The sequence below is a fragment of the Manis javanica genome, chromosome 11, assembly GCF_040802235.1.
Source record: "Manis javanica isolate MJ-LG chromosome 11, MJ_LKY, whole genome shotgun sequence".
NCBI lineage: Eukaryota > Metazoa > Chordata > Mammalia > Pholidota > Manidae > Manis > Manis javanica.
This window is the reverse complement of record NC_133166.1, coordinates 38,846,083-38,988,355: the sequence shown is the minus strand read 5'-3', so window position 1 is coordinate 38,988,355 and position 142,273 is coordinate 38,846,083. Positions and strand designations below refer to the sequence as shown.

General features: G+C 48.0%; 4 protein-coding genes and 1 long non-coding RNA gene across 12 annotated transcripts; 4 read left to right on the top strand and 1 right to left on the bottom strand.

Moving 5' to 3' along the window:
* Positions 1–16,953: 16,953 nt before the first annotated feature.
* Positions 16,954–18,472, top strand: LOC118973980 (uncharacterized). Its single transcript, XR_005063547.2, has 2 exons — positions 16,954–17,235; positions 17,326–18,472. It is a non-coding gene; the product is annotated as an uncharacterized lncRNA (long non-coding RNA).
* Positions 18,473–30,621: 12,149 nt separating this feature from the next.
* On the top strand, positions 30,622–49,177 carry LOC108404048 (mas-related G-protein coupled receptor member X2). Of its 7 annotated transcripts, none has more exons than XR_012122633.1 (6): positions 30,641–30,699; positions 41,552–41,643; positions 42,365–42,559; positions 44,943–45,134; positions 47,317–47,696; positions 48,229–49,177. XR_012122633.1 is itself a non-coding variant. In XM_017671476.3 (2 exons), the coding sequence occupies exon 2, from the start codon at positions 32,535–32,537 to the stop codon at positions 33,519–33,521; it is 987 nt and encodes a 328-aa protein (XP_017526965.2). In that variant the 5' UTR covers positions 30,622–30,699; positions 32,510–32,534; the 3' UTR covers positions 33,522–35,635. The 7 variants fall into 7 exon arrangements, 1 of the variants encoding a protein (XP_017526965.2); XR_012122634.1 differs by having other exon boundaries at positions 44,940–45,134; positions 47,386–47,696; XR_012122635.1 differs by having other exon boundaries at positions 44,940–45,134; positions 47,317–47,558.
* Positions 49,178–61,137: 11,960 nt separating this feature from the next.
* On the top strand, positions 61,138–112,304 carry PTPN5 (protein tyrosine phosphatase non-receptor type 5). 2 transcript variants are annotated; one of them, XM_017671477.3, is made up of 14 exons: positions 61,138–61,531; positions 82,889–82,961; positions 98,924–99,117; positions 99,670–99,777; positions 100,008–100,085; positions 100,572–100,813; positions 101,973–102,162; positions 104,363–104,447; positions 107,198–107,277; positions 107,461–107,598; positions 108,102–108,212; positions 110,336–110,496; positions 110,589–110,702; positions 111,136–112,304. In XM_017671477.3, exons 2-14 carry the CDS (start codon positions 82,937–82,939, stop codon positions 111,227–111,229), a joined length of 1,620 nt encoding a protein of 539 aa, XP_017526966.2. In that variant the 5' UTR covers positions 61,138–61,531; positions 82,889–82,936; the 3' UTR covers positions 111,230–112,304. The 2 variants fall into 2 exon arrangements, with proteins under 2 accessions (XP_017526966.2, XP_073072411.1); XM_073216310.1 differs by having other exon boundaries at positions 82,832–82,961.
* A 933-nt stretch (positions 112,305–113,237) lies between these two features.
* On the top strand, positions 113,238–132,288 carry IGSF22 (immunoglobulin superfamily member 22). The gene is given in 37 exon segments (XM_037026675.2): positions 113,238–114,991; positions 114,993–115,010; positions 116,980–117,113; positions 117,346–117,439; positions 117,441–117,486; positions 118,659–118,675; positions 118,677–118,741; positions 118,822–118,861; positions 119,063–119,237; positions 119,881–120,000; positions 120,515–120,540; positions 120,542–120,675; positions 121,323–121,595; positions 122,547–122,614; positions 122,616–122,646; positions 122,649–122,686; positions 122,689–122,830; positions 123,544–123,675; positions 123,764–123,848; positions 123,850–123,893; positions 124,042–124,341; positions 125,411–125,713; positions 126,461–126,598; positions 126,601–126,641; positions 126,852–126,972; positions 127,581–127,709; positions 127,712–127,788; positions 127,790–127,868; positions 128,298–128,319; positions 128,321–128,374; positions 128,575–128,759; positions 129,474–129,628; positions 129,631–129,697; positions 129,700–129,729; positions 129,732–129,785; positions 130,568–130,882; positions 132,179–132,288. Coding segments are annotated over 37 exon segments (3,939 nt in total). The 5' UTR covers positions 113,238–114,914.
* A 1,305-nt stretch (positions 132,289–133,593) lies between these two features.
* On the bottom strand, positions 133,594–138,065 carry TMEM86A (transmembrane protein 86A). Its single transcript, XM_037027056.2, has 3 exons — positions 137,785–138,065; positions 135,457–135,721; positions 133,594–135,085 (listed from the first exon to the last, which is right to left on the bottom strand). Exons 1-3 carry the CDS (start codon positions 137,803–137,805, stop codon positions 134,649–134,651), a joined length of 723 nt encoding a protein of 240 aa, XP_036882951.1. The 5' UTR covers positions 137,806–138,065; the 3' UTR covers positions 133,594–134,648.
* Positions 138,066–142,273: the final 4,208 nt, after the last annotated feature.

The window sequence follows — 142,273 nt, the reverse complement described above, 5'->3', positions numbered from 1 at the left end:
GCCAAATAAGATAATAGCACCAGGTTCTGCAGGAGTCACAGAAGAAAGATAATACCTGGGGAGGTAGGATGTCTGAATACAGTCCCTTGCAGGAAATTAATCACCGTCCCATGTGTATCTAGAAAGAGCTTAATGCTGTGGAATCAAACACTTCACCAGTGAGTCCTTGTTCAGTGCAATCAGGAGGCTCCTGCTACCCCTTGCATCACAGCCTAGAGTACATTTCTGTTTGAAGCAGGAAGCAAACATAGGAAATTTCTGTTGTACATGATAACATTTTGTGTGTAAGTATAGGAAAAGATATATCTTATGGAAACATGGTCCCAGAGGTAGAAAGGGCCCAAAGCAGGAATCCCTTCTATAGCCTCTTGCAAAGAAGGATATCTTTCATTCAACAAATATGTATTGAACAACTACTTTGTATTAGGAACTAAGCCATAAAGATGCAGAAAGAACAAAAGAGACATGGTCCCTGCCCTCTGGTGGGAAGAGGGTGATTGAGTATCGGTAGTATCTGGGTATTATCTTTCTTCTATGACTCCTGTAGAACCTGGTGCTATTACCTATAGGTATAAGCCAGCTTACACACACACACACACACACACACACACACACACACAATATTGTATGCCAAAAGCTAGTGATAGGATGCAGGGGGAATATATGGCAGGGACATCTAACCCAGACTTTGGGAGCCCAGCAAGGCTTTCTGGAAGAAGTCACACTGAACCTGAGACCTACTAGATAAATAGCAGAAAGCCAGATGGAGTGGAATGGGTGGGATGTGGGAAGAGTCTTCCAGCTAAGTGGGAAGAGTAGGTGCAAAGGCCCAGAGGTGGGAGTGAGTATGATGGGTTATGTATCTAATACATCCACTATACTGGTGTATAAGATCTAAGTGGAAAGGGGAAGGCATGAAGCTGCTCAGGTCAGACTGTGATGGGCCTTGGAAATCACAGTAAAGAAATCAGCCATTTCATGAGGACACCAAGAATCCACTGGGGGGCTCTGAGCAGCACTGTAACATTTTTATTTTAAAACTCTCATTCTGACAACATGGAGGCAAACTGGTGTGACTTCAGACGGCTGTCTAGGATGTTGGTTAGAACACTGCTGGTAGAGATGATAGGATGAGAATGAGGACAGTGAATAACTGGCTGATGCATTTCCATGGATGTAGGATCTAAGGCTTAAGGTGTGAAGATGAGGTTTTCAAGATCACTTTGAGCAATGGGGGACAGAGATGTGCAGAGAAGCAGAAGTGAGTGGCTGAGTAGAGCGAGCAGTAGAGGTTGGGACCCTTGTGCAGACACTTCTAATGAGAAAGAGCCAGCTTATTATTCCCTCCCCCTTGTGAGCCTTCATGTTCGACAGTCCCACTAGAGCAAAACTCTGCTTGGTCCAGAACTTCCCTGCCTTGGCCACCGGTGACCCTGAGGGACCACACAGAGTGAGTCACCTCTGATGGTCCACTGACCCTATTAAAGACATGGGTCACGTTCTCTCAAGCTTTCTTTTTTCCAACTTAGTCATGCCTAGCTCCTACAACCATCTCCCATTTGGCATGGATTCTAACCTGTCCTCTTCATAGATTCCACTGCCTGCCTTTAATTTAATCATGTGATGCCTAAACTCTGGATAGGGTGTGATCTGCCAGGAACAATAAGTATTACCTTCTGTAGCCTGGGCTTCCTATCTCTAGCTCATCCCCACAGCACTTTTGTCCTTGATGTGTAAGTTGTCAATTTCCCCTGTGAGATTTGTGTTCACCCTGGGCTCTGGGGACAGGCCTGGGCCTAGAGCTTCAGCTGGGGAAACAGGTTTGATGAGGCTCTCACTGACTCACCCTCAAGCAAGCAGGCAAGCTGGGTCTGGGAGCACATGAATCAGCCTCACCTGGAAACGGACTTCCTGCCTCTTCTCCTCTAGTGAGAATCAAGGCACCAGCAACCATTCACTGACCACTGCTGGGTGTGTGGTTTGGTGTAGAAAACGGAGGTGAGACACTGGCTCTGTCTTCAGGCATCATGCAGCCTTATTGGGAGAGGGGATATAGAATGGGTGGTCAGAGAAGGCCTTTTACAGAGGAGAGGGGGCCACAGGTAGGCCTCAAAGGACAATGGGAATATCAGCTCATGAGAAAAATAAGATGGTGCAGTAGGAGGGAAAGGAAAGGTGCAGAGGTCAGAGTATCTAAGGTGGACTTTGGGAAGAAAAAGAGGATATTGTGGCCAGAGCAGGGATCTATATACATGAATACTGAGAGAAAATGCTGCAAAGGTAGGCTGGAACCATGTTGGATGCCAGCCATAGAGGCTGGACTCTCCACTAGATAGGGAGCTGTCAAGCACTCTTGAACCAGAGAAGGAGATGATTAAGGTGGTTGATAGTTTCGTTTCTGGGTCTGGCAAAGCTGGCTAGATGAATCCTGTACTCTGCTATGACCTAGGCGAACACAGCTTCATGATGTCTAAGGAATGCAGCCCTTCCAGGAAGGAGTCTACGGTATCCAGAGAAGCACCTGGCTGGCCTAGTTTTAGCTCATCTTCAGGTAATCTTGTAATCTTTCCCATGCTCTTCCTAAGGAGAGAATGATGAACTACTCAGATGAGTGATCTGGGAAGTGCTTTGAGTAGCAGCAACAAAAGCTGTAATCTGGGAGCAGAACTAACTACATCATTTATGCAGCCCCTTGCTTACAAATTATTAAGAATTTCGAGATAGCAACATTAAACCAAGCATGGGCCCTTCTAAGCACAGAATCCTGTGCAACTTGACAGGTTGCATGCCCGTGATGCCATCTCTGTCTAGTGGTAAGGATGAGAGCAGATTCTTATCCAAAAGCACACAGTGGGTTTTCAAGGGACTCCCACCCTCAGAAGGCTGAAGGCCAGTCATTCCCCCTCTTCTCTGGGCAGGTGATAAGCTAGCATTCCAGTTCAGTCAGCTTACGGCTTTTGGCCTCATGAAAGGAACAGTAAACTAGGGACAGGATATCTGAGTTCCAATCCTTGTTTGCTTCACAATTGATGCGAGTCACTTAACTTCTGGGCCTTAGTTTTATGGCTCACATTAAGCACTCAGTAAGTATAGTTTCTCTTCCCTTCCACAAAGAAGCCTGGATTCTACCACCTCTACCATCGAAGATACAGTTTCCAAGGATGGGCTTTGGCTGCAGAAAAATCTCAGTGAAACACATGTGTATCTCAAAGTAAACTCCAAACACCTTCCTACTTCACTAGAAAGTCACCTTTGGCTGTTCTCTGACAAGGACATATTTGAAGAGACTTCACTCCTACTCTTAGCTATTCTGACAACTCTCTGTAGAACCAGAGGCAACTGACTTCCTCTCCATGGGCCTCAGTTTCCGCTTCTATAAAATATAAGTATTGGACAAGGTGATCTCCAACATCCTTTTCTGCATATCCTCGAACTATAGAGTACCTGGTCCAACATTTGTCATCACATGGTGTTGAGATGAGTTTATCTAGCTCCTTCAGAAGAAAATAAGCTCACTGAGATCAAGAATGATTGTGATCCATCTCTGAATTCCAGTTCTTGGCATAGCACCTCACAGTCAATTAAGTGTGGAATGGACAGAGCTATGAATGGATGCATAAGGTCTCTGGGGGACAGACTTAAAACAAATGAGCCAAGGAAGTGAAAACAGATACAGTCAGAAGTGATGTGCAGAAGAAATAAAGAGAATCAGGACAACATCATATCAAGGAAGAATGACTACTGGGTGATCAACATCTCAAATAATACAAAGGAAATAAGAAAATTTAGACACTAGATTTCATAATTAGGATGTCATTACTGACTTTTGAGAGAAGTCATGCTGCCAAAAGTTAAGGAATGGGTGGATCATGAAGAAGTATGGGAAGCAGACATAAATGAGTCGAGAAATTTGGTGGAAAATATGAGAAAGATAAGAAGATTGCTAGGCATGTGGCAAAATTAAAAGAATAAATCTGTTCATTGGTTTGTTTGATTAAGAAGAGACCCAAAGTATTTGTTAACCAAAAGGAAGGAGTGAAAGAGGAAGGTTTTCAAGAGAAAGGAGGCAGTTGATGGATTTATGTCCCAGAGAAGTCAGGAGAGAGAGAGGACCAAGAACACAGCCTCTTCCCCATCCTCTATGCCATCTATAGGTGTATCACCAGGTACCGTAGAGGGAATACACTCTGTAGAACTCTGACAACTCTCTGTAGAACCAGAGGCAACTGACTTCCTCTCCATGGGCCTCAGTTTCCCCTTCTATAAAATATAAGTATTGGACAAGGTGATCTCCAACATCCTTTTCTGCATATCCTCGAACTATAGAGTACCTGGTCCAACATTTGTCATCACAACAAAAGGGGTTTGGGCAATGTGACTAAGATTGCTTCACACCAATTCTGTGACCACTGTGTCCATCCACCCTTATTGCACCATGTGACCTATAAGCTGATGATGTCAGATAATGTGAGAAACATCTTTGAAATACAGTCTAGTGCCTGCAGCATTCCCTGACCTACCAGAAACTGATAAAAGAGGAAATGAGTCCTTTGAGACAAACTCCACCTGTCCTGGAATGTGGCCCAGTGAGAAAGAGCAGCACAGTAGAAAAAGCACCAGATTGGGAGTCAGGAGTCTGGATCTAGTCTCTCCTTGTAATTCTGTGTATGCCCTTCAGCACATCCCTTCTCTGTGAGTGTCAGTTTTCCTCAAGATAATAGGAGTTCAAGATAGGTGACAGTTTTACTTCCATATGCTCTGACCCTTGAGTGTTAGAAAAGAGCTGGCACTTGTCTCCTCGGTTCTGGGCAGTTTCACACTTAACGTGGTCACTGTAGTACAAGAGGCAAAAATGCGGGTCGAGCAGCTAAGTCCGGAATCCGTGGCTGTGTCACTGCAGAGCTCACCCTAGTGCCATCAGCTCCAACAGGAAAACCCACATGCTTGTCAGTGACGTTCCGGACTCTCCCGTTTGGGCTGTGGCACCAGCATGACTAAATCATGTTTGGCAAAGGAAGGGCAGTGTCTGGCTGTGGGCTGGTGACACTGATGAAATTCAGAATTGCCTCGGGAGGCTGAGTTTCTGATGGAGCTCCAAGTTCTGACTTCAGAACTTGGTTTGCCCTTTGGTGACCAACCTCCACTAGGATTAAAGAAAGGTAGATGTATCTTTGCGATCAAGTACATCTTGATAAATTAGCCATTCATTAATTCATTCAGAAACTTACATGAGCAATTTGTTCATTAAATGTGTGTGTACTGAATGTATGTATGTATGGATGGATGGATGGATGGTTGGATGGATGATGGATGGGTGGATGGATGGATGGATGGATGGATTATGGATGGGTGGATGGATGATGCATGCATGGATGAAGACACTTTCATAATATTACTCAACTGCTGGGCATATAAGCCAGAATTTTCTTCAGTTATAAGTGATAGAAATCTTAATCTAATTGGTTTAAGAGGGAATAAAAAGAAGAAATGTATTGACATATATCTGAAAAGTTATCAAGAGGTTATAAAAATCCCTCTTAATCTTATGGCTTTGGTTTCTTCTGTGTAGCTTCATCTTTAGATAGTCTTCACCCTACCCAGCAGCCAGGTTTACAGCCCACCACTCCAGGCTTACATTCTTCTAGCTTTGCAACCCCAAAGAAAAGAGTACCTTTTTTCTAGGAGTTCTAGAAAATTCCTCAAGAGGGTTCCCACTGGCCCAGCTTTCATCACGTACTTATCCCTGGACAAATCCTGTGGCCTCGAGGGTGGAGCGCTCTGATTGGCTGGGTCTGAGTCCTGGGCCCACCCACAAAGTCCAGAGGTGACGTTAGCTCCAGTGAAACCCATGGGCTGAGAGTGAGGACAGGGTGGCAGTCCCAGAAGAGGTGGGAATGAATGCAGGGCAGGCAAAAACATAAGCTGCCCTTTTGCTAGATAACTGTAAGGCAGTCCTGCCTGTGGGAACCTCTTGGCTTCCTCCCCTGAGGGTCCTCACCTCAGGGCTTCCTGTGATGTGAAAGCCCTTCCACATGGTGGGGTTCATTCTTCTCACTCATCCTTTACTAGCAACCACAGTGGCTCCTGCTTCTTGAAGCCTGCTCCAGCTTCCTCCCTTTTCTGATATAACTTTTCCTGACATCCAATTCATGCCCAACAAGAAATACTGCAATGACTAGGATTCTCTCCCTCTCCACAGGCAACTCCCAATCCAGTCAAGGACAAATCTGCTTGCACTGTTCTCTAACGGTTCTGTGTGTAAATCTAATCTCCAGAACAAAAATACCAGCTCCTTGTGGGCGAGACCATGCCTATTCCTTCCCTTACATCCTTCGCATCCCTCCAGGCTGTATCATCCTGAGAGTTCCAGTCATGGGCCCTTGGTACCCCACATCAGTGACATATTTGGAAGCCTTGCCCTATGGGTCCCAATCATCTTTCTAAAGGACCCCAATGCTCCCAGCAGCCAAGATAGTCCTCTTTTTGCTACCTGACATGCCTTGCTTCCTGTACCCTCTCACCCTGGGAACCTCTTTCACCACATCCTTGGAACCTTCACCCCCATCTTTACAGTGACTGCTGTCTTTGGCTTCTCAAGTCATTGGAGCTGTGTGGCCTCAGCTGTCCTTTGGATCTAGCCGTCTCCACACTCAGAAGGGAGAGGAAGCTCCTTTGCCTTGTATCAGACCATCCTGCCAGGCCAGAAATAGGGTGGCAGCTTCATGATCTGCTGCATTAGTCAACAATTTGTTCTGAACATCTACTGCTCTGTGCCTCATAAGGTTGCTGTGAAGAGCCCAGAATAGTGCTGAAGAAAGTGATGAATAGGCAGTCAGGCTTCTCTCTTCCAGAAACTCACAGCCCAAATAGGGGTAATTACTAGCTGAACTAGTCCCTGTGGATTAATTAGAGAGCTTTCCTCTGGCAGAGTGTTGGCACCTTACCCAACTCTGGGAGTGAAGCTGCTTATGCTCCGAAGTGACACCTCCTATCCATTCATTGGAATGGTATGAAAGGAACTTGGTGTAAATACTGCAGGTGGCTTGGTTATGGTGCAGGCGAGTGGGGAGGGAAGGAGAGGAGTGGTCCTCATGCTGAACACCTCAGAATGGTCCTTCTAATCATTTGTCCATCAATCCCCTGGACTACACACATGGGCCCACACTCACTTTCCCTCCATCCACTCCCAGGGAGTTGTTGGGGAGGCCTCAGGCCACTTGCTGGGACATCTCAGCTTTGGCTTTAGCCATTCATTCAAGGCAGCCTATCAGGGATCTCCTGGGAGTTTCCTGCAGCCTTGCTGCTTGCACCAATGTGCCCAACTATGCAATGGGTGCATTCTGAAACCCTTGCTTCACTTATATCCTTCTCAACACCCAGTACAGGCCTGGATACTGGAGACTAGCTAAGGGACAAGTGATAAATAAGCCTAAAATGAAATGAAGCAAGTCAAATTGAACTGAGCCATACTCCTAGGCACTTACAGACAGAGTTGATTTTTTTAAACAAGGAATATTTCCTAATCCATCTGCTTTTCACTGAATATCCCTGAATGCCTTCTGAAAGTGAGCAGTTTCCTGGCATAGCATGTATCTGGGAACTTTGAAGTCGAAGGTGAAACTGCTCCCAGGATCTCAGTCCCCTTGTCTTCCCCCCATCATTTCTTTCTGACATTAAAATCGGTCTCCACCTTTCACATCCACACAGGAGGGAATGGGGCTCTGCTAATGAATGTTTGAGGAGTCCTTGAGATCTTGGATGAAAGGCACCTTATAAAATACAATAAAAAATAATAGGGGTAATTACTAGCTGAACTAGTCCCTGTGGATTAATTAGAGAGCTTTCCTCTGGCAGATTGTGAATTTGTACAGAAACGCATGGGTTCAAAAGGCAAAACTGATTTGAGATCTCAAAGAAAGTAGTATGCTTCCTCCAGACCAGGACCATGGTCTTTTCTAAAATCTGAGGAACATCTCAATAGGCCAGAGCTGGAAAGATCTTTAAGATGATCTGTCCAAATACCTTGGTCCAAACTTCCCTGATGAAGTCAGGGAAGCCCAGAGAGGTGATGCAATTAGCTCAAAGTTGCACAGCAAGTGTGACAGAGCCATACCTCTGGAAGTCTAGTCCCTGGACCCCCTGGTATGGGGACTTGTGTCACCACTCTTGATCAACCATGTACCCTATCCAGTCTCTGCATACTGGTGACCTTTTGCACACTAGAGCATTGGAGTAAGAGTCAGAGATGGGTTCAAATCCTAGCTCTAATGTGTATGAAAGACAGTAGCTGGCAAATAAGCCTCATTTTCCTTATGTGTTAAATGGAAATAATAATAGCTGCCTCATAGGGTTGCTGTGAAGAGCCAATGGGCAATGCACACAGAAGGACCTGGTAGGAAGCATGTGTGCAGTCAATACTGCTTGAATGAAGGCTGTAAGAATGAGTCTTGGTAGTGCTAGGGCTTGACCCACAGTCCTTGTTTCATACCTATGTTAGTCCAGATTTAATGAGCACCTATTATGTGCCCAACATCTTGCTAGGCTTTCCAGATTTTATCGCATTTGTTCATCACCACATCTCCATGGGAAATTGAGGTGCAGGGAGGTTACCTATCTTGTCCAAGGCCACACAGCTGAAAAGGAGGCAGGACTTGAACCTGTGCTCTCAGCCACTATGCAATGCTGCCTTCCCTTATAAAAGGAGGGGTGAACATTACTGTAGAACGCCAAATGGTGCCCCCAAAGGATTTCTGCTGTGACACTAGAAAGGAGTGATGAAGGGCATTGGGGAACGTTGAAGCCTAAGAAGAGCCATTGAAGCATTTTTGCCTTCAAGGTTATGAAAATTAAACTCTTCTCCACATAAAAGATTATCCTGAGGAGCTGCACTGATGGAAGAAGTCATATGATCTCCCCCAGGGACATTAAATCGCTATAATTGAATCTGGAATCAAGACATATAGTTTCCAGTCCAGCTCCCTGGAAACCGTGTGCCTTTGATCAATTCCCTTTACCTCTCTATCTTCATGGTCTCATGTCCTTGTCTGTATAATGGGATAACACTTCCTGCTTTATACCTCACATGGCATCTTTGGAGGCTCAAATGGGGATGAAGACTTTGTCATTTGCAATCTTCTGCACAAATGTAAAATGTTACTGTCACCGTTCATAGTTTTGAAGATTTTTAGTGTGATAAAGGAAGCCCTGGAAGTCCCAGGCCTGTGGACTTCAGGAAAGCTGACTCAGCACCCTTGGCAGGCAGGGGACAATACACATTACTTGCCTTTGAAGGAGATTCATAGCTGAGTTCAGATTACTGGGCTGGAAGAGTGCATTTACGTGACCAGCCCTTTGAAATTCAATTGTAAGTCTTAATGGATTCCATTTATTTGAGGTTTCAATTTTTTTCCAGTTGAGTCCCAAGATCAGAACTTGCTATGTCACATTCTCTCCTTCTGTGTGTGAAGCAGAAACCAGGCCCCTGTGAGAGGTCCCTGGGTGAGGCTGGCAAGGGAGGAAGGAAGCTGATGTGAGAGTCGTTAATCACTCCCTGATGGTTTCCCCATCAGTCAAGACTTTTCCAATTATCTCCTAGAAACTAGAATAACCAGAGCTAAACTCTCCTGAACTACCCTGCTCAGAATGGATGGCTCTGAGTCATCCTCTCCAGAGATCTCCAGGGCTGACCAAGAGAATGACAGTACCTCAGGCTATCAAAGCCGAAAGGAATTCAGAAGTTGACATCTCCCAGCCTTTGAGCCTTCTGAGGAGTCAGCCATCAAACACCCCCTGATGGGGTGCTTACTCCCTCACTTTGTCAGACACTTGCTAAAAGTTTCTCCATATCTCCAGCCACCATCTGCTTCCATGTAATTCTCACTCACTGTTCAAGGTTTTTGCCTGTGGACCCACAGAGACAGGTATGCACCTCTCCACCACCACTGATAACAGTCAGCCCTGAGATACCCCTTTCCAAGACTAAATCCCCCATGTTACAGGGATGGAGTCGTACTGACAAAAGTGCATGGCTTTTGACATCAGAAGAAAAGGTTTGAATTCAAATCCCAGCTCAACAACTCATTAGCTGTGTGACTTTGGGAAATTTACTTAACCCTTCTGAACCTTAGTGTGCTTATCTTTAAAACAGATAATGATCATCAGTACCTTTCTGGATTGTTGTAAGGATTTGAACTAACATACAGAAAGTGTCTGCATATATTAGTCATTTAATAAAATGACTTTTTATAGTTTTTATATGGCAAGATTCAGTTTTAAAACATTTATAGAGGGCTTACTTTGTGCCAGGCACTTTGCTGGGTGCTGTGCACAGGATAGCAGAAAGAGAAACAGCTTTGGTGTCAGTCAAAGACCTGAGTTCTTACGCTAATGGACAGTAACTGCAATGGGGTTTGTGTGGGGGGAGAGACTTGATAATATGGGTGAATGTAGTAACCACAATGTTGCTCATGTGAAACCTTCGTAAGATTGTATATCAGTGATACCTTAAAAAAGAAAACAAAAAACCTGAGTTCTCATCCAAACTGTGACACTGACCAACCCCATGACCTCAGACAGCAGGCTGAGTGAGCCTCTTCATCTCATCTCCACACCGGGCCGATGCAGGGATTAACTGAGACGATGCACATCAAGCCCTGAGCCCAGTGCCTGACTCAATATGACCACACAGTAAGTGGCCACCATACTGAAAGAGTCAGGGATACTGAGTACACAGTGCAGTTCATGCAAGGCCAAGCTGAAGCAAGACAATGGGTATATCATTACATGGAATTTAAAGTGATCTTACTTAATTTTATAGCTCCTAACACTGGACTGTGGACTGCTTCCTTTGTCCACTTATGTTCCCAGGGTAATAGACCCTTAAATATAGAGGGATAAAGTCCTTTAGCTTTGCTGTGCTGTGGACACCCATGGGAACCTTCTACATAAGGATGAAAAAGCATACTAAGCAAACAGGTGCGCTCCTGGCCGAAGAAGAGTCTAGTCACATTTCTAACTCTTAGGGAGTTCCTCCAATTATATTAAGTTATGACTGGCTGGTAGCTGAGGGTTTCCAGAGAGAGGCTCCCAGCCTGCAGAGAGAACCATGGTGGCGAGTTCTAGCCCTTGGGTCAGGCTGCAGTTCAGAGCCAGCTATACCCTCTGTTCAGAAGGCAGAAAGAAGTCCTGTAGACAGGGACAGCAGAAGGGAAGGGAGTGGGTGGGAGAAGGCCACTCAGCAGGCAGGTGGGCTCCCTGGGCCTGCATGCACTGGGCAAGGACAGCACTGGAGCCTCTGAGCCCACTCTCTGGGGTCATACCTCGCTTAGGAGTGCCCAGGGTTGAGGCTGCCCGTTCAAGGTCTCTGTGGGGTTGAGAATGGCTGCAGCTGACAGAGATGTCACTACTCATCTGTCTCTCCATTTCAGCCACTGCACCCTGGGGGAAGCAGATAGGGGGAAAGGAACAGTTTCATTTTGTGGCTGTGCTGGAATATTAATGCAAATAATAATCCTAGTAATGTGTAGCATGGTGACTATAGTCAATAATATTGTATTGGATATTTAAAAGTTGCTAAGACAGTAGGTCTTAAAAGTCCTCATCACAAGAAATAAATTTTTGTAACTGTATATAGTGACAGATGTCAACTAGACTTATGGTGGTGACCGTTTTGCAGTATAGACAAATACCCAATTATTATGCTGTACACCTGAAACTAATACAATGCTGTATATCAATTACACCTTAATAAAAAAAAAAGAGTAAAACAAAACAGGACAAAGCAAAGCACCTATTCTACTTCTGTTTCAGATAATGTGGTTAAAGGAAAGCCATGTTTCTCAACCTGTATGCTTCTTGGGGTCTTATAAAAATGTTGATTTTGATTCTGTGGATCTGAGTGGAGCCCCAAATTCTGCATTTCTAACAAGTTCCCAGGTGATGCTGAGGCTCCCCTGAAACTCTATGCCTACAAAACATATCAAAATGTTAGATATTTTTCTAAAAACATGATTTTCAATCAATGGCAGAGATTTTAAGGATGGGGAACCTAAGGCCAGGAGTAAAGCCAGACCAGTCTAAGTGGATACATGTAAAGAGAAATGGTCACATATTCTGGATTCTGCACAGTCCCATGGCCTAGAACTGTTACGCATAAAACTGGTAGGAATGGGACAGGTGACACGCTGCACTAATTCATTTAGGGTGGGGAGTCAGACTGGAGATTCCTCCCAGAAAACCAGGACTCAGAAGGGCTGGACTCTGAGAAAAGGGTGATCAATAAAAAAAAAAAAATGAATGAATGAATGAATGAATGAATGAATAACAAGAAAAAGTGCCTCCATTGGCCTTGATTTGAAGTAATTGGGGGAAAAAAGTTCCTTGAGATTTTAGAGGTACTGACTGACATTTGCATGATGAGGGGGTCTGAAAAGACACCCATAGCAAGGTCTTAAATCCCCCGCCCCTACCCCCTGCAAATGACCTAATGAATCTAATGTAGACCCTGGTACGTTACCAGCTGATCCCAATGCCTAGCAAAAGTGATCACAAATCCTCCCTGCAGGAATGCACCTCAAGCCAGGCCATACAGAATTATCATAGGGTTCAAAAACACAGGGGTTCACAATAAAAATCTCAGTGCATACAGGAAACAGACCCATGAATGAAAGGCAGCAGAAAAAACAAACCATAAAATCAGGCCCACAAAGACTTCAGAGATTGGGATATAAACTGTAAAACAACTGTGTTTAATATGTTTAAAGAAATAAAAGAGAAAATTAAAAGTGAGTAAAGAACAAGAGCCTACAACGGCTGCCCCTTATCTGCACTTTCGTTTTCTGCAGTTTCACAGTACGGTTAACAGTGGTTTGGAAGTAGAGCACCTTCCTTTGTTCAAATCGTCGGAAGGCCAATAGTAGACTAACACTACGTCCCAGTGCTTACGTCACTCCCCTCACTTCATCTCATCATAAGGTATTTTACCATCTCATGTCATCACAAGAAGGATGGTAAATACAATATAGTAAGATATTTTGAGAGATACCACATTCATATAACCCTTATTACAGTTTACTGCTATAGTCTATTTTATATTAGTTATTGTTGTTAATCTCTTACTGTGCCTAATTCATAAATTAAATTTTATCATTGGCATGCATGTATAGGAAAAACATAATACATACAGGATTTGATATTATTTGTGGTTTCAGGCACCCACTTGGGGGCCTTGGAACAAACATATCCTCCACAGATAAGAGGGGACTACTGTACAAAAATGACCAGATTTGAAAAAATAATTAAAGTGCCTACCAATGATGAATAAGTATACCTAGCTTCCTGTATGAAAGCCAACACACTTTCTATTTGAAAAAAAGTTGTGGAATTTGTCCACCTCATCTCTGGCTATTAAATGTAACCTGCCTATCCTGCCCTGCATCAGCAGCAGGGAATCTTGTCCCAAATACTTTTCCAGAATCATCCCTCTACATAGCCCAGGCCTCTTGTGCTATTTCTCCTAGCTCTGGGATTGCTGGCTTCCTTCCCCAGTTCCCAGTTCCTCCTCCTTCTTTACATGGCACCTGCAGACACTTCTTGGGTTCCCTCTGAACTCTGTACCGCTCCCTTTCTCATGGTGGCACCCTCAGTCCAAGTGTGAGGGGATCTCATACATGGCTATGCTAGCAGCGGTTTTACTCATGCCCCATTCTCCCAGCACCACCTGTATGCCTGTTTCCAAAGCACCTTTCATGTCCATAAAGCACTGTCATCCTCTCACACAGGAGACTGGCACAGAGTTAATGTCATTCAGCTAGACAGTGACAGAACCAGGACTCAAAATTGGGTTCATACCCATGTCTCTGCATGACCCAGGGCTTGTTCTGATTCTCCACAGCCACTTACTATTAGAGCAATGATCAATAATCAACCAGTGCTGTCTGTTCCTTTATTATGTTAAACCCTTACCAGCCTTCATCAAACTGGGTTAACATCTTTTTTAGTCTTATCTAGGTGGTTAGGACACTTCTGGGACATTGCCAAATGCAGACTTATGATCAAGGAAATGTTAATTTACATCCTATATGTCTGAAGATAATCTATCTCTGGCTACAGTCAATAGAAACATAGTACACGTTCTCTCAAGCAAAGTCAGCCTGAGATAGCAGAGGGGGAAGAAGCAGGGGAGGGAGACAGGGTCTCTGTGCATCTCTCCTCCTCCATCTCAAAGTAGTGTCTTGAAGTCCCATGGAGAAGCATTTTTAAATAGATAAAACAAGTAAATGAACTAGGGTAATGGGATAGAGAGTGCCTGGGTGGAGGGGGTCTGGGTAGGAGTCCAAGTGTGTGTTCAAGGAAAGCTGGCTAGGGGAGGGGATGGCTGAGCGAAGCTCCGAATGACAGCCATGTGGAGGTCAGGGGCCAGCATCCCAGGCAGTACAAAGGTCCCAAGGCAGGAATGAGCCTGGGGTGTCTGAGCACAAAGAAACCAGTGTGGCAAGTGGCACACAGCAAAGTATTTTAGGCATTAGAGAAGTAGGCATCTCTGGGAACACCTACCTCATCCAAGTGGGAAAATGATGTTTGTTTTACACTTTCAGGGCCTTTGATTCTTACCCAATACCCATCTCCCACACCAGCCCTTCAGCAAATTCAGCCAGCTCTGACACAGACTGTCCAGTCCCCATTACAGCCATCCCCAGCCCAAGTTATCATCCTCTCCTACAACAACTTCCTAGTGGAGTGCCTTGCCTCCTGCAAGGCATTCTCCTTTCAGCAGAAAAGCCATCTTTTCAGTGTAAAAGGATGGTGTCTCATCCTTGCCTAGATCTTTTCAATGACTTTGTACTTGGTTCTGTCTCTCTATCACCAGGAGCTCTGGCTGAACTGAGGAAGCCGTGGGCCCTTGAGAAATCCTCCCCAGTGGATGAGTTGCCATCAACTGCCCCTTAGCCTGGTGTGTCTCTGGCTCCCCCTGCTCTGATCCTTAGAACAGAGGCAGAATGGAAGATGGCATTTTGAATGGTCATAAACAATTTAGTAGGGGGTTAGAATGCAATGTATTAGAGAAAATCGTATTTGGGAACCTGATGATTCGCTCCCGGGTGTGTATGAGCTCTGTGGTTTATGCAGCGAGGGACGGTGCTATGTGGGCTCAGACACATCTTCAGCACATGCCTGGAAGCCCTGAGCTCCCCAAGGCCTCCATCATGATCCCTGCTGCCTTTTGCATTCTCTAGAACATTATGTATGTACCTCCAATGCCAGGCAGCACAGCCTGGTGGGCCCAGTAGGAGGATGAGTCAGCAGAGGCCTGGCTCACAAGGCATCTAGGTGCCCTGGGAAGGTTCCTGGGTGTAGTAGACATCTTTTATGCCCCACTTCACATATCCTAGGCTCACCTGTTTAATTTGGGCATTGCTGTGGCAACCAGCAACCAGATGAACAAGAGCTGCACAGAATATCACCTGTTTTCTGACAGCTACTTATTAGCTGTGTGATCTTAGGCAAGTTGCTTAACCTCTCTGTGTCTCATTACATCATGGGGGAAAGGGGTATGATAATAGTAGCCACATGATATGGTTGTAGTGAAAATTACATGAGCTAGTAAATGTAAAGTGCTTATAACACTGCCTGGCATAGAGTAAGTACTGTCAAAAAGATAGACATTGTTATTATTACTATGACTGTTATTATTTGTATTATTATTACTCTACCTAGGCCTGGGTGCTAAGGGAGGGAGACCAGACTTCTAGCTCCAAGTCTGCTCCAAGTTGGAGCCTGAATTGCTGAGGATGGGAGTTGACTTCAGCCCTCCTGTTGCCACTGTGTGAGGCTGCAGAGATGGGAAAGGGAAGGGAGTATCACTACTACCTGATTGATAATGTCCAGGAGGAAGAGAGAGGGGCCAAAGAGGTGCCTCCCAGCCCCATATAGCTGCCCACAAAGGCCGCAGGTGATTACCTGCCGGGCCTCTAACAGGAAGGAGGTCCCTGAGCACTGCTTCCCTGACCTACAAGCAGGGGGCTGGGCCTCTGGGTGAGGTGAGCAGGGAGTAGGGGGTCTGTTGGAAAGAGCACTGAGCCAGCAGATGGATTTCAGGCCTGGCTCCCTGAGCAAATTCCAGCACCTAAAACAGGGCTTGCCAAGCAATGGGTGCTCAATAATTATTTGTTGAACAAATGGATGAGTGAACCAATGAATGAATAACATGGTCCTGGCTCTTGGGAAGTTTCCAACCTGCCCACCTCACCCAGAGTCCAGCCCCCTGGTTCTACATCAGGGAATATAAGGATTTGGACAGTGTCAACTTATCTTTTCAGGAGCCTTTCAAATGCTAAACTGTCCCTGTCTCTAGGCCTTTGTGCATGTAGGCCTCACCTCTGTGCTCTTTCCTCTTTTCTGCCTCCTGGAATCCCCTTTACCCTTTAGGCCTAACTGAGTTCCACTTTTAGAATATATCTCCGCTCACAGGAGCACTTTCCTCAGCTGAATCCGTGGCCCCTGTGTTCTGCCCCATAGATCTGACACAGCCACGCACTCTATACTGATGTGTGCTGGATCTCGGCAGATTCTCCGAGCGCCTCAGGGAGAAAACACTTCTGCTGTCTCCTCAGATGAGGAAACCAGGGACCCGCCTAAGATCTCACGACTGAGAATGCTTTTGCTCTCCTTGCTTCAGCATGCCTGTATGGATCCTTACCTGCCAGAACATGTTCTGCTCCAGGAAGCCCTTTCCCTCCCTTCTCCCAAAGCCTAACTCCAAACTGTACAGCTATCTGTAAACTGGGCATGCGCCAGACTCCCTAGCACTGGTTTTCTGAAGTCCAGCCCCACACAAGGAGTTGGTTCAGTACAAAGAGTTGTCAGCTCCCAGGCCCCACCGGTCTCCTCCAACCAGCAACTGCCATGAGTCTGGGACCAATCCAGCCCTTAGGGAGCTGCAGGCCTAAGGTAAACCCAGGTCTGGGCCGGACCTCTGCCCTCCTCCTCAGCTGCCCAACCCACCAGCACAGTGTTCACACGAACACCCACCCCTATCAGCCAAGCCCAACTACCTCTCCCCACCCCACCCTGGCCAAACACTGGCAGAGGGAGCTGGCGAACCAGACTGGCAGGCCTTCCTGGGGGCAGGCAGGCCTTAAGGAACCTCAGGATAAGGAGGTGAAATGGAGGTCACCGGGGCTCCCAGAAGCCAGACAGACGTGGAGAGGAGCTGCTCTCGGCTGGGACCTAAGGGCAGTGAGTCTCGCTCTTTTGATCCCCACAACAAATGCCCCGTGAGAGCTGAGAGAGTTTTACCAGCTACAGTGATCCTTTCTGTCTTCACAGGGCTCTGCCGCTGACAGCACCCGTTTACAGGAGGTAACTACTCTGATAGACTCGGCAACAGCAGAACCAGCAGGCTCACGCTCAGACACACAGCAGCAGCTGGAAGAGCCGGGTCCAGTCCACTGCTCTGCCCCAAAGACTCACAGTGGCTGACATGGGCCGAGCAGCTCCGGGCCCTGCCGGCCTTGGGGGCTTGGACTTCAGGGCCAAGCTTCAGGGGCTTTGCAGAAGTCTGGCAGATGATGGCATTGCTGAACCTGTTCTTGACAGGCACTGTATCTCTGTGAACTTCATGACAACTCTGTTGGCAGACATCACCATTTCACAAATGAGGAAACTGAGTGTCAGTGAGGTGAAGCAACTCAACCGCCAGTAGGGTTAATTTAGCAATCCTGTTAGAACCAGGGTTTGAGACCAGGAACGACAGTTCCAGAGGCTGATTTCATAGACACTGCTCTACTGTGGCAGGAATAGCTGTCCCTGCTTCTATCCGACAGATGAAAAACCATCCAGAAATAACACGGTCCCTTTCACTATCCCACTTTTAAGTTGGACCTCTTCCCAAACTTCATTGACGGGGCTCCCTGCTGGCCTGTCAAGGGTTACAGGCTCTCCACGGTAATCATTGACTGCCACCTAATGGCACCACAATGAATGTCACATTCTATCCCTTCATCTAATGCCAAAATGCTAAAATTGCTCTTCCCATCTTCTTGCTTCAGGATCCGTAAGAATTACAGGTAAATGTTATTCCTAATTTATGAATGAGGAAATGGAGACCCAGGAGAGTGAGTTAAACAGATTATTGAAGGTATACAGTAAGTATTGTATAGAAGTTAAGGATCAGAATCCTCGATATCATTTTGTGAAAGTGTGACTTGAGTAAGACATTTTGTTATTTATTTTTGATGGACAGCTAACCACCATTGCCACAATAACAATTTTTTTCTGGCTTTATTTACTAAACAGTTCTACCTTTACCCATTAATCTCCCAATGTAGCTCTATCATATGTCAAAGTTTGGTATTTGAATAAGGCTGTTCCTGGACTCTCTTTTCTAATCCACTGGTCAATTTGTCTAGCCCTATGTCTGTACCATATACTACAGCTTCATAATAAAGTGAAGATCCTTTTTCCTTGTGCTTCATTTTCAGAAGCATATTGTCTATTCTTGATGTTTCTTTTTAAATTTAAAAGTCAGTTTATCAGACTTTCACATAATCCTATTGAGACTTGTATCAGAGTTGCATTGAATATGCAATGGAGAACTCGCAGAGAATTCATATTATTACAATGTTAAACTTTCCTACTCCTGAATATATGCTATCTCTTCATTTATGTAGGTTTCTTTAATCTCATTCAAAATAATTTTTGTAAGTTTCTACATGTAGGGTTGTATATATTTTCTTTTAAATTTATTCCTAATTACATTTTTTTATATTATACATGGTTGTCTTTTAAAATCATGTTTGGGGACCTCAGAAAGATAACAACATAGGAGATCTTGAGCTCACCTCCTCCCATGGACACCACAAATCTACAGCTACATATGGATTATTTCCCTCTGAAAAAGATCTGAAAACTAGATGAACTTGCTTCTGCACAAAAAAAGGATAAAAGGACCACACTGAGATGGGCAGGAGGCAGAGACATGGCCTCACCAAAAACCCCCACCCCCAGTGCAGTGACGTACAGTGAGGGATCTCACCAGTCCACACATCCTCAGGAGGAACCGCCACATCAGGAACACCAACCCCTGGGATCTGCTCCAAGAGACAAGCCCCCAAAATGTCTGCCTTCCAAACCAATGGGGCTGATGTCTAAGGGACTCAAGGTGCTATAGGAAGCTGAGATTTCCCTTTTAAAGGGCTCACTTGTGGTCTCCCTTGTCCGAGACACAGTGAAAAAACAGCAGTTTGAAAAGCACCCAGACTATATGTGGAGGAGATTCATGTGCTGACCTGGGGGCATGTCTGGAGGAGCAGAGGACAGTTAAGATGCCCCCTGGGGACAGAGGCCCTGGGAGATGCCATTTTTGCACTTTGCTAACACAGGTGGCTGAGCTTGGAAGCAGCGCTCTCCACTGCCCTGCTAAGACAGGTGGGGGTGGGGACGTGGCACTGTCTTGCTGAAGCCAGAGTGCAGGTAGGTGCAGCGTTCTCCCACTCCTGGCTCGGGGCCAATGCTAATGGTAGGGCATTCTCCCACTCCTTGGCTGGGGAGGAATGCTAACCACACAGCATTCTCCCACATCCCAGCTGAAGTCGGTGGCAAGTTCACAGAGGGTTGTGACAGTCTCCATCTCCCAGGGCTGGAGAGCCTGAATGGAGGTGGAGTTCAGCCTGAAGCCAGCATGTCCTTGCACAGACAAGGCACACTCCCTCTGCCTGAACCCCCTGAGTGTGCCTGCCCCCATACTGTCCAGCGGCTTAACTAAAGCCAGCAGGTGTGCACAGTCCACAAAGGGGACACTCCTGGATTGCCTGGGCCTGGTGGCCAAGGGGGTGGGCATTCCTGAGCTCAGTGGGAACAATCAAAAAGACAGTTCTTAGCAGCCACTCTCCCATGCCCTCAGCCCACCCCAATCCCCGGCACTGCACAGACAGCAGACTGAAACACAACCCCAGTCTTCCTGTGAAAAAGGCCTATTCACTTAACCTGGAGCTTCATCCTGAGTGACAGACTTCAGGTTTTCCAAACACCTGGAGGCTGAGGCGCTCCCAGGAAATCCAAGCAGGAAGACACCATCCTGCCCATCTGCTTGGCCTCCCTACAGCTTCATGAGACCCCCCCAGAAGGAATCTTGTCCCCTCATCTGAAGTCCCGATTTTTGTAACTGTCAGACGGACACCTCCTGATCTCCTGATCTAGAGGCCAGCAGGGATTAGATTGTGGCCCCACGGGACTGTATAAATTTGCATCTTTAAAAGCTGCTGCATAAGGGTCTGGCTGCCAATCAGCCTGAAACTAAGAACTCAATGCGATTCCTCCCCTTGGATCACTGACAGGTCTTGGCACACCCTTAATGTCCAGGCATATCAAGGATAAATCAGGTGGTTTAGACAATCATAAAGGTTCAAGAAACTATCAAGAATTCAGGCAAAGTTGAATGAGAGGGTTCATCACTTACACAAAGCGGCTCCTTTAAGACTAAAAGAGGTAGCTGTTTGGTCTAATACATAAGAAGCAAACACAGGGGTCAAGCAAAACAAGGAGACAGAGGAATATGTTCCAGAGACCAAGACAAAACTTCTTCAGGGAGAATGATACCTCCAGCCTTGTTCTTCCTTCTCAAGATTGTTTTGGCTATTCAGGGTCTTTTGTGGTTCCATTCAAATTTTAGGGTTATTTGTTCTACTTCTGTTAAAAATGCTATTGGAATTTTGATAGGAATTGCATTTAATCTGTAGTTTGCTTTTAGTAGTATAGACATTTTAACAATATTAATTCTTCCAATCTATGAGCATGGAATGTCTTTTCCATTTATTTGTGTCTTCTCCAATTTTATCAGTGTCTTACAGTTTTCAGTGCACAATCTTTCACCCACTTGTTAAATTTATTCCTAAGCATTTTATTCTTTTTGGTGCAATTGTAAATGGGATTTTTTTCTTGATTTCTCTTTCTGATCGTTTTTAATTAATGTATACAAATTCAACCGATTTGGGTATATTAATTTTATCCTGTGACTTTACTGAATTCATTTATTAGATTTTTGGTGGAGTCATAAACTTACAGGGTTTTCTCAAAATCCCTGATTTGAAAAGACATATGTACCCCTATATTTATCACCACATTATTTACAATAGCCAAGTGATGCAAGCAACCAAAGTGTCCATCAATAGATGAATGGATAAAGAAGATATGGTACATATACACAATGGGATATTATTCAGCCATAAAAAAAAGAAAGAAATCTTGCCATTTGCAACAACATAGATGGATTTAGAGGGTATTGTGCTAAATTAAATAAGTCAGGTAGAGAAGGACAAATACCATATGATTTTACTTATTTGTGGCATCTAAAAACAAAACAAAATGAACAAAATAGCAGTAGACTCATAGACACAGAGAAGTGACTGGTGGTTACCATGGGGGAGGGTTTGGGGTGGGTGAGTGCAGAGGGCGAAGGTAATAAAGGGGCACAAAAATTTTCAGTCATAATATAAGTTGGTCCCGGGGACAGTAGTACAGCATGGAGAATATAGCCAATGATTCTGTAACATCTTCCTATGTTGACAGATAGTAATTACACTAGTTGGGGTGAGGATTAAATAATGTGGGTAATGTTGAAACACTGTGTTGTATGCCTGAAATTAATATAAGATTGCATACCAACCATACTTCAATTAAAGAAAATTTTTTTAAAACCTTATAGGGTTTTCTATATATTGTAACATGTCATCTGTAAATAGTGACAGTTTTACTTCTCCCTTTCCAATTTGTATGCCGATGGAGGAACACCAATTCCTTGTTCTTCCGGGAGAAGCACCTGTCTGGTGAGATCTCTCCCTATTATGTGTCTCTGTACCAGAGGTCAGATTTTTTGCAAGACCACGTCTCTGACTTTCCTACCCATCTCAATATGGTCCTTTTATCCATTGTTATGCAGAGCAATTCATCTGATTTTCTGATCTTTTTTCAGAGGGAATAATCCATACGTAGCTGTGGATTTGGAGTGTCTGTGGGAAGAGGTGAGCTCAAGATCTTCCAACACCACCATCTTGGACCCCCTCTTTTTGGCACTGGGGTTTTTGTCTGTGATGTTCACTCTTTATCCCAGTGCCTACAACAGTGCCTGTCACAAAGTAGATTCAATAAGTATTTGTTGAATGAACTTATGTGATCCTTAGAGAAAGCAGAAGTTCTAACTAGGACATCTACAACATTGGTTGTCCCAAAATTTTCATTCCTAAGATCTCCCCAGGCCCATATCTTCTCTTCCCTGAGAGCATATCTGAGTGGCTGACAGATGGGAGAACATGGAATGAAGGACCAGGACCAGGTAGATAAATAAGCTTGCTCTCCCCATTGAGAAGGACCCGGCTGTAGGCTTCCCTGCCCCAACAGCCCTGGAACTCCTGTCCCCATGATCCCCTGACCGTCTGAGGAAGTTAGCCCCGGCCTGAGCAAGAGCAGTTTGACCTGGAAGGCAAAGGAATGGAAAGAAAAGAATTCGGTAAGCCTTTAATTTCCCTCTCCTCTATTCCAGACCGACTCTGAAATGAACTTCTGGCCATCTGGCTGGGGAGATCCCTGTAGAGGCTGCTCCTCGTTTAGTATTATCAAGAGTCTAAGAGGCCGTGTGGCTTCCCATGCAAGGGCAGTGGTAAGAAGGCCACAGGACTCTCACGAGAGCGTCTCCTGTTACCACCCTCCTTAGGTCTCCCCGGACTGACTTCTCTTTCCCTTTCTGAAGCCTTGTCAGCTTCTCCCAGCCAGTTATCCTTGATCTGTTTCCTCCAGCACCCCATGGCTGGGCCACCAGAAGTCAACTGTCATTCTGATTACTCAGCCAGAGTCTTCCAGCCCTGGTCAAAAACAGACAAGAAATTGATGAAGCCCACTCTTCAGTGGGGTTTTTATAGAAAGAATCCTGTAACCTATTGACTTTGCTGCCCCCAACCTCAACCCAAGTGCATTCTGCCTCCACTTTCCTGGACCCCCATATGATTCTCTATGTCACAGTGGCCTGCTCCCCATTCCCTCAATACACCACTTCCCAAACTGTACAGGGACTGAGAAACTAATCTAAGCCAACTATAGACGAGCTCCATTTCCCACAAGGGCTGTGCTCTTTCAATGTCGAGTGAATCGTACAGTGGACTTTATCCTCTCAGATATTATTTGTCTTCATTTGTTTGCTCTTCTACTGAGAGATGTTTCTCACAGTTAAGCTTTAAGAGTTTTCTGACCAGAGTGATTTCCCAATCCATATCTTTCCAAGCCATCTATTCAGTCATTTACTCACTCATGCTTGTAGACACAAATGACTGCACTTAAAACAATAACAACTAACAACATTTGCTGAGCATTGGCTCAGGCAGTGTCCCAGGTACTGGGACTCAAAGTCACGTTCATTATTCTCAAAGAGCTCACAGTGCAATAGGAGAGAAATTTGTCCTCAGATGCTTAAAGTACTATGTGATAAATGCTTTAATATGGACGTGTTTGTGGCTATGTGAGCAAAGGACAGACCAAAATTAAATCAGTTTTAGCAAAAATGGTACATTACTGGTTCAAATAACTGAAACCCACAAAAGAACCTGGCTCCAGGTATCGTGGGATCCAGAGTTCAAAAATCACCATCAGGATACCCCCTTCCTCTGGTTTCATTTCATCTGCTTGACTTTCACCTGCTGGTGTTATCTGCATGGAGCAGAATGAGAAGAGGCCCAGATACAGAGATGAGCCCCACCCTCCCAAAATACAGCTGCAAGCTCATGTGGTAAAATCAGTTAAATGTGCACACACATAGACACACACTCTCTGTCTCTCTCTCTCACACACACACATTCTACAAACAAAACTGTTCTTTATAGGGACTTTCTAAGTGACATTGCTCTGTATTTCCAACTCTAATGGAAAGAATTCAAAACACAAAATTTGGGGCCCTGGAGAGGAGCCTAGATTAATGAGTATGTCACAATAATGAAAAGGGGGAACCTCTGGGCATCACTGAGGACCTGATCGGTGAGAGTCATCCTGGGACCATGTTCGGCCCTAGAGCCTGCGCAAGGTCTCCAATCTTCTTGGTGCAAACTATCCAAGGGAAGGAGAGGAGAAAGAGAAGTCTCCATGGGCAGCAGGGATTTCTTAGTTTTAGATTGATCACAACTGGAAAGCATCTCATTTTATAGATGAGGAACTAAGACCAAACAGTTTCCGTGATTAAAAATTATCAAATTGGAAATACACTACATATTACAAAACAGCATAAATAGTTGAATATTTTGTGTGCATATATCAAAGTATTCATGCAGTTGTTTCTGTGTGGAAATATGACTAGAGATTTATATTTTCATCTATACCCATTTATTCTCCTCTCTGCAGCCTAAGAGACTTTTCTGAAGCACAGAGCTGATCAAGTTATTTTCTTTCTTAAATTCCTTAAATGGATCCCTTTTGCTCTCAGAGAGAGATTTGTATTTCTTATTATGGCTACAAGTCTGCATGATCCAGCAGGGATGGAAGATAGAGTCTTAGGACCACCCAAAGGTAGGAAGTCAGCAAGGCACCCCATGAAAAATTGGGACTTCAAAAGACTAAGCCTTTAGTGTAACTCCCATTAGTGAGACATAAAACCACTGGGAAATTGCTTAACCAAGCTTAGCTCTGTCTGGGTGAAGAAAAATCCTCTCAAGATATATAGCCACAAATCAGTATCACGCTGTGGTCCAAATTCACACAACCTGTGAATCTCCCTGAAACTTCAAATTACAGAGGAGATTTCTGGGGACATCCCAATAGATGAAAGTCATGCTGGGATGTTCCCCTATCAACTGGCAAAAGAAAATACAAGGTCTCTCTGGGGCAACTCAACTGTAATTCAGGTCTCAGAGAATTCTCACAAATCCAGTCTCAAGGAAGGTGAGCAGCTCACAATCAAAAACCACAACATCCAAAGAAACAATGCACCACATCAAAGTGACAAAAGAGACAGTAGATAGTAAAATTGACATACATGGACTTTGGCACTGGAATTATCAGGCAGAGAATTATAATACTGCTGTGCCTGATAGGGCTAGAGACATGAAAGAGAATTGACAACATGAGCCAGCATCAAGAGACTAAAAACTGATCAAGGAATTTTAAAAACAAAATTTCAAGTAGAACGTCTAGAAATGAATAGTATAAAATTTGAATGTAAAATTCAGCAAATGGATCGAACAGTTTAGATGCAGTAGAGAAGAGCCCCAGAAGCTGCATCTGTAATCACCCAGGAAGCTGCCTAGGAGACAAAGAGATGGAAAATAAGAAAGAGAAGTTAAGAGACACAGAATATAGAAAAAGAAACACTAACATATGTTGAATGAAACTTCCAGAAAGAAAGAATAAAAATCATCGTAAGAGCTAACAAGTGTGTAGTATTTACTGTGGGTTAAGTACCTCCAGACAAACATACTAAGTAAGTAATCATGTCATCCCCACTTTACAGTGAGGGACCTGAAACATAGAGGGGTCACAACATTTGTCTAAGGTCACACAGTGACATCAAGCAGCCTGGCTCCAGGGTTTGTGTTCTTAACCACTACGCAATACTTGAAGAGGGAACAGCAGAGAATTGTCCAGAAATATTAAATGACAATAATCCAGAAATCCAGGAAACTCCACAAACCCCAAATATGTGAAAAAGAAAAAAGATGTGAAGAAGAACGCCACTCGGCCCACTTTGATGAAGGGATGCCACACCACAGAAGCAGGAAAGCTCTGAGGAAGAAAGAAGGCAGATCTCTGCCTGCGAAGGCCAGCTTGACCGCTGGTGACTGTCCCGGAGGGACACAGTGGTAGGCCTCCAGGGTGCTGGAGGAAAGTCTCCATCACCCTGCCGAGCTCTGCCTGGAAGAACCACCTTCAGAAAATGAGAAGTGAAACCAGGACATTGTCAAGCAGAGAAAAAAGGGAGCACTTCCCACCCACAGACTCTCACGAAAGGAACTTCTGAAAAATGTGTTTTGAGGAATAGAAGGGATGAGATGTAACATGGGAAGCTGAGCAAAAACATTGATGATCATGGGGATATATTTGAACAAACCCTGTTTAAAACAATAAGTATTTAATTTCTGGGGTGGGAAGGGAACAGAGTCAAAATAAAATACTGGAGCACAGTAGGTGGGAGGAAGGAAGCAGAGGTTACGGCTTGTTGTTGTAAAGGAGGTCTTGTTGTAAAGGTCTTGATGTTGTAAAGGAGGATGGCAGCCTTTTGGAGACAGTGGTACTGGGGTTTGTCCTCTGCCTCAAAGTACAAGGCGGAGGAGGGAAGTGGGGCTGACATACAACCTGCGGGTTGATGCTTGTGTCCAGGCGCAGGGCTACGACTGGACTGCCAGAAAGGAAGGGGCACATCTTCCTTCACACAAAGGCAAGGTCGGGACTGCACAGTGATCAGCTCAGAAAGGGCACCCTCTCCTCATTTGCATGAAGGGGCTAGAAGTAGCCTCCTTCACAGGTCAAAAATACCGACTGCCCTTAGATTTGACATAAGTGCGTTAAATAGCTCTGGTGATTGCCTGGAAAATAGAAGATAAAACGTCCAGACAAGTTGAGTGGAAAAAAAAATCCTCTCTGAAGCCAGTTGCCTTCTGGGCAGTACAGAAGAATTTCCTACTCTTCTGTTTCTCGATTAAATCTCTTTAAAAGGGGAAGATTTAGAGAACTTGCTTCTGATAAACTGAAGATTTTAATAACTGTTAACGAGACGTTCCCGGTTGCAGTAGTGTCCCTTACTTGTGTGGGTCTGTGTGCAGAGGCTCAATGTGAGCAGCTGCCCCCTTCCAGGCAAAGCTTTGCTGTGAGTGCCAAGCACAGGAGAGCACCCCTTTCCTCAGGCACTTTCAAACACACGCTATCAAGCTTTTGGATATTGGAAAATATGAAGGCGGAAATATCTCAGTAGAGTTTCAATGACCCGTTCTCATCAGGAGCACATGCTAGCACTTTTTCTCATGTTCAGACACATGGGTTTCCCAGGAACTGAGCTGGCCATTTTTATATTAGGTTGTTAGGGTTCTTAGCAATGTATAAGATACATATGTACACCTATATATTATGTTATATATTTATAACATATAGTTATGTAATATATAGTTATATATGTTTGATATATATATGTGTGTGTGTGTGTGTGTGTGTATATATATATATATATACACATATATATATTTAGGTTTTTGTCCAAGATACACATTATAAATATTTTTTCCAGTTTGTTGTTTGGCTTGCTTACGGTGGCATTTTCTATGCAGAAAAATTATTTTTGTGTGGCTTTTTTTTTATATCGTTAATGTACAATTACTCAATTACTTGAACAATATTATAGTTACTAGACTCCCCCTATTATCAAGTCCCCCCCATGTATCCCATTACAGTCACTGTCCATCAGCGTAGTAAGATATGATAGAGTCATTACTTGCCTTCTCTCTGTATACTGCCTTTCCCATGTCCCCCCACCCCACAGCTACATTATGTGTGCTTATCTTCATGCCCCATTTTCACCCTTATCCCTCCCTTCCCACCCGTCTTCCCCAGTTCCTTTCCCTTTGGTAACTGTTAGTCCATTCTTGGGTTCTGTGAGTCTGATGCTGTTTTGTTCCTTCAGTTTTTTCTTTGTTCTTATACTCCACAGATAAGTGAAATCATTTGATACTTGTCTTTCTCCGCCTGGCTTATTTCACTGAGCATAATACCCTCTAGCTCCATCCATGTTGTTGCAAATGGTAGGATTTGTTTTCTTCTTATGGCTGAATAATATTCCATTGTGTATATGTACCACATCTTCTTTATCCATTCGTCTACTGATGGACACTTAGGTTGCTTCCATTTCTTGGCTATTGTAAATAGTGTCGTGATAAACATAGAGGTGCATCTGTCTTTTTCAAACTGAGCTGCTGCATTCTTAGGGTAAATTCCTAGGAATGGAATTCCTGGGTCAAATGCTATTTCTATTTTTAGTTTTTTGAGGAACCTCCATACTGCTTTCCACAATGGTTGAACTAGTTTACATTCCCACCAGCAGTGTAGGAGGGTTCCCGTTTCTCCACATCCTCACCAGCATTTGTTGTTGTTTGTCTTTTGGATGTTGGCCATCCTAACTGGTGTGAGGTGATATCTCATTGTGGTTTTAATTTGCATTTCTCTGATGATTAGCAATGTGAAGCATCTTTTCATGTGCCTGTTGGCCATCTGAATTTCTTCTTTGGAGAAGTGTCTGTTCAGCTTCTCTGCCCATTTTTTTAATTGGCTTATTTGCTTTTTGTTTGTTGGGGTGCGTGAGCTCTTTATGTAATTTGGATGTCAACCCCTTATCAGATATGTCATTTATAAATATATTCTCCCATACTGTAGGATGTCTTTTTGTTCTATTGATGGTGTCCTTTGCTGTACAGAAGCTTTTCAGCTTGATATAGTCCCACTTGTTCATTTTTGCTTTTGTTCCCCTTGCCCGGGGAGATATGTTCATGAAGAAGATGTTCATGTTTATGTCCAAGAGATTTTTGCCTATATTTTTTTCTAAGAGTTTTATGATTTCATGACTTACATTCAGGCCTTTGATCCATTTTGAGCTTACTTTTGTGTATGGGGTTAGACAATGATCCAGTTTCATTCTCTTACATATAGCTGTCCAGTTTTGCCAACATTTGTGTGGCTTTTTAAATCAATGTTTTTAGTTATGGCTTCTGAGATTTCTGTCATGTTTAAGGAAGACCTTCCCCAATCCAAGGCTACAAAAGAATTTTCCCATATTTTCTCTAAATTCTTTGTGCTTTCTCTATTTATTTTTAAATATACAGTCCACTTGAAATTTGGTGTATTTCAAATGGTGTAAGCTGTAAGGTATGATCCTTATGTATTTTACCCTGGATGGTTTCTCACTTGCTCTACGACATTTATAAAATAGTTCATCTCCACCCCCTTCCCATGTGAAATAGCCCTTTTGTCATATACCAAATTCCATATGAATTTGGTTTGATTCCTGAGGCTTTCTACTCTGCTCCATCATTCTCTCTGCCTGCTTCTGTGTGAGCACCACACTGTTGTATTCATTGAGGCTTTAGAATGTGTTCCAATATCTGATAGGGCTGAGGAGCTCTCATTGCTTTTTTTTTTTCCTCCAGAAATAGTTGAGGATTCACTTTATTATATCTTCTTTATTCTCTCGTATATAGGAAAGCTATTGTTTTCTGTAATTTTGTACCCAGCCACCTTTCTGAACTATCTTTCTTTATGGTCAAGTTTCTCTGTTGACTGGGGTTTTCCAGGTATATGGTCACACCAACTGCTATTCCCTCTAAACCCACCCCTTCAATCTTCCAGCCTCAGTATCCCCCTGAACCATGCCTGTCAAGATCAGCAATGACGCTATATTGCATATCCCAAGGTCAGTTCTTAGTCTTCATCTTACTCAGTCTCTCGAGGAGGATTGTGCTGTTGTTCATTCCCACCTTCTAGAACCAGCTTTTCAGTTCAGTCTCTAGGGTACAATGCTCTCCACCTTGACTCCTTCCTTAGTAGCTGCTTCTTACTGCTGTGTTGGCTGAGTCCTCCTCTTCTTCCAGGTCTCTGGAGGTTGAAGGCCCTTATGCTGAGTCTTAACACTCCTCTCCATCACACTCGTGCCCAGAGTGAGCTCAGCCAGCTCCTCTGGAATGCAAGTTGCATGTTAGTCATCACTGCATCTGCCCTGTGTGGAACAGTGCCTGGCACAACACAGGCACATAATAGTGCCATGTAAATGAACAAGTGAGTGCATACATTTTTCTGATTGTCTTAATTCTTCATAGTTACCTTTTTAAAGGAAATACCAAGTAACTCAATTTGGCTGCAGCATGGGCTCAGTAAAGGAAGTCATAGGAGCTAAGGCTTAACATATTGGCTGGATCTAGATCATCTGAAAATAATCTAGCTAAGAAATTTCATGATGGAGAGGGAGAAAGGTGGCAGTGTGTGGGGCATGCTAAATTCCTTATTTTTTATAAGGGGATGTGATACCGATAAATCAAAAATACAAATGTAGTTTTGTGATACAAAGCTGTGATGTTAACTTCTAAAACAAGTAAGAATGGTAACCGGACATATTGGCTGCTACTGGGGAATGAGACTAAAAGAGACTCTTTCCTTCTACACACCTCAGTGTCATTTGAAAGAAAAATAATATACATAAATTAGTTCTGTGATTAAATTTTAAGAGATCAAGTGTGCCATTCTAGGCAGAGTGTTGAATGCCAAGCAAACCATTTTTGAGCTATGGAAGCTTACATTGTTCCATAGGTCTGCTTCCTGCCCTGGCTCACAGCAGGCAGCAAAAGGCTCCATAACAGCCATTCCTCACAGGAAGGGGAGCCAGGCAGGGCAGGAGCGGAGAGGCCAAGATAAGTGACTTGCAGTCAGGGCAAATGATAAATACGCTGTGAAGGTTCTTGTCTCACGCATCTCCAGGATCATGAGCCAGTGCCCCTTGGCAACCCTAACTCTAACTTGTGGGTGGAAATCATGGGGGCTGTCCAGCATCTTGATAAGCCTCACTCAGTCACCAGACTCTGCTCCTCAGGCACCTCCCCATCTAGAGAGTAAGAAAGCATTCTCTGCTGATTATCAATCCCAACAAAGCTCTTCCTTTTCTACACACCACCTCCAGCAAGAAGAACAGTGAGTGCTAAGGTAAGAGTTTGCTTAAGAACCATCTTTGTTCAAAAGCAGTTTTGTTTTCTCCCTCTTGGTCCACATACTCATGAACTCCGCTTGGGGTAGGGCATGCAGGGGGCCAGGAGCACCCATCAGTAAGGGGCAGCAGACATGGAGCTCCTTCATGGGAATTTGGGTGCTGATAGCTGGGACTGTTGGAGAACCAAATGGGGTCAACCAGGTTATCTCTGCTTCTGTTCTCTATATCTAATTTAGGGATATCTAATTTAGGGATAATTAATTAAAGAGGATATCTGGCATTTCATTCCAAAGCTAAATTGTTAATAACCTCAGGTTTCACAGATTTACTTGCTATTCAAAGGTGTGTTTTTTTTCCTTTGTATCCTTGTATCTGGCATTGTCCCAGCAGAAAATACAGAGCGTGATCTAATGGGGTAATTGAGGAGAGTTGATGGAAGGGACTGGTTATGAATGTGTGGGCAGGGCTAAGGGAAACTTATAAAGGATGCTGCGGTCCCCAAAGACAAGGTGTAATTGGGAGCTGTTACCATTGCTTCAGCCTGGGGAAGGGGAAGGAGAATTTTCCAGAACTTGGGGAGGGCTGTGGCTGTGGCTGTCGTGGTAGCTGCAGCTACAGGAAAGGCCCACCAGACAGGAACTGTGTCCTCAAGTAGAATAACAGGGCCACCACCAACTCACAGCCTGTGGGGAGAGAGTCAGGGAGTCACAGACCCCAACTGCCCTTCTCCTGCCCTCCGATCTCCTGTCAGTGTCTCCCTTTCACTGAAAGCACAGGAGCCAGAGGAAAAGGGAGCCCATAGATGAGGCACAGAGATGACCCCTCCCAGGACACAGAGAAAGACAGAGAAGATAGAAATGCAATTTGTTGGAAAATGGAGAAAATCCATCTCTTCTTACAGCTTCCCCATAGTCACTATTTCCTGGGACTCTTTCTCTTTCCCTCTCTCTCTCTCTCCCTCCCTTTAGGTGTGATTGGATCAATTTCTCATTGTATCTACTCAGAATATTTGTTTGACTGTCTGCCCCTCTCTATCTGGTCTCACTTCTTCGGAATAATCTCTTATCATCATAAATGCCTTGAGAATGGAACTTAGGTTTTCAAAGGTGGGGGCACACAGTTATTTATAAGTATTTTAAATGTATGATTTTGGTTGCTCTAGAAAGAAATTCATTATAAGAGTGACTTAAACTGTGTCCCCCACACAGAGCTAGGCAATGGGGACACAGCAATGGACAGGAGAAAAGCACTTCCTATCTTCATAAAGCTGACACACTAGGCCATTTCTAGCCAAGAGGCCTGGCCATCTTCACACTGTCATAGCAAAAGGTCATGACCTTCACGACCTTAAACCATGATCTCCTTCTCTCTGGTCGATGGACCACGTCCAGTCACTGAGAGTCCCCTGGCTCATGCCTGAGACTTCTGACTTCCTAGCCCTAAGAGGAAATCTCAGTCTCAGGTGGAAGGAATGCTGAGTTCAGAGTCCTATTATCATCCCACATAACCTGCCTAGACTTTTCTCTTCCTGCCTCCTGCATACAAGGCTGCTCTGGGAGGCTGAGTGGAGGTGTTTGGACGGAAGAATATCCCCGTGTCAGTAGAGAGTCCATGTTGCAGTAGAGAGCCCAGGCTTTAAAGTCAGTGGGAACTTGGTTTGAATCCAAGTTCCAGGCCTTCAAGGCTATGTGGCCTTCAGTATCAGACTTGGCAAGCCTCCCTTTCCCCCTCTGTAATGTGGGGACAGTGTTTCCCACAGAGCAGGGTGGCCCTGCGAATCATGATTGTACATTCTTATGTTCCCAGGGGCAGCAGTGGAGGGTTTCTGAGCATGGATCCCACCATCCCAGGCTGGGCGAGCGCACTCACACCAATGAACGGAAGTGACCAGGCCCTTCCACAGACTTTCATTGTGGAGTTCCTGATCCCGACCTTTCTGACCCTCATACCTGCCCTGGGTGGGCTGGCAGGAAACGCAGTTGTGCTCTGGGTCCTGGGCTTCCGCCTGAGGAGGAACGCCTTCTCCGTTTACATCCTTAACCTGGCAGGGGCCGACTTCCTCTTCCTGTCCTTCCAGACTGCATTTGCCCTGGAGGAACTCATCAGCTCCTTCCACTCCACCTCCAGGTGCATCCCCAGCTTTGTCTTCCCTGTGCTGACCTTTGCCTACCTCGCAAGCCTGAGCATCCTCAGCGCCATTAGCGTGGAGCGCTGCCTGTCAGTCCTGTGGCCCATCTGGTACCGCTGCCACCGCCCCAGACACACGTCAGCTATCATGTGTGCCCTGCTCTGGGCCCTGTCCCTGCTGCTGAGCCTCCTGGAGGGGAGGTACTGTGGCCTCCTGTTTAGGGATTTTGACGTTGATTGGTGTCTGGTGTTTGATTTCATCACTGCAGCATGGCTGATCTTCTTATTTGTGCTTCTCTCTGGGTCCAGTCTGGCCCTGATGGTCAGACTGCTGTGCGGCTCCCAGCGGATGCGGCTGACCAGGCTGTATGTGACCGTGGTGCTCACAGTGTTGGCCTTCCTCCTCTGCGGCCTGCCCTTTGGAATCCATTGGTTCCTCTTGATCTGGGTTCAGAATGGCTTGGATGAACTATATTATCTGGTTGTAACTGTCCTGTCCTGTGTCGGTAGCTGTGCCAACCCCATCATTTACTTCTTCGTTGGCTCCTTCAGGCAGCGGTGGCCAAAGAAGCACAAAACCCTCCAGCTGCTTCTCCAGAGGGCTATGCAGGACGCATCAGAGGTGGATGAAAGTCAGGCCGGCCTTCCTCAGAAAAGCCAGGAGCTGTCAGGAAGCAGCCTGCTATGCTGACTCAGAGTCTCTGCTTCAGTCAGACGGATGTGGCTTTGAGAGCCAGCATTGTCCCTGTCATTTTGGGAGATTTTCTTAACTTCTCTCAGCCCCTGGGCCTCTGATCTTAAAACAGTTAAGATAATAATCCTCATGAAGATTAAGCAAGACAGGGCCCATTACACAAACACGGAGCGCAGTGTGTCAAGGACTGCTTGCCCAGGGCCTTCACCTGTCACTAGGTGAACTTTGCAAACTCTGGGCTCCACTTTTGAAGATTCACTTTCATCACAGGCTGCAAGTAGTGCAGGAAAGGCCTAAATTTGGTTACTGCGTTTGGCAGGGACTAAAAGATCATTTCACTTTTGACAAGACTCTGTGGTCACTTTCCTACTATCTGTCTCAGTAAAATTAAAAGAATTAAAGTCCAATCTAGCCCCAAAGAGCAGTCTTCTTTGATTTTGGCAGGCCTTAAAATATCTCCCTAGCTTAATAAATGTTCATTGGAGAAATGACTTAATGAATGAATAGATTAATTTTTAAGGCAAACCTGTGTGCTAAATCTCCATTTGCTAAATTTGAATCACCATCTTTAAGTTTATTGTTTTCCCCATCTTCCACTTTTGCAAGGATGAAGTTACATTTTATAACCAGATTAATTAACATCAAATCTCACTTAAAGTTGGAGGTAAGTTGTCCTCCTGTGGGCCTTTCACGCCCTCCAGGGGAATCCCACTGCCCCCCACGCAGTCCCATGTCTTTGACTTTTCCCTGACCCTCCCTCTCTGGGGCTCGCTGATCCTTCCTGGAAGGTATCGGTGGGTCTTTTTAGACTCTATGTTCTCTGAGGACAGGATCTATGTCAGACTGGCCTTTTATTCCAAAAAGCTCACATTTATTTTGTTAATCTGATTACAGAAAGAGATTTTTTAACTTGCATGTTCTATAAAAATAATATATTAAGTTTAAATGTTGCCTCTTGGAATCGTTTTTTTGATTGAGGTACAATTAGGAGAGAGTGATTGCACAGATCATAAGCGTGCAGTTCAATGAGTTTTGGCAATGATACACCCATGTGACTCAAAGTTCCGTCAAGGCATAATACATTTTCCTCCCCTCTGAATGTTCCCTCATGTCCCTCTCAGACATTCCTTGTGACCCAGAGGCAACTATTGTTCCTACTTCTGACACCAAAGATTAGCTTTGCTTAACCTTTGACTTTATACATTTAGGATGATACAATGTATTTTTTTTGTTCCTATCTTCTTTTACTCAGCAAAATATTTGGGGGATTTACTTTTGTCATTGCATTGCATGTATCAATCCTGTGTCTCTTTTATAAAGCTGTGTACTCTTTCACTGTGTGGTGGTACCACAGTTTAGTGTGCATAATATTCCATTATTGGCTATTGTAAATAAAGCTGCTCTGAACATTTTTATTCAAGTTCTTTTCTGGACCTATGTTTTAATTTCTCTTGGGTAAATAACTTGAAGTGAAATTGCTGGGTCATGGGAAGATGTATGCTTAATTCCATGAGAAATTGCCAAACTTTTTTCTAAAGGTGTTGTGCTGTTTCGCATTCCCACCAGCAATGCATGAAAGTTCCAGTTGCTCCAGAAGCTCCCCAACCAGCATGGTATTGCTAGTCTTTTGAATGTTAACCATTCTAATGAGTGTAAAGTGGCTTCTCACTGTGTTTTAATTTGCGTTTCCCAAGTGACTTATGAAATTGAGCATCTTTTCATGTGCTTATTGGCTACTTGTATTTTATTTTGAAGTGTATGTTTGTGTTTTGCCCATTTTTATTAAGTGGTGGTTCCCTTTGGCATAATGTATTTGCAGGAGTTTTTATATGTAGTCAATGAGTCTTTCATTAGTTATGTATATTATAAATATTTATCCACATGGTGGCTTGCCTATTCATTTTTCATAGATTTTGCATTCCAGAGTACTTTTAGATTTATAGAAAAATTGTACAGAAAGTACAGAGGGTTCTTGTACACTCGTTGTCCCCATCCCTACTCTCCCACACAGTCTATCCTGTTACTAACACCTTCCATTAATGTGGTACATCTATCAAAATTGATGGACAAATATGATACATTATTATAAACCGAAGTCCATAACTTACATTGCAGTTCACTTTGTGTCATAAAGTTCAGTGAGTTTGACAAATGCAGGATATTATGCATCTATCACTAGAGTATCATATTAAATAGAACCTCTCCTCCAAAAATGAACTGAATACCTAGGTATAGATTTATTTTATTTGTTTGTTTTTTTGTATTCATCCTCCTTGGTGTTCTCTGAGCTACCTGAATCTGTGGTTTGACAATAATTGGAACATTCTCAGCCATTACTACTTCAAACATCTCTTCCGTTTCTTTCTTTTTTCTCCTGATCTTCTTACCATATGTATTTGATACCTTTTGTGATCATCTCACAGTTCTTGAATATTTTGTTTCATTTTTTTCAGTCTTCTTTTTCTTTTTGCTTTTCAGTTTGGGAAATACCTATTAATGTATCTTGAGGCTCACTGATTCTTTCAAAGGCTGTATCAGGACACAAGGGCTCCTGCAGGAAAAGGCTTTCTTCAGCCCATCAAAGGCATTCTTCACATCTGTTACCATGTGTTTATTCCTAGCATTTCCTCTTTCTTATTTTTCATCATTCTGCTCATATTGTCCATCTGCTCCTGCCTATTGTCTACTTTTCCCTTCCGGATCCTTAGCATATTCATCACAGTTATTTTAAATTCTCAGTCTGATATTTAAATTCCAAATTCTTGGTCATATCCTGAATTCTTTACTTCTCATATGGGGAGCCAATTGATCCTGTTAATACCGATAAATTAAAAAATTAAAATATTAGTTTACTATTCAAATCTACGACTGTAAGGAATGAAAGAATTTAGAAGAAAAAAACCTGAAACAAATTGTTACTTCTGGAGAATAGGATTCAGGAAGACTTTTATCATTTATGCGATACACTTCTGCAAGAATTGCAAAGGAAATGTAAACTTGCAGGCGTAACTCTATGATAAAGAAAAATGGCAGGCCAAGCCCTAGAGGGCCTTGAGTGACAAGTAAGGAGGGTGTGCTTTATTCTTAGCTATAAATCCTCAGAGCACAGGCTCACGTGGCTTGGCAATGCTGCCCAGACACACAGTTGGCAGCAAAAGGCTCCACAACAACAACCACTCGTGGGGACAGGCTCTGGATGAGGTGCGGATGAGCAGTGGTTGAGAGACAGGAGCAGAGCTGAACCAACTGCTGAGAAACATCCCATGACTGGCCATGACTCAGAAAACTCCACACTCTCATTTGCCAGCAGTCCGTGTACAGGAAACCACAGGGGTGCCCAGCGCCTGGGTAAGCCCCAGTCCAGCATCAGGCTTCACCCTGCCCCTGCCGGCACCTCTCAAGGACAGATAAATGTCCTCTAGTGACTGTCAACCACAGGAAGTTTCAGCACGGGTCAACTTATCACCTCCAGCAAGAAGAATGGAGGAAAGGTACATTTATCAAGTATTTATTTCCAAAGCCACTGTTGGGTTTTTTCCTCTTACTACACATCCGCATACCTCTACCTGGAGATGGAGTATTCAGGAAGCAGCAGGGTCTCCAGAAGGAAAAGACTGGAGACATGAAGCTCCCTCCTGTCAACTTTGGGTACTGGAAGCCCTGACTGTGGAGGTCTGAACTGGTAAACCAACACTGTTCCCCCTTACTAGACCCTTTGCCATTCTCCCCACCTTCTCAACCATTCACACGTGCTGTCATGGTTAGAAATCTGTTGCTTTCCTTAATTTAAGGAGCCAGATAGGGCACACGTATGCATCCCAAAGCTGCAGGGCTGTGAAGAACCTAGTCATCTGTTTTCCTTGCCTTCAGAAGTTCTTTTTCTTTCTGTATTTCTCAGGGTGGCAGCAGAAACCAGATGGCCTAAAATGGGATTATTGACAAGAGTTTAATCAAGGACTATTTACTGATATGGGCAGGTTTAGGCAAAGTAATATAGAACTGTTACCTTTACCCCTAAGGAAGCAATAGCAAGTAGACTTAACATCACTAAGCTTGAAAGGCAAGGGGAAGGAGAAGTTACCAGGACTCAGTGGGGAGCCAGTCTGGGCTGACTGGGCCCTGTTCGGAGGCAGGGAGGGCTCCTGGGCTCCATGGCCTGTTCTCAGCAGTCCTCCACCCATCTCTTCCTCAATCCACATTGGATGGGCTTCACTTCCTTGCTACTTACAAAATGTGCCTATTCTAGTTTAATAAAACCTAAGTAAATCTCCACCTTAGATTTGTCCCTGAGAGTCACTTGCTTCCTCCCTTCACTGCTCTCTGTGTATAGTAGACATACCACCCTGGTAATGGGGCTGCAGGCCTGGTAAAAGGCGAGGATGCTGACACAGACCTGTGAGTTCAACCCCAGGCTCTACCACTCTTTGGCATGAGCCCTGGAGCATATCACTCAACCCCCTCTGCTTCTGTTTCCTTGTGAGCAAGATGGGAATAATATTAGCCCTTGCCTCATATGGCTATGTAGAGGATTAGAAGATGTCGTACCAAGGAAGCACTCAACCAGCTGCTGCTGCTCACCTACAGGTGAGATGGTCCCTGTTTGTCATTTGAAATCTGCAAGAGCATCTCTCTTTTGACTAAAAGTCCTCCTAAAGTAGAAATAAGCACTTAAAAAAAATCTCCCCACCCAAGAGCTCTCCTATACAAATGATTAATCTGCAAGGAAAACTTGACTCAAAAACCACATGGTGGGGGACAAGGAGTGGGTTTTTATCTCATATAAAAATCACCTAATAATCCTCCCTCTGTATTTCTATGCCTCAGCTACCTCCATTCAGACCCATTGTCACCTCTCTCCTTTCCCAACCTTGTTTCTTATTCTTAAAGAAATTCAGCTAAGCTCTGAATCCTCTCCCTAAACTATGAACTTAAATCCTCTAGGTGCTCACTAAAGCCATATGCTGGCCCTCCCTGGGTTGGAGACCATCTAGTGACCCTCTCAGATATTTGTGCAGGCATAAGGAATTCTTCCAAATACACCACAGCTTTCCACAAAACGAATAATGATGAATGAAATTTTCTTCAATTCTTTGCATGTGTATTTTTTGTTGACTAATTTCATAAGAATTTTTGTTACATTGAATCCAAATTTTCCACAACCCTTAGGCTCCCCATTCACTCGTTGACTAAAATTTTCTTGACTTCCCATTGTGTCACTCACACAGCATTAAGCCCTAGGGGCACAGCAACAGACAACAGTAAAGCACTCCCTGTCCTCATAAAGCTGGCACCTTGAGTTATTTCTAGCACAAGAGGTTAAGAGGTTTGAGCACCCTCACACTGCCATAGCCAGAGATCATATTCTCTTCATGACCCTAAGCCATGACCTTTCTCCCTGGTGGGTAGACCATTCTCAGGCACTGAGATTGTCCACAGTTCATGCCTAGGGCTTCTGACTTCCTGCTCTGGAGCAGAAGCCATTGTCTCGGAGCAGAAGCAATGCTGGGCCAAGTCCTGTTGCCATGCCACACAGCCTGTCCAGACTTACCTTCTCTTGCCTCCAAGGGATGTGTCTAGGACAGTGGGTGGGGATGTTTAGACCACAGATAGTCCCCTGTCAGTAGAGGGTCCATGTTGTAATAGAGAGAGCCTAGGCTTTAGCATCAGAGAGAACTGGATTTAAACCCAAGTTCCAGGACTCCAAGGCTGTTGGCCTTTGGTGAGTATCTTGATCTCGGCAAGCCTCCCTTTCCCCCTCTGTAACAAGGGGATGGTAATTCCCACGTAGCAGGGTGGCCCTGAGAATTCATGATCATACATACAGCAGGTGCTCAAGTCTTATTTGAGTTCCCAGAGAAACCCATGGAGGGTAACCCTGGGAACACACATTGGGGAAGTGATGAACAGCCTCTTCCCTGGTCAGTCAAAAGGGACTTTTAGAGTCAAGGCTGCCCTGCCAGACCTGGCAGTTATTTACTCTTTTTTCAGTCTCATATCTCTGAAGTGCCTCAGTGGTTCCCCAATGTCTTCGAATAGATCATTTTTATTCTGGCTTTTAGTTTTTCTCAGAGAAAGCATTAGTCTAAAAGTCGTACATCTCCATCCTTCTTGATGTTACCAATATATTTCTCATGTTATCTTTCTCTGTATTGTCCTTATTGAATGCTTTTTCTTTGCAATTATCATTGCAATGGTAAGAATCCTTGTCCAAAACCATAAAACACCCTTGTTCATAATTGTTTTCTACCTGATATTATAGAAAAAGAAGGTTCCTTATTTTTCTCTCAGCCTATGTTTCCCTAAGATTCATGTTCAGTCTTGTGATTAGGAACATTCTGCAAGTAGAAAGCTCATAAATGAGTTATGCTACTTCTAATCTCCTTGGGTTCCCTGAGTTTTAGAAAAATGTCCTTAGGGACATATTTTCTACCTGCAAAAGAACAGTCCAGGAAATTGGACTTATGAAAAGTCCTCTGGTGGCACTTGTCCCTGGCATGGTGACAAGCTGGCCTCAGGTTCTAGTAAAGAAAACCATGCCCTTTGCCTTTGAGAGCTGGTAAATGGCTATTAAACTCTTGCCTTGACTAACATAAAATCTAGAAATATGTCCTACCAGTTCCAATTTGGCCATTGCAACCTCTGTGTCGATTTCAAAATAGAAATATCTTGGAAACCATTTATTATTAGCTTACACATATTAGTTTTGGGAACACTCTGTAAGCCTCAAGATTTTGTACTGACTGTTCTGGCTGTGACTTTTAGTCAGTTTCATAGCCAGTCTCCATGAGGAGCAGAATTGAAAACATCTGATCCTCCCATAGTCAAGTCAATTGTATTGATAAAAACAGGTTCACCACAGAATTCTGGACTGTTCTCTGCCAGTGATTACTCATTCCTCAGAGAACTCAGGCAGACAGGAAGGGGCCACCATGAGATGGTGTGACAGCACAACAGACTGTCAGCTCCTCACAGGCAATGAAGCTGCCCCTCTGATTTACCCTCAGAGAGAGGAGCTGACAAGTGAAATCTGAGTATCAGGATACAAGGTAGCTATAAAAATAATACCACCTACAGTTGCCAATTTTTTCAACCAAATATATGCCTTATTCCTATAACACAGTTTAGTACTCAGAAGTCAGTTTCCCTGACTCCAGATATAATGTTCTTCCCAGTCTAGCACTCTGCTGATTCTGTACCCCACACGTATCCCTTGATTTCTGAATGCTGTCTTAGGGCTTGGCCATAGGTGAGGGCTTCCCAGCCACCGCAGCACACAGTGAACTCACCTGGCCCTGCATCCCTCTATTACAGCAACTATAACATTGTACTATAACAATTTGTTTCTATGTCTCCCTCCTCCACCACACTGTGAGGTCTTGAAGAACAGATTGCATGTCTTTGAATCCCCAGTGAATGGGACTTGTCCTGCAATTTAGAAGATTCTCAGCAACTATTCTTCTCAAGAAGCTCCACCTGGAAGTCGCGGTGGTGTCCACCTTCTTGAAAAGCCTGGCTTGGTCACCAGGTCTCACAGTACCTCCCGTGGGCATCTCCCACTCAAGAGAACAGAAAGTGTCCTCCGGAGCCATTCAGTCTGAGGAAGGCTTTCACCTTTCATTGCAGGTCTGCTTGCTGTCTCTGGGGAGAAGAATAGAGGGAAGGAAAGAGTTGCTCAAAGCTGCCTTCTTTCCAAAGCCAGTGATGATTTTTCCTTGTAGCTTCACCATAAGGTGGATCATGCAGGATAGCCAGGAGTTCCTGTTGGGAAGACACAAAAGATAGGAAAGTCTCCACTGGCACCTTTTAGGAACTGTCACCCGCAGCTGTTTAGTTATGCATGAATTCAACAAACAGTATTTAAACTTACTTGATCAAGCACTGTGCTGTTTCTGTATAGAGCAAACTTCTTATAAATAAATCTCTGGTTGATAGACTCTGTTTAAGCAACCTTGTCCATTTCATCTCAAAAATGTCTTGATTGATATCTAGTAAACACTGAACACTTAGGGCCGTTCGCTATTCTCTAGTACACCTGGACACCAGAACACTGAGTTACCTGCTTCACAAGAACCAATGGAGTCTGTTTCCAGCTCTGATTCTGCCAGTTGGACTTGTACAGGTAATTACCTAGTTTGTCAAAATACAATGTAAATCAATAAAATATGAGTCTGAACAGAGAATTATAATTTTTATGTAAATTTAAGATGAATGCTTAAAAGGGCAATAAAAGTTAGTCTCAAAATTATTGTATTGAATTAGCCTAACAACACTAAATTGAAAAGATTTAGCAGTATTAAAAGTATCCTCATGCAGAATGCTACATAGATAATGTTAGGATCTCCACTTTAATAAATCCAAATTGCATATCATAGATGATGCTTAATGGATTGTCTGCAAGAAGGAATAGAGCTCTATTTGTTGACCCATAGTCAAAGGAAAGTCCTTCTTTCTCTTTCACTTTTGGTGAATGAAGTCTAGGTAAAAATAAAATATTTTTATTTATTCGAATGTATCTTTTTTTATAATTGCTGTTGAACAGAAGTTCCAATTAACTATCTACTTGTAATCTTGAAAATATCACTCATAGCAAAGTCACTCAGTCATTCTGTTAATTCTATAAATAATAACTGAGCATCTTCTGTGTTCTAGCCCACATGCCAAACACTGGAGAATCAAAAACAACATACCCATCTTCAAGGAGCTAACAATTTTCTCATGTAGGACAGACTGCCGCACAGAGTGATACATGCTATCATAGACTGATGTTGTGGGGTGGTCAGTGGTGCTCAGAGGAGAGGTCATCTACAAATTCTAAGTTGTCTTGCTTTTCTATCCTGAAGAAGAGCATCACATCTAACAGCCCCCATGAAGCATGACTGTATGGATCCAGGTGGCCCCTCGTGATGGACAACATCCTCAGCAAAAGTTTCAGGATTGATGAAATCATTAAATTCATTTTGTTGAATCCTCTACCAGCTCTCAGTCTGCACTCTTGACACCACACCAATGCACAATCTGTGAAAACATTTTCCAAGGTGAGTGTCTGCAGATGCTCAGGCCACAGTATTACACTACCTAGTCCCACTACCCTGTGTTCCACCAGAGGAAGCCCTTGCCCCCAGGCAAGCCTACTTCAGCATCCTAGGACATTCAGGGATGCAGACCCTCAAAGTCCTGGACTGGGAAGAACACTGGACCTAGAGTCAGGGAACCTGGATTCTCATGCTTTGCTCCATGAACTGTTTGAGTCATTAGCCCATCCTAGGCAGCCTTAACAGATAGTGAGGTCATGGGACTGCCCCAGTCTGAATCTTATGCCATTTGTTGTTGGGTACCTGTTTTTGGAATAAGTGGACTTCACCATAGACATGGACAAAAGGTAATTCTGTTACACATCAGGCAGCCTCAGTGACTACAGTCACTCTGACTATAATCGTGAGCATATACTCTTCTCACCTGAACCTGTATTTGGCAGCTACCTGGAAATCAGAGAGTTTGCCTCATGCTCTTTCTGTTCGACGGTAAGAGAGTGTCAATATTGTCAATACATCAATGCTGGCTATAAAAATAGACAAGATTTTGTTCTTCTCCAGAAACTTACAGCAGAGTGTGGAAGAAGAGAGTTCCTCACACACACCTATCATATTGTTTTAATTGGCTCTGAATCTTTCCAGGATACAAACACAGAGATGGGGAGCAGAGAGAAAGATCTTGTTCATTAGTGTGTATGTGGTGGCAAGTGGATCTGGCAAGATTTCTTGAAATACTTGGAATTTGAACTGATGACTCCAAAGTTACCAAGCAAGTACCCGTGTCACTTTGGCCATCCATACCAACCTTTTGAGACAGGCAAGGAAAGAGAAATATGATCTGGACAGATGGAAGTGGGAGAAGAGGTGATTCATAGCAGCACTGTTAATAAAAGCACAGAGGTTGTTTAGAGAATGGTGATCTGCATGCATTCATTCCCTGTAACACCCCAAGTATCTGGTCATGGTTGCTAGATCCCTCTTAGGAAGGATCATAAGGCTGCAGTGCTGTGAGCAATGAGCAGTAAGTAATGTCTGTGGTGGTTTTGAAATGATAGATGTTGGCATAAGTTTTGCAAAATTAGTTGGAGTCAACTGTACAATGCTGTCAAATCCAGAGAAAGCAAAAATGGCAAATCCTGCTCCCATGACCTTCCTCCTTGGAATATGCCCAACTCTACAGCATCAGAAACCACAGCTACAAACAAGGAGAATGGTGGTAGGTTAAGAGGAAGAGAGAAGCGCAGAATGTACCCCCTCTCTGCTGCAGTCTTTTTGCCTGCAAAAGGCCAAATTGGAGCAGGGGAGATGTTCTTTAAATTGAATTAAATTCATCTTTAAATTAAATTCAACATTTTATTCTTCACAAAAAAATTCAACTCAAATTTTTTATAGCTTTGATATGAATGATGGGTTAAGAGTTGGTAAGCAGTTACCAGAAATCTCATGTTTAAATTCTGCATGTCATCTTGTACCTCTTCTGAAGTGTAGTATCTATAGTATCTTCATATTTAGATCAAAACTTCTGTTTTAACATTCTGTTCCACATATGAGAGAACAGTGCATATCAGCTCCAGAAACTCTGAGGAGATCATTGAGAGAAGATATGCAGGCTAGGGGTTGACGTGTAGCTAAATTTTTATTTAGTCATTTTGAAGCAGAGATTAGAAGCAAATACGACAAAATTGTAAATATATTGCTCAATTTTAATGGTGGGTATGTGTAAGAATGCCCTGTCCCAACCATCTTCATGCACACACAGTACATTACCAAACTTCTGGGTCCTTTATATTTCAGTGAGTAAAATAGTCTGTGTAATTTTAATTTGCATATCTCTTATTTATAAGTTTGGCTTCTCGTCTTTCCATATGTTTAAGAACCATTTTTCATTTTCTAGACACTTTGAAGTCAATTGATCCACTTGTTAATTTAAAAATTAAAGGTAGAAGTATATTTACTCTTCTAAGCTGACAATAATAAAAGATGTAAGAATGGAAAGTGGCCCCTAGAGAAAGGGACTCTGGGAGACTGTCACTTTGATTACACTTCTCTATCATTTGGAAAGAAATTGTACATATGAATCCATACTGCTCTGATAAAGGAAACAAACAAACAAACAAAGAGAGTTCAGGCCATGCTGAACTTTCAATCAACTATCTTATACTTTATGCTTTAGGGATAAAGTCTTACAATGCAAGCTCACATTGCTTGACATTGCTACCCAGCTCACGATTGTCAGTTACAGGCTCCAGAACAGAAGTTACTTCCTGGGAGGTGGACAGGATGGGGTTGGATGGGAGACGCTGATACGTGGAAGTGGGCAAATGCTGAGAAACATCTCAGTGAGGGATCGTGTCTCAAACAGCTCTGCTCTCTGAATTGCCAGCAGTCCCTGCACAGGAAATCACGGGTCTGTCCAGTATCTTGATAAGCCTTGCTCAGCCACCAGTTTTCACTCCAGCTCCTGGATGCATCTCCTGATTGAGAGGATAGAGAAGTGTCCTCTGGTGTCACTCAATCTCAGAAAGACTCCCCTTCTGCCCAGGTCAGCTCTCTACCTCAACCAGGAGATTGGAGGAAGGTAAGGAGATATACCAGCACGAGTCTTATTCTCAAAGCCAGTTATGATTGTTGCTTTAAGTTCCCATTTTGTGTTTCTTTTTGGGGTTCTACATGCTGGGGTCCTGGTGCATCCCTCACAGAAAGGCAGCTGTACTAGCATCTTAGGGTGCTTGCAACCCCAACTATGAGAGATCCCAATAGGGATCCATCTCCCCATCTTCTCCCCTTCGTTCCATCCATCCAAACCTGCTGTCATGGAGAGCATGTGGCCTCTGGCATTACCTGAAGGAGCAAGGTAATGTGCGGCATTACTTGCCAGGGCTGAACTACTATTAACCCAGGTTTCACTGTTTGACTAGCTTTGTAAAGCTCTTTTCTCTTGTGGATCTAGCAGATACCCAGGAGAAACAGCCCAGATTGGGATAAGTGAGGAGTGTTTCATGAGGGAAGTATTTGCAAAGATGGGCAGGATTAAGGGGAAGTGACGGTGCCCCAACAGATGGAGAGGAGCTGCCCTGGCCAACACCCAGCCCAGCAAGGAGAGAGCCAAGCAATGAAAAGCCCACATCTTCCACTCCTGTTCTTGTCTCCTGCTGTGTCCCAGTGGCTCAATTCAACCAGAAACAGGAAGGGCAGGACCCCCCCTGTGGAGGTACATGGAAGCCACCCCCTGGGATGCCAAACAGAGTAGAGAAGGATGGGAAGGAAGTGCTCATGGTAAATGGAGACTATCCTTCAAGTCTCCTCATCCTCCTCACAGTTCTGGAAAACGTAGCTCAGCCTAGCCAGGTTGACGCTTTCAAACCCACCAAGTTGACCCCGTCAACTTGGCACTTAAAAACACCTCATTGCAGCATAGTTAATTCCAAATAAATATAATAAAACAAAGTTAAGCTTCTCCCTAGCACATATACCTGCTCCACATATACTTGAAGCATACCAACCTTTTCCCCAAAAGAGGATACATCTTTTCATGCACTATTGACCATTTGTATCTTTTATAGACATGTCTGCTCAAATCGGCTATCCATTTTTATTGGGTTGTTTGTCTCTTTATATTAATCCATTGGAATTCTTTATATATGCTAAATAAAAATCCTTTGTCAGATTTATGTACTGCAAATATTTTTTCCCAGTCTGGGACTCACCTGTTCATTTTTGAAGTATCTTTAGGTGGATTGAAGTTTTTGTTTTTTATGAAGTCTAATTCATCAATTTTTTTCTTTTATGGCTAGTGCTTCATGCATTCTAAGAAACCTTTGCCCACAGCCAAGGAGACAAAAGTATTCTCCAATGTTTTCTTCTAATAGCATTATAGTTTTTGTTTTTACATTTAGAAGGATGACCCATTTCAAATTAATTTTTGGGACAGAGTTTGAGGCAGGGGTCAAGGTTCATTTTTCCAATACAGCTATCCAGTTGTTCTAGCACTACTTGTTGAAGACATTCTTTCCTTCCTATTGAATTATTTAATCCCTCTGGCAAAAACTACCTTTATATGTATGGGAATATTTCTGGGCTGTCTGATATGTTCTATTAGTCTAGTCCAGTAGTCAACAAACTACAGCTTATGGCCAAATCCAGCTCATTGCTTGTTTTTGTACATTAAGTTTCAATGGAACATAACCCTGTCCATTTACTTAGATATTGCCTGTGGCTGCTTTCACACTATGACAACGGAGTTGAGTAGTTGTGACAGAAACTACATGGCCAAAAAGCTGTGATATTTACTGCCTAGCCCTTTACAAAAGAAGTGTGCTGAGCTCTGGTCTTTTCTTAAACCAATACCCACTGTTCTGATGACTAGCTTTGCTGTAAGTCTTAAAATCAGGTAGTGTATGTCCTCTAACTTTGTTTTTCTTTTCAGAATAATTTTAGCTATTAAAATCTTTTATACTTGGATATAAATTTTAGAACAAACTTCTCATTTGCTATAAAAATCTTCATGGGATTTAAACTATGATTATGTTGAATCTAGTGATTAATTTGGAGATAATTGACATCTTGGAATAAAGAGTCTTTGAATTCATGAACATTGTATATCTTGCTAACTATTTAGGTCTCCCCCAATTTTCCTCAGCAACTTTTTGTAGTTTCTACTATACAAATCTTGCACGCCTTTTGTCAAATGAGAGTTTTATGTTTTCTGATGCTATTGTGCATGATATTTTTTACTTCCTTTTCTGATTGTTTATTGCTAGAATGTAAAAATACAATTGGGAACAAGATGGCCAGACAGGAGGCCCCTGACTTTCCCTCTTTTCATGAAGGATCATTCCCTCTGAGATAAATCTGGAAACAAGTTGAGTGACCCTACACACCAGGAGACTGGGAAAATGAGAACTTCTTTTTGATCATGAGAATGAAGGAAAGAAAAAGAGAAGGAAAAGAAGAAGAGCTAGGAAGATGGCAGATGGCTGGCTGTGTACCAAATAGGGCAAAGGTCCTGTGAGAAACCTCTAATGAGAGAAAATGGACATGTTTATTTGTATAGAGAGTATTCATTTATGTGATGTAATATATGCCCTCTTCTCATGACCCTCACATTGTCAATGAAGTCTACACCATACTTAACAATAAAGTGAGTAGGTTGGTGGGTGGAGGGGTAATTGTGTGTGTGCATGTGTGTGTGGTTAGATGAGCTTCTCTCTGGGAAGATACACTAGAGAAAAAAAGAGATCAGCTATAAACCAGATTCTGGAGACAAAGGTACAGTAAGAATGCAAGGCCCCCAAAGACATCTGGGTTATGCATTACAGTATAAATTGAGCATGAGGCCAAAAACTAAAGAAAAACATTCAGGTTTGGGGACAAAGTGATGCCAGGAATGAGACTGAAGTGCCAATCTTGCAAACCCCTTTATGGCCCTGAGTTTTATAGCAGTCAACGCAAATACCAGTCTTATTAGTCACATATTCATGATATACAAATAGGCCACCTTCCCAGGAGAACAAGTGTACTTGGTCCTAGAGTGTACTTTGCCCCCAGGACACTCTTACAGCAACATTCTCAACTACATCCTGACATCAGACACAAACACAAGCCTTGGAGGCAGCTACAGACCTGGAGGTCATAACTCATTCATTCTCCCTCTCTTGCAACTTTCACTACAGACTGTGGCCACCCAGGATCCTGGAGAAGCTGAGACAAGAGGGAGTGAATTCAATATGAGAAGCAAGTGGATCCAAAAGCAAGTGGTGTGAGAGGTGGACTGTAGCAGGTGCTGTCAGGATGCCTCAATTCCTTTTTCCAGTTTGTTGTTCTCATCCCCTAGCTGCCAACTGAATTCCTGCTAACAGCTCACACTTGGAATCCACCAACCAATTGTCCCTGGGGGACTGGAGCCACCTCCAACCAAGGCTGCCTGTAACGAATGACTGCCCAGTGTTGGTGCATGTACAGAAGCCCAGCTCCCTCGACCCCAGATGGGACAAACTCTGGTACAATTTACACTCCAGAGCTCCCTGCAAGATCGTGCCAAGGCTAGACTTCACTGAAATCAGATTCTTGCTCAGCCTCTTCCCCTTCCGCATCTGACTTTCCCCATTCCTCAGAGGTTTCTCCTGAGAGCACAGGAATCCCCATGTTGGATTCTGCTTCTAGAGAGCCTGACCTGAGACTACAAACTGATTTTGATTTCAATGTGAACACAAAAATTTAAGTGAAACTTAAATTGAAGTAATGACCAATGCAATTTGAAAGTCATCCTCTAGACCACTGAGTCCCAGCCCTGTGATTGAAATCACCTAGCAGATTTCTTATAATGTCATTTCCTAGGTCCAATCCTAGACCTCCTTAACCAAAACTCTGCAAGTGTGACTTAGGAGTGTCCATTTTTTTAAGTGCTCCTTGTATTTATGGTTATTAAGGTTTTGGAACCCATTCGTTTAAACAAATCATTTGTATTGGATGCTATCAATATACCTCTATATGACCTTGTGAGATGTGCAAGATGAAACTTTGAGGTCACTCCCAATACTACATGTCTGCAATTCAGTTAACTATTCATGATAAACCAAATCCCTTGATCGAATAAAGAAGTGATCTTGATTTTAAATCAAACTGAAGATGATTATTTACTACAAATGTAACTTAACATGAAATTTGACAAAATGCTTAAATATCATACAGGTTTAATTGATTACATTTTACAAAATGGTAATGATCCTTTTTATTATATAAATTATATGTGATCCTATACTGATTAGAAGAGAGTAGGTAATGCTGTGGTAACAAACACTACCAAAATCTCACTGATATAACACAGTAAAAGTTTAGTTCCTTTTCATAAAGTCCACACAGCATGCCTGGGCACCTCTTCAGGGCAGCTGTCCACCAGGTCTACCACTCAGCAGTGCAGGAAGCTTCCATCTGAAGGTACTTCCATCTAAACCGGAGGCATAGAGTTCACTGATGCTAGAAAGATTCACACTGGCAATTAAACGCTGTAGCCCTGCAGCAAACCTGACCATTTCCATTGATCACCCAGGTCACAAACCATTGGCCAGAATTAGTCATATGATCCTACAACAAGTACAAGAGCCTAGGAAGAGCAATCCCCAAGGAAGGGTAATCCTGCCATATGCCCAGAACAAGAAGAGAGCTGCATATTGGGTAGAAATGTCTACAACAGTTATTAAATTAAATGTGGAAAACTCAAGAAAGCAGAAAAAAGGAAATATATATATATATATGTGTATGTATTAGATTTTGGTTTATTTCTTTTTAATCATTGAAAAAGCAAGTTATTTTCAATAACATTTATTTTTATCTTACAACTATGCATCCTCACTGTGGAATATTTTAAAAATACATCAATGCATGCTGAAAAAACTTAAAAGCCTTTCAATCTCACCTCTAAAACATAACTACATATGATTTTTTATATCATTAATGTACAATTACTTGAACAACATTAAGGTTACTAGACTTCCCCCCATTAGCAAGTCCCCCCAACATACCCCATTACAGTCACTGTCCATCAGCATAGTAAGATATTATAGAATTATTACTTGGCTTCTCTGTATATACTGCCTTTCCCATGTAACTCCCCCCTACATTATGTGTGCTAATCGTAATGCCCCATTTTCCCCCTTATCCCTCCCTTCCCACCCGTCCTTCCCCAGTTCCTTTCCCTTTGGTAACTGTTAGTCCATTCTTGGGTTCTGTGAGTCTGCTGCTGTTTTGTTCTTTCAGTTTTTTCTTTGTTCTTATACTCCACAGATGAGTGAAATCATTTGATACTTGTCTTTCTCTGCCTGGCTTATTTCACTGAGCATAATACCCTCTAGCTCCATCCATGTTGTTGCAAATGGTAGGATTTGTTTTCTTCTTATGACTGAATAATATTCCATTGTGTATATGTACCACATCTTCTTTATCCATTCATCTACTGATGGACACTTAGGTTGCTTCCATTTCTTGGCTATTGTAAATAGTGCTGCGATAAACATAGAGGTGCATCTGTCTTTTTCAAACTGGGCTGCTGCATTCTTAGGGTAAATTCCTAGGAATGGAATTCCTGGGTCAAATGCTATTTCTACATTTAGTTTTTTGAGGAACTTCCATACTGCTTTCCACAATGGTTGAACTAGTTTACATTCCCACCAGCTGTGTAGGAGGGTTCCCCTTTCTCAACATCCTTGCCAACATTTGTTGTTGTTTGTCTTTTGGATGTTGGCCATCCTAACTGGTGTGAGGTATAGCTCATTGTGGTTTTAATTTGCATTTCTCTGATGATTAGCAAACTACATATGATTTTTAATCAAAGTTAGAATCACACTATTTATACCTAATTGTAATATGCATGCTCTCCTTATCAATATACAAATTCAGTTTTTAATTTCAATTTGCTGATGATCATTCACTGTGATTTAATGCAAGGAACTTCTCTCTGGGCCCCAGTTAGACCATCTGTAACATGAGGATGTGAGAAGAGATAATCTCTGTAATGCCTTCCAGCCAGTAATTCTGAGTACATGAAACTCCTGATGCCTGCACATGTTCCTCTCTGCCTCCTCCTCTCACCCACAGGCTACATTCAGGACTAATTATACCTTGGAGAATGAAGACCTTAAATGAGACTACCTCTGATTCAAATGTCAGGATACAAAACAGCTTCCAGAGGTAGGGCTCCTGTGTATCAAGGTGACATCCATAGGCTTCAGTGCTTTCACTCTGATAATGCAAAATGTCCTCAGGGCCCTGAGTCCCTGGCAAAAATTACTGTTACAAATTTTTGTCAAACTGGACTAACCATTACTTGGAATAGATGAATCTTAGAATCTCTGATTAGAAAAGAACATTGGGAGTTGTTACTCCGCAGTAAAATATAAGCTCATAAAACAAAGACTTTTCTTTGTCACAACTTGAAAACACACAGATTGTACACCCTGTCACTTAGGAAGTTTCTGGGACATAGTAGCTACTCAGGAAGTATTTGATCATTTGAATAAGTGAATCTACCCTACCCTTTTTGAGCATTTCCCAAGGTCTCCTGCAACATCTGCTTTTACATCTCTGACAACTGAGAGTTGACTATGTCCTGGAATAAGCAATCCACTGTTGTACTGAGAGACTGGTGTAACTGGAGGGCAGTGGTGTTGAATTCAATGTATTCTCTACCCCAACTGCTAAGTCAAGAACTGAATAGTAGGGATGGATGTGCCAAATGGGAAGAAGTTGACTTTGAGAGTAGAAATACAAGCCTCAGAGAGTATAACCATCCCTTTTAGACTGTTTTTTACTTTACAAGACATTTTTGCCTTTTTTTTAATCCTACTTTGAGGGTTAGGCAGAGGCAGGATTTAAGGTCACGAAGTATTTGTTGAATGACTGAGGCTTTCTGCAATTTTCCATAGGTCACCAGGGGGCGCACTTGTTGCTTAAATGGTCACAACACAAATATCCCTGTGGCCAGAGACCCCCAGAATCTGAGGGCAATAATGGATTTAAAGAGTAAATAATCATGGGAATTTAGGTCCTGTCACCGGCCCTTTCTGCAACAAAGAAATGATGCTAAAAGTAAGATTACACAGCAAGGCAGGTACTCGGGCCATACCACATCTACTGAGAGGAGTGGGTAGAAATCTGTCCTTACCACTGATTGCATAGCTAGAAGAGAGCCAGAGGACAGCAAACCACAGACCTAAGGCTGAATATTATGGTTCAAGGTGAAGCGGTCACAGGGCCTGCATGATCTTGAAGCAGAGTCATAGAGATATTACCTGCTGGGGCTACCTTATTTTCTAAGTCTCTGGCAGTCTCCTTCTAAAATATTAGGGCTAAAAGCATTTCCTCTAACCTTCTATTTACAGATGGAGAGACTAAGGCTCAGAGAAAAATTAATTGCCTCTCCAAGGTCAAATGACTAGTAGGGGCAGAGCCAGAATTAGAGGTCCTTTCGCTGAGTATTTAATATTTTGTCTAGGGAGGAATGGTCTTTTGAAATAGCCTTTTGGATTCAGGACAGCCTGGACTATTGGATTGATCTTTTTAGAAAGGGTTATTGGTTGTGATATCTTTGCTCAAAAGAGAAAAAAAGAGACAGAAAAAGAGAAGTGAGGGAGAGAGGGAGGAAAGGAGGGAGAGGAGTGGGGAAGAAAGGAAGACAAGAGTTTTCTGATGGCCTTGTCTCCAGGCAGCCTCGGCTTCTCTCCTCTTCCTAGCAACTGCAGCCATGCTGCTTTGTTCCAAGTACTCATCTTTTCTCAAAATCAAAAGACGAAGGATAACCTCCCAAAACAAAAGGAGTTTTTTCTTCCAAAGGCTTTGATAAATCAAAATTCAAGGGCCAAAGAGTCAAGGGTGAGCAAGCCTTCAAAAGCCATCCACAGAGTAATGAAGTTTTGTCAGTAGCACAACTCATTTCTGAAGTGCAGACTTGGAGAGCCTTGGAAGCCAGACCCAGGAAAGGCCTTGAGATCATTGTATTCAAACACCTCACTTTATAAATGAGGAATGTGTGGTTCACAGATGGGAAGGGGTAGTATCATACCTCAAATGCTTTCAGAGGCCGGGGAAATTAAGCCAGTGGTGATCAAATAAGAGAGATTTTATATATGTTACAGAAGATATGTGACTTTCCCCTTTAAGAAAAACAACAGAGCAAGTTAAGAAATGGCAAATAACACATGCCTTCAATACTGGGGATAAGAGTAGGGACTGTGGCAAACTGGACGTGCCCTGCCTCAAGGGAACAGCTGCGCCCAGCTACTTTGGTCTCTGCCATGGAGGTAGGTGAGCCTGAAGTTGCCGTATCTTCTGTTATTTTTTTTAAATACAAATTTGTACTTGAAATGTCCTAACTTTTTTTAGTGATGGCAACTATTTTGAATTAGTTGCAGACCAAACAGAACTCTTCTGAAGTCTGGATTCAGCCACAAGTTTCTGGACTAAGCGCACAAGATTCAGGGCCCTCTGGACTAGGTTACTGGGAGATGGTCAGGAAGGGGCCTTCTGGGAAACCCTTCTTAGTTCAGCCATCACTCGCTTTGTGAACTTCCAGAAACCACCTTTCTCTGGCCTCTGTTTCCTCACCTAATGTATAAGGGAGATGAAGCAGGGGATCTCCAAAGTTTGATCTGACAGTCTCGGGGTTTCTGAGTGTTCTTTACAAATGGAGAGCCTAAGTTAGCAAGGCATTGTAGGCAGATCGTGAAATCTGGAGGCAAAAGGTGCACAAATACCAGTATCTCTCCATGTCTCTGTCCCACTGGAACTTCAAACACCACACGTCCAAAACTGAGCGTATCACCTCTCCCACCCAAATGGCTCCTCACCTAGCCTTTACCCATATTGTAAAGCACCACCCCTCACCTAGCTCCCCAAGTCAAAACCCTTGTCCTCACCTTAAACCCCTCCCTCACCTCCAATCAGAGTCCTGTCGAGTCCATTCTTTCTCTCTCAACTCTGTTCACTTCCTTCCATCTCCAGTGCCAGCATCCAGGCAACCATGATTTTCCCCTGAATCATGGCATCAACCCTGTCTCCCTACCTTCATTCTTACCCCGCTCCAGTCCCTTCTTCATACTGTAGGCAGAGTTGTCTTCATAAGACACAAGTTCCCAGCTTAAAACCTTCTGTGGTTGCCCTCAAGATAAATCCAGACTCCTTAACATGGGGCCCTCGGTCTTGTTCTGGCCCATGCTCAAGCCCCAGCCTTTCCTCTTGCCACTGTCCCTCATGCTCTGCCCCAGAGTTGGTGAACTCCTAGAGAGAAGAAACTGCACCTTATTAACCAGGGAGTTCCCCAAACCAGGTCACAGTCCTGATCGTGACAGCCACTTGCTATTTGATAGATGAGTGAGTGAATGAATGAATGAATGAATGAGTGAACATATGAGTCCAAGGACTCTTCCACTTACTGGCTGTGTAACTCGGGCATCTGTGCTCTAACTTTCTCCACCGGTAAAAATGCCTATCTGCACAAACTGTTATGAGGAGCAAATCACATAGCAGGTATAAATGAGCTTTGGGACCTAGAAGCAGAATCAGTTACTACACACCTTCTGTGCTTCAGCTGCCTAGCTCAGTATTTGCCTCAGTACCTGCCTCATGGCCTTGATGTGTGAGTTACATTAGTTAACACATGGAGCATGTTTTGAATAGTACCTGGCACTTTGTAAAGTACTGAATGAATAAGTATTATAATGGTGGCAATGATGACAGTGGTGACTCATCTTTACAAGCCTCTGAGGTGTCAGGTGTGGTGGACATTTTTGGCTGCTCTTTTGGTAACAGATACCTACCTGGTTTCCTTTTGGATGAAGTCTCAGGTAAAGTCTAGATGGGACTGTCAATCAGGGAGTGCCCTCCCCTAGCCAGAGGAGTGAGCCCACAACAAGAACTCAGCCAATCAGACTCTGACTCTCCCAGTGAGTCTTGAGTGGCAGAAAGGAAGAAAAAAAAGTTAGGTGCTCATGCATCCTTATTGTGACATCCGGATGTAACTGTGGAGGTGTTCCCACCCTTGCAAACTTCTGGAACCTCCTGACTCCTACCTTTCCAAGCATGGTTCTCCAGCTTTCCCTTCCATCCATAAGTTCTCTCACGGGTCTTCCAATAAACTCCCCTTTGCCTACCTTAGCCAGTAGTCATTTCTGTGGCTTGCTGCCAGAGAGCCCTGGCCATGTACTGTTCCAGGGCCAGACTGGTCAGCCATTAACACCCTGTGTGACCTCGGGCAAGGCATTCCTCCTCCCTGCACCTTGGCATACTCCTCCTACAGTGGGGGCCTTGACCATGCTGATCACTCCCTGCCAATTAGTAGAATCACCTGGGGAAACTTCTTAAGGCTGAGCCTCACCCAGATCCTACTGAATCAGATTTTCCAGGGGGAGGCCTGAGAATCTATATTTTTTAATAGTTCCCCCAAGTGATTCTGAGACACCAGCTTGGGAAGCACTGGACTGGACTGCTTCAGAGGGTCCTTTGAGAGCAGAAGGGCTGGAATTCTCAGTGCTACTGTGCTGCTGCTGCTCTTCAGGATGCCCACAGTTCAAGTCCAGGTCCCATGGTCTCCCCACTTGGAAACCTCCTGTACCTTCCTGGCATATTTGAATAAAACCCAAATGCCTCCCCCAGCTTTCAAGACTTCATGCCGTCTGCCTCCTGCCCTCCACTTCCACCTCATCTCTCTCTGGCCTCCCTGCTTTGCTCAGGAGAGAAAGTTATGCCTGGGAAGCCCTTCCCCTATTCCACATGGCTGGTTCCTTCTGTAACTCAAGTCTCTGTTCAAATGTTGTCTCCTCTGAGAGCCCACTCTGAACACCCAGTCAGAAGTTGCCTCTCTCCACTTCACTCTCCATCACCCCACTCTCTTTGCTTTTCCTTCATTGCACTTACCACTGTTTGAAATTATCCTTTTATTCATTGTTTTAACCTGCTTCACTGGCAGTGTGCCCCGCTAGAATGTAAGTTCCCTGAGAGCAGGGAAGCTGACTGTCTTGTTCTCTAATGTGCACCAGCCTTTGGAACAGTGGCTAGCTCAGAGTAGGTCCTCAATAAAATATGTGTTGAATAAATCTGTTTGCAGAAGCCCAGAACAGTGACCATGATGGGGACAAAGTTCTGACTCCCACTCATCCTGAGACAAGTGTTGCTGATGTTTCTTCCTGGGATCAGCAGCCAGGCACTGTTGGCCTTCACCTTGAGCTGACAGGCTGCTGTCTGCGGCTCCCAGAGGCTTGGCCCAGATCTGTAGTCAGCAACTACAGCAAGATCACATCACACCACCACCCGCACATATCCCAGCAATTGGTCTCAGCTCGGCTTCTCCTCTGACAGCCCTTGCTAATGTCCTTGGCTTTTCACTCTTCAGGCTTGCAGCCAGCAAATTCGACTCCAGAGTTGAGCTCTTAGGAAACACAAGGATGTCCTTCCCTTTGAGTCAACTGTTCCACACAAAAGCTCTGCTTTTTATTTTCCCATCTCCATCCCCATAGCATCTGCTCCAAATTCCAGATCCTTGGGAATGGTACTTGGATACAACTCCTAGACCCCCAAAAGGATCACCTTTGCTGATTTAGGTGTGGGGATAATATCCAGCTTTTGTTGAGAGACCCCACCGAAATCAGCTTCATGAATCCCATTTATGCATTTGCTGTAACAATGATACTAAGGTCATTGGCCCCAGGGTTCCTAAGGGTCCACCATCAGCAAACCTTCTGAGAGCTAAGTGCTGGAGCTGCCTGGAGTTCTTTCTGGACAAGAGTAAGGGAAAAGAAAAAAAGGATAAAAGAGGAAAGAAAATACAAGCTAGCAAAAACAAACAGACCTACTTAGCCCACCTTAGACATATCAGTCTCTTCCTTCCTTTCTGAAATAATCATTCAAGTGTTCAACAAAGATTTATTGAGTACCTACTATATACCAGGCATTGTCTGTGACCTTTAGGATATATCAGTGATCCAAATAGACAACAATATCTGCCTACATGGATCTTGTATTCCAGTAGAAGAAGATAGAATGTTTAATATGTTAACAGTGAACATAGTAAACAGATAAATTATCTAATTTATACTTCACAAATGTATTAATATAGAATACAGTAAAGGTCTCATATGTTAAATAAAACATATAACATAGTTTATAAATGAATCATCCAATATGTTAAAAGGTAAAATGTGCCATTGTGAAAGAAAAATAAAGGGAGATAGGGGACTGCTGAAGAGAGCTGGGAAAGGCAGGCTCCAGTCTTCATTAAGGAGAGAGGTCAGGGAGGCCTCATTGAGAAAGTGACCCTTGAGCAAAGAGTTGAAGGATGGGAGGGCGTCGGTTCTGTGTAATTGTTTCCTTTTCTTTTTGACATCAGAGATCAGAACTAAACTTGAGGCTCAAGCCCAGGGCTCTAGAAGTCCCTGTGGTCTGCAAATTTGTGGTCATTGTGTCTTAGAGAGACCGGAGAGGACAGTGGTTAAGGGAATGAGCTCCAAAATCAGACTAAATCCAAACACTGGCTCTACTACTTACCAGCCATGTGACCTTGAGCATCCTAGTTAATCCCTCAGAACTTCAGTTCCCTATACCTTTAAATGAAGATAATAATAGCACCTACTCTCAGGGTATTTTTAAGGATTAAAGGAAATAATGTACACAAATTCCTTTGCATACAGGAAGAACTCAATAAAAATCAGCTGTAATGATGAAGCCTTGGTCTTGTTTCTCAAAGTTTATTTACATTTTCCTTGGTCCTGAGTTTCTATGCTTATTGATATTTTAACATTATTTTATGGTTTCTGCTCCTGTGGTAAGCTACTTCAAATCCTTTGTGGATGGGGGTGGTTCTAAATAAGTAAGTAGATAAATAAAAATCTAGATAGAGGAACATTTTCACTGAAGCAAAACATTTCATTACCAACAGAGTGGATTGCAAGTGAGGCCAAAAGCAAGAAATATTTACTCCAATCCCTAACGGCCCATCAAAAACCACCACCAAGACACTCACTGGTTACCCAAACCATCTTTCTCTCCCCGCCCACTCCTCTTTCCCCAACCTCTCTTCCTCCCTCCATCATGAGAGGGTCAGTGAATCACACAAAATGGCACAATAGGCCTAAACCCTCACAACCTCATAACAGCTTCACTGCCATAAGCCCCAGAGAACTCTCCTTCCCCATCAGAGGAGAGAAAGGAAATAGATGGGGTTGCTTCCCACGGTGATGGGTTTAGGAGAGAGTAGGGCTAGCTCAGTACACAGAGTCAGACATCATTCATTAGCAAGCACCGTGGGCACGGGAAAGTCCCTGGACCTCTCTGGGCTTCAGTTTCCTTATCAGTAATGACAGTACCTCCCTCCTCAGATGCCTGTGCAGACTAAAGGAGAGGGTGCAGGGAAGCCACCCAGACAGCTTCTTGTTAAAGTCCTTACTTAACTGCACCCCGGGGCAACACTCAATGGACTATGGGAATCTGAAACTCTTCAACAAAAGGGTGTGCAGGGCAGGAACAGGGTGAGAAGAAATAGGACAAGGTATACCCCTATGTGGTAGAAACGCCCTACAAAAGCAAAGGACAAAGAGAATTTTGGGAGCCCCTCCTATTTTCTAGGTACATTGTCATGCCTCCTCCTCACCATGACCCTTTCAGATGGGCTTCGCTATCCACATCTGACAGCTGGGGCTGCGCTTGGAACCCAGAGCACAGGGCTAGAAAAGTCTGGGAGGCAGCTCTGGCCCTCTGAAGTAGACATTATGAAGGGGAATGACCAGCCTCCTTCACGGGGACCACTGACAAGCCTGCGAGGCCCCCATGCCTCCGTGGCGTCCAAGCTGGCTTCAGCAAGAGTCTGGGCCCTGCGAACGTGTGGAGGCCCCCCGGGCTCCTCCTACATGCCTCCCTGCCCCCCCACCGCCCAGGGCCTTCACTGTCACTGCACTCCTGCTCTGTGGGCTGCAGCTTTGCAACCCGCCACGTCTAAATTTGAGACACACACACCTCACACATCAACTGTAAGACGTGAAGTAAGTCACTCATTCTTTCTGGTTCCTCTTCTGAAAACGGTGATATCAAAATGCCTACCTCCTAAAGTTTTCATGAAGATTAAACAGAGCAGCGCATCAAAAACACACAAAATGGTGCGTGGCACATACTAAACGCTCATTTATGGTAGCCGTTTGTTACTCTGAGGACATCGGAAAAATCAGCCTTATCCTGGACCACAGCGATGATGCTCTCCTGGTGGAAGAGTGAGTCCTTGAGCACCAACTGACATGTCTACCCACACTTCCATACAGGCCAAGCATCACGGCCTACTTACCTGATATCTGATCCTTCCTCTCCTCCCACAGGAAGCTACTTGAGGATAATAAGAAGACCTTGCTGGGCTCTATGCCCTACCTAGGAACAAAATCTAATAAAGGCCCAGGCCTCTCGTTCCCTGCTCTTGATTCATAAACATATACTGATGGGCTCTACTGTGCTGGGAACTGGGGAGAGAGCACAGACCCAGCCCTACCCCAGGAGTTCATAGGGCACTTGGGAAAAAAGACAACTGCTATCACAGTTCCTTGTGACAGACGGGTGGGTGAGTGACAGAAAGGAATGAGTGCTGAGTGTCCCTGGGAATATGAGGGATGGTCCCACGGAAAAGGAAGTATCTGCACTGGACCTTAAAAATTAGGAAGGACACAGGGGGATGGCATTCCAGGCTGAAAGCATAGCGTGAACAAAGGCTAGAAATGGGAAAGCAGCTTGTTCAGAGAACAAAGTAGTTTGGTGAGGCTGGAGGACAAGATGCCAGAGGACGGAAGTGAGAGTGAGAACTGGAAGTGACCGGCCAGTGAACAAATAGAAGTCATGACTACCATGGAGAAAATGGGGGTGGAGGGTGCCTGCTATTTAAAATAGGATGTCACAGAAGGCGTCTTTGAGGTGACACATTTAAGAGGTAGAGGAGCAAGCCATGTGACTATCTGGGGGGAAGTTTTCCAGGCTTTAAAAATAGTGCAAAGGTACAGAGGCCACGGGGTGGCTGCCATTTTGGTGATGCATTAAAAAGGCCAGTGTGAATGGAGCAGTAGGAAGAAAGGGAGTCAGCTCATGAGAGGCCTCGGAGGCTGTTAGCCTTCTCTCAGAGGAAATGGCAAGCCACTGTAGGATTCCCAGTAAAAGAAGGAACATTGTGATCTGACTTGTTTTAAAAGGATCGCTCTGACTGCTACGTAGTGATTCCACTGCAGGGGCCCAAGGGTGCAAGAAGGAAGACCAGTAAGCAGGCTACTGCAGACATCCAGGAGAAAGAGAATGGTGGCTGGAAACATGGTGGTGCACCTCGGTTTCTCCATGTAAAACGGAGCTTAAGATCCCTGACCTGGGTACAGCCCAAGGTCTCAAAAAGCCCCCATAGGATGGAATATGAGGAACCTCCTGCCGGCCAGGTGCCAGCCTGGAGAATGGGAGATTGTGTTGGGACACGTGGGCAGCTCCTTGCGCGTCCGGGCCCCTGGTGCCCAAGAGAAAGCCAGGACAGGTGCGCGTTCCGCGACGCGCGTCAGGCAAGCTAGATCAGGCGGACAGAGGTCTTGCTCCCCAGAGACTGAACAGGGAAAGGTGTGAAGGCGGGAGCCTTCTCCGTGCCCTGGAGCGGGTCCTGGGCACCCGGCACGGAGTGCGCCCCGGTGTGCAACCACTCCGCTTGTGTAGGTGTAGGCATCGTGTGAGCATCATGAGGGGAGCGCCACAGCACCTCCTCCATGCAACCCACCCTCACACCCCAGCTCTTACCCCTTTGCCTCGCTTCGACCTACTCCCATCTGTCTACCTGTCCGTCCCGCACCAGATTGGTCGCATACGGCCCCGCCGGGGTCCCTCTGGCGGTCGCCGTAGCGGCGCAGCCCGGGCCCGGGGCTCCGGGGAGGAGAAAATCATGAATGGAACGGATGCGGGGCTCCCGCTCCCCCGCCCTCCCAGTCCAGGCAACCTCCGCGCGGGGGTGGCGCGTGCAGGCACTCTGCACGGAGTTAGGGGGAGGGGGCGCCTGAGATCCGGGTCGGAGATGAAGGGGCCGCCATCCCGCCCTTCTCGGGCCCTGGCGCTGCCGGAGCTCCCCGCGGGCCCGCGGGCCCTGCGTAATTCCCGGGGAGCGGCGCCTGCCCGCCCGGGGGCGGGGCGGAGCAGGGGCTAGTGGGTGCCGAGCCCATCCGGCGGCTGCGCCCGACACTCCGCAGCTGAAGCGTATTTGATGGGGCGGTGGGGCGAGGGAGCGCGCACGGAGCGCGGGACTGAGCGCTGGGCGGACGGACCGACGGACGACCGCCCCCGCACACGCAGACGCAAAGAGCTCAGCGCGGCCCCTGTCGCACACACACTCGCGCAGACACACACAGGAACGCACGCAGACACACGCACACTCGCGCGCTCACATCCTCCCGCCAGCGTGCCCGCCCGCTCGCCGGCGCCCGGAGCCCGCTCTGGCCGGTAAGTGCGGTGCCTCCGTCGGCGCCTTTGTGTGGGGAACCAGAAGGTGGAGGGCGCCGGGTCCCTCCTGGGGCGGCCCCACAGCTGAGACCTCCTCCAGCCCCCAGGGCCGAGAAGCCGGAGCCCGCCACCGCCACGCCCCCATGGGGCTCCCGGCGCCCCCGGACTGGGGAAGGGGTCCTCCACGCAGGGAGGGGGCCCGGCACTGGGTAGTGGGGACAGAGCAGCAGCCACTCCCCACGACGCTTGTGCACAGTTCCGGGGAAGGATCGAGAGAGTGGTCCCGGGTCCGAGCCTCCGCGGCCGAGGCTGGTGCGCGCGCGGCTTTTGGCTGCGTCGCCTCTCCATGGTCTAAAGCTCCGGAGGGAGATTGGAGATCGCCGCTAGCTTGCTGGTCTGTAAACCACAGCTCCGGGCCTTCCCCTCCCTACTTCTCCCCCGGACTGGGCAGCTTAAACTACACACTCCCCCACCCACCCCCAGAATAAAGCCCAGCGCCTTCCCTTCCCCCAGCATGTCCTTTTTTCCTGGATGAGGCCCAGGCCCCTGCAAAACGTGGAGATGGCTGGGGACAAAGCCTGAGGGGCTTACCTTACCAAGGACCACGTGGCTTAGAGGCTCAGGACCAGATGAACCTTTGGAACTCATTTAAACCCTTCATTTTATAGATGGGGAAACTGAGGCTCAATGAGGTGGCCTGACCAAGGTCGCTGAAGAGTTAGTGACAAAGCCTGCATTGGAATCTGGGGTCCCTGGCTTTCATATTTTATCCCCTCAACACACATAATTCAATCCTAGCCCCACTGAATGCCCACAACCCAAAAACACATGAGTGTACCAGAAAGGTCTTTGTAATTCCAGCCCTGCCCCCACATGGAAAGGCCTGTGCCATTCATTTGCTACCATGCTTACTGTAAAAAAAAAAAAAAAAAAAAGTTTGGGCTTTAATTTGCCTGATACCGACTCAAAGGGGAGCTCTCTTATGCAAGGACTCCAGGTTTGGAATTTAGTTTGGGAGAATGAAGCAGCCCTAGAAAGGAGATCTGATTCCAGGGTATTAGTCCTGGTTCTCCCAGGAATCACTGAGCCTGTGTCCTGGGTTGGGCCAGTTGTTGTGACATTTCAGAGTCAACACGTTCCCCCCCTTTGACCCAATTGTGTGCCTTCCCAGTCTCTCTCCCCTCCTCCTTAAGGGCCTAGGTTTTCTAATCCAACTAAGCCCCTGTCATCTGCCCTTCCTGGAGGTCCCAAGTTTTCATGCTGGGCAGCCCCTTCCTCCTTGATGTCTGTTGAGCGCAGCCTCTTGATGTTGCTGACAAAGATCTGGAGAAGCTTGAGTTATTACAACCCCATCAAGCTCTGGTGGTGAGTCAGTGCAAGGCCCCCTCAAGGGCAGCTGGTGTCCCCAGAGCTGAGCCTGGTGCAGAGATGGAGCCCCAAGAGGTATGTTGAAGGAGTACAAGCAGAATAAGTGAATGGAGACTTTGTTAGTCTCTTTAAGGAGACTCCGTTGGATGGGGTAGTTGGCAAGGCGGCATGGCAATGTTCCATCCTCGGGGCCTAAGGCTCTTGTCTCAAGACCTTTCTTGAGTGGGCTGAGCAAAGAGCAGAGCCAAGGTGACCAGGTGGCATAACTCCAGGGCCCACCACCCACAATGTACTCCACTTAAATGGCATTGTGCTCCAGAAGCACCATTCCTCCAGACTTAATGAGTGGTGGCCGCAGGTTTTTGCAAGGCAGCAGCCCCCACCCTGAGTGAAGAGACCTGGGTTCCAGGCCCAGTCCCCTCCTTGCTGGCTGGACAGTTTCAGTACATGCTCATAACCTCTCTGGGTCTGTTTCTCCATCTGAAAAGAAGGTGATTGGATTAGATATTTTCAGGATATCTTTCAGGTCCAAACTGTTGGAAGTTTGGGGGCATTTATATTTACATAACTGCTGTGGATCTGGTTTTCCTTTTCCATCACTCTGTGAGGGAATACAATGAGATGAGATAATGTATGTAGGATATTTAGCACAGTGCCTAGGACATAGAAAAAGCTCAGGAATCCATAGCTATAAATACCATTAGGGTTGCAGCCTTACGGCTATATGGTCCACTTTTTTCCCTCGTCACATTGCCCAAGGACCTGGGGTTTTAGAGCCTCAAAATCCCATCCCTCCAAAAATTCTTCCCTGACTGACCTGTTCCTGGGCTCAACCATCCTAAGACATCCATGAAACCTCCCTGGGAGAAGGAACATTTTTGTTTATCAGTTATCTGAACCTAAGCATGATTGAATTTAATAATACATGTAGTGTCAAACATTAAGACACAGAGTCAGCTTCTCTAAGGTGCATACTTTAAAAGTCTCAGAGTCAGAGAGCTGTGCCTCCAGCACAGATCATCTGAGTCCAGATTCTAAACTCTTTCTTCCGTGTCAGATTGTCTGTGCTTTCCAAGACAAGTCCTAAAAGAGACAGATGACCTTTTGGTAAGAGTAGAGAAAAAGGATGGATTTTATTCTCCTGGGAAGTCAGGGATGGCTTTTCGGAGAAGGTAGGGTAGCATTTGCACTAAATGATTTGTATGCTAGGAGACTGAAGGGATAGCAGTGGAAACAGCATGAAGAAGAAACAGGCATTGAGGGCTCCCTAGGGCATTTGTAGAAACTAAAAAGTGGTTTGTTGCAACTGGAGCAAAAGGATCGAAGAGCAGCTGTAACAAGGAAGGCTGGGTGGACATGGAGTCAGCTGCTGGGGGTATTGAGTGCTGTGCTAAGAGATTGTTCTGTAGTTTTTAAGTGGGGAAGAGAGACGTGATCAAACCTGGCCATTAGGAAACTCGCTCTGGCTGCCCAGTGGAGAACAGATTAGAGAGAGAAAGCCTGCTGGCCAGTAACCCAAGTAGGAAACAATGGCATTGGTCTAGATAAGAGATAAGGAGGGTCTGGTCTAGGGGATTGTAAGAATAAAGAGAAAAGGAGTTGTGATGCAGGAGGCCACAGTGTCATCAAAATTGGCAGCAGATTGGATGTGGGTGCTAGGGGGAGGGAGGAATGAGAAGGGATGGCAAGGTTTTGAGCCTGAGTGTCTAAGGATGCTGTTCACACAAGGAGCCTGCTAGGAAGGAGAGTGGGAGGCTCAGGAGCAGGGGCCATGAATCTAACAGGGAGCCATAACGAATCCTGCAAAGCTGGCTCACCCGGCACCCCAACTGTCAAGAGCCAGTTTGTTCGTTCATTCATTCATTCTCCAAATATACATAAACATCTGTTGTGTGCCAGGCTGTTCAGGCTCTGGGGATACATTGCTGAAGGAGATGAACTTCCTGCCCAAACTCTACCAAGGGAGTCAGAAAATAAAACATAAACAAAGTTATAACATTTCGAGGGGTGAGCAATGCTCTGGAGAAAAATGAGGGGTGGTTGCAGGGAGTGGAGGAAGAGATTTGCCTTCAAATAGCATTGTCTTTGAGGAGGTGATAGTTGAACAAAGACCTGAATGAAGTGAGGAGGAGGCCTGGGAGAACAGCATTCTAGGAAGAGGGGACCACAAATGCAGAGGCCCTGGAGTAAGAATAGCTGGGTGCTTGCAGGGCTCCGGAAGTGTGGCTGTGAGAGAGAGGCCTGGAGGCAGGGTGGTAAGGAGAAGGCAGGAGAGAGAGGTGAGGCCAGGTCGTGTAGGTGTTTCCAGGCCGGAGGAATAAAAAATCACGTGGTGCTAATGAGTCCTGAGTCCTGTTTTCCTTGTATCCTTAGTGCTGAGCAAACCAAGCCTGGCACTCAGCAACGGCTCACTAAATAGTTGTTGAATGAATGAATATTGGAAATGACTGTTTGTGTACAAAACTGCCTATCTTGGACTTATATGAATCACTAAATAAAGTTATTATGCCATAGTTAGGGCATAGTAAGCTGAGTGTGATCAAAATGATAAAGCTCAGATGATTTGAATGTGTTGCCATTCAGGCATGAAAATTTGAGACAAATCTGCATATTTAATTCAGTATGGCTTGCTCTCAACACTGCAATTGATTAAGACTAAATGGTAAAGCATACCTGTACGGACAGTATGGTAACATTTTTGGTGTTCTCTTACCTGCCTTCCACTGCACATCTACGACCTTCTGGCTTCATTCCATATTTCCTCTGTGCAACTCCTTTGCCCTCAACCACTTCCCTCGGAGAGATTTTAAAGAAACTCATCTCTAGCACAGAGGTCCATACTAGCAGGATAAAGAATTCTTACCTTCTCCAATAAATTTCCAAATTCCCCAAAAGGCAAAACAGGGTAGTGGGATGGGAGAAGTTATTTATAGAAGTATAAATTCTTCAGGCACCTAATTGTTCAAATAGATCTACAAGTGGGAATGGAAAAACTCCAGAAGAATGCTAATCATTTAAAGCTTTCATCTGCGTTACGTTGAATACAGGATGTATGTGAACATTTCAAAATAGACAGCACCCTTTACTAAAAATTTTAGAACTCACCAGGTAATACGTTCTTGCCAGTGTGGGTCAACACAGCTGTCTGTCTGTAAGCACCTGTGTTCAGTCCTAAGCTTACTCATGGTTAAGTGCCTGGGACAAGACCCTTCCCCCTCTCCCAAACTCAGTTTCCCCATCTCTGGGAAGTAGGGTTTGGGTTTCTGGGGCCTCTGAGGCACCAAGCTCTGTGGCCTATGATAGCTGTGGGCCCATGTTATTTTCTTCCTGGAGGACAGGGATCACTGTCACAGTGTGGGGGTGGGGCTGTCTGTGGCACTCAGGTGATTTGGTAGATGGGAGGCAGACAGGTGGTCCTGTCATAAAGAAGATGGGATGCTCCCATTAAGTAGATGGAGCCAGATATTAGAATGGATATTAGGCAAGTTGACATGTGATCTAAGCCTTCTTAGAATCAGAGACTCTCTAGGTTGTCCTGGTCCAAATTCTATCGGATTCTATATGTGTCTTGTCATCTCTAGAAACTGGAAACTCATATCAGCCCAGGAAAACAAGAAACCCTTCTAGTTTTTGAACAAAGACATCACCAAAAAGCTCCTCCTTCCTTTAAACCATGGCATTATGGAAAATAAGGTTTTCCCCCATTCTTCAATATTGTCTCCATCTTTTCTGCATCTAGTAAGATGTGGGGTGAGCATCTTGGCCACCAAGTCTAGCAAAATTCCAAAATTGCAAGACTCAAATGGAAGAAAGCTTTTCCCACTGGTTGTGGCACATGGAGTAAAAGCCACCCTCCTTCCTGTCCCCCAGAAGCAACCCTGACTCTAGTGTCCTTACCTGGGGTACAGTACGGGGCTGGGAAGGGATCCCCTCTAGAGAAATGTGGGGATCCACAGTTTGCAGATTGGTGAGGGAGCAAGCCTCCTGGTGAGAATTCCTAACTTTGGACGAATGTAGGGGATAAACTGTTCATGGCCAAATCTCCTAATTACTGTGATGGCAAAATAAAGACCCTAAGTTGCCCTTCCTTTGCATGACAAGGTGGTCGGTCAGTTGAAGTCATTAGAGATATACCAAGCTTCAACATGTCTTTCTTAAGAGTTGAAATATTCCCCCTCTCCCCCAACTCTCTGGAAGCCACTGCTGAGGGACTGTGGCCTTCTGGGATGGGTAACGTGGGTGTCTGGAGTCAACTCCAACACAAATTGTGTATTTCATCATCAATCTAACAGTGTTGCCCAACATTTAAAAAATACACATTGTAAAAATAACACAACTGTACCGTAGAACAAATGTGAAGTTACCATGATTTTGTTTGTCCCATTCCATTTCTTCTATTGATCAGTACTTTTTAATAGTTGAAATCCATCCGCAGCTAATTTTGTAGCCTACATTTTTCACTTAGAATTTTATCATGACCTCTGTGTTCATACATGATCATTATCTTATCCTCAATGGCTTAACCGTGTTTTGTTCCGCCATGTTTTCATTGGTGGACATGGGCAGTAGTGACCATCAAGCACAGCCTTTCCATCTCAGATGCTCAAGGCCATGTTTTCATTGGTGGACATGGGCAGTAGTGACCATCAAGCACAGCGTTTCGATCTCAGATGCTCAAGGCATCTGTTTGAGGCATCCTCAAGAGGGTATGATGTGGCCAAGGGGGCTTAGAGAAGTACGCAAGGGAAAGAGAGTGATGACTGTGGACAGGTGCAGGTTGGCGTCATGGACACAAATGCCATGGCCCTGGGTTCTGGGGTAAAAGGAGAATGGGATGCTGGAGTAGGAGCTGGAGCCGTGGAGACAAGGAGAGGGAAGTCAGGGGTCAGGAGGCCGACGTCCACAGAGCAGTGAAGGTGGGAGAGGGGCATCCAGCTCTGCCAGACCTCAGATGGAGGCCCTCCAGTATTTTTCTGGTTCACTTTGGGGTGCTTTTTAAAAATATGGTAAAGTACCTAAAACTTACTATTTTAACTGTATTTAAGTGGACAGTTCAATGGTATTAAATACATTCACACTGTTGTGCAACCATCCCCATCTATCCATAGAACTCTTCATCTTGCAAAACTGAAACTCTGTTCCCATTACACGATAACTCCTCATTTCTCCCAGCTTCCAATAGCCTGTATTCTCCTTTCTGTCTCTATGGATTCACTTATTCTAGGTACCTCATGTAAGTGGAATCATACGATATTTGTCCTTTTGTATCTGACTTATTGCACTTAGATAATGCCCTCAGAGTTCATTCATGTTGTATTATGTGTCAGAATGCCCTTCCTTTTTAAGGCTAATACTCCATTTTATGTATATAGCCCGTTTTGTTTATATATTCATCCACTGTTGGACACTTGGGGTGCTTCCACCTTCTGGCCCTTTGAATAATGCTGCTATGAACATTGATGTTCAAGTATCTGTTTGAGCCTCTGCTCTCAGTTTTTAGATATATACCTAGAAGTGGATTCACTGGATCACATGGTAATTCTATGTTTAACTTTCTGAGGAACCTTGGAATGCTTTTTTAAAAAAGGATTTTGGTGGGGCTAGAATGAAAAAGACCACTGAATAAAATCTTAAAAGTTGGGAGTCTAGGAAGAAGCCATTAATTTAAAAAAGTAAAGTTTTGTGGATTCTGCACGGCCTTGGAGGTCAAACAGAGGGTAGAAGAGGGGAGGGAATAAAAATGAATCCAGCTTCCACTTCTGAAGAGTTTCTGTGATGTAGAGACATTGTGGGTAGAAAAAGAAAGCTCTCAGGAGAGATGTTAGTGGATGGAATTCATTCATGCATACAGGTGTTTACTGTGCCACGAAATCATCACGGCCATGAGAACCCTGCCCTCAAGGAGCTTACAACTGCTGGGAGCGCTGGAAAAGTAACCTGGCAACAGGGTCTGTACTGATATGCGCCATCATGATGATAAGCACTGACTTATTCTGAGTGCTTACCGCATTATCTCACCTAATCTTCCTAACAGTTCAGGGCAGATTTTTAGCCTCAGCTTAAGGATTCAAAGATCTTAAGTAAACTGCCAAGAACACACAGCAAGTAAATAGCAGAGCCAGAATTCAGACCTAGGCAATAACTGTACTCTGGTGACAGGCCAGGGCTGTGGGAATACAGGAGAGGCACCTGCCCAGCTTGGAGGTCCGAGAAGACTTCCTGAAAGAAAGGGCCAGGTGAGCATTTTACTGGAAGTCGGCTGTGTTCTTCTGCCCCTGATTGAGGAAGATGGTTTACTGTAGCAGCTGCATTAGCCAGTCCCATTTCCAGAGACTCTGACTCCCAGGGCACCCCACCTCACTGATAGTCCATTTCAGAAGAAGATGGCCATTTGTTATCTCTGGTGCTTATCATGAGGCAGGGAGGCCGGGGTGGACCATGTCCTTTTCCCTCTGGCATCTGCAGCCTCTGACTACCCTAGCTGTCCTCCCTTCAACCCCTTGTGGGGGCCTCAGAGGGCAGCCTTGGACCAGCAGGCAGGAGCTGGCCAAATACAAGGCCCAGGAGTGGCAGTGGAGGCCATATGTGCACTTCTGCACCACTTCACTGCACCGAGATACCTGGACCTTGTGGGCATCCGTCACCACCAAAGCCCTGCTTTCCCCAGACCCAGATGTAACCATTTCTCTCTGCTCTTCAAACCCCTTGTGGCTCCCCGTGGCTTGCATACAATATTGTATGATTGTTCAACAAGAACCTTCCTGGCCTTTGAATGGAGAGTTCTTTGTTGTGAAGGCATCCCTGTCCCTATCCCCTAAGTATTTGCCAGTAGCAACCTTCAGTTACTGTGACAGTCAGCAACACTCACAAACTTTTTCCTGAGTGTGTGATATATTTTTAAGATATATTTTATGAACAGGGAAACACACAGACCTTAAGCATTCTGAGTTTTGGTGATTGAAAGAAATCATACCGCCATCACCATGACTGGGATGTGGAGCATACCCATCATCCCTGAAGATTCCCTCTTCCTCCTGTCCAGTCAGCACCTGCCCTCCGAGGGAACTGTTGCCCCTTCCATTTCTGTCATTGTAGATGGTTTGTCTGCTCTTGATCTTCATGTAAACAGAATCCTAGCATGTGGTCTTTTGTGTCAAAAAGTAGTTTTGGAGACCCATCAGTGTCCTTGCACCTCATCCCCTGACTCACACAGATTTTTAAATGCCACCTAGAATGGCGATCCCTGCCTTAATCGGGCTGGGGACAATGGCCCATGAGTTAAAGGCAGTATGTCTTAGCCTGATGCACAAAGGCCTCTGCTGTGTGATGAGAATCCCCTCTCCTGCCCTGTCTCCAGCCACACAAAGGGGCCCTCCTCCTGGCTTACCCTGCCTTGCATCTGTGCAGGCCTTTGCCCCTGCAGCGCTTTCTGCCTGGACTGCCCTCCCCACTGTCTGCTGAACTCCTGCTTGTCCTTCAGATGCTCAGACATCATCCACCCGCACAGCTTCCCGGACCTTCCTGTCATGCCCTCCCAGGCCCTCCATCAGACGGCCTCAGTTGACATTTAGTACATTTCTGACTCTACTCGCTGGACTGGAAGCTGGTCGAGGGCAGGGGCTGGGTCTTAGTCATCTGTGTATCCTTATAGGCCTAATCCAGAGCCTGATAGTAAAGAAATGGACATAAAATTATAGCAGACCTTGTCTCAAAATTATCTTGGAGGCAAACTGGGTTTAAAATATCTGCAAAATATATTCCAAGCCACCCTCAAGCTGATAAAAGAAAGGTGGTCAGTAGAACCCAGTATAACCCATATCTGACTACAGATGATAAATGTAGAGTGAAACAGTACCAGTGAGGCAGAGACTTCCAGCCCTTCCCCAGAGGACTCTGCGTCATGGAAAATGACATTGATGAGCACAAAGTTGTGCAGAACAGACAGCCAAGGGGACAGGAAGAAGATCAGAGTCCATCAGGGAAGGCTTCCTGCAGGAAGTGAATTCCAAGGGTTTTCAGAGAGGAGTATTGAGCCAGGGAGTTACATAATCAGGGGGATACTCCATAGATAGCCTTCAAGCATGATGCAAGGCAGCTGAATCAGGGGCCTGATCTGTTCTCTTAGGACCCTGGTCCTCAGTCTCAATTGCCCTTCCCTCCTCTGTCACTCCTTTTCACTCACTTCTTCCTCCTTCCCGATCAGAGTGTATATGAAGGAGCCAAATGCGTATCACCCTGCCTTCCATCCCTCCTCCTCTGCCCTGGGCTCCCTGTTGTGGGCAATATAGAAGGAGGCCTGTCCCTAGCCCTTCTCAGCCTGGGCTGCTCACAGAAGCAACAGTTCCCTTGGAGGGCAGGTGCTGACTGGACAGGAGGAAGAGGGAATCTTCAGGGATGATGGGTATGCTGCACATCCCAGGAGAGCCAGGGAGCAGCCCCAGGTGGGATATAGTCTGTTGCCAGATTCTGAGCCACAAGTCAAATGCTGGGGAAAGAAATCAGGCAGAAACAGGTCAGTGTGCACTCGACTCACTGGGGAGGCTTCCTGGAGGAGGCATGAGCTGAGGCAGGTCTTGGTAGGACAGGAGGCCACAGCTCACAGAGAATGAGCAGGCAGGGCTGTCCAGGAAGGAGGAGCAGGGGAGACAGAGTGCATGTGGCTGGGAGGTAAGGCAGAGAAGGGCAGAGAAGGATTTGGGGAATCCTACGAAGCTGGGTTTCCAGTTCTTCAACCCACCCTTCCCAAGGGCTCTGGTTCTGACTCTGGGAACCTGGAAACAACATTCCAGGGGGAAGAGGACTCAGTTCCCAGTCATCCTCAAGCTGCTCTGAATTGCATTTTTCTTGTGCGCTCCAGGAACCCCTGACAGGCTAAGGAAATAGGAAGCTGACCCCTGCTGTCTGGTACGAAGAGCAGGAGCATCTCCTGCACTGGGCTGACTTAGTGGCCAAGGGTGAAGCCTTGAGCAGGGCCAGCAGCAACGAGGAGGAGGGTGTCTGCTCAGGGCACCTGGTGCTCTCTGTCCTTCAGCTATTTCCACAGTCTGCCACAACTCTGCGGCAGGCCCCTCTTACTGCTGCCATGTCCCAATGGAAGAAACAGGGTCAGAGTGGTTAAGACACTGACTGGGGACCGCGTGGGGAGAAGGTGGCAGAGCACAATATTTCAACCAGGCCTCTCTGTCTCCGAATCCTTCCTCTTTCCAGAGAACCATGGTTTCCTTAAGGTGTGTGACCTCAGAATGGTAAGCCTGTCATGTTTTGGGGGATTTTACCCATGACTGAGGACCTTTGTTGACAGCCCACCCTGGGCCCCAGGCTTCTAGCAGTTCACTGGCACAAGGCAGTAAGAGCATGAGCCATCCTTGGCCCAGGACCAGGCTCTGTCCCGTGTACTCCATTGATGACCCAGGTGACCACTTACCTGCACTCATGCCAGGCTCTAACCCCTCCAAGTGCGTAGTACAACCTATGCAAAATGAGGAAATGATGCTTTTTTCAGAAGGTTGTAGCAAGGGTCTAGTGTAAGAAGGTATTAGAAAGCACATGGCACATAGTAGGTATGCAGCTGATATTTATTAAATCTGAATTCAGGAGGTCAGACCCTTTTCAACCTTGACTCCTAGTCCCGTCTGGCTTTCTTTTCTTTCCCATTCCACCTGACTTCCTGGCTCACACTCTGCTCCCTTTCCTGGCAAAGGAGCCTCAGACCTAGCTAATGTTTCCAAATGCAAACTCTGCCTTCCCTGCCTCTGACTCAGTTTGCCTGACTCTCCCATCCATCCCTGCAGTGCCAGGATCTTCCCAGCCTGTGGGATCACTGCTCCAGGGTTCGTGCAGTATACAAGAAAAATGCAGTTCAGAGCAGCTTGAGGATGAGTGGGGCTTCCCCACAGAACTGAGTCCTCTTCCCTCTGGCAGGTTGTTTGCAGGTCCCCAGAGTCAGACCTAGAGCCCTTGGGAAGGGTGGGTTAAAGAACTGGAAACCAATCACAGGGGGTTAAATCTCAGGGTGGGGGCCATGGTGGAGGACAGACCTCATAGCGGGGCACACAGGAACTAGAGGCCTCCCTAGCCTCAGGCGGGAGCATATCTAGCTGTGAAGCCCAGCTTCTCCCCACCCCCACCCCTTGAGTGCACAAAGAGCAGAGCTGGTGACAAATGGGGCCATCAGGGACAAGCTAGAACCAGGCACAGGCCGCCATGGTAGCCTAGGCTGAGTGCTGGCACCAGAGACATGGTAAGGCTGAAGCCAGAGGCAGGCAGACAACAGAAGCACAAAATCCTTTGTGGTCAGGTGGGTGTGTACCCACCATAGGCTAAGTCTGAATTCTAGCACCAGATGGAGTGGGGAGAACCATGAGAGTGGACAAGGCCCCAGTCCTAGAAGGCAAATGACCAAGACAGAGAGCTGCCTGCCAGGGCACCAGGCCAAAGGCCAGGTGCTGGGATTGGGCCGGCGTCAGAGCCAGACAAGCAGCAACGAGGAAGAGTGTTGTTAAAACTCAACGATATTAGGTGACACTGTATGTTAACACTTACGCACCAAGTGCAAGGCATCCTTCAAAGGGCCTTATGTTTATTCAGCACCATGATAGTATGAGCGGGGCACTGCTACTGGTCCTGTTTATAGAAGAGAGAACTGAGGCACAGAGAGTTGAAGTAAAGCTCCTGACCTCCCCCACGACTGGCAGCATCATCGTTCCTAACATCCGTAAGTTTGAAATCAGCCATTTGGGAGCACTGACACCATGGAAACTGGCAAACGCCACAAATTAGGGCTTTAAATTTTTTATTTAGTATTTTTTTCCTGAGAACCAGTTTACTAGTATACCCCAAGACTCATCATAGAGTCTTCATGGATCTCACCTATCTGGTGAAAGAAGAGCTGTATTAACTGAGAAGCAGGTAATGCCTGACACACAAGATGATGGTAACAAACATTTTCCGGAGCTTTCTGGGTCTTTTTCTAGCATTTTCCTTGCATCTGATGTAAAAACTTCATGTGAGGATCAAAATTCATTTAATCTTCTTAAGGAACCCTCTGATGTAGAGACACTGTTATCCCCATTTCATAGATGAAGAAACTGAGGCACAGAGAAGTCAAGTATCTGGCCCAGGATCGGGTAGTCAGGGGAGGACCCCTGATTCATACGTGAGCAGCCCAATCCCAGAGCCCATGCTTTGTGGTGTTTTTAATGATTTCATACATGCTCAAACTCTAGCCCATATTTCATTTATTTTTTTGAGAAAGATGTCTTGAGTACCTGCCTGGTGCCAGATAGAGTATGAGGCAGGGGAAACAGGAAGGTCCATGTCAGAGGCTGTACACTGAATAGTTTAAATAAAGCTTGGGCCTGGGGTTGAGGCAAACTGAGTCTGATGCTTGGTTCTGCCACTCACCAACTGTGTGACCCTGAGCAAGTGACTCAGTCTCTCCTAGTCCCAGTCTCCGCAAGTGTAGGCGGGGGATACTGACTGTGTTTAGCTCATAGGGTTAGAGTGAGAAGTGAATGAAGTAATGCAGGTACATGGCATGGTATCCAGCACACAGTAGGCACTCCTAAAAGGAGGTAGCCATGATTGTAAACCCCAGGTTTGCGTATAGGTAGCCCCGCATGAGTCCGAGATACGGGCATTGATAGATGATTACCAATCAGAGGTGAGAGCAGCCAGGGGAATACTAGGTCTTCCTAAAGAGGGTTGGGGGGTTCTGCAGGAGAGGTGGCAGGGGAACAGGATCTTGAAAGGGTTTAAAGCAGAGAAAGAACAAAGGGGTTTTTCCAGTGAAGCAGAAAGTGCTTTCCAAGGCTTATAGGTAGCAGTGAGCGTCTAACTGAATGAAGATACCAGAACACCCCCATGAGAGGTGTGATCGCGCCTTCATGTTTATGATTGTTTTCTCATTGTAAACTAAACTGTACCTGGGGGAGGGGAGCTTTAGAGAGAGGGAGCAGAATGGAGTGTTTCCAAGTCTTAGAGAACAGAGGGTTAAACCAGATGACCTTTGAACTCTGAAATCCTGCTCTTTAGTTGATATCTGGGCTCCACCATATGCATAGGACTATCTGATCGTCACAGCTGAACCTGGCAACCATCAGTAAATGGCTGGGGTGGATCTGCCCTCCACACTGGAAGGCTGGGCAAACTCTAGCCCATATTTCATTTATTTTTTTGAGAAAGATGTCTTGAGTACCTGCCTGGTGCCAGATAGAGTATGAGGCAGGGGAAACAGGAAGGTCCATGTCAGAGGCTGTACACTGAATAGTTTAAATAAAGCTTTGGTCCACTGCCAGGCTTCATGGACCAAGGCCTTGTTTCCCTGGTGCTGAGAGCACCCTCTGCTGGTTCCCTGCTGCTCCACCACCATCCACTTCATTAAACTTTGGCAGCCCTGGAATTGAAGGTTGACCTTAAGGAAAGACCTATAAAAGGCAATAAATTCAATTCCTTTGATTTTCATTTGGGGCTACTAGGACTCAGAGGAAATGACTGGCCCAAGGTCACATGGTGGCCTAGGACTAGAGCCCAGGGCTGGCCAGTGAGTGCATTTGTTGCTCTAATAATGGAACACAGCTGCCATCATCCCACTCCTTACTCAAGCCAGTCTCCCAAGGAGGCATCCCTGGGCTGCTGCTTCGGGTGGAGAGACCTAAGGACATGGTTCAGAGCAGGACATCCAGTCACTGTATCCCTGGCGAGGGCACACAAAGCTAATGGCCCCATGACAGTGAGCTTCAGGGCCTTAGTAAGGGGCCAGGCAAGATGGAGTTACCTCGGCTCCTCCACTGTGAGCCTGGCAGAGTCAGCTCATTCCCTGAACTTTAGTTTCTTCATCTGTAAAATGGGGTTGCTTCCTCATGGACCTATGGTGAGGATTTGTTAGAACATACAGCACAGGTGCTGTAGTCTGCTGTTTCATTCATGTTCATCTCTTCCTGTTTTCAGAGCATTGTTTTCAACAAAGGCTGGAAGCCAGAAGAGAAAGGGCTCAGGAACGTGGCCAGTGAGGGGCAGATCTGTCATTACTAGCTATGAGGCCTGGGGCAGACCAGGGTACTCCTCTGAATCTTCATTTCCTCATCTAGAAAATACAAGTGTGAAAGTATGGTCCTTCTAGAGCTGCTCTTAAGAATTCAGGGCCGCCTTACCTCTCTGGAAGGAAGGAGATAGAGAAGCAAAACAAGAAGGAAAAATGTCACAACAAGCATTTCAGTCAATTTCCCTGTCCCATGTCATATTCCTTTTCTACATTCCCCTTGTCAGACTGAATTCCTCCCCATTCCTTGAATGTGCCCTGCTTTTTGTCAACTCTGGGCCCATTCACATCCTCCCCTTCTGCCTGGAACACCCCACCTGCCCCTGTCTTATTCCACAGCTGCTGACCCTGCTCCTCCTTCAAGCCTCCTCACAGCTCCCTTCCTGGGAATCCTGTTAAGGGCCTGGTCAGCACTCCCACAGCACCCTGAATTTCTCCCATCAAATAGGACACCAGCGGCCAAGCATGGCCATTGCCATTTGCTTACCTGAATTCCCATCATTCTGTGAGAAGCTCTAGTTCATGGTATTCCCAGGGTCTTGGACCAGGGCCTGCACGCGGTAGGTGTTAGCTAAATACCAGCTGAACAAATGAATAGGCCAGACTCTGAATTAGACTCACATGAAAGATGGAAAACTGTGTTGCCTGAGCCCCTCTGTGGGCCAGGCCTCTCCAGCTCCCTCCTATCTTCCCTTCCCTTGGGTCTCTGCCCCACCTACAACCTGGTCTCCCACCCGCAGAGCAAGTAAGGAGAAGTCACTTATCTGGGCACATCCCAAGAAGAGAACACTCAGACCCTGTGTTTGGGATCCAGAACAGTCCAAGTTTGCAGTCTGCTCAGACATGGGGACAGATGGCTGGACAGTGGGCAGCTGGGCAGGGCGGGTAGGCAGCTTGGCAGGATGGAAATAGCAGTGAACTGAGCATTGGGAGTCCTGGGCTCAGAGCCTGCCTGCTCCACAAGTTTGCCGCCTGCATCAGTCTGAGTTCTTCAGTTGCCAGCAACAGAAACTAAGTAACGTGGGCAAAAATAGCCATTTATTAGAAGGTTTTGGAATATGGAAGAGAATGACATATAACTGACTTCTGGTCTTGGACCCTCCCTGTGGCAAGGAACAGACAGAGCACCAGGGGAAGGGAAAGGTAACTCCCAAAGGAAATCTGGATTTTGTTAACTACCTGAAAACAACTGTTCACACACTGTGTATGACCTGAGGCAAGTCATTTTAACCTCTCTTGCCTCAGTTTCCCCCTCTGGATGTTCTAAAGCTGGCCTCTTCTCCATTCATATCTCCTGTGTGCTTTTTGCTAAGAAAGCTTCTTGCCCTGGCCCCAGATGGCACCTTTGCCCATGCTGACTCCTTGGGAATGCGTTAGGAGCCAGAATGCATATGCTTCCCTGCAGCTCACCCCATAGAGAAGGGCGAGCTGCCTCCACGTGCCTGCTCTGGGACCCGTGACTTGTTTGCATGAGATGGTCAGCTCAGTCATTTGCTTTCCATGAAACCAGCATGAGCTCTGCCCTCTGTGCTGAGCATACTGGATGGCTTTATGGGCCACTTTCTGGCTGTGGTCTGGCCATTTTTTCTAGATTGGCAAACTCCTACCTAGATTCTCCTCCACCCCTGAGTCCCCCCAGCCGCTAACCCTGAGACCCTGCCAATGCCCTCCATTTGACCTTTTGCATCTTTATTAACAGGCTTAGGCCCTGAACACCTGGGATGCAGAGGTGGCTGAGGGGGTGGGGATGCTCTCAAGTCATTGGAACCTGTGGGGGGCAGGTGCAGAAACAGCTAACTATAGTTGCAGAACAAAGTAAGAGGCGGAGAGGAGTGTGAGCCAGGGGCTGTGGGGGAGCTCAGAGATAGGAGAGCTTAATTCCTCCCCAGAGATCAGGGAGTGCTCCATGGAAGAGGTGACATTGAGAATGAGTAAGATTTGGCAGAAGAGGAAAAGGAAATTCCAGGCTGAGGAAATAGCATCGACAAAGGCTTATAAGTGGGAGTGGATAGGTTTGATTCAGAAAATAGAGATGTCTGGTGGGACAGGAGCTTTGGAAGGGTAGAAGGAGCTCCATGGTGATGGTGAGAGGTGTCTGAGGGCTCTGGGGCCCCAGGAAGCATGAAGCCCAAGATAGAGGGCATGTCTGCCTGGGGTTGGATCAGCAGGTTCCTGAGGGATGAGCCTCACACCCAGGAATCCTGACTTTAGCCTTCCAGCTCCTCACCCCTCACCCACCTGAGAAGGGGGCACAGGCTCCTCTGCCTCCTTCCCCAAACCTGTCAGCTATTTCTCTGCATAAATCTGGGGTAAAGCTGGCAGCCACTCCAGGATGTAACAGCACCCACCCATCCCCCTCCAATCCGCCAGGCAGAGGTGAGGTGCTCCTAGCCCTGTCCAGAGAGGCCTCTGTTAGAACACTTCACCCAGCCCCCTGCAGCTGTCTGCTCTGTGTCTCTCCCACCAGCCATGAGCTCTGGCAAGACTAGGTGGGCTGGTCCAGGCCGGGTCTCCGGCACCCAGCCCTGCTGGAGTAGCTGCATGGTATGCATTGCCTTCACACACACAAATGAACAGATGGCAGTGATAACATCATCTTGGGGCTGCAAGGGGCTTGGAGTCTGACCACTTTATTTTATAGATGAGGCCCCAGGAGCCCAGGGTGAGAGAGGATTACCCAAAGTCATGAGCATGTTGAGAGCAGAGTTTAAAAGAGAAGTTTGATTTATGGCAGCACTGTTCACAAGTCAAAAGGTGGAAATAACCTAGACATCCATCACTTGATGAATGGATAGATAAAATGTAATGTAGCCACACAGTGGATATTATTGAGCCATAAACAGGAGTAAAGTACTGGTACATGTTAAACATGCTCAGTGAAAGAAGCCAGACACAAAAGGCCCCATACTGTATGATTTCATTTATGTGAAATATCCACAAGAGGCAAATCTGTAGTGTCAGGAAGCAGATGAGTGGGTGCCTGCGGCTGGGGCGGGTGGAGAAGGGGAGTGACTCCCTAGTGGGGCCAGGGTTTCCTTTAAGGGTGACACATCTGTTCTGGAATGAGATTATGGAGGTGGTTGCACAGCATTATAAATGTATTAAGCGCCACTGAATTGTCCACTTTAAAAATGGTTGAAATGGTGACTTTTATGTTATGTGAATATTTACACAAAATAAAAGTAGTAGTTTGGGAGCAGATCAGATGCCACCAGCTGGGTCTAACGTCCATTCCTCAAACACATGCCCCTGGTCCCCTTCCCATCACAGACATCTGCCCAGCCCAGGCCCTGAACTGAACCTCTCAGTTCAGGGGAAGCCCTGTGGTGAAGTGGAAGAGGGCTGCCCCACACGGGAGGCAGGATCTGTGGATGTGAGGCCTGCTTCTTGCCGATGTGCCTATGCCGAGGCTTGGCCCCCCCCACCTCCCAGCCCACTGCCCAGCCTACTTCCGGTTAGTGCCCCATATTCCCTGCATCTCAGGCCTCTGTGCCTTGCTCCTGCTGTTTGCACTACAACGGAAGTTCTTTCCCTTGTGACCCCTCATCCACCTAGAAACATCCTTTAAGAACCAGTTCCTATCTTCCCCTTGCTGAAGACTTCCTCCTCCCACCCCCTCACTACAAGCGGAGCTTCCTAAGGTATGGGGTGCATATGCCCATTAAAGCAGGTGTGGGTGCAATCATGTTTGCTCATATGTCTCCCAGAGAAGACTGGAGCTGTGTAGGGAGAGGTCTGGCTTGTCTGCCACTGTATTCGTAGGATAGCTTTGGTGCCTTGCTCCCAGGAGGCACTCAGCAAACGCTTGTTGAATGAGGCAGTGGCTTTGGGAAGGTTCTCTCCCTCCTGGACATGCTCCATCAGTGAGGGAGGGACAGGCTGGGTGATTTCCAAGTCCCTTTATCTCTGGAGTTCTCAGGTTCTAAGAGCCAGCAGTAGAGAGCCAGCCCAGCAAGTCACTGCCTGTTGTCCCAGGCCAGCTTTCTGCTCCTGTTGCCCAAAGGAGAGAGAAGGAGCCTGCATTAATCCCCTCAAAGCAGCTATTTCCGCTCTTTGCAGGGAGGAAGGAGGGCAGTGCCCAGAGACTGGGTTTCTCCCTCCAGTCTGAATGGACCATCTCTTCTCTTTGGAAATCTAACAGAAACCCTGCCCTGAACAACCTAGACATACGGTGTTGGCTGAGGTTGCCTGGAGCCCTTCAACCACAGGGTCCAACAGCACACTCTCACTCCATTTTCCTCCACAGACGAGAGGTGCTACTCTTTCAGCTTTTCTGATTATGAAATTAGTCATTTTCTAGGAAGCTTATTTATAGAGTCTGCTGTACACATGCAGCACTGAGCTATTCTGAACACAGCTTGGGGCATGGGAGGCTCAAGGTGTGAAAGCAGCTGTGAGTCACATATGGGTCCCCTTCCAGAGGTATCTCAGTACCTTGGTTCCCTTTCTGCACCTAGCCAGGGACCAGCCCTCATGGGGTGCCCTCCAGCTGGGGTGCCTTTTAGGATAGAAAAAGAAAAAGCTCAGGATTGGGAGATGGGGATAGGTGTTCTCAGTCCCAATCTCCATGGCCACCAACTCACTATATCACCTGGAGCAGGTCAGAGCCCCATTCTGTGCCTCAGTTTCCTCCTCTGCTACAAGGGGCCTTCCAGGTAGGTGACTGCTTTGGACAACACCGTGGAGGAGGGTTCCAAGTGGCATCACAGAGACCCGCCCTCAAGTCAGCTTAGATAATGGCCATGTCTGGGGCTTCTGAGGCTTTTTCAAGAAGGTCAGGGCAATGTTCACTTATTTAACAAGTATTTACTTATTGATGACCTACTATGAGCTGGGCATCATGTGAGGCTTTGAAGATACAGAAGTGGTGGTCCCTGTCCTCATATAGCTTATTTCTAATGACAGTCAAGTAGTGACATAAATTAAAATGAAATTTCAAACTGTGCCAAGTGCTATGAGTAAAGAACCCTGGGAAGTAGGGCTGGGGAAGCTCTCCAGGCAGAGAGAGAGCACATGCAAAGGTGTTGTAAAGAAAAGAGCCTGTTCAGTGTAGCTGGAATGAGAGATCAAAGAGGCAGAAAATAATGTTGGAGGGATAAGCAGGAATCAGACCATATAAGATCTAGTAAACTGTTCAAGGATGTTTATCTTTGTCTTAAGTGCAATAGGATGCCATTAAAGTATTTTTTCAGGGAAGATTATATGATAAATGAGTTTTGAAAGAGTTGAGTCTAGCACAGGCCTGTCTCACTGAGTTGTGCAGGTTGTAAACTGTATAACCTGGGAAGCCATATGTATTGGAGCCTATCTGGAGAACGTTTTGGAGGCCAGCATGAGTAGATGCTGGAGGAGTAGTCATCAAAGGACCAAGATGTAGGTGGTGGAGATGGACCGAAGTGGAGGGACTCAGAAGACATTTAAAGGGCCTTGATTCCAGCAGCCCTTTCTCCGCAGGAGAGAGGGAATTTGGAATTCTCAGAGGCTCTGCCATTTGAAGGAAAAGATAAAATAATGCAATTCCAGTTGAGAGCAGATGTCAGAGGGTCACCCTTAAACCAGACTGTCTCCTCTTAGTGTTTCAGAGCTGCATCTGGGCCCAGAATCAGCCTCAGGACCAGTCCAAGAGGCAGGATTGCAGAACTAGTGGGCAGAAAGGCAGCTGATCTCTTAGACTTCCTAGAAGTCTTATGCTAGCAAGGTTGTATTAAAGTTTCTTTTGGTTGCTAAGTTCAGAAATCAAAATCCATTGGCTGAAGCTAAAAAGTTGAAATTTATTGAAGGATCCTGGGGCATCTCATGGTCTTGACAGACACATTGGCCAATCAAGACTCAGGATGGGCAGAAACAAAGCAGCTCTGAGGCCCTTGGCAGCAGATGGTTTGGGACCATCTCTCCAGGGCACTGTGGCTACCATAGTTTAGCACCAGCAACTGCAGGCTTCAGGCCTTCCAGGAGGCATCTGAGAGGTGCAGGGGAAAGGATCTAATTAACCCCGCCTGGTTGGTGGGTCCAGCCCTGGGTCAGTCAGCTACTGCCAGGGGTCAGAGACACGAAGGGCAGGTGGGGCCACTGGAGCCCACAGCTGCGTATCAGGCCATGTCCAAAGGCGGGGAGCCCCTGTGAGCTGTGCAGTTGCCTCAGGATATGTCTGTGCTGTAGACACTTCACGGGGTCTGGCTCATCTCCAGCAACTTTTTTCCAGTTCATTGGGTAAAGAAAAGCTAGACCCCAGTATAGTCCTAGAGGGTATCCTGATGGGCTAGAAAGAGGGTTTTCTGATTTCAGAAAGAAATAGAACATTTAGAATATGTGGAAAAAATATATAGCTACCTTTTTATAGCTATCTCTGGAGAAGAGTTTTGCATACCACTTCCACTGCCTAAGGCAGAGGGCACTTGCAGGCCTTGGGGAGCTGGACACAGACTGTGTGTTACCCAGACCCCTCTGCTTGCTCACCCATGGTTCAAACCCACAGGAATTAGGAGACAAAGTGACACAGCAGTGGGAGTATGAGCCTGGGGTCCTAGACCATAATTTCATACCCAGCTCTACCCTAATGGGTTGTGTGATTTTGAACAAGTTACTTAACTTCTCTGAGTCTGTTGAATGATCCCTTATTCATGGGGTCATGATGGAGACTCAGTATGATAAGTTTGTTAAGTGCTTTGCACATAGTAAGCCCTCCTTCCATGGTAGAAATGATGGTGATGAGGATGGTTGAAGAAGCTTCTTCTGGTTATTCCACATGGAAGACACCTGCAGAATTGTGCTCCTCCTTCTGCAGTTTGGCTCCACTGTGGGTTGGTCTTTTCCTTGGTCCCCATGATGGAGTGGGGTTATTCAAAGAGACATAGTGCTAGAAACAAAGGCTTTTTATTTTTATCTTTGCTCAGGGTTTTGTCTTGATCCTGGCTCAACAGCATCATCTCACATTTTTCATCCTGCTGCAGGAGAGAGAGAACCACACTGCTGATGACTCCGAGAGAGGGTCCCTGGACATGTGCTGCAGCGAGAGGCTGCCGGGTGAGTCTTCACAGTACCCAGGTGCCCCTGGGCCCCAAATGGAGGGAGAGAACCCCAGATGACACTAGGGCAGGGGTCAAGCCTGGTTACCTGTGAACTTGCTCAAGAGGGATGACTTAGCTGGTCCCTAGGTCTTCATTTAAATGAGGATTTGTTTTCTGATCCCTGAGGTCTTTCTAACTTATCATTTGGAGCTGCTCTGGGCTCACATGCATGGAAGTGCAGGCAGCTGAGGGTGTGCTGGGAGAACAGAACAGAGAGCTGGGGAGTCCGGGTTGATCAGGCCATGACACCGAGCAGTGGTGTGTCAGGCAGCCTTCAAGAGGTAAGGTTAGGAAACACAACCTGAATGTGGCTGAACCAAGGGTAGAGTGGACAGTGTGGAGAACTACCTGACGGCCCTGTCGGGAGGCCTGGCTACAAGCATCAGCTGTGTGAGTGACCACGCTTGTGCGGAGCCTATCTGGCTAAACCATGGCCATTACAGTCACCCCAGAGACGACATCAGGGCACTCCTGTCCATCGGGTGGCAGCATGTCCCAGTTGTAGACCAAATACTCAGGTCAAATACCCAGGAATAAAGGAAAGGAGGTTGGGGAAGTTTTTAATGCTTTTTTGTTTGTTTTTAAAGAACGGTGTTTTTTTTCCCCTTCTTATAACATATATCTGTTGGAGAAATATTAGAAAATAAAGACAAGTGAAAAAAAAACCAGAAAAGTAAGTGATGATAATCCCACAACACAGCGTACATTTCCCTATCTCTTCTTCTGAACCTTTTTGTTCAAAAGCAGCCTCTTGAATTCTAACTTTGAGGTTCCCAAACCTGTAGCTTGTCAGAAACCTCATGATTGGCAAGGAAATATAGAGTGGTGTCCTCAGTGACACTCCTTAAGATAGACGTTGAAAACAACTAGGTATGACTCTGGAGTGATGACTCTAAAATAAGCAGTGATTTCAGTCACAGCGGGGAGCCAGTGCTCTAGCTGCTGATGAAGCGCCTCAGGCCTCCAGGAGTGAGCCCTCTGAGCAATTCACGCCTTATCCAGTAGGGCGCGCCATTGCTCAGAACACTTTGGACGGCCCGTTGAGATGCCCCAGGATGGGTGTCATCTTACAGGGGTCGTTGTGGGGTCATGAAATAGCTAGTTTGAAGAAAAGAATTCTCCAAAGGGATATATAGAGCTATCTGCACAATCTGAAAGGCTGTCTTGTGGAGGGGGCAGCATAGTCATGCTGTGTGTATTTTAGGAGGCCAGCATAAATCCAATACATAGAAATTAAAGAGGCCTGTGGCCCATAGGATGCAGAACTTTCTTTCCAACCCTAAAAGTGATCCAGCCATAGAACTTGATAATTCAAGAGGAAGACAATGAGTGCTCCATCACTGGGAGCATTCAAACACTGTCTGGATAGACATTGGAGAGGAAATTTCCACAATAGGTGGGAAGTCGAGATGACATCAAAAATCCCTTTCAACCATTAAACAGTTCTGTGATTCAGATATGAGTCATAGAATTCGGAGATGGTTCTACAACCAGGGATGGCCCCACTGGCTCGAAAAAAATCCACGGAAAATAGGACATGACATATAGGCGTCCAGAGAGTAGCATGGTGTAGAAGAAAGCATAGGGTTTGGCATTTGAATCTGGCTGTTCTCCTTACAGGCTGTGTGTTTATAGACAAGTCACTTACCTTGCCGGGCCTCTAGTCCTCATTTATAAGTGGAAAGAACAACAATATGAATATTCATCCTCACAGCAATATAAATATCCTTACAAGGATTAAATAAATGTAATCACATCAGCATTCATTCAGGAAGTACTTACTGAGCACCAACTATGTGTCAGGTACTGTACTAGGTGCTAGGGACATAGTGATAAATAAAATAGACATAGTCTCTGCTCTACTTGGAGCTGCTCCTGGAAAATGGGATGAAGCCACAGCAGAGAGGCTACAGTAATAAGCATAACATGTTTAATCCCAGCCCTCTCTCACATTCCTCCCTGGAAGCCAGCAACCAGTGTAGAATGGAAGAGGAGCTTTGGTCATCTCCATTGGAACTGGCACATTGCCTTCCTGGTGCCTGGCACTGTTCTAAGTGCTTTTATGTGTATGCCTCATGTAATCCTCTCCAATGCTCCAAGAAATCTGGATCATTTGTTCTCCCCATCCTAGAGATGAGAGGACCAAGGTCCAGGGAGGTTAGGGAGTCTGTCCAAGGTCACTTAGCTAGTACTTGGTGGAGTGAGGATTTGCCCAGGTAGCCTGTCTCCAGAGCACATGCTCTGGGTCACTCCCTCATTCTGCCTCCACTGTCACCACAGAGCTACCATCATCCTCCGGCACGCTGTGGACTGCAGCAGGTAGGCCTAAGGTGTGTCTGTCCCCAAGCAGAAGTTTGGAGGAGACGGGCGATGTCACTGTGCCTGTCCCCATCTGTGTCCTTCCCTGGAAAGCCCCACCTGCTAGGGACCAGGGATGTTAATGCCTCTCAAAACTCCCATGATGCCATCTTGATGTGATATTGAAATAAGCTTTTGTCTCTTTACGCCATGGGACCATGAACTCTTTGAAGGCAAGTACCTGTCTGTTTCATCCTCCATGTCCAGCATTCATGAACTCATTGCTTCATTCATTCACTGACTATTCATTGAGCACCTACATGTGCTGGGTACTCTCATAAGCACTGGAGATTCAACAATGAATCAAACTGAGAAAACTCCCACCCTCACAGGACAGCATTCATTGTGTCCTGGTTGAGAGTAGGGATTCTGGGCCCAGGCTTGGCTCCACCACTTACCACTGGGGTGATTACCAGGAAGCTACTTAACCTCTCTGTGCTTCCCATTTACAAAATGACAAGAATAGTATTCACTCCCATGTAGAGTTGTTAGAGGATTAAATGAATTAATAGAGAACTCAGAGCAGTGTGTGGCATGTAGCAAGTAATATAAAGGCATTTGCTATTAAGGGAAAGACAATAAAATAAATAAGTAAAATATATAATAGTATGGCAGATGGTAAAAAGTGCTATGAAGAAAATCAAAGCCAAGGAGGGAAGGTGGGGAAGGACTCAGGGGTGGTTTGGCATTGTAAATAGGGTGGTCCTGGAACCTGGCAAAGAGCAGGTTTCTGCAAATGTGCATCAGCCCAAACCGCTGACCTGAGCAGCACCTTGGATATAAAAGGAAATGGAGGTATAAAGGCCAAGAGAATTGGGGTGCTGGGCCTTAAGAAGGAGCCCATGGGCACAGCAAGCAATTACATAATGATGGTGTAAAAATACAGCTCTTGAGTAATCTCTCCCTCTCCCTACTGCCTTCCCGCTGGGCAAGAAGAGAGACGAGATAGAGTGAGGGCCAGATGTTCCCTTGGTGACTCATACATTCCCACACGCACTGCCGGTGGGGGCAATATGGCTAACGCTCTCGGCCATGGTCACTTGGACCAGAGCCAGCACCAGGCGGGTCATATAGTCCTCCCAGATTGAGATTTCTGGGTGGAGACATCCTCAGGCATTGCCAGCCACTGCCCCTCACCCCACCCCGAGCCCGCAGCTGTCCCCGGGACAAGACGTGCACCGTCACACCCCTGGGGCACCCTATGCATGTGCTCACACACTTGTGTTTGCTCTCATTTGTCACAGCCTTTCACTCACGTGCACATACGCACATACCCACGCACAGGTACCCAGGCGTGCACCCTCTGTCGCGTGCCACCTTGTCACACACCCACCTTTAAGCTCCCTTGCCTGCAAGCTTCTTCCTCTTGCACACTCAGGATCTCTTAGCTCCAGGACTCCATCATCCACCCCCTTCCACAGACATGCTCTTAGTGACAGACAGACTTGCTTGTTCTCCCATTCTGAGTTAGGTCTCTTCCTCTCTCGCAACCGCATCCCCTTGTCACGCGCATACAGACAAGCAAGTGCACTCCTTCCCTTCCGTGCTCTGTTACCTGCTCGGTTACACCCAGTGCACAGGGACTGTGGCAGGCACTGGTGTTTCCCAGCGTCATCGCCAGTCCACACACACATATTTTTCTTCTCCTTCGTGCACACACCTTTTCACATGGTCACTCTCCTTTCCTGCTCTTTCAGACCCCTTTACTTGCTCTATTACTTGCTCACTATCACCCAAACACATTTATACATTCACGCTCACACTCCCTGCTTCTTTGTGTGTAGGTGTTCACATTTGCAAGAAACCAGGCAACCCTGCTGATGGTGGGGCTTCTGCTCCTTCCCAGCCAGCAAGAGTGAGGGCCTCGCCTGGAACTAGCAGCTTCCTCAGGGGCACTTGGCAGAGGCAGGGGGTAGGCAAGGTAACATAGTGTCAATGTTGTTTCCACATCATCAAGTGCTGCTCACAGTATCTCCAGGGGGCCAGCTCATGGGCAGGTCTACTCCTAAGATTTGCACACCGAGGCCAGACTGCAAGTGCGGCCCCTAGTGGTGCACCATGCCCTTGCTCAGCCCTGAACGCAAGGGCCCTTGTGTGCATGCACGTGGGCACATCAGTCTGCGTGTCCAAGCATGGTCCACACCCAGCCCAGTAGCTGCTCTCTGGCCACTCTCAAACCTAAAGATACCCAAGCAGGAGGCTGTGTCCATCCCTTGAAGGGTGTGCCTGCACCCATGCAGGCTTCAAGCCATTTGGGCAGGGAGCTGTGGAGTCCTCATAGCCAGAGGATGGCCTGGAAAAGGGAGCGTGGGCACGCCTCCTGGGTACTGTGCAGTTACTGCCCCATGGGGAGGGTCATGGCCAAAGGCAAGGGAGCAGAGGGCCCAGGTCTACTCACTGCACCCTCGCCACTGCACAGGAGGAAACCTCGGCTTATGTGCCTCCGAAGGGACTGTGTGAGAATTTCCATGAGCAGAACCACCAGTTTTCAGACTTCTATTTCTACTTCCCAGACTGGTTGTACTGCCAAGGATATGGAAGGCGGCGGAGCAGGGAGAACCAGGAGGAGTGGTGTGGGTGGGATGGGTAAAGGCTGGGGGGATCAGCAGGGCCCACGCATGCTGGGCCTTTATTGGTGGCCATGACAAGGATTTTGGTCTTTGGCGGAAGAACAAAGGGAAGCCATTGAATTAAATTAAAGCAGGGGCTCAGATTTGTCTTTTAAAAAATAGCAGCAGTGAATCTTTAGCACTGGAAAGGCCCTTAAAGACCCCTAGTCATGCTCTTTGGCTTCACAGAAGGCCTCTGAGGCCCAGGGAGGCAGCGAGATGTCCGGGGCCACACACACACTGGAGGTGGAACTAGGACTACTGCGCTCGCCCGCCCATCTCAGGACACTGTGTCGGCAGTGTGAGCTTCCCTGGCTGCGGAGGGCCATCTGAGGGTGGCTCACTCTAGGCTTGGGATGTGTTGGTCTGCTGTCTTGGTGATCTTGGATCGCTCGTCCTTGCTTGCTGTCACCTGGGCTGTCCTAGACATCTGAGGGCACTTGTCAGGACCCAGGCATCTGCTGCCATGGGGCTTCGGCTTCAGCCTTCAGATACTCACAGGCAGCCCCTGTGAAACTTCCCTTGCTGGCTTAACAAGCAGGAACTGAACCGGAGGGTTAAAGATGCACATGCGATCCTGGCTCTGCTCTCACTCTCTGGACCTCAGTTTCCTCATCTGTGCAGCAGGAGGGTGGAACGAGATGCTCTCTCGTCTTTCCCTTCCTCCCCACGCATGAGTGTATAAGCGTATAAGCACTTGAGACCTCTGGTACCCCGTCACCCCAGGGTCTCTCTGTGGGTTCTTTTAGTTCCCAACGTGGGCAGCTGGGACAGAGGGACTGCTCTCTCTGAGTTTCATTGACCCTTTTCACCCTGTACTTCTGGGCCCCCACTCCAGAGAGGCACAAAGAACTGAGCCTTTGTCTGCAGCAACAAAGCTGTTTGCAGTTTCAGATAGAGCCATTTTCTTATATCCCATCCAGAGAGTACTTGAGTTGTGTTTTGTTTTGAAAGCTTGTTAGCATTCCAGATTTAATTAACTGGCAGAGACAAAGCTGCGCCACTTCCACCACCCCCAGCGCATGCCCACTTCATCCTCCATCCCCAGTGGGCAGCCAGCAGCCGCCAAGCCCCTGCCCACGTGGGCCAGGGCACCCATTGTCCTCCTGGGGGCCCACCTGGCAGATGAAAGGGAAGTCCTTTCTGCTGCCTCTCCCTCATGCTTCCCTCCCCTTCCCTCTTCCCCTCCTGTCTAAATACTGCTACTGTTACTGAGCATGCACTGTGTGCCAGGCAACAGACTAAGCACTTTGCATGTTTTCTCTTATAGTATCCTCAAAACAGGCGAGTCTTAATATATCTTTAGTCCAGAGGAGAGATTAAGTCACTTACCCAAGGTCACAGACATAATAAATGGCAGCGTCGGACCTTAAACCTAAGTCCATGTGACTCAAAAGTTTTTGCTACAAGCCACTGCAAAAACCTACCTCCCTGGAAACAAAGCCACTTGTGGGGACAGGAAGAGCTGCACACAGACTTGTAGATCCAGGTCCTAGAAATATTTCTTATTGCTCAGAAATCAGCCTCCTGAGAGTACCCACGCCGGTCCCTGAGAGCACCCACACATAGGTCTCATTCTTGCCTTCAGCATGCCCCCTTCCCAAGCACAGCCTCTCAGCTGTCTGTGAACGGCGTACACATTCCCCATCCTCCTCCCAAACCCCATCTCCGGACTAAGCATCGGACACCCCAGCTCCCCAAACTCTTCACCTCATCTTCATCCCAGTCCTGCTTTTTCTGCCCCTGCCACTCCCTGCCATGTTGGGTACAGTGGACTGTGTCAGGAGAGAAGGCCTGTCCCCACTGCTCTGGGATGGCCCCTGTCTGCTCTGTCCTGCAGTGGGCTGAAGGTCCTTCTCAGGCTGACTCCCCCTGACAGGCAGGGGGAAGATGCAGCAGAGGACCCGCATGGGGTCTGGTTATGAAGAAGATGCTATAGACCAACTGCCTGGGTCTGAGCCCTGGCTCTTCTGTCCACAAGCCGTGATGGCTTTGGGCAAGTCACTTAACCTCTCGGACTTCTGTTTTCTTGTCTTTAATGTGAGGACAGCCCTCTTGCCCATCTCCTATAGTGGTTATAAGGATTGAGAATATGTATTTATAAAGCAGCCATGAGGGTACTTAGCACTGTGCCTTGCTAGGCCTCTTAAGAGAACAGACAGAATAGAATTCTGTGGCTTGAAGGAGGCAGAGTTTGTTTAACCCAGAGCTCAGACCCACATCTTTTACTTTGGGCTAGTCCTAGAACCAGGGTCCCCAGTTTGAAGCAAGTCATTCAGGAGAGTTCTGGAGGGTTCTGCATTGGACAGGAGGTAGAATAATACAGCTACCCACCCCCTCCTCTTTTGTGGTCTGACTTTCTCACCTTGCTGGAGGTGGTTCCCAGAAGTTGACTTTAAACACAATACCCAGAAGTCCCATACAAATGACTGCTTGACTGTGCACTGGGGCCTAAGGTGCAGGTACCCCCCTGCTTCATCAACCCACCTACTGAATGTCAGGCTGATGGCCTTGATTCAGCATTCAGAATTTCCTGAGCACCCACAGTGTCTAATGTACTTGCTCTCTCTTATTCTCACTTGCTCTCTTCTCTCTCTCAGTCTCTCTCCACCAGGCAGCCTCGGGGTAATTAGATTTTCACCAGGGCCACTGCAGGTTTCCAGAGCAAGTGTCCCAAGAGAACAGCCACTCCATGGACTTCTCTCACCTAGCCTCGACAGTCATACTGAATCACTTCTGCCACATTCCCATCTTTAAGGCAGTCATCAGTTGATGGGGAGAGGACCCCTGTGGATGGGAGGCTTGTTGAAGAATTCACAGACCACCCCAGGATTCAAGTTAGAGAGGTTAAACAGCTTGCCCAAGTCATGTAGCTAATAAATGGTGAGCACCCATGTTCTATGCCAGAATCCTCTTTACCAAAATCTCGTTCCTCTTCCCATGCCATCCTGCCTGTCAGGGGCACACTCAGAGATGAACAAGACTTGGGCCCCACCCTCACCCAGCTTGCCATCCTGCTTACCCAGAGGGATCAAGCACCTACTCCCTGCCAGTCCAGTCTCTTGTCATCTCTCTCCCTCCTTCTGTGGATTGTTAGCCTTGTCTCTCGCTGACAACCAGGACTGATGAGGTGGACATGTTGCAGGGAGCTGGTGCACATTCCCAGAACCCCACACCCACCATCAGTTTGCCTTTGCTGGGAGAGGCTGGAATTTTTTTCACCAGGACTTTCCTCACCCCTAGGAGTTCTGATGGTCAGTATTAGGATCGAGACACACAACATCTCAAGGGCAAGAGCAGGTGCTTGGTAAATGTTTGCCAGATGAAAACATTGTTTTAGGAAATCTCTCCCCCAACACACCTCATCTGACTCCTAGTTTGCCTACTGTGTACATAAGTTAGCAGCAGGAGGAGGCCACCACTCCAGGCTCTCCCGGTGAGGGCTGTCCTCACAGCCCAGGGCAGTGCAGAGGAGTGTGAGGGTAGAAATGGCTGATTGGGCCTATTTCTTCTCAACTCTTCCACCCCTTCTCAGTTCCCCTAGCAGCCCCTCCCTCACTTCTGTGCTCAGGACCTACCCAAACAAAACTTCAGAGTAGGCCTGGTCAGCCTGCCCTGCTCTATCTCCTGTGGGTTTCCAGACCTTTCTATTGAATAACAGAAAGATCATAGACTGTGGAGGCCCACAGAACCCAGGTTCAAATCCTAGTTCTACAACTTCCTAGCTCTGTGATCTGGGGCAAATTGCTGAACCTCTCTGTGCCTCTATGGCTCCCCATGTAAAACATGGATAATAATCTCAACCCACAGCATGGTTGTGGGTATTGAATGGCATGAGTCTCATGATGTGCCTGGCTCAATGCTGGCAGAGTAGGGGCCTAATGGAGGGTGAGTCTTCCCTCTTGTTAACCCCTCCACAGGAGGGAGCTGTTAGGAAATGTGCAGGCTTACCCCTCATCCCTCACACACTCCCCTCCAGCGCCACAATGAGATAAGAGCAATAATCCTATAAACAAGTGTCCATGTCTAATGATGGCAATTCAGGCACAGTGATGGGCTGTGGAAGCCAGCACCGTCCCCCAGATAGATGAGGCCATTCTTCTGAGACACCGAGGGGTGGGAGTGTTGGAGCTCTCTTAAAGATGATGTGGTGTGGAGGGCAGAATACCTGAGTTAGTCTCATCTGGTGTGTTGGTTAATGGTATGGGCTCTGGAGAGGACTGCCTGGGTTCTAGTCTGAGCTTACCCAATTATTAGCTAAACTTGGCTAAGTGATTTGACTTATGTGCCTCAGTTTTTTTTTTTTTTTTTTTTGAGAGGGCATCTCTCATATTTATTGATCAAATGGTTGTTAACAACAATAAAATTCAGTATAGGGGGGTCAATGCTCAATGTACAATCATTAATCCATCTCAAGCCTAATTCTCGTCAGTCTCCAATCTTCTGAAGCATAACGAACAAGTTCTTACATGGTGAACGAATTCTTACAGAGTGAATAAATTCTTACATGGTGAACAGTACAAGGGCAGTCATCACAGAAACTTTCGGTTTTGATCATGCAATATGACCTATAAACCATCAGGTCAAATATGAATATTCATTTGATTTTTGTACTTGATTTATATGTTGATCCCACATTTCTCCTATTATTATTATTATTTTTATTTTTAATAAAATGCTGAAGTGGTAGGTAGATGCAAGATAAAGGTAGAAAACATAGTTTAGTGCTGTAAGAAGGCAAATATAGATGATCAGATGATCAGGTGTGTGCCTATGGACTAAGTATTAATCCAGGCTAGACAAGGGCAGCAAGACATCCACGGATGCAGAAGATTTCTCTCAAAGCATGGGGGGTGAGGTTCTGAGCCTCACCTCTGTTGATCCCCAAATTCTCACCTGATGGCCCCCCTGCGACTGTGCCTGTCTTAGGTTGTTCCTCCCTTGAGGAATCTTACCCGTCTCTGGCTAACCAGTCATCTTCCGGGGCCATACAGGGAAATGTAAAGTTGGTAAGTGAGAGAGAAGCCATATTGTTTGCAAAGGTTAGCTTTTTACTTCTTTGCAGATTTATGCCCTGTGGCTTCTATGCCCAGCACTTGTCTCGAGGTATCTTTACCACCTGGAGGAATTATGATACTCGGTAAATTCGATATGAGGCACGAATTCTATTTAAGGTTTGTAATTAGGAAGGAAGAAGAAAAGCTATAGATGTAGCATATGAAGGAAACTTGGGAGGATTGATTATTTCTTTGACATATCTTCTTGTATAGTACCTTAAGTATGTATAGGTTTTAAACTACTAACTAATTTGCACACACATATTAACATAATAGGAATACGGTGACATAAACAAAGCAAATCTATAATTACCAGCCATCTCCAGTGAAGCCAAGAAAACCATTTAGGCACCCTAGGCATTTGTGAAAATTTATCTATGATATGATGGATATTGTCCAACTGTACTTGAACCATCAGACAAATTAAAGCAGCCCATTTCTGGGATCTGTTCACATCCCATATGTTCTTTTAACCATAGATAGTCTATAGTCATGAGATTTTGGGGTGCTACAACTTGCACCCCTCCCAACTCCTGGTTGAGTTCCAACAGTACAGATCCAGTCAAATTCGTTGTCATGTGCCTCAGTTTTTATCTGTACAATGGGAGGATGAATAGCACCTACCTTCGAAGGATTGCTGTGAAGATTCAGTGTGGGAATATATGTAAAGCACTTAGAGCAGCACCCAACACATGGGAAGCACTCAATATGTGTTAGCTCCTAATAGTGGTCGCTGTAGCAGCTGATGTCCTGGCTCTGCCACTGGCTGTTGTGCAAGCCACTTGCCCTCTGGGCCTGTTTTTCCCCTGGAGGAATATTAGCATACTGGAACAGATGCCAGGTTTGGGGCCTGGCAGGCTCTGACCGTTAGTGGTTCTAGAAGCCCAGGTGGGACTGAGTGTGACGTTCTGTTGGCCAGGGCCCCCTGTGACTGTGTGGTAATTGGTTGCACGGTCATTTCTGGCCATGTTTGGGAAGGGCAGAAAGGCTGAATGGGACAAAACCGGCCTCCTCCTGTAAACAGGAACAGGCTGAGGCAGCCTTCTGATCGGTTCCGGTGGGCTGGCAGCCCGGGAGCTCCAGGGATGAGTCACTGACGCACAGCCCCGGGTTCTCAAGCTCAGGCGTTCCAACCCCCAGGGCACACGGTAGCTGCAGAGCATAATGGTGGGATTCAGGTGCTCGGTGACAGGAGAGGGATCCGTAGCATTTCCATATATCCCAGGTAAAATCCGAAGGCTGTTTGCCAACAAGCCTTACTGAGATCCCTAGAGCTTTGGCCTGGGATGCTGAGCTCAAAGGTTTCATGACACATAAGCCTATGAGGAGCTATCAGCTGGGAATCAGGCACAAAAGCTGCACCACCACCACCCACACTAGCTGGTCAGGGTTCATGGTTCCCCCGGGGCACAGGCACTCCCTCCCTCCCACGCCTTCATGACCGCCCTGACTTGCCGACAGAGCCCCTTTCCTGATAAGTAGTATGGTAAAATAAAAAAGATCACTAGTGTCAGGAAGCCCTGGGTTTAAATCTCAGGTCCGTACTTAACTTAGGCAAGCCACCTATCCTTGCTAAGCCTCGATTTCCATGCCTAGAAAATCCCCCTCACTCTGCACGTGAGGCAAGTCCATGAGGAGCCTGATGCTAAATCACTGTCAGCCAGCTGCCTCTGAGTCAGGGTTTCATGCGCAGCAGGGCAGCTACCTCGCTGTGAACTACTGCACACCCTGCCCTCGACACAGGCAGCTGCCTCTCACTGAGAGAACGTAGCTGATGATGTCTGCCTCACAGGGCTGCCGAGAGAAGCACATGCAGCTGCATGCGCAGAAGCGCTATAGAAGCTGCACAGAGCCTTTCCAGGGAGGCGGCATCATCATTCCCAGAGTAGGGCAGTGAGGAAGGGTGGGCAGGGCAAGACATAATCCCTGGAGTGAGACAGGGAAGCCAAAAGGACAGATGGGCCCAGGACCAGTGGTCCCTGGAGTGGAGGGATGGTTTGTTCCCTGCTGTATCCCCAGACCCTAGCACAGTGCTTGGCAAGGTATACCACGGGTACTCAATAAGTGTGTGTTGCACTCTCATGAATAAGCAGAGACTGAAATCAGATGCGTTCCCAGCCACTTCTCCACCTCCCCTGCTTCCAGCACTTTCTATCACAGACTTCTACTCCCCACTCCTGAGATCACAGGATGCCCATAGATCCCCTCCAAAATTATATGCAAAATATAGTAAATGTATCTTCCTGAGTAAAGAAATGTTAGATACCTGTCCAGAAAAGCTTTTAAATAAACACTGCTGTGAAAGGCAGGCATCTACTGGGTATTCGGTTGGATCAGTCTGGCCGTCTCAGATATGCATACTAGGCCCCAGCCTGTAGTTTTTCTCCCACTCCCTTACAGTGCAAGGCAGTGAATCTGCCATCTTTCATATGTAAAAGGGATGTATGTGTTAAAAGTGATGATCATGCATCTTAAGGGGGCCTGTCTTCTGAGGGGATGTTCTGCTGGGTGGTCCCCAAAGAGCCATGCAAACTCTTATCCCCTGTGCCCCACCATGATTAGGGAGATGTGACAGGTGGAAGTCAGGCCCCAGAACCTGCAAATATTAACTAGGCCTCATGGTGTCTGAACTCAGAATGGGGATCTCTTTTCTAAATTCTTTTTTTTACTATAAATTCATGTGTGTATGTATATACACATATATTTACATATCTTTGTGCATATGTGTTTGCTTATTGGAGGAAATTGAGAATATTTAAACAATGAAAAAAATTGCCTCTAACCTCCCCCTCCCCCAAATAACTATTATTAATGCCTGGCTTCTGTTCTTCTCATTTGCCATGTATGACATCCACTGAGCACTTACTATGTGCCAGGCATTCGCTGTGCTGCATGCTCTACGAGTACCGTCACCTGTTACCCTTTCATCTTATAATGGGTATTTTCTGCCTTTTTATATGCACATTTATACTTTCTTAGTTTTCCAGGCCAAGGAGTTCATACCTTTTTGTAACCTTGCCTTTCGCACTCAACACCACTGATATTTCTTTCAATGTTATTAAATATTTATCAACAGAGTCATTTTTAACAGTGGCATGATATGTTATTGCAGGCAGGTTCCATGCTTCTCAGACTGGGGTGCGTGTACCCCTGAAGGCAAAGCCACAGGACAAATTATAGCACATTTTCCAGAAGCATATATTTGCCTCATGCCTTTGGGGAGGGGAAAGAAACCATTATTTTAAAATCAAAACAAGTGCAGATGTACCATAGTATAGAACTCAGAGCACCCATGAATTTTAAAACAAAGCAGCAAAGTCCAGGATCATACAAGCTTGCTATTAACTCCCCCCAAAACCTGTCTGCTGAGGATGGCAGAAACATCTGAGAAGCCCTGGGTCTAGTTCAAGCCCCTCTTTTTACAGATCAGGAGACTGAGACCCAGGTAGGAAAAGGGATTGCCCGAGGTCCACAGCATGTGCATTGCAGAGCCAAGCCAGATGACCCCTGGTCTGTACCCCTCCCCCCTTCTACATTTGGCATCACCCTCCAGCTGCTTTTTCTGAGGATTGGGCGGATGCCTTGACACTTGATTAATCAACCCTCTGCTTATCAATAGTGGAAACTCTTGGCTTCCTTAGCAGCAGCTTTTCCTTTATCACTTGCTGGCCAGGATCTGAGTTGTCTGCTCATGTGGTGAATAACTGTACCCTCCAGGGGCAAAGGTAGATGCCCATAGACTCCACCAGCACTCAGGTTTTTTACATAATTGTAAACATGTATCCACTAGTCTGTTTTACCCATGAAAAGGGGAGACTTTTAAGGGAGGAAGTATGTGTTATTGTTATAATCTGACAATTATTGACCACCTACTAAATGCTAGGTGCCATGCTGAGTGTTTCATTTATAACATCTACAGTCTTTATCACAGCTTTCCCCTTTTGTCTTCTTTTATCAGGTAAGAAAACTCAGTAAAAGGTTAACATCTGCCCATGATCATTCACTCATTTAGTAAGTACTTACTGCAGACTTACATGCCAGGGCTTGTGCTAGATGCCATGGACAATCATAATGAATAAAACTGATACCATTCCTGCCCTCATAGAATGTACAGAGGAGTGGGGGAGATGATACTCAACAAATGAATTTACAAACTGCAGTGAGTATAATGTAGCCCAGAGCCCTCTAACTACTTTGGTCTGAATCCACCTCAATCACTTACTAGCTAGCTGACCTTGTGCAAGTCTTATAATCCATCTGCACCTCATCTTCCTCTTCTGTAAAATGAGAATCATAGTACTGACTTCATAGGAGTAATGTGAAGAGTGAATAACATGCAGAGCACACACAGCAGGGCTTTGCACTTTCCAAGTGTATTGCTGGGGCTAGTGGCATGAAGGAGCAGCATGGGGTGCTAAGATTGTTTGATAAGGGAGGACCTACTTTGGGTGGCATCTGATTGAGTTCTACAAGATGAAAAGGAGTTAACCTGGCAAAGTGTGTGAGGGGCAGGGGGAAGAACCCGGGTGCTGGAAGGATGTTCCAAGCAGAGGGACTAGCATGCGCCAAGTATGGGAAGGGGCGGGTGCTCACCTGAGAACTGCAAGGAGTGTGGTTGGCACATAGCAAATGGGGAGCAATACAGGGTTAGCGTCTGGGAGAAGCCTGTTAGACAGACATAGCTGTCTCTAAGGCCTGAGCTCTTTGCACCACACTGTTGATCCAGGCCGTGGGAGATGCTCAGTAAATATCTGTCCAGTGAGCAAGCAAGCACATGAACAAACTACGTCAGCATCACATGGTCTTGGCTGTGGATGTTCCATTATCCCCAACCAGGAAGGAATTCATACACTACCCAGTGACATGTGGGCAGTCCCATCCCCTCTCAAGCTATATACTTTCATTTTGCTGGTCCCTCTCTTCTTGGCAGTAGACTGAACCATGTGGGCTTGATTTGGGACCTCCAGCATGTGGGACTCACCAAGGTAGATGCTGCTGGAATCCTTATACTATAGCCAGGGCTCAGCTTTAAGCCAGTGGTGTTCAGACATTTTTATTAGTGGAACCCTGTAAATAATCTCAGAGGAAACCCAATATACTGGAGTGGGGACAAGCAAAGCTTCCATGGTTGACAGGCATAGGAACTCAGAGCACTTGGTCATAGTCAGTGCACCTGAGAAAGGGCTGGGCCTGCATAAAGCACAGTTAGAAAACCAAGCACTGGGCCCAACCCCCACTTTCCATGTGTGAAAACTGAATCCCAGAAAGGGGGTGACTCTCCCAAGGTCACACAACTAGAGACAGACCCAGAACTGGATCCTGGACATTTGATGTCAATTCTACTGCACCAGGATTTTCCTCCCCACCACTCTGACCACCCCACCCTCTCTCACTAGGGGGTCTCGAGGTAGGGGAGGGGCATGTGGCAGTGGTCTCATCAGATACTCACCTTCCAGCCTCAGTCAGGGCACAGACCGTGAGAGACAAAAATTCAGAGGGCAGGCGTGGGTGGGCTGTTCAGGGTCATGGCCTGGTTATAATGTGTCTTTTTCTCTCTCTCTTTTTTAATTGAGTTTGAGGTGGTTGTTTTTTGTTTCCTTAAGAAATGGAAAAGAATGAGGCTGCGTAAACACAACGATGTTAACTCCCTGAAAAACCTCATGCCATTTTAACTCTGTTACTGGAGAAATAAAAGAGAAATAATTTGTCCACCCACACTTAGCTCTTTCTGACGAAGGTAGGTGAATATTGCTTTGCTAATCGAGGGTGACGGCTGGAAGTGGAGCCACGCTGCCTGATCCCGGACTGAGAGGAAGCCAGAGCAACCTCAGAAGGAGCGGCCGGCCGTGAGTCGGCCAGCCCGCATCATCGGGCGGCGTGTGCTCCTTCCCCAGGTCTGCCCCAGCCGGTAGTGATGGAGGCGCTGGACGTGGCCGAAGGGCTTGCAGACTCACAGAGAGAGATGCCGCCGCCCCCACCTCCTTCACCACCCCCAGAGCCAGCTCTGAAGCCGCCACCTCGAGGAGCCGGGAGCCACTCCCTCGCTGTCAGGAGCAGCCTGTGCCTGTTGGCTGCCTCCCAGTTCCTGGTAAGGACATCACAGGCCTCGTGAGGGCCTGAAGGGCGGGCTGGTAGAGGGACAGCCCTCCACTGACTCCCCAAGATGGCAGCCTGGGGTACTGAGGGGTGAGGGGCCTTCTTGGTGTCCCTCGCGGACTCCAAACCCACAGGTTGGTGGGAGAAGGAGGCTGGAGTTCTGAGCTGCAGCCTCGATAGCTAACGCTTGACACCCTGCCCTTCTTAACCTGAGAAGCAGGAACTCAGGCATCACCCAACTCCCAGCCCTGCAGGGAGTCTCTCTGAGGACTTGCTGACTGTGGAGGCACCTCTGGGAAACTTCCCTTTGTGTGTGGGTATCTGGGTCCCCCCTCTGACACGGCCCTCTTGGCTCCCTGCAGTCAGCTCTTCCACAGGGAGAGTCCTGGGGCCTTCCCTGGACACACAGTACCTGGGCCCTTCCTTCAGCTACTCAGTTGGGACCTTGGGAGGCCAGGTGGAGGCTGAAGGTGATCTCTGCAGGTGAATGTGGGGGCAAGGAGCCCAGGCTCCGAACTCAGTCCTCTCTCCCTGGCTGCCCCAGCTTGCCTGCGGGGTGCTCTGGTTCAGCGGCTATGGCCCCATCTGGTTGCAGAGTGCTGCAGACCTCATCTCCTCCTTGCTCACACTCCTGCAGCAGCTGGGACCCATGGTAAGTGAGCTCCGGGGAGCCCCAGGGCAGGAGAGAGGAGCTGGGGGGTCTCCAGTCCCACCAACCCCCGGATGGGGCCTCTGAGTTCAGAAGATAGTTCCCTGAAGCTCTTCTCCCTGCTTCCCACCCAGACTTGGCCAGTAGTTTTCAGAGCCTCTGTTTTGTCACTGTAGAAGCAGGTGATAACTGCCCCCGCCACTATCCTGACCTGTTTGTTCCATGTTCCCCAGGCCTGGCTGGGTGTTAGGACCTGGGAAGTCCCCAGTCTGCTGCTTGTCTCTCTGTCTGTGGTCCTGGTTACCATCCTGGTAAGGCGCCTCCTGACCCAACCTCCGGGCAGCCCTCCTCTGACCCTGGTGCCCCGATCCCCACCAGCTTCCACCTGACCTCCAGGCTAGATATTCCAGGAAGGGGTGGGGATGAGCGGTCAGTCTTCTTCCACCACTATGCCCAGGCTGGGGTGAGAGGCACCTTCTTCCTGAAAATCAGTGTGCAGTGTTCTAGGCTGGGAAAGGGGCTGAGGCGGAGAGAAGACTAGTGTGGGAGACTCCATACCCCACCAAGAAGACCTCAATCTGCAAGAAATTGAGGGTCCAGGGGAGAAAGGGGGCAGGGAGGGCAGACAGGGTGGAGCCTCCCATCTAGGCAAGGGACAGTGCTGTGTAGATAGTTCCCAGGAGAGCAGAGCTTCTCTAGACACATTGAGGGGCAGGGGCACAATCTCATGGGTACCCCATCACCCAGGGGCCCGGTGACATGGTCCTAGGTCCATGGTGCCATATGCCCCCAACCAGGTGTGGCACCTCCTGAGGGCCCCCCAAGAGCAAGCCACTCCACAGGCCCCCGAGGACAGGCGCCAGTCGGTGAGCCGCCAGCCCTCCTTCACCTACTCGGAGTGGATGGAGGAGAAGGCTGAGGATGACTTCCTGGACCTGGACGCCGTCCCTGAGACTCCTGTGTTTGACTGTGTGATGGACATCAAGCCTGAGGCCGACCCCACCTCACTGACCGTCAAGTCCATGGGTCTGCAGGAGAGGTGGGAGGGGTGGAGGAGGGGTGGGCTCTATGGGCCCTTGAGCTCTCAGCTCCTGATCAGAAGAGCAGATGCCTGACTCTCACTCCCAGGGCCCAGAACACAGCTAGTCTCATAGCTTAGCCACATATTAGAACATATTCACATATTAGAACTTCTCAAGGTGAATGCTGAGAACTACTGTTACACCAGCACAAAGACATACACAGTATATGCACATGAACCCTCACAATACACTCCTGTGCTCAGGTTTGGGTAGGTTTCTTTACTGCAGGACTTGTCAGGGCCTTTAACATGCTTGTGTTAATGTAAATCAGCAAGGAGGTAGTGTGTGCATTCCTCAGAGTCACTTGACCACAGAACCCTACTTACAGAGTGTCTCATACTGTTCCACATAGCACATTTTGGGAGATGTCAATGCCCTCTTTTCAGAGCTTAACTAGATAAACCAGATCACACCAGATCGGAGTTACCCCCATATCATGGCAAGAGCACAGGATGAGGAGACAGAAAAACAAAATCTTTTTGTGTCAGCTCTGCCATCCCCTTACCCTGTGAGCTTAGGCAATTCTTGTCCCCTCTCTGGAGCTCAGTTTCCATTCTGTATAATGGGGGGCCCTTCCTGTCCTTTGCCTTTAGACACAGAAGAGCTTGTCCAGCGTAGACATCCTTGCTACCACCCGGCAGCCCCTTGACCTCCCCCTTTCCCTGACAGCGGAGGTCCCAGCCTCTCCTGGGTGAGACGTTCTTGACTCATTGGCAGCCTCATCCTCGGGCTGCCAGGCCCATACCTGTGATACAGAGGGTCAAGCCCTGCTTCTGCACTAGGCCCTCTCTCTCTGTGAGCTTCCTGGGGACCGAGGGCTGGCAGCTGCTTCCAGCAGTGGCAGAGGAGAGACCAGGGAAGGCTGTGCTGTAGTTGCCTCAGATGGAACCTTTGGAACAGGGCCGCCGAGCCATGCCTCAGCTACTCTACTGCAGGAGGCAGGAGACAGGGAGTCAGACCCAAGCCTCCGGGCTGAGACTATGTCAGGGATGCTGACACTCCTCCACTTCCTGGGGCCCACCCTGTTTCCACCCCTCATCTCCTGTGGCTCTAAGGCCCCGAGCTGATGCCTTCCCTGCCCACTGAGACAAATTCCCCTTTTCTCCATCCTTCCAGGAGGGGTTCCAACGTCTCCCTGACCCTAGACATGTGCACACCAGGCTGTAACGAAGAAGGCTTCGGCTACCTCATGTCCCCACGTGAGGAGTTGGCCCATGAGTATCTGCTCAGTGCCTCCCGTGTCCTCCAGGCCAAGGAGCTTCATGAAAAGGCCCTGGATCCGTTCCTGCTGCAGGCAGAATTCTTTGTGAGTCCCCCTGAGCCAGCCACCCCTCGGTGGGCAGACCTTTCTGCTCACATTAATCACCCAACTAGCAGGGCAGCAGAGCAGCGCACCCAGAGCTCAGCACCTGGTAGCTGTCCCACTGTCTTGGGCAAGCTGTTTCCCCTCTGAGCCTCAGTTTCCTCATCTGGAAAACTGGGATAAAAATAATAGGAATGTGGCAAGAATTCGAGATTAATGTGCAGTGTGCCCAACCGGATGATGGGCATAAGTGGTGTCCCGCAGTCTTCATCAGCCACACTGTGCTTTGAAAAGTCATGGGGAGCCTTCTCTTCTGATTCTCCTGCTTTCCCACCCTCCGGCTGCCCAGCATCACCAAGCATTGTTTAGCCTCCTTTGAAGTTTCTCCAGGCTCCTCCTCTTTTCACCCCTGTGGTTTGGGTTTTGGCTGGTTCTAAGGTCCTCCCCCTAGACCTCTGCAGCAGCCTCCGCTGGCTCCTGTTGGACTTTGCGGAGCCCCATAAATGGCACCTCTGTTTTACCTGCCTGAGCACTCCACCAGTTATTAGCTAAGACACAGATCACAATATTGCCTCTATTTTTGTTGATACAGGTTTGAAATGCGGCTTGTGTATGTAGCCATAGCCATAGTGAGCTTACTAATACCGACCCCAGAATTAACAAACCTTCCCACCCACCCCAGGCGGTGCTGGCACATCAGGACCCCATGGAGCACCCCTGTAATTCTTTCAGGGCAGGAGGGCCTTAAGGGAGGAGGAAGGAAGGGGCTGGGGCCAAAAGCCCATTCCTCAGTCAAACTGACCCATCAGGTAACTTGCCTACCTGTGTGGGCAGGAATGGGTGAAAGACCATGTGTATTTTGCGAGAGTCCCTCCTGAGAGAAGCCAGAGGGACGGGGGGCGCCCTGTGGTATCCTCCCATCTCCCCTCGCCCATGCCTTGGCCCCTATGTGTACCAGGTTTCTCTGCCCTCTGAGAACACCTGCAGATTCTCCAGAACTCAGCACAGCCTGCCCTATTGGAGTTGGGCCAGCCCCAGCCTCCTTTTCTGACCTTATGCCCTCACCCCTGCCAACCCTCTCACCCATGCCTTTCTCTTCCTGTGCCCTAACTGGGTGTTTCTAGAAAGCCTGCCTTAACCACCCCAGCCTCAGCTCCCACTCCGAGTTCCCTTCGCCATCACCTCCCCTTGAGGAAAGGGCTTGCATCCTCTCTGTCAGTAGATCATTGTCGATTATGCCCAGAGAAAAACAAATATGGTCTGCACATCCCGTCCATGGCACTTCTGTACAGGTTTTTTTTTTATTTTGACAACCCTAGAAGGAGATATTATGATCCTCGTTTCACAAAGCCCATAATCAGTATGTCCCCAGACAATGAACACTACAACTGTCTGGCCAGCCCTCACCTGGACAGCTGGAAGGGGAGTGAGGAAGCGAGAGGCAGTGGGGAGTCACCCCAGAGGACATGGAGTTTGGGGTGCAGCTAGAGTTGAGCCTTAAAGGTGGCAACTGTTTGGAGAGATGGGACTGGCAGGGCGGCCGCAGGGAAGAGACCAGCAGAACTGGAGAGCGGGTTGCCTGAGGGCAGCTGGTGGTAAAGAAAAGGCAGATCCAAGACAACCTCACATGCCAGGCAGAGAAGTTTGGAGTGGGAAATGCTGACAGAGAGTCACTGGCAAGTGCAAAATACAGCTCCGGGAGCTCAGAAGGAGGCTTCTTCCTGCTGGAGGATCAGGGAAGGCTTCTCGGAGAAGGTGGTGTTTGAAATGGACAGGGCAGGGAAAGATGAGGATGAGAGTGGATGTTACCACAAAGCAGGAAGCACAACACAGGGTCCTGAGGTGGGGATGTCCAGGGCAGGAGCACAGGTGAGCAAAGCCTCTCCACTTGATCGCAGTACAGGGAGTGTGGATGAGACCGTGATCAGCCAGGTTGCTTTTCTCTTCTTCATTGTTCACCATTTATTGACTATCAACTGCGTGCCAGGCTCAGTAAACAAGAGTCATGATAACATTTGTTACGCACTCAGCATGTGCCAGGTACTGTTCTAAACGCTTTTTATGTGCACTCACTCACTTAATAGTAAATATTTGTTGAATGAATGCATGCATTCAAGCAAACCCCTGGACTAGAAGTTAGGGGCACAGTGGCCTCTGGGTTTAGACATCCATGAGAGCCAGCCACGTCCATGTCCTCTTGCAGGAAATCCCCATGAACTTTGTGGATCCAAAAGAATATGATATCCCTGGGCTGGTGCGGAAGAACCGGTACAAAACCATCCTTCCGAGTGAGTACTCACTGTCCCGGCGGCAGGAGTCGACTTTCCCTCACCTAGGTGCCCCCTCACTCTGAGGAAGACCTCATTCCACAGCTGGGCCTCAGGGTCATACAAAGAAGGGATGGAGAACTGGGGCAGGGTTGGGGGTTGCCCAGTGAAGGAAAACAGCCTGGGTGAGGGCAAATGTTTGTTCGTTCCCTCACGTGGCACTCTGCAAAATGTTGCCCTTGCCAGTGCCTGGCTGGGCTATCTGGAAACCCAGAGAGAAACAATGACCATAACGGCAGCTCCTAGACCGTGCGTGGTGCCTGAACTATTTTCACATCCTTTATCTCTTCAGAGCAGAAGATCTCTTCAGAGATCTTCAGGGCAGATTTTAGGGGGAGGAAATTAAGGCTCAGAGAGGGTAAGTGGCTCATCCACAGTCACACAGCCAGGAAGTACAAAACTGAGTTTTAAACCAGGCCTCTCTGACCCCAGCATCGGGCTCCTTTGTCTGCCTTGAGTTCAGTGTGGTTGGATTGTGAGCCCTCCCACAGGCAGAGCCACCCCACGAGCACCCCGTCACTCAAGGCCTTAAAGCAGTTCCTGGGGAGGTCTGAGAAGGATTTTCCCCTTTGGAGGCAGGCAGACCAGGTGACCTAATGCTCCTCCTTCTGCCCTGGGGTGTCATTCTCAGGTAGCTTCCATCAGGCCCCTGTGTGCCTGTCACCCCTACCAAGTTCTGGCCCCAGGCCCCAGGGCTAGCTTAGGGGGTAACTTGCTGAAAGTGAATCCCCACAGACCTACTCTGCTCAGCTGATGGAGTAATGAGGCTTTAAAAAAGCAGTTTTGCTATCAGCATCTCCAACAACATGTAAGATGTCATGACTTATTTTTAACTTTTAAAATATCGACTTGTGGTTGCTATGGTTACACAGTCTCTAGGTAGTTTCGGTTAAACAAAGCACCATTTAAGGCCGGATGCATTATTCAGGGATGCTCACCTCTTCCCTCATCTTGCCCCCTCCACCCCCCACCCCCCACCCCCCAGAGGGAGCGGGTCGAGCACCCCAGGGCTTTGCTGGCCACTCAGAATGGCTCCTGGGGAGGGTGGGAGCCTGGCCACCACTCCACCTGGTCCCCGCTGGATTGCTGAGAGGCCTTGAGCCACTTCTAACTGTGCCCTCTGCCTCCAGGTCCCCAAGCCCAACAGAGAATCTTCTCCATGGCTAGCAAGACTTGACCATTGTGGCCTCAGAGATGGGGATGGGTCAGGGGAGGTGACAGAGGGCAGGTCTGATTTGTCAGAAGCCTTTCTGATCCAGAACACCCTGAGGTTTGTTCTCTCACTCATTCAGTGTACTTTTCCTAAGCCCCTGCCCCAGGACCTAAGAATTCAGACGTGAATGAAACACAGACTCCATGCACAGGGAGCCTACAGTCTAAGAGAAGAGACAGAACTGCAGGCAGTTATAGTAGAGTGGCCCGTGACCTGGCGGGCAGCCCTGAGGGCAAGATGCAGGGGAGCAGTTTCTGCCCTTTGCCACTGTGTCCCAAGTGCAAATGGCACATAGTAGACACTCTGCTCCTACTTCAGTGAGTGAGTGGATGAAACACTCTCAAGTCTAACTTTCCCTCTCCTCACTGAAAACTGACTTGTTTGGGGTCAGTGCTTCTATGTCGTCCCATTCCAGGGGTACCATGTACATAGACTGCATTGACAGAACACCCCCTAGAGTTGTGCCAGTTGGGGCAGCCCCAGGACCCCTAACATTTCTTACTTGAATCAAGGCAGCAATCTCCCAAATGGCCTGGCTTCCACATTCTCCCCTCCTATCCGTCTTCTACATTGTCACAAAACTGATGCAAAACAGAAAGCCAATCATGTCATTCTCCTTAAACACTGTCATCACCCTTGTAATCCTCAGGTTTAGGTCCAGCCTTATAAGCATGGTTTGTAAGACCCTTTGTCAAGTGGCTTCTCTCTAGCTCATCTCTCACCAACTTCCACCCTGCTCTGTGCCCTGGTGTCCCCTACTCCTCCTCCTACTGGACCTTAAACCCAGCCCAGATGTCCCCTCTTCCAGGAAGCCTAACCACTCAAGGGCCTCTTCTGTTCGCTCAGCCCCAGTGCTCTCAGACCACACACTGCTAGTCTTCTGCCCAATGCTGGGGAGCAGGGACCACATATTGTTTATCTAGGAGTCTCTACCCTCAAACACAGTGCCAGGCACGGAGGCTGTGCTCAGTGGGGTCAGTACCATTCCCATTCCCATGGTGGTTCTCATGTATCTTCCCGATAATCCTAGGAAGTAGGCTTCTTTACTCCCAAATTACAGATAGGAAAACTGAGGCTTACGAAGGCCATGTGCTTTCCGAGCATACACAGCAAGTCAGTGATGGTATATACTCAAACTCTTGCTGCCCCTGCTGTCCAGGATGTGTACGCTAGCTGATTCCTGTCGTAGCTTTCTCCTCTCCAGAACATGAGGCACAGTGAGTACAAGGCAGAGTAAGGGACACAGGCAAGAGGCAGGCATGGATGAAACTGAGGTGGAGATCCAGCGCCTGTCTACCCCCCTCTTCAGCCTGGACCCTCCCCTGCCTGAGTGGGCCATGAGGATGGGCCAGTGTTATGCTACTGGGCAAGACACAAAAGAACTATGAGAGTCCCAGAAGACATGTGGGTGTCCTGAAGTGGGCCAGACAATGTGGACCCTGCACCAGAGGGATTGCGCATGTCAAACCCCAGCCTCACCTGTTTCCTCCCACGCCAGACCCCCACAGCAGAGTGTGTCTGACCTCACCAGACCCTGATGACCCTCTGAGTTCCTACATCAACGCCAACTACATCCGGGTACGTAGCCCCATCCTGGCAGTCTTTCTGTAAAAGGGAAGCCTAAGCGGATGAAATCCATCCTCCAGGCTTGTCCGGAAGCCACTGTGGCTTCTGACACCCCCCTAGGAAGGACCCCAGTGTGCGGACTGGGCTGTGGGAGCACTGTGTCTGACCCTGACAGCTGGACTTGGCTGCCTACAGGGCTATGGTGGGGAGGAGAAGGTGTACATCGCCACTCAGGGACCCATTGTCAGCACAGTTGGCGACTTCTGGCGCATGGTGTGGCAAGAGCACACGCCTATCATTGTCATGATCACCAACATTGAGGAAATGAATGAGGTAGGCACCCCTGTATTGTTACCAGGTGTCTTCTGCTGCTTTGGGCCCGAGCGTCTTGTTTCCATGTTAATCCTTACCACAATCTTGTGAAGCTCCAACGTGAGGAAATGTGAGGTACATTTGCTCAGGACCACACACATAATAATTCAGAGGCAGAGTCCGGATCTGGCCTCTCCGCCTGCAGTGCCCATGATCTTAATCAGCATACTCTGCTGCCTCTGTATGCAAGGATGACCCTGGCTATTTCTATACCCAGAATAGCCCATTTCACTGAATTCCTAGAAGTCCTTCAGAATGTGTATCACTTCCATTTTCCAGATGAGGAAACTGAGGCTCAGAAAATGGAAGTAACTTACAGGTTATAAAGCTGAGATTTGAATCCAACACTCTAACTGCAATCCTGTTGCCCTTTTATCTCTCTCCCTGCTGGCCCTGGAGGGGCCCTGGGGAGCGTTTGGTTGGGGGACTGGGAGTGTGTTGCAGCCTGGTCTGGGCCCCTGCAGAAGTGCACCGAGTATTGGCCGGAGGAGCAGGTGGTGTACGACGGTGTGGAGATCACTGTGCGGAAAGTCATTCACACTGAGGATTACCGGCTGCGACTCATCTCCCTCAGGGTGAGGCCTGGGGCTGGGCTGAGCTGGGCTGTGAGGATGAGGGACAGGGACTTGACTGACTCCACAGATAACAGGGCCTCAGGGTCTACTGTAGCTGAACTCAAGGCCTGTATCACTCCCAGGATTCACTGATAAGCAGGGATGAGGGGTGAATGTACTGGGGGACCAGGGACAGGACCAAAACCTGCTCATGCTGTTGGGCTGTCTTTCTGTCTAAAGTATCATTCATAATGCCTTCCACCTCTGTTTCAAATGCACCCAAGTCCAGGAATGTCTGGATAAGGGGTCTCCAACAGCGTCCAGCACTGTCCTTGTAACTGCAGATCCATTGTGACTTTGAGATCCCACCTAGAAAACAGCCCTTTACCTGGGATGCTGAGCTTCTGGCCTGTAGTATGCACCCTTCCCACCAGAGGGAGAGTTCTTCTTGCTGTATATGGTTGCACGGAGCGGTTGTGGTTACAGAAAAAGGTGGGGGAAAAGACATAAAATATGAGCAATACAAAACAGCCCAGAAGAGTAGGGGGAAGGTATCCTCCCACCCTGAAGTTGTGCTTCTCCCAGGCTCAGCATAACAGAGGAGATTGTTCGTTTGGAATCGGGAGGATTAGTGGGTTCTGTTTTTGAGAAAAGATAAAACCCATGTTTGGAGAAGGTGGAGCCCACTATAATAACCCCAAGGCTGGAAGAGGGAAGTCAGGCACCAGGAAGCTGACTCCTTATCCAGAAACAGCCTGAAGCCCGCTGATGCTGGCAGCCACAGGGACCAGCTCGAGGCCTGAGACTTGTCCCTCTGAGCTCACCGCCTACCACTGGAGGAGGTTCAAGGTGGAGTGTCAGGCAGCACTCAGCCCCCAGAGGGCAGTGCACACCTGAGCAGCTCCAAGATACAGGCCTTGTGGAGGGCATGAAGGGCCAGGTAGGAGAGAGAGGAGGCACTGGTACCTGTCACAGCCAGAGAGCCCAAGGAGCCAGCTTCCTGCTTCCCCAGAAAGAGAAGCTGAGGTGAGGTGGGGATGCCTCATCTTGTCAGTACCAGACTGGTTAGGGAAGAACCAGAGCAGCTTAGGGGTATTTACTGCTGTCCATAAGCCTTTACAAGCACCTGCCCTGGGCCTGCTTCCGGGTTGAGTACTGAGAATACAGAACTGTCCAAAGCCTGGACTCTCTCTCCAAGGAGCACCCATACAATGGTAAGTTCTAACCCAGAGATAGGTAAGAACACAGAAGGTTACCAGCTGGGGTGCTTCAGGATGGCTTCCTGGAAGCAGGGATGCTGAATGGGGTTTTGAAGGATGAGTAAGAGTTGGCCAGGGGACAGACAAATGGGGAGAGTATTCCAGGCAGAGAAGAAAGTGAAAGGAAGGGCATGGAAGATGGAACAGCTGTGTGTGTGTAGCAGAGGTTTTATCTGTAAACCATTTGGACTGCAGGAGCATTGAGGACCAGTATGCAGGAGAAGGAAGGAACCTAGAGAGGTGGACCCTGTCCCATGTGTCTTATTTGCCAGGCTGATGTCTAAGGAGAATGGGTTTTGTTCAGAGAGCATTGAGAACCATCAAAAGGTTCTGAGCAGGGGGGCAGCATTCCAGGTCTATGGTGCAGACAGGCCATCTTGATCACTGTGGAGATGGGCAGTCAGGGAGGAGGGAGAGGCCTTGCACCGTGGAGAGATGGTAAAGGCCAAAGGGAGGTGGTGGGATGGAGAGAAAGGAAAACGAGCAACATGGGGGGATTGGGGCAGGCAAAACATAGTGATGAGATTAGAGTCCTGGGGCCCTGGGTCATGTGACTGATGGGTACCAGGGCTGTTTGTTAAAATGAGGACCCAGGAGACAGGCATGAACTGGAGGAGGGAATCTTTGCCTCAGATGATCCTGGAGTTGCTGCGGCAGAACTGATGTGAATGCCGATGCCACTGTTCAGCCTTCACTACAAGACTGGCTCTGAGTCTCTGTCTGGTGCCACTGGGCAGATGGCGTGGATACCAGAGGCCATTGATCCCACCCTCTGTGTCCTCCCTCCTGTGTCCTTCCTCCTCCCATCCCAGCTCCATGTCTGAGCTGGTTTGTGGGCTCAAAGAGTTCACGTGTATCTGGGGCGGGTCTCTGTCTCCTGAACAGAGTGGGATTGAAGAGCGAGGCCTGAAGCATTACTGGTTCACCTCCTGGCCCGACCAGAAGACCCCAGACCGGGCCCCACCACTCCTGCATCTGGTGCAGGAGGTGGAGGAGGCAGCCCAGCAGGAGGGACCCCACTGTGCTCCCATTGTTGTCCACTGCAGGTGGGTCATCCTGGCCACCCACTAGGGCAGCACAGCCTCTCCCTGCCAAGGGCTGCCCCACTCCTCACCCTGCCTATCCTCTCTGCCCTCAGTGCAGGGATTGGGAGGACCGGCTGCTTCATTGCCACCAGCATGTGCTGCCAGCAGCTGCGGCAGGAGGGTGTGGTGGACATCCTGAAGACCACCTGCCAGCTCCGTCAGGACAGGTCAGCCCATGGGTGGAGGTGGAACACATGGGGAGTGAGAGCCCCAGGGCAGCAGGGAGAGAGACATGCGTGCATGAGGTGAGGGGCAGGGGGGCACACAAGGTATGGATGACTGGCAAATAGGGAGTGGGGAGGACAGATGGGTAGAGGGGCTAGATCCGGACTGTTGGTGGCTGGATGAAAAGGGAAGGGCAACAGCGCTGGTGGGCAGGACAGGGCTGAGAGTGGCAGGGTATGTCATCTCTGTCCTGCTATCTTTGCCAAAACTGGGAGGACAAGAAGGAGCAGAGGGGAGTGGCAGGCAAAGGTTGGCCTGACCAGGCTACACAAAGGCAAGGCCACTCACAAATGATCGGTACTCATGGACTTGGGGGCGCCTCCTGCAACCCATCCCTCCACAACCCCACCTCCACTGTGCGTCTCTGCCGGGCAGGGGCGGCATGATCCAGACATGCGAGCAATACCAGTTTGTGCACCATGTCATGAGTCTCTACGAGAAGCAGCTGTCCCGCCAGTCCCCGGAGTGACTGCGCCCCTCCCCTGGGGTCCTCTTGGCACCACCCTGCCTGAGTCTAGGCCTTGCCTTGGGTCCTGGCCTGCTCCCTGCCCCTGGCCCCCTGCTTCCTTCTCTGCAGTGCTCCCTCCCTCCTCCAGCAGCCTTGGCCTGGCCCCTGCCCCCCAACATAGCTCTTCCTACTGTACATACTGGGGAGAGGGGCAGGGTCGGGGAGGGATGTGCCAGGCCAGGCCTGGGGCACCAGGGCATGACCCACACCATGCAGACCTGGGGCCTCAGTTTTTAACAACAGTTCCACTGCTACTCCATGCAGAACATTTCCATGCCGCCCCCAGTTGTCTTGCCACAAGGTGTTCTGTCTGTTCATCCATCTCTGCTATCTGTACCGGACACTGTGTCTCCTCAGCCCAGGAAAGGGGTAATTGAGCTCCAGCCCCTAAGTAGCCCAGGCAGAAGTGCCTGCCTGGGGCCCCCACCCCCACTTCTTCCAACAGACAGATTGCATTTTGCCCTGTTATTGGGACCAGCATGGGGAGCTCCTGAGAGGTTGGCAGAGAGATCTCAGCTGGGGCAGAGGTCTCTGGGTTGGGGTCAGGGGAAGCAGTATTGCAGCCAGGCTGGCCTCTTGGTGTCAGATGCCTTCAGGAGGCAGTGGCCAGCATGAGAGGCACTGGGGAGAAAGGGGACAGATGGGGGCCATGAACCCAGGGGACCTGGGCCCGGAAGGCGTGGGAGAAGGGGAGCTCTGCGGGGAGGGTGGGGACTTAGCCCCAGATCTGTGCAAAACATTTTTCTGCGTCACTGTGGGAAGGCCTTCCCAGAAGTCTCACTGTGTGTAGTTCTGCGTGTGTTCCTGTGTCCATGCGTGTGTAGAGAGCCCGTCAGCAGGGCATGCATGATTCTGGCAACGTGTGTTATCTCGGAGCCACATGTTTTTATTGCTGACTTTAAATATTTATTCCACGGCAGACAGAGACATTTGGTGTCTGTTTATAATTTGCTCGTGGTCATTGAATAGAGCAATAAATGGAGCATTTTGAGCAAAACTAGCCTCTGGATCTGTGTGATTGTCTCTTTCCTCCGCTCCCTGCCTCCCTGTGCTCTGGTCTTCCTGAGCCTCCTCGTAGTACACAGGCTCCTGCACACAGCTTGGCCCCCAAGCTCTCTAGCACCCCTTTGTGGGCATTGGGACTATGAGGCAGATCCTGACTTGGAAAGCCAAGTTCATGCAACAGGATTCTCACACACCCTCCCCCCACCACCACCCAGCCTGGCTCATGGGCCATAGGACGCCTCAGGGACAGGTGTGGGAGGCTTCCAGAGAAGGCCAAGTGGCTGGCAGGTGACCAACTCCAACAAATGGGCCAAAGAGGCCAAGCAGGGACAGAGGGACATTCAGGTCACACCCAGGCCCCTCCCTGTTGTCCCTATAAGTCCCCAAACTGCAACCTGGCAATTTTGCTTGTAAGGTCTGGGCTAAGAGTAGCCCCTCCCAAGGGGCCCAAGGATTCTGCCTGGGGGCTCAGATCCTGAGAGGGTCTGTAACTCCTGCTCTATTCTTACCCAGGCCCCCAGGGATGCAGCAAAAGTAGCTGTGGTGCCACTGCTGGCAGGCAGGGGTCACTCCAGGGCAGAACTGCTGACCAACCAGCAGACCTTACAAGATACCAGATCCCATGTGAGCCAAGGGAGGGTCCAGGCACGCAGGTGTGCACAGGCAATGAGGGAAGAACAGGGAGTGGCTTGAGCAGCTGGGATGGGGCACCAGAGAAGGAGGACATGCCCCCCAGCCACCCTCTCACAGGAAGATGGGCCCCCCTACCCTTCTACTCAGATCAGGGGATTGGGCTACAGGAGTGGGAAGTGGGGAAGAGAGCTCACGTGTCTCTCTCCTACTGGGTGGGCCTGTGAGGCCACTCAGACTGTGCAGGCACCACACACACAGTATGCCATGAATCATGCCCCCTGTGTCTGAACACAATGGCTTCCCTGCTTGACCCACCCACTGGGCTGTGTGTGCACATGTATGTGCGTGTGTATGTACACACACACACATACACACACACAACACATGCTACCCTGAGCCCCTCAGAAAGGGCTCACCCAGCAGCAGTAAGAACCAAGCCCCTGTTCCCCACAGAGAAACAGGAAAAAGATCCCTGGGCCACCACCCTCATCCCCCTGCCTGCTGACCTGAGCATTTCCTCCAGGACTGGCTCCAGCCTCACTTCTTCTCCACTCTCCTGCCCCACCAAAGCAGTGTACCACCTAGCTGAGACAGCTGTGGAACCCAAGTAAGGAGTCTCCTCTAGGTGGCCAGGCATTTAAGAAAACTCCTGGATGACTCCTGGTAGCCCCACTGTCCAGGCAAAGGAAGGAGACTGGCCAGTCTACCCCAGGCACTACATGCACCTGCATGGCCGTGGACCCAGCACTCAAGGACTAGGAGGGACAGGTCATGCCGAGGTAAGGCTTCCCTCTTCCCTCAGGAAGGGGGCAGAGGCTGCTATCTTCTGAGCCCAGAAGGGAACAGCAGAGACCGCATTTGGGGGGAGAGTCCCAGAACCCACAGACAGAGGTAGGCCAGGCAGAGATCTATCATGGGGGGGAGATAAGGTTAAGCCTCAAACCACCTGGTTCAAACAAGGTTTTAGGGTCCATTGGAAGGGCACTGGACTGGGAGCCAAGAGGCCAATATTCCAGTCTGACCTTGGACAGGTTATTTCTCTCAGACATCAGTTTCCTCATATACAAAATAGGGGTTTTAAAACTGCCAGGCTCATTAAGAGGTACATCCATTCATTGAAATACTGTGTCACTGTTAACAGGAATGAGAAGACTGTGAATGGGTATGGCGATATCTCCAAGATGTAGTAAATAAAGAAGGCGGCTGAATAGTGTGTATGATAGGCTACCGCATCTGTAATAAAAGGGATGAGTATACAAACACCCCTATTTGCATGAAGGAGCCTCAGAAGTAGTCTAGAGAGGGGGCGCTCAGGAGCAGGAGGGAGTCTTCTCACATACATATTTTTTACATGGTTTAATTGTTTTTTTAACTATGTGACAGAATTACTGACTCAAAAACAAAGTATAAGTAACTCCACCTCTCTCTTTAGGATGTCACAGACCAAAGCAGACCTATAGAAATGTGCTGTCGTTGGCCTTAGCGGTCCACTAATGCCAGAGGCCCCCGGGGCCTGGGAGAAAAATCTGCAGCTTCCTTCCAAGGCTCACTCCAGTATGGCTTAGTCAGGAAGTCCCTTCTTAGGTCTGACTTCATTCCCACCTGAGGAAACCTCCAGTCCTGCCTCCCTGGTTCCGTGAAGCTATCCACAGATATCCCCAACTCCCTCTGGGCCTTAACAGATAGCAGGGTGACTCTAAGCCTTACATCCTCCTCCAAGAACCTGGAATGGTTTGTGGTTACTCCATAGGGGATAGGCTCATTAGTCCTTTAATCAGCCTGGGAAAAGGAGGAAAGAGAGACCAGAGAGACAAGGCTTGCTGCCCGACCCCCATTCACCCTCTTCCGTGCACCGCCATCTCCCCTTGTGTCCACCTGCCCTGTCCCTTTCCCCCCCTCCACACACACACATAAAAATCTCTCTTAACCTCCCTCCTACTCCCTTTCTTGTCGTCTATGGCCTCCTCTCCCTGGTCCTCCCAGGTGTGTGCCCACGCCTGCTGTCACCATGGCGACCATTCACCACAAGCAGATGCAGAAGCACGTGTCCATGGAGCTCTCCACCGCCCACATGCACACCTTCTCCCACAACCAAGATCACGGGATACAAGTAGAGTGGGACAGGGGCAGGAGGGCATGATGGGACAGCCTTTCTTCCTCCACATCTAACCCCTGGGTGGACTCAGTCTTTGCCACTCCTGAGCCCCTCAGGAGCCCCAGATACAAAGAGCAATGCTTTCCCAACCTAGGCTTCTAATTTGTGCTTTGATGAAGCATCAGCCAGCCGAATATTCACTCACAGATCAGATCTCCAAGAAAACAGCTTTGAAAAAATCAGTCACATAGGTGGATGTGAATGATTGATGAGCTTAACTGCTTGAGGAGACCAGAGCCAAGGGCCAATACACTTCATTGTGATGGGAAGATTTCGGGCACAGAGGAGCTAGGGAGATAGCTACCTTACCGACCGATGAGTAACGCAGACCCTGCTCCATGTAAGATACGGGAGACCTGGAGCTCCAGTGGAGAGAGCATGAATGCAACAACAAGAGGCCTAAGCTTCCCGACTGAACCTTCAGGGACCAGACCTGGTGGAGGTCAGACAGAAAGCTGAGAGATGTCTCAGAAAACACATTGTTGGGTAATGTCTCTAGTGGAGAGTGATTAAAAGATGGCAGGGGGCCAGTCCTCCGGGCCATTGTCCCTCCAAGTCCTCTGTGCACAGAGGTCAAGGCCAGAGACACTATATACAAACCTCTCCTGGTTAGTGAGGCAGAGCGAGTGAAGAGCCAGAACTCAGGACCAGAAGTTGCAAACAAGTGATTACAGCAGTGATTCTCAGCCCGGGCCACACATTAGAGGCATCTGAGTGTAGGGGAAGGAGGGAGAAGAGTAGCAAAAAGAGCCATACCCAAGTGTCCCGCATTAAATCAGGTGTTCGGGGTTTTCTTTTTAAGCTTTCTGGAGATGCTAATAGGCAGCAAGAGTTGACAGCCATGGGCTAACAGAGCCCAGGCAGGGAACATAAATGCGGGAAAAAAACCGAGGTGAACTGGAAAGGACATACCCCATCTAAGGGGGCAGCCACTATTCACCTCCCACTGATTATTACCATATGGGAATGCGGGGCCAGTGTTGAGAATCCAGAAATCTGAATTTTCATTTGAACTCTCTAGATTTTTAGACGTAGAGTTACTCTGAACATTGCAGAGATCAAATAAAACCCATCTGCATGCTGGGTGCAACCTGCACACTGCTTGTTTGACCTCTGGTGACTATTTAAAAGCAGGCCACACAGCTCCCTTACACATTTTTCGCATCTTAGTCCTTCAGGTTAGTGAGGATAATACAGGCTTCTGGTTCACTGGGGTGTTATGAGGATTAAATTAAATTATCTTTGAAATGTGCTTAGCACAGTTTCTGACACAAGAAAAGTGCCTCATGAATTAGAGCAATTATATTAAGTGTTAACGCATCAGCCAACAAAATTTTCTGTAGTTAATACTAAAAATACTTTTGTTTTCCAAACATAAAATTACACTACCATATTGAATATGCTCTTTCAGAAAAGGAGATTCCCATATATAGCCCCGCTGGAGCAGGAATATTTCCTGCCCCTCACTCAAGAATCACTACCCCCATGGCAATGAATGCTGAACCCACAGAAGGGTGGGAGAAAGGCCTACAGCAGAGCTCAGCTAAGCTACCAGGCACCAAGCAGCAGTAGGACAGGTTCCCTCCTAATGCTCCTGGGAGGCAGGACTGCCAGGAGAGAAGGCCAAGGGATTGAGAAACTCCCTAAAGAGAAGTCTCCTTTTATAAGAGGACAGAAAACAAATTGGATGCCGGTCTGTGGCCCAGTACACTAGATTGACCTTTGATGGGTAGGAGGGGAGTTGGCTCCCCCCGGTGGTTGATATTGGCCATAACACAATGACCCACGACTCTGCAGTCCTCTTTTCTTAGCCAAAGCTGGTGCTGCCCGCACTCCCCTAAACCACTCAAGAAAAGGTCAGCCCTCCAATGCCGGGCTGACCTCCAAGTGGAGCCCATTCTGACCTCTCGCCTGCTACCACAGAAGTTGTGTTGAGAAAGTCCTCAAGCACTGTAGAGTTCTTCAGCCTGGTGACCTGAAGTTCTGACACCCCTGCAGGAGAGAGACTCCCAGAGTTTGTGGAGAAGCCTCAACCAGACACTGCAACAAAGGGTGCGGTGCTCCCTGTGTCTCCCCAGGTCCCTGGGTGCTTCTCTGTCTTCTCCAGGGCCCAGCCTTCACCACCACCACTCCTATCCCCCAGAACATAAACACTGGCAAAACCAGACCGAGGAACCCTCCCCTGCCCAGGGGACAGGGTGAGACCCCTGGGAGGTGGCAGGGAGCAGGTAGGAGGTCCAGCCTGGAGCCTAAGAGGCGAACATACATCCTTTGCCCATTGCAGGGGATAAAGCCGTGTTCCAAGCCCAGGTGCAGGGGAACCCCAAGCCCAGCATGTCCTGCGGGAGAGAGAGTGGCATCCCCATCAAGGAGTCTGCCAATCTACGACAGCATTAACGAGGAGCACGTGCTGAAGCTGTGGGAGGTCCAGTCACTGATGAGGCCAGGGACAGGGACCCCCCAAGGTGGACACTGGTCCTCTCAGGAACCAGAGAGCCACAATGGGACCCAATAACTGGGCGATGAGGAGAGGCTGTCGCTGTCCTAGAGCAAGGGCAGGATAAGAGGGGCTGAGTCAAGAGCTGAGGCATTGCCAGAGTAAACAGGGGTCCAAAGTTAGAGGTGAGGCAAGGCAGAGCTAGGGCAAAGACAGAACAAGGAGGGGGCAGGCCCAGTGGAAGACAAGGAGCCATTCCAGAAGGTGAGTGGGCCAAAGGGAACACAGCACCAAAGCAGTGCATGTGGCTAGGAGGGAGCAGGAACCTTAGTGGGTGGAGTGAGGCTGAGCTCGGGCCAGGCAGGCGGAGGTGCTGATCTTAGAGCAGGGGTGAGGATCAGGGTTCCTGGGCTCCTTGGGGGAGCCTCCCCAAAGAGTCTTGCCAAGGGCCCCTCATCCTTGGGTCTAACCAGCTTCTGTACCCTCTGAGGAAAGGCAGGGATGGGTTACTGGTATACCTAGGCCTATAACTACTGTCCCAACTGGTCTTGCCCCAGCTTCACACTGTGAAACACAAAGCACCTCCCCTCTCCACTACGGACAGAAGTTGGTTCGTTCTCCTCCCAGTGATCCCATTGTTGGACCCTGAGCCCCCCACACAAGCTGCTGCAGAGTCTCCCTACTGGCCACCCCTGACATAAACCCATTCATTCAACGAGCACTTTCCAAGAGCCCACCGGGCTGTAAGTGCCATACTCAGGCACCAAGGGAGCCTTATTCACCAGTTTCCTCAGGGGATCAGCCCAGTGCCTGGTACACAGGGCTGAATATGTGTTAAAGGAAGTAGTACTCAGCCCACTGCCAGAAACTGCAGGTAAACTGGGTAAGCTACAGGGACATCAGAGGAAGCCTCTCTCTTCCAGGAGCTCACAGCCAAGAGGAAGAACACAGGATCAGGCTACAAACATATACACTCACACTGGTTGCAGCCTGGTACCTGCAAATCCTAGAGGCTGCTCCATCCTCCACAGGTACACCCATACTAGGCTCCTCCCACAGTCCCCAAAACATTCTCTTTCCCCATCTCACAGAGAATCTCCCTGTGGTCCCCTCCTCCCCACCGCCCCACCTCTAGTGGCTTTAGTCTTATCCAGTTGGAGCCACTGACCTCGGATGACTAGATGTGCATTGCAACAATGACATGCAGACACCATCTACACCATGTTTTTGCTGGTGGCAGAGTGTGAGCCAACCCCCTAACTTGGCTTTTTCTCCTAGGGATCAGACTCCCCCATCTGAACCTGTCCCTCTCTCTGTCCTCAGGTCAAGACAAAATGGATTTCTAAAAGATGTTGAAGAAGAGGTGAGACTAGGATGCTCCTCTGCTCAGGTGCTGCCCCTACCCTCCAGTCTAGAGCTTCTTGAAGCTTTTCAAAAGAGCCCTGAGCTAGTGACCCAGGAGCCAGAATCCGTGCAGTGGAGAGGGAAATCTCAAGGTTAGGAGAGGCTCCCTCTGCCTTCAGAGGGAGACACTAAGTCCACGCTCAGTACCCCCATCCCCCTTGGCACCTCCTGCTCCCAAGAAGCAGCAGCAGAAGGTGACAAATGAGAAGGAGATGCTGGAGATTTTGTCCAAGTTGCCCAAGAAGGACTTTGAGAAGGTCTGCATGGAATACAGTTTCACTGACTTCCAGGGTCTGCTCAAAAAGCTCAAAGAAATGAAGAAAGTGGAGGTGGAGGTCAGTGCCGATCGGGGGCAGGCATCTGAAGGCGGGGGGCTGGGCCCCACCAAGTGTTAGTGCCTGTGTGTCTCCCAGCAGCGAGGTCTCCCCACCCTGCACACACACACTCAAAGGTACACTTCCTGCTGCCAGAGCAGAAAAGGAACTCAAGTCACCTGCCTTCTACCTCTCCTCTCTTCACTACTCCCTCATGTGCTTGCATGGACTTGGGAGCTACACAGACATGGCTCAGATCCTGGTTATACTACCTTATTAACTGTGTGAACTTTAGGTGCCTCTCTGAACCTCAGTTTCTAATCAGCAAAGTGAAAATTATACTTTCCTCTTTCATTCATTTTTATATTGTCATTGCCATTCATCCACTCAACCAGCACATAATTATGAAGCATCTACACTGGAATTAGAGAATCTACGTAATGGGCTTAGGTACATAGTAACTGTTGTGCAAATGGTTCCTTTCTCATCTCCATCATATCTGGCTCCCCCTAAATCTTACAATTGATCAGTGGCAGGAGCTTGGGGGGACATGGCTATCTAATCAGCCTAGTCATTTCAGGAGACTCCTCCAGTATTGGGGACACAGACTGAGCAGGTTCCAGATTATGCTGACACCTGCCATTTTGTTATCACAATCTCTCAGACCACCCAGATTCTGAAGCCCCTGCAAGACAGAGAGGTCAAGATTGACACCACAGTGGTCTTTGACTTCATCATGGAGCTGAAGGACTCCAATGTCAATGTGATATGGATGAAGTGGGGGGCACATGGCAGGGCCCACCCTCGTAATATCATTTCCTCTCTGCAGCCCTTCCTTTGTAGACCATCCCGTTATCCATCATCCATGTCCTCGCTTCCGTCCCAACAAAAGGATACCCCCTGGGATGGTGGAAACTGGCTGGGCTCTGTTCTTAGCTATTTCACCACTTTGCTGTTTGATTTGAGACAGTTATTTTCCTCTGTCTGTGCCTCAGTCTATCCACCTGAACAGGCTGGATTAGATAGTCCTGAAGGTCACTGATGATCTATGGCTCCAAGAGAAAGCATCTAAAGAACTCATGCATATTAGGAGTTCAGGCCTTGGAGGAGGCAGGGACCCTGGATCCCACTGAGCCAGACAATGAAGCTAGAGATCTTAGGGGCCTCTGGGCATGTTTGAGGATCTTAGAAAGTTAGACATGTCACCCTCCAGCTAAAGCTGGTCTCAGGGAATGGGGACCTCTGAAAGTCTCCTCCTAAACCGCTTCATCAGTTTTTCTACCTATTCCATGGGGCAGGGTAATGAACCACTGGGGATCCAGTACTCTGGGCAAGTACGATGTGAAGCAGATGGGCACCAAGCACATGCTGGTTATTACCAATGTGAACGTGAATGATGCAGGTGCCTACAGCCCATCCGTGGGTGACAAGTGGATGAGAGCAGAGCTCACAGTGCTCGATATGAGTGGGCATCAGTGGGCACAAGGAGGACACAGCAGGACCAGGAGGGAGGCAGAGCCAAGGATGGAGTCCATGGGAATAAGGGAGAGAGGACTGTGGGACTGTGCAGGAAAGGACTGCCTGGGGATGGAAGTTAACAGAGGAGGGAAACATGGGTGTAAGGGAGAAGACTGTGAGAGAGTAAGTGCCGCAGGGCAGTGTAGCATAGCTGTTAAGAGCACAGTCTGTGGAGTCGCACCACTGGGATTCCAACCCCAGCTTGTCATTTATGAGCTGTGTGACTTGGAACAAGTTATTTGACTTCTTTTTGTATTATTCCCATCTGTAAAATGGCAAATAATAGTAGAATCTACCTGTGTGGGAATTGGATGCATTAATATGTGCAAATTGGCTAGAACACCTGGCATATATTTAGAGCTACTTAAGTGCTTTTGAAAATTGCTGTTAATATTAGTGGGGAGGAGACCATAGGAACATGATGAGAAAAGACTTCAGGGCTCACGAGCAGAATGAAAAGGGTGCTTCCTGCAACCGTGGGCTACAGGAGGCCGGTGATACCTGAGTCTCCATGCGCCCATCACCATCCCACCCCTCAGGAGGGACCAGGCCTCCAGCTCCATGGCAGCCTCTCCTACTCTGCTGCACATGAGCCGCTGAAGTTCAAGGGAGAGAAGAAGCCGATGAAGGTCAGAGAGCACCAGACAGCTGTGTTTGAGATCTGCCTCCCCAAGAAAGTGCCCAGCTTTGTGTGGAAGTTCAATGGGAAGGAGCTGAAGAGGGATGAAAAATATGACATCACAGTGTCTGAGGATGGCCTGACGCATACACTTAAGGCTAAGGATGCCAGACTCATCAACAGTGGAGAGTTCTCTACCGTGGTGGGGGAGCTGGTGCAGAAGGCCCAGCTCACTATTGCCTGTGAGTGGTGGGGCCAGAGCTTGCAGGGGGGGCTTCATGCCACAGCAACTTCCATGTGGGCAGTCATCCATCCATCCACCCACCCTTCCATCTCCTCCTTGCAAGGCCCTGTGATGGGTACTAGAAAGAGAGGGTTCTCCTCTCCACTAACTCCTAGATTAGTGGGAGAGGAAGGAGAGAAATTAAATTAGAACAAAAGTTCTCAAGCCAAGGAATCAAGACATACTGGGGTCTTATTATCAGCTGGGAGATCAAGGACCAAGAAATCTTTAGCCTTTATGGTACAGCATACCACTCCTGACTATTCACTGGAGAGTTGCACTTGATGGTGGATACCTCAAGAAGCATGTTACACTTGAACTACACTTGACACATGTGACACAGAATCATCATTGCTGTGGAGGTAAAGACAGAGGTGGTGTGAGCCCAAAGAAGGGACACCACCGGGCAGGCAGGAAAGGTGCAATGAGGTGATGTCCAAGATGTACCAAGAGGAACAAAAAGGAGTTCAGGTATCAGAAAAAGGGGAAGAGGACAGGAAATTATGAGGAGAGGGAACAGCATGTGTAAGCGTCCAGCCACCAGAGAGACAATGCAGTTGTGACTGGAGTCCCAAGGGGGCATTACAGATCTTAGCTGCAGTGCTTCAGAGAGGTCAAAGTCATTACCCCATTTCACATATGCGGAAATGGAGACTCGGAGAATAAATGCAGCGTGTATGGAGAGCTAACTGTATTATTATGGAATAAATACAGTCAGCTAGCAAGTAAGGGGCAGAACTGGGTTCTCCTGGTTCTGCTAGGTACATTCATGGGTCACATGTTGCTCACAGATACACTCCATGTCACAAGTCACAAGTGGGACCACAAAGAGGAACAAAGCAGCATGAAACTGCAGAAAGGGGAGTAGGAGGTTGATAGCAGGCATAAGCATTTGTCTCTCTGTCCGCAGGCATCCCCATCAAGTTTGTGAGAACCCTCAAGAATGTATGTGTGAAAGAGAGGAGCCAAGCATGCCTTTGAGTGTGAGCTGACATCCAAGGATGTGACACTGTCCAGAAGAATGGGCAGCGGCTGGAGTTTGGCACAGAGTATACAGCATGATCTATGAGGGCAAGCGAGCAGAGCTGGTCATTGAGGATGCCGAGCTCACTGAGAGTGGTTGGTACACCATAGGGGCCATGCAGGATGAGAACCCCACTGAATACTGCAGAACTGCCGTGGTCACCGGGGAAGGTACACACGCCCCCCCGTCCCCGTCAGTTCCCACTGACCAACCCTCCCAACCCTAGCAGTTCCCTACCATAAACATTGATCAACCCTCCTACTAACTCCAGCCCTCACCAGACAATGATCAGTTTCTACCTCCCCACTCTGACCACCCCCATCTCCCAAAGTCTGACCATCTCTGACTTCCCAGCCCCTGAACATTTCTACCTCCTAGACCCTGGTCATCCCCCATCTCTCAAACTCTATCTGAAATTCCTTGATTTGATTCATCCTTCACTTTTAGACTCTGATCATCCCACACCCCTTGACCCTGACCAGTCCCTACTCATTAACCATGACCATTCCCCACCAACCCTGACCACCCTCAATTTCCAGTCACCCTGGGCATCACACAGATCAGCATAACCACAACCAAACATCCCAACCCCACCATCTATTCCTTCAGCTTAGCATCACAAGTCCCCACTGGCCACCCTGTAATGATGAGCCCCCATTAGCCATCTCGCCGTCTTCCTGGTCACCATTTCCCAATGCCACTGACATTTCCCCAGTCCCCCACCTACTTGGTCCAATTCCCCTGCTGGCCATTCCCAATTGCCCATGACCATTTCCATCATAAATGAGTTTAATAGAGTGGCACCCCTGCCTGGCCACCAGGATTTTCCCATGAGTCCCTTCACCCCAATACCCTAACCCAAACCTCTGCTCCTTCTCCCCAGAGCATCTGGCCACAGTGAAGAGTGGGATGTCCGATGTGCACGTGGCTACTGGGAGCCTGACTGAGCTGTACGTAGTGCTGAACAATGAGAAGGTGAAGGGCATGTGGCTGAAGGGTGGCAAGGAGATATGAGGCAGAGGATTGGGAAGGAGACCAAGAAGGCTGGGGCTGACTGCGTGTACAGTTGCACCCACGCCTGCCACTTGCCCCCCAGATCACAGACTTGCCTGGCATGCAGACTGTGAAGCAGGGTGCGGTGCACATGCTCATCTTCCTCAATTTGGGCCCCGAACATGAGGGCAAATACATTCTGGGCCAAGGACGTGGAGAGCAAAGCCTCCGTATTCATTGCAGATAAAGTCTCCACCCACTATAGACAAAGCCCAATCAGACCAGGCCCACCGACAAGCTCGTAGCTCTTCCCCACTCCCTGTGGGCTCCACCGGCTCCTTTCTTCCCCAATCCCTGCTGGGCAAGCTTTCCCTGCCACCCCACCCCACAGATCCTCCTACCATCAACCCATCAATACTGGAGGCACTGGCAGTGCACCCCGTGACCATGAAGATGAGTGACACGGCGAACATCGAGGTGCCCTTCTGAGCAAAGCCACTGCCCAAAGTGACGTGGTACAAGGACGGTGTGGAGGTGACAGAGGAGGAATGTGTGTCCATGGAGGGTGGGGAAGACGAAGCGCCACTCATCATTTCAAACTGCATGTGTAAGGACAGCAGCCTCGTTCTGCTCAAACTCGAGAATGACCATGGCAGAGCCACGGCCACTTTGTACCTTAGTGTGCTGGGTGAGCGCAGGACCCTGGCTGGAATGGGCCAAGGGCACCTGCTGCTCAGTGCTCCTAGTGGGAGCCAGGCTGGGGATAGAGCTGGAGTTTGGGTTGAAAATGAAATGGGAGCCCTGACTTTGCAGCCAGAAGCCCACTTCTTAATTTCCTAACTAGGTGGCCTTGGGCAAGATTAACCTTTCTCACCTCTGTTTCTCATCTGCCATGGGGTGATTTTTTTTTTAAAGTATATATTTCAAGTGAATTTAAAGCACATAGCAGAATGCACAGCACATAATAGACCTTGAAATGTTACATAAATATTGTTATTGACTTGGAGATGAGGACATGGTTGGAAGTAAGGTGGAAATGAGATGAAGGATGGGATTTAAGGATGGAAGTGAGGTTGGTTGGGAAGAGAATTGGAGTTGGAAAGTGAAATGGAGTGAGGGGAGGTAAGAGAGAGCTAAGAATAAAATGAGGTTGAAGAGAAAGATGGAATGGGGGTGGGAATGGATTTGAAAGAACTGGCCTTAGTGAGCTCACATTCAAAATGCAACACACGCACAACACTGTTACCATCTCCCCAATCTGCACCTCCATCAAGGTGTGGGGTGAGAAGGTTTGGGTTTCAATGCAGTTCAGCAGTGACTGAGCACCTCCTCTGTGATCTCAGTGCTGAGGACACAGAAATGAAGTATCCCCAGCAGTCCTCCAACCCAAAAGGGATGAAAACTGGTAGACATGTGATTAAAACATAAGGCACCAAAATACCAACAAGCACTGCAGTTCTAGATGCTGACAGGAGGGGAGATCTTGTCTGGAAGGGGACAAAGGTGGATCAGAGGAGGCAGGATCCCCGCAGGTCTCTAGTCTACCCACTCTTTGGCAGGCAGGAGTATCAGGGGCAAGGATCAAACTCTTAGGACAATTCTCAGAAGGAAAGGCAGTGGGCACAGGGAAGGGCGAGGAATCCAGAAAGCTTGGAATCTAGCTATGTCCCAGCCTGGATGGACCTCTGGTGAGTGGAATGAAGCCCTTCTGATCCTTTGCTCCAAAGCCCCATTCTGATACAATCTCCTGTCCTAAGACCATCCCAAGCCTTCCCAGGGCCAGGTAGAGTTCCTGGAGCTCACGGATAGTTCTGTGCATATGAAATGGAAGGCTCCAAAGGACAATGGCGGGTGACCTGTAATGCAGTTCACAGTGGAACGGAGGGTGGTCAGCAAGAAGTCCTATATCAAGATAGGCGAGGTGGGCAGTAAAGTCACTGAGATCTCCATCAACAAGGTAGGAGGAGGAAAACCCTATCAGTTTTGTATCCTGGCCGTCAATTCCAAAGGAGTGAGTGACCCGCTGGAAACAGATGAAGTGTTTGCAGGCAATCCTATCGGTCTTTGAGATAGCTCCATGCTCAGTGGGAAACTCCGGGGTCAGGATGGGGGCTGTCAGCTAGTGAGGAATGGTGGTCTGTGGGGAATTCCAGAGGGTCACCTCTCTAGCTGTCCCATGAGACGGATGGATTGCAGAGTAAGGATAGAACACTGTTTGGAAAAGGAATTGTCAACTTTTCCAGTTAGATCACATGCACAAAACTGTCTTATGTATATATCCAGAACTGTGCACAATTCCAAAGAAATGCATCTATTTGTTTCTCCATTCCAGAAATCATCCTGCATCCCAATGAGAGTGATGTTACTCTAGGAGTAACCTTGAATCCATTCTAATTTTTTTTCCAAAGAAAACCCTTGACAACATCAGTATTTTAATTATGACTGCTCAGTTAATTACTTATTACACTTCTCCCAGCTGATCTCTATGGCTCACTGTGTCAAGACAGTACATTAAGAATGATGGCACTGGAGAAGACATAAGTTGCAAGGTTCAAGTCAGTGATTCTCAATCTTGTCTACACATTCAAATCACTTGAGATCTTTAAAAGAATGCTGGTGCCTGGCCTCCACTCCAGGCCAAGTAAGTTAGAGTATCTGGAGGTAGAACCCAGATACTAATTGGTGGTGGTATTTTTATGTTTTTACTCCCCACTTAATATGCCACCAGAAGCTAAGTTTCTTTAAGGAGAAGGCCAGAGATCAGCCTGGGGTGCCCCCTCCTAACCTCTGCCCTCTGTCTCCCACAGAGCCTCCTGGTCTTGCCTCCCATCCCCAAGTGGTTGATGTGACCAAAGAGGCTGTGACCATCATATGGAATGCCCTCACTCAGGATGGGGGAGCCCCAGTGCTTGACTGCATTGTGCAATGGAGAAAGAATGGTAGTAACTATGGGTGTCAGTCCACAAGGACCCCATCCAGGATGAGGTTGTAGGGACAGAGGCCCAGACGGGGCCAAGGGAAGCTTTGCTGGGTGGACCCATGTACCCCTGCTGCTCTGAACATACTCCTTCCACCAATTCCTTCAGGGGTTTTAATAGCACCCCATGACCCTCTTTTCCATGTGCTCTCACTTTATGGTCTCTCACCCCATGGACTCCCTGGCTTCATACCCCTCAAATTCCCATTTCAGATGCCAAGTATACCATGGACAGTCTCCTGGAGGACACAGAAGATAAATTCTGAGTTGTAGCTGTGAATAAGGCAGGCCCCAGACAGCCCAGTATATCATCCAACTCAGTGGGAGCCAAGAACCCTGTCAGTGAGTACAGATGGGGCTGCCAGGCCCCAACACGTAATGGAATTAGCCCGTTCAGAGTAGAGAGAGGATTTCTTCTCCAGGAAAGTCTAACCAGAAGGGTCACACAGTCTCCACTCTCTGGGAGCTGCCAGTCTGAGGGTCAGGATTCACATGTAAGAAAAAGCCAGCAAATAGAGAATGAGAGTCAGGCAGAGTAAGGAGGCAGGGTGGAAAATAGTTTTTGTCACACTTTGAGTATTTCTGGTTAGGTAAGGTAGTAGAGGCATGTTTGAGGATGAGTAGGGGTATTGGGTAGATGGTAGAGAGTGCTGAGTTTAGGAAGTGAGAGGGAGGCACTGCAATGAATGGATGTGGGAAGATGGCTGGACTTTTTGAATAAAGGGGCTGAGTGTGTCGGGTATGTTGAATTTGGAGAGTAGTGACTTGAAGGGTGAAAGTGTTGACTCAGTGAGAACTGAATCTGGAACTTGTTGAATATGCACAGTTGGGAATTGAGGGTGTTAAATGTGGAAGCTGGAAGTAAGAGTGAAAGTAAAGTTTTGTGGGAATTGGGCATGGAGTTGAGTGGAGATGGGCTGGGGGGCTGACTGGATGTCTGTGCCATCCAGAACCCCCAGGATTGGTCCGGGACCTGCACGTGTCTGATTCCTCCAACTCCAGTTTCTCCCTGATCTGGTGGGAGCCTGCAGGGAGAGACCCACCCTCCAGCTATATCCTTGAGATGCAGGCCAAAGACACCAGGAGTGCTCAAAGTGCACAAAGATCTCCATCTTGGGCACCTGCTACATGGTGGGAGGCCTCACTGAGAGGCGGAAATTTCTTCTTCTGAATCCGGGATGTGAATAAGGCTGGGGTCGGAGTGCAGGACAAGGGGGTCCATGCCATGCAACCAGCAGGTGAGGGCCCAAAGAGGCCTGAGATGTAGGCCCTACAATCCTAGTTCCAAGCCTTCCTCTCTGAGTCATCACACAGGGTAAAACTGGGTGATGCTGTGAATTCTTCATTCTTGCTGTGCCTGGACAGGGCTAGGGGTGACCCCAGTGGCTTCCCCACCCCAAAACAACTCCCTCTTATTGTGTGCCAAATAGCATCTACTGTGTGCCAACAGAGGTGTTAGAAACAAATACAATACAGGACCAGCCCTGAAGAGTCTAACATACATATAGAGGGAGATAGATATAAAAATAGATGCTTCCGAGTGTTGCAGGGCTGCTGGCTGGCCTGTAGTGGGAGCAGGAGAGGCTGGGAAAGGCTTTGGAAGGCAGCTTTAAGCTGAGTCTTCCAGAAAGAGGTCCATGGCCCCACTTCTGTCTCCTCCATCTCAGGCGCCCCCAAGTTTGACCTCAGTGAAGAATCATGTGGTGGTTCGGGCTGGGACAGCCCTCTGCATCCATGCTGCCTTCTGTGAATCATTCCCAACCCTGGCCGCTACATGCCTACCATTTAATGAATATGGCTACTGTAGCTATCAGAGCCTTTGCCCCTGACTCTGTCCCTCTCCAGACCATTGATACTAGAGCCTGGCAGGAGACTCCTTAAAGTGGAGAGGGCCCACTCCCAAATACTACCTGGGTGACCCCTGATGCCATCTCCTGTCATCACCCAGGGCTCACAACCACCCGACATGATCTGGCAGAAAGATGGCACCCCCACCAAGGGCCAGGAAAGCATCACCAAGAGCAAAAACTACTCCCAGTTCCTCCTCAACAGCACCAAGCACTCTCACTCAGGGGTGTACTGCATCTTGCTCCAGAATGAGCTTGGAGGAGCATACTATGACATCCACTGCATGTGGCAGGTATGACAGTGGGCAGAGGCCTCAGGGAGGTTTCCCTGAACACACTCCAAAGTAGAGCTCCCAATGTGGTTTGGGTTCCTACCCCTGTAAAGTCATGCACTAAGATAGTGAAGCCTTCTTTGACACCATAAAGCAAGACTTTATCAGCCTTTGCCTTAAGGGAGAGGTTGTTTCTGCTTTTTCTCAATGTCCTGAAGCTCCAGAGGCATTGAACTAGGGCCAAGACCTTGTTTAGTTTCTGCAGTCATATCTGGTTGAGTTTCAGGGCATATGAAAAGTATGGCCAGCAGAGCAAGCAGAGAATAGGCAAGAGGCAGGAGGAACAGATGGAAATGAGTCCACTGAAAATTGGGCTGACTTCTTAGAGAGGGTTGGAAGCTTTATAATAAAGCCCTAAATCCCCAAGGGATGAAGGATGAACTTTAACTGATGCCAGGCACTTCACCAAACATTGCTATGATAGTTACTGCTAGCTTTATTTTGCAAAGGAGGAAATGGGTCTCAGAAAGGATAAGTAACTTGCCCAAGTTCACAGGGCTAGTAAATGACAGAGCTACACTTTAGAAATAGTTCTAACACCAAGACACCAGCTGCCTGAGACTCAAAGAAGGGAGTGCCTCATCCCATCCCCCATAGGGCTTGGCAGGTGGTTGAGGTGGGGGCATTGCCTCAGGCCCCCCAGGGTGGCTGATGGACCTTCCAGCTGTTGTAGATTTTCCACAGTAACCCACAAACCTACAGCTGTTTGAAGAGGTCCCTAACATGGTGACTCCAACCTGGAACCACAGCCCCAACGTGCAGGAGGGCGGTGAGGCGCACTATGTCATCATGAAGAGGACGCGAGCACTGCCACCTGGGGCACTGCCACCTGGTTCACAGCGACCCGGCGTTCGTTCCGCAACAAGTACACCATGACAGGGTTGCTCCCCGCAGGAAGTACTGCTTCCAAGTTGTGGCCCAATTGACAGGGATCCGCTGGACTCCAAGGATACCTGGCTCGTCAACAAGGACAAGAGTAAGTCAGGGGACTTGTGGGGTTCGGGTTACGTGTGGGATCCCTGATGGTGGGAACAATACTAGGGTTGCAGGGGTGCCCAAGATATAAGGTAAAACCTGAGAACCATTGAGATGGCAGGGTTCAGGTCTAGAATGCTGGGGAGAGTAGAGCTCAGGAAGCCCACGGGGAGGAAATACCTTAGGGATATTCTGAGGGGTAGGACTAACATGGAGGTGGGGAGGTGGAGAGGTGCCCTTGGGTGCAGGGATGAGGTGGGGCGGTCGGGGGGAGGGGCTGGAGGGCCGGAGGGCAGGGCGGGTGTGGAGCTGAGACTTGAGGCGGGAGCGGGGCTGGGCGGTGAAGACTAGGAGTCTCCGAGGAGTGGGGGCGGGGATAACGTCCAGGAACCCTGGAGGGAAGGGATTAAGGCATCGGACAGGACATCAAGGGCGAATTAGGAGGGAGCCAAGAAGACCCTGGAGGCTGGAATGTTACTGGAAAGCTTGGACCGGGAGTTTAAAGCCAGATAACAGCTCGGGTCCGGGTCGCTGGCGACTGGAAAGAAGTCTAGGACTCCTGGTCTGATATGAGTAAAATCCCAAGGACTGATTTAGGTCGTGGAACTCTGGAGTGGCAAGAGGGTAGGAGGCTGGCGAACGGGGAACCTTTGAACCAGTATAAAGTCGGGCCCCAGAGTTGACCGCGTGTGGGAATCGGGGTTCCTAGAGCTGGGACTCCCGGGGGCCCTGGAGCTCTAGCGGGTGGGCGCGCTCGGGGCCCACTGTGTCCCGCCCGCGCAGACGGGGACCTGAGCGCCCCGCTGAAGCCCTACCAACAGGACTGGCGCCACTCGCCGCGCTCTCAGACCCCGCTCAAGCCGCACATCGCGCTGCGCGGCGAGGACCGCACCACGACTTGCGCCTTCCTTGGGAACCCGCGGCCCGCAGCGACCGTCTACAAGGGCGGCGTCAACATCACGGCCAACTCCAAGTTCTGGTACAAGTCCACCAGCAGAGTGTGCACGATCTTCATCCCCACCTGCACGCTCCAGGAGGGCGGCGAGTAAAGCGTGCCGGTGGAGACAAGCCGGGCAAGCCCCGCAGGAACTGCAACCTGTCTACAGCGAGGACCCTGCGCTGGCTCGACCTGGCGGCAGGGGGAGGGGCAGCCTGTGTCCCATCTGGGCCAGAGGCTCAAAATGGCCGTGTCGTGGGCTGTCGATCAACTCTTAAAATGGCAGGTGCTGGTTTTTAATGTGCTCACAGGTGGTGCAAACATTCGCTAACGTGCTGTAGTTTGTACCTCTCCCATCCTCTCCACCTCATTTGTTATGTGCCTGCCCCCTACAGTGCCTCAATAGACTGTGGTTTTTAGTTGTTGGTCAGCCTAGACCTGCCTTGATAAAAGATACTGGTGACCAGGCCTAAACCAGACCACCCGTTACAATCTCTCTGACAGGATTCTGGAAGGAATCTGTTGACAGAATTTTGCAAGTGATTCTGATGTGCAACCAAAATTGAAAACTACTAGTCCAGGATAAGGACACCTGAGAGGCACAAATCCAGGAGGCTGAAGGGTACCTACTGGAGGCCCTTCCTCTGCACACGTGTGCCTATGTACGGGACGTATTTTATTTCTTCCTTCACATTCTGCCGTCTTCACAGCTGCACAACTAGTAACATGAACTTTCTACTTGCAAAGGTTACCTGCCTTGCTCCTCCATGGTTCTAGTTTCCCATGATCTTGATAAAATCTCAACCAACAAGACTCCCCACACCCATTTACCACTTCAGCCTCATCCCTTGCCCCGCCCGCCCTGAACTTTCCATGGCTCAGCATTGGTGTCCATGGTTACAATGGATACAGAACATTTTCATCGTATTATAGATGCCTTTCCTTGGAGAAGGGACCATGTCCTGTTCCTGTCTCTCAAGTACACAGCTAGGGGTCTGGGCCTGAGAAGTGCCTCCAGAGTGGCTCCTGCACTGTGTACTAGAAGTAGGCCAGGCAAGGCATTGTGGGAGACATTCTAGCTTTCATTCCACAGCTAGAGAGATCCCTGACAACTTAATTCTGGTTGTACATACATGGGCCCAGGGCCCTGGCTTTACCATTGACCAGCCATGTCACCATGGCAAGCCTCCCTCCGAGCCTGTTTCCTCATCTATTTCATAGGGCTGTTGTGATACTTAAATGAGATAGTGCATAGGAGTGCCTGGCACGTGGCTGGCAAATATTAAATGTGGAACAGTTGGCAGCTCTTGGTCCCACACACTTAGCTGACCTTGAGATACTGGCACCCAGGCCTAGGCCCAGCCCCAGAGGAAGATTAAGGTCCCAGGCCCCGTCCAGCCCCTGGTTCCTCCATAGTAACTGCAAGTCCAGCAATTTGGAGTTTCCCTTGCCCCTAGCTTCATTAACACTAACAAATACTTGCTTTGCTCTTTCAGACAAAGATGACACGTCAGTTCTAGCATCTGTCACTGAGAGTCTGCAGAAGAACTCAAAGTACCTTATGTGAGCTCCATCCCCAGTCAGGGGGATGATGTGATGTGGCTCTGTTGGCCTGTCCTCTGCATGGCCCGTGAGGGCAGCCCAGTTGGCTCACTGATGTTGTCAATATAAACATTCATTGTAGGGATGGGACAGTAAACAGACCTGGCTCACTCTTGCCTGTTCCTGAAGGTGGTGTGCAGTAGGGACCAAGGAGATGAACTTGGGAGTGGAATGGGGATATCACAGAACCCAGACCCCTGAGAGCTTGGCCCAAACCCCCTTTAGGGAGTGTCCAGCCCCTTTTAAACTGAGCCTCAACTTGCCTTCCCATCCTTTACAGCCACACCAAACCCTTCCCACTTGGGATGGGGCAAGTCTTGCTCACTCCATCCTTATCCCCATTCTGCTCTCTCCTGTTTCTTCACCAGGGAAGTCTGTCTTCAGAGTTCTGGGATTTGAAGGAATCAGGACTTTGCCTCTTTAGTGTCCAGGGTTCTCACTGTGTTTGGAATTAGTGCATCTGGGTAGCTAAGGGATTGGCCACCCAGCTCACTAGGTTTCAACTTAGGTTTTTCAGTGGAATCCTTAAAAAAAAAAAAAAAAAAACCGTAAGAAGCTCCTGGATTTGAAACAAGGATAGAGGGTCTTTGGGCCTCCCTATTGTGTTTTCCTTTTGTTATCTAGGGATCTCTGTAAAGACCCTAGTTTGAAAAGCACTGATTCATCCACCACTCACATGGGACCTGAGTATTCTCTACCATATTCCCACAACCGTACACCCTCTCTACTAATGGCATATTCACTATCGCCTAATACTTCCCTTTCTACTTCTGGGTCATGGCACTGCCCACTAAGATGCAAATGCCCATGGAGTGGGGTGACACATTATTCTGCAGGGCTTCATCTAAAGTATGAATCAGCAAAACTAATCTCATTCCTCCCACTGTTCAACTGCACCCAGAGTCTAAGAGAAAGGTGATGCTTTAAGGGAATCTAGATCATTTTGGAGGAGGAAGCAGGTCTGGTGTGGGGAGGGGAGGAGGTGGGCAGCGGTAAAGAACACTCAGTAACTAAAGTCATCAAAGGTGCTGGGAGCCCATACACAGCAGAGTACATCAGGGATAAATTTGGACAGTGGCAAATACTACCCATCCCCCACCCTCCTGAACTACATCCTTGCCTGTACACATGGCCAGGGGAGTGAGACCCACTCCAACCAGTGCAGTGTCACTAGAGCCAGGAAGCCAGCCCAGCGCCAGGATGCACTGGCAGGACTGTGGCCTAGGCTGTGACAACATCCAGGGTCTCTGGACAGCACATGCCACACAGCTAGACAAGTAGGGCAACCAGTGGCCCTTGGTTTTTATTTTTATTTTTCACATGAGCAGTAGAGGATGGAGTTGTCCCATCCTTGCTTCCCTTGCATTGAATGTGCCTTGGGTCTTCTGATCCTAGAGTGTCACTGGAGCACCCTCCTTTTCCTCCCAGTACAGGAGGGACAGGGAGGAAAGCAATGGGGGAGGGGGGTCCCAGCTTCTGAGTCAGGCTCAGCACCCCCTCAGCACCTCCCTGAGGCTCTCTCCCTACATGACTTTGACAGACAGCAGGACCGAGACAGATGGCAAAGAAAAACCCAGAAAGGCTGGGCAATAGACTACACACACACACATAGGCTGGCCCTGTCCTTTGGCATGGTTCACCCCAGCCCTGGAGATAGGGTCTGAGGGTGGTAGTGTTGGGGCCTGAGCTTTAGGCTGACCTTTGAGAGAGATGGGACCATCATGAGTCCTTGGGACCCCAAGCTCCCAAAGAAATCCCCAATCTTGTCTCAATCAAACACCCCTTCACCTTCCCAACCACCACTCAGAGATTAAGACTGTTCAAGTAACAAGGATAGATGAGAGAGAGGAAGGCTCTACCCTTACCCAATCTTCCCAACAAGGGGCCTGTGAAAGGGGCTTCAAGCCCCAGCCTTGGATCATCTCAGCAGATTCTCCCCTCTTCCCTCAACTCCATGTGGATCAGGAAGAGTAGGAGTGGGCAGTCAGACCTTTCCATCTAGTAGAAGTTGGGGGACATCAAGGGGCTGAGCACCATTGCCCTCCTGCGGGACTTTGACAATGCAATGGGGTACAGGAGAGGAGATGTCTACTTCTGGCTCCAGCCTAGAGCATTAGGCTGGATCTTTCTAGCTCCTGGCATTGTCTTGGACCACTAGCTTTACTAGAGATCCTTCTCCTGCTTACCCCCTCAAACTCATGTATTTCTTGGGCGGTTTCTTTGGCCCCAGACTGGTACTGCAGCCATCCCGACCCAGCTCTTGCAGGCTCCTAGGTTCTGGACCCCAGCTCCAGAGAGAGAGAGGGGCAACCAGATCCTAGCGTCCTAGTTGGTCTTGCTTCGTCTATCATCCTCCACTGGCTCCCGGCTCTCCACAGCTGACAGGGCGATAAACATCTGGGCAGCGTAGTAGGTAGACATGATGAGCACCCGTGCGTAGGGCACAGGGAAGCAGAACTTGTTGAGGGCGAGGGTCAGGTCTGAGATGATAAAGAGCAGAGCACCACTGACTGCTGCCAACTCAGTCCAGCGCCAGGCAGCCCCGATCAGCTGTAGCCCTGCCACAGCCTGCCAGCTCATGAAGCCAATCACGGCCACATAGACCCCCACCAGGTAGGTGAAGGCACCTGAGAGGCATGGGTAGAGGAGGGCGTAGGACAGGCCCGATAGCACTGCCATCACCAGACCTTTCTGAAGAGCCAATGACCGCATGCCAAAGGCGGAGGCGTAGAGCACATGGGCCACAGCAAACATCAGCAGACCTGGGAATAAAAGAGAATGAGGGGATGCTGAGGACGGGCTCAGGTGAGTAATGAGTAAAAGGGAGTTGGGGTGAGAGCCAAGTGCTTAGCATGACCCAGGAGCTTTGATTAGGGAGTACCAGGGGTGGGAAGAAATCTTCAAAGGTAACACTGCCCACCCCCACCCCCTGCATTCCCCTGAGGACCTCCAAAACTGATGGCCTGATCACCTGCAAGGTCACCCTCCTACAAGAGCCCCACAGTTCTTGGCCTCGGAGCCCCTCAGATTCCCCTTATTCTTGTTCAAAATCCCCTCCCAAATCCTCAGCCCCCTATGACCCTCTAGTGCCCAGCCCCAGGATTCCTCCCAGGCAGCTACTGTGGCAACTGACCGTGCGTAAAGTAGCCCTGGTCCTGCCAGATGAGGAAGGCATCACCTACAGCAGAGAAGACGAGCCCCACAAAGATGCGGGTGGCGCTGGGGTGGGCCAGCAGGAATCCTAGGCCATGGGCCAGAAGGAAGAGGCAGAGGCAGAAGATGGGCAGGCACTTGATGAGGGCGCTGAACCATGATGGGCTGGATGAGGGCAGCCAGAGCACAAAATACACACAGGTGGCCTTGAAGAAGGGCACCAGCTTGGGTCCCTCACTCTTTACCTGGAGGACATAGGACAGGGCAGCACTCAGAGCTTAGGAGCTCAGAAGCCCACAGGGGAGCTCAGATCCAGCACCCTCAGCCCAGACATCCATGCAGAGCCCTACCTCCCAAGCAGGGAGGACTGAAACACAGAAACCCAGTGTGGCCAGCCCAGCCAGCAAAGTGTGAACACGCCATCACTACCCAGAGGTTTAATTGATAGGAAGAAGGGCTCCACTGTTCCTGCTGCCCCAGGCCATTCTTGACCCTGGGGCAGGACCAGAATGGTCACTCACTAGGCAGAAAAATGACTTTGGGATAATGGCCCTTTCTGCAGCCCAGTGCTTCTCCCTTCCTGGCCCTTCCTTCTCCCTCTCCAAAGCCCCTTTAGTCCCTTTCTGCCAGCAACAGCCCCCAGCTGTCTGGAATGGAGTGGAATCAGCAGGAAACCACAGAGATGCCACAACTGGCCACCTCGTGATCCTCAGCCGTGGGGCCAGGACGCAGGCTTAGGGCCCTGGCAACAGTGGGTGAGTGCCAGGAATGCATGAGGGTGGGCACTGCCAGTCACCTCAGCCCCCACAGGCGCTCCTCAGCCTGTACTCCAGCTGCCACAGCCTAAAGGTACCATCAAGGGCAAACAGAAAGATGGGAATGTTAGCTACAGAAATGGACCCATGAGTTGGAAGAAAACAGTCCCTGAAATGCCAGTAATTTCAGGGGTTAGGGGACTGGAGGAGGGTGTCACTCTAATTTCCCAGAAAATGAGAGCAACTCAAGGCACATCAGAAAGAGAGGAAGGAAGAGGGGGTAGGGTTCTTTTCCCAGCTTTTGATCTAAAGCCAGCAGACAGGCTTGGAGGAGTGGGGAATTGAGAGAGGGAAGTTAGAGCAGCTGACTTGGTCTCAGCCAGATTAGGGGGGAGGGCAGCTAAAGAACTTGTGTCCAAGGCTACCTCAGGCACTCTCCAAGCTAAGGAAGGGCGCTGCTGCAGATACTCTGCATCTGTGATCCCCTGAAGCCTCTTTCCTTGGGCTTCTGGTGCACAGTCTCTGGGGGCTATTCAGAGCAGCTGTGGTTCCCTGGATACCTACACTCTGACCAGCCTATGGCTGTCCAGCACAGGGCTCTGGGGACACACTCAAGACTCCCACCAGTTACCTGTGGACTGATCAGACTATGAAGGAGCTTGGGAAGAGCATGTCGATGGGTCCAGGTCCAAGCCTGCCCTTACTCTGCCAGGGGTGGGAGCAGGGGGAAGAACTAAGTTCATTCCTAGAAGATTCCACCATCCGCCATGGCTCGTCAGGGCAGGGGCATGGGCAGAGGAGACTGGAGAAGAGGCACAGCCCCACAGTCCCCAGATTTCCCCAGCATCCACCTGCCCTCCCTCAGAAGCCTCAACATCTGCTCCGTACTCCTCCCCCAGCCCTTTATTTCCTAGGAGAAACAGGCAGTTGTGGCTGGGGAGACTGTGACCAGACATAAGAGAAACCAGAATTAGAAGGGTGGGAAAGAGACAACGGTTCGAGTTGAGAAACAGTGAAGAGGTGTCAATAGAAATCACCCCTCTTCCTCCAGCGCATTGTCAATGGTGCTTAGACTCAGGGGCATCGCCTCCCCGCCCGCGACTACTTTATAAGATGAGGAAGGGAAGTAAACACATTTGGGACAGGATTCCGAGCAGGTCCCAGTCACCCTCCTGCCCTCTCCCGCCGCCTCCCACGCCTCCCTGTGGTCTGCCACACCGAACCCCGCGGCCCTCTGCAGTTCTCTTCCTCTCCGCGGCAGCGACCCCGCCGAGCCGCGGCAAACATAAACATCAACAAAGTCACGCTTCCGAGTCACGTGCCCACTGTTGTCCTCTCTCCCGCGGGCGGACGCGGGTGCACGGAGGAGGGGCGCCGCGGGTCTGGGGAGGAGGGGGCCGTACCAGCGCCCGCCTCCCGCCCGGGGCCGCCGGCCGCCGCAGAATCCCTGCGCTTCCTCGGCCCCCAGCAGCTTGGCCCGCCGCAGCCCAGTCCCCAAACCGGGGGGCTCCGGCCGCGGGAGACACTGGCTCGCTCGCTGCTCCCTCACTCACCACAGTGACCGGGGACACCATGGCGGCGGCGATGTGCGCAGCGCTGAGACGCGCTGCGGGCTGCAGCGGCCAGGTGAGGAAACGAGGACGTAGGTAGCCCGAGCTGACGAAGAATACCTCCGGTGCGCCGGGCGCTGGGATTTCTTTCTGTGATCCCACGACGTCATCGCGGACTCGGCCAATGAGTTGGCTGGAGCCGTGCCGAGGGGCGGGGGGAAGGCCGCCTGGCGGCGCCAGCCGGGTCCCGGGCTCCTGCAGCTGGAAAAGAGGTTTCTCGCAGGGGCCGGGAGGCGGGGCCCTCGAGGCTCCACCTTTCCGGGAAGCCGTGCCAAAGGCATCCCGGAACGTGACCATGATCCCGATCCCTGGGTGAAAGAGCTTGGCTGAGAGACAGACACGTTCCTGCCCTGGAGGCATGGCTACGCACATTTTCTCATAACCCGGGGGAAAGGCAAAGACATTTTCCCTTTGGACGTTAAACTTGCAGTCCACACGGACACAGTTGCAATTAAAGCTACAACCTTCACTGTGTACAAACATGCATCCAAATGGATACACGATGGTCAGAGGACACACAGCCTTAGACAGGAGAAGAGACGAATAGGTACACAGCAGCCCTAGACCCACAATCCTTATATATACACAAACACACAGAATCACAGTTTCCCTTAGGCATAGAACATAAATACACAAAACTGGACAACCATATGTGCACACACATTTATTAACATAAAAACGGAGACGCAGTAGCCTATAGACCCATAACAAACACAGAAACTGCCCTTAGGTACACATCTCTCACAACTCAGACAACTGTACTACACACAGGAATGCACCAGGAATGACAGACAGGCAGACCTGAGCGTTTTTAAGGACCCAGAGGAGTGTGAACCAACTTTGCCAAAAATACAACTTAAGCAGATTTACTGTTGAGATTACAGAATAAAGATACACAGGCACATTTGGAACCAATTGTGTTCAGAACCATGGGAATTACATGGATGGACTGGTAGGCAGTCAAGTGGACTGGAATCTAGTCTGTTTTGCTACTCAGTGCAGTGTGATTGGGTGAATCACTTCCTCTCTGGCCTTGATTTCCTCATATATAAGATGAGTGGATGATCTCTAAGGTTCCTCCCAAGCCTAGCATGTTGAGTAGATGGGGAGGGGGAGGGGTTGCTAGTTTCAAGACATTTAAACCTAGAAGGCTCTCTGGACATGGAAAGTTCAGATAGATCTTAAAGAATGGGCTGGTGATCTTTGGTCTGCTGTAGGAGAGAAGTAGTTGTATGTCAGACTTTGGGAAATGGGGTTTAGGCCCTAATCAACCCTAATTAGCAGCCATGAAGGAATTTAAACATCCTAGGATGGTAACACTGAGGCCTTAGTGCTGGACCCTAGCCTTGTAACTGGCCAGGGAGAAGCCCATGGGTTGAGGTTTCCTGTGACTTCCTCCCACAAGGGGCCACCAGAAATTCAGAGCCAGGCGCAATAAAGTTAAGAGTTGAGGCTTGGTACTGAGAGTCCCCCACAGTGTTCCACTACCTTTCAAGCCCCATCTGCGCAGAGACCTAGGAGCCATGAGCTCTGCCTGCTCTGCTTTCTTCCCAGTTAGGGGCTGCAGAGACTTTCCTTACCAGAATGGAAGATGAGAATTGCTGCCCTCAGGGCTTTTAACACACACACACACACACACACACACACACACACACACACACACACACACACACAAAATCTTCCTACAAATATGCTGCCTGCAAAAAACACTGAATTGAGAGTTAAAAATACTGTACTTAGTACTAGTCCCTCCTTCTCTGTGACTTACTAGTTGTATAACTGGGCACATCACTCCATTTTTGGAAGCCCAGTTTTCTCATCAATAAAATGGAATGACTGGACTAGAAGATACATATAAACATGAAAATTTTCCAGCCAAACCTTTTAGCATCACCTGAGGGACAGTTCTCAAACAGAGAGTGGCCAAGTCAGGTTGTTTTTCACTTCTCTGGACATTAGTTTCCCTATTTATAAAAATAAGAGGGTGGTTCTCAATAAGCAGGGCCTATCAAAATTACTTGGGAGGCTTTTTAAAAACATAGATACCCTTGTCCCACCCCAAACCCCTACTATATATATATGTACACACACACACACACACACACACACAAAACATGAAGCATGGAATTGTCATCCAAAGGGCTTGAATCTGTCTGAATACCTGATAGCCAATGATCATATATATGTAGGTTACCAGCAAAGCAGAAACAGCTCCCCTCCTTGCTGGTTATTTTCTGTTTGCCTTCTCAGCCTTTCTCCACCCTACCCGTGGAGGCTGACCTCTGTGAACTGCATCACCAGGGCTCGCTTGCCCTCTGGCTTCTGAGTTCAGCTAATGAGGACCAGAGGCAGATCTGAGGATGGAAGGAGAGCCTGGCTGTGGTTCCCCCACCAGCAGCCTGCCAGGCCAGGCTGAGGTTCTCACACTGGCTGTGCTCCTCCATGACTGCAGCTCAGACGCCCACTCTGGATTTCACGCTCAGGGGCGGCGGCAGCTTCCTGCTGTTGCTGGTCTCTGGGTCCCTTCAGCCCTGACTAGTGTCCTTAGCCTTCCCCCATCTCTGCCATATCATTATGTTCTCCTCAGTTATATTTTGGAGTGTGCCAGCACCCTGACTGAATACCAGTCACCAGCAGAGCAGAGGCACTTACCCCTGCCCACAAAGAACAAGTTTATCTAATTTCATTCCTATGGATAGTATTTCTTGTTTGTTTCAAAAATAAGCTTTTATTCTACTGTTGGGTGTTTTTATGATAAATTGCGTATTGCAGGGGCAGGAAGTGGGTTAGGGCTGCCTGGAATTAGGCATTCCTTCCTCTCTGTACCCAAAATGACCTGACAGCATAACCCTGCTTTGTAATTTTCTCTTTACTTGTTTGCCTCCCCTATAAGAACGTGAGCCCATTCGTCCATTCATTAATTCATCCAACAAATGATTACTGTGCACCGAGTTTGTGCTAGCCACTATTTAGATGCTAGGGCTTAACAACTTCAGTAATAAACAGGCTCTGTCCTCACAGAGTGCACAGTTCAGTTTAGGCAGCAAGTATACAATTATAATGCAGTTGAAGTAGTTGAGGTATGAGGGTATGACTCAAGTGACATCAAAAAGACATCAGAATGATTAATTGTGCCAGGAGGGGTTGAGGCAGCTGGGGATAAATCCTCAAAGATGGGTTGGTATTTACTAGTAAATACCAAAGGAAATGATGTTCTAGGTAGAAGGAATTGCCTATGTCCTTAGAGGCCCAAGAGACACACTGAATTCAGGGAAATGCCTGTAGTACTGTGGTGAGCTGGGGAGTGAACAAGGTGAACCAGGAATAGTAGGCATGAGCCAGGTCAGAAAGGATCTGAATGTTATGCTATGGAGTTTGGATTTAATCTAGTTTGGACTTAATTCCGCTCCTTAGCTTCTCTGATTGTTCCTGAATCTTACATACCAGATACATGAAAAATGAACAGAAATGGTGACCACACATCACTTTGCTTCCTCCTGTGGCCCTTCTCACCCAGCAGCCTCCTCTATCTCTGACCCCCGTGCCTTTTTTCCCACAGGATACTTTCTTCTCACTTGATTTTCCCCACTTGGCCAATATTGTAATCCAGCTCTAAACTATTTACCTTATTTCTGATCCATTGATGGATCTCAGTTAATCTCTTGTATGTCTGTTCCAGACCCTCAGAACACTTCTAACCACCTCTGAAAGCCAGTCACCCTTATTCCATCCCAGCCCTGCCCCACCTGTAGACCTGGGAAGCCAAGTAGGGGTTTTTGGAAAGAAATGGATACAAATCTGGAGCTGTATGCAGGTGAAGACAGGAATATAGATTTGGAAGTCAGCCACAGTGAAGGCTGTATGAATATGATTAACCAAGGAGGGAATCTTAAGGGAGCAGAGAAGACAGACCAGACCAAGCCCTGGGGGTCATGACATTTAAGGGAAAAAACAAAAAAAGGAGAAAAGCACACAGATAAACAGATATGCTGGGGATGTATCTGGAATATCCAGATATACCCACGTCCAAGTATAAACTCAAAGGGAGAAAGAAACACCTAGAGAAGTGTATGCTTACACAGGTCATCTTGGTCTTTGTAGTTTGGTTCTCACCCTCTAGAACATGTGATAGATGCTTCTGCTTCCCCATTGTGATGGGTCAGAAGCTTTAAAGACAGAGGACAATGACCCTCCTCCATTCCTGTGTGCTCTTATCAGCTCACAGTCTGTGTGAGGCTCAAGTCTTGGAACTCTAGCCCAGGGGATTACTGCAGTTCCCTCCTACCCTCTCTGTTTATACGAGTCAGCTGAGGAATACAAAACCTGAGGATCATCCATCCTCTGAAAACACTCAATTCCAGAATGCCTGTCATGCTGGAGCCCACTTGGGCCAGGCAGGTGAGCCCTGGAGTGGCCAGTGTAGCCTATGTTG

Bases quoted from the DNA above. Each gene is read 5' to 3' on its own strand.
- PTPN5 (XM_017671477.3), top strand. From the start codon at position 82,937: ATGTGCTGCAGCGAGAGGCTGCCGG. The intron at 100,814-101,972 runs GTGGGAGGGGTG...CCATCCTTCCAG, and splicing joins TCCATGGGTCTGCAGGAGAG to GAGGGGTTCCAACGTCTCCC. The intron at 108,213-110,335 runs GTGAGGCCTGGG...TCTCCTGAACAG, and splicing joins TGCGACTCATCTCCCTCAGG to AGTGGGATTGAAGAGCGAGG.
- LOC108404048 (XM_017671476.3), top strand. From the start codon at position 32,535: ATGGATCCCACCATCCCAGGCTGGGCGAGCGCACTCACACCAATGAAC.
- TMEM86A (XM_037027056.2), bottom strand. From the start codon at position 137,805: ATGGTGTCCCCGGTCACTGTG. The intron at 135,722-137,784 runs GTGAGTGAGGGA...TATGTCCTCCAG, and splicing joins TGGTGTCCCCGGTCACTGTG to GTAAAGAGTGAGGGACCCAA. The intron at 135,086-135,456 runs GTCAGTTGCCAC...TTTTATTCCCAG, and splicing joins CCAGGGCTACTTTACGCACG to GTCTGCTGATGTTTGCTGTG.